This window comes from Lampetra planeri, chromosome 12, assembly GCF_965212315.1.
Source record: "Lampetra planeri chromosome 12, kcLamPlan1.2.h2, whole genome shotgun sequence".
Taxonomy (NCBI): domain Eukaryota; kingdom Metazoa; phylum Chordata; class Hyperoartia; order Petromyzontiformes; family Petromyzontidae; genus Lampetra; species Lampetra planeri.
Genome location: NC_136118.1, coordinates 5,363,993 through 5,508,171, shown reverse-complemented (window position 1 = coordinate 5,508,171; position 144,179 = coordinate 5,363,993). Strand labels below are relative to the sequence as shown.

Sequence of the window (144,179 nt, the reverse complement as noted above, 5' to 3'; positions counted from 1 at the left end):
ACTATTTAAAAGTTTACATGAACGAAAGTGCACAGATGTGATGATGCACATTTCAATAAAACGATGTTGTGTTGATGGTGACTCTGGGGTTTGCAGGCCACGTAGCTAAGCCGCCTTCCCATGATGCAGTTCGGTGGTCTCGAGCTCACTCACATTGATTTACATACGGTAGCTTATTCGTTTTTGACTGGGTGCATTTGTTAAACAACATTTGTGAATGGGGAAAAAGTATTCATATATCAATTCAAGCTATTAATTTGTCAACGTCAAAACACGTAAATGCACCATAGTGTAAAGTGTTATATACGACAGTGAAAACCTTGTTCTAATCTCTATCACATGGACATACTTTTTGCATGAATGCCATTTAGGTAACTTGTAAACATCCCCAGAAGATTTACAAAATAAATAACACGTTTGTAATGGTGATGTTCTGGTAAGTCTTTTAAATAACCCCGACAACGTGTATCCTACCTTCGTACCAGTGTAGGGGTGTTACGGAGGGGCTGTATACAATGGGATCAGATGGGAAAGAAACACAGTGGGCGTGGCTATGTCGGTGCACGGGCAGGTGCTCCCAGCGACGTCCGCATCGGGCAGCCTGGGGGGCTGACTCGGAGCTGGGATCCCCCGGGGCCCCACCCCTCAGCGGGGGGTTTGGTATAAAAGGTGATGAGCCGGATGGCTCGGGGAGATATGTTAAGCTAAACCAGTGAAGACCGAAGATCGTCCAGATAGAGCCCTGGACTCCCCTGGATCGCCGCCCTTATCAGGGCCGCACAGGACCGAGCCAGCGGCGTGGTCCCGAGAGCTGGTCTGGGACTCCGGGTACCGTAAGCCCGACTTACCAGTGTCGGGCCAGATAGCCTCCCCTAGCCCGTTAGTGGAGGACTAGGAGGTAGGTTAGGCATAGCTAGCAAGTGTATCCCCAGTTAGTCGGGTGAGGGGGCCGATACCCCCTCCAGTGTTGTATGTCCGTGATTGTGCCAACTGACGCGGAATAAATACATGTGCCTCCAACCCCAGCGTCCAAGAGTCCTCAACGATATTACATCTGGTGACAGAAGTGAACAACCACAAACATGGACACGCGCTGGACAGCTCGAGCCAGGGTACCGGAGGCTGAGGACACCGATGCAGTTGTGGAGCACGAGACGGCTGAAGAAGGCATCGAGCAGCCGGGGCCGGATGCATCCACACCGCAGCATTGGGATGGGGGGGATCCGTCGACAGATGGACTGAGGCAGGCTCACGCAAAACTGGCGGAGCTGCTGTACGCTGCTGCCGCCACGCTGGAACAGATCACATGGCTGGGGGCTGGTGGACGGCCACGGGCGACGACAGCCGACGACCAGTGCGCCTTCCCGCCATTTCGACGGAGCCCAACTTCGAATCTCCCACCATCGCCGCAGCAGCTGCTGAGGGCGTGGCCGGCCTGAGCCTCGCGTCCGACGTCGGACGTACAGTGGCTGCCGCGTCATCACCAGCGGACAGAGCGTCACCACTGGTGCGACCGGTGATGCCATCCGTCGTTCGCGCCAAAGCCGAGCAGAGTGACGGTGACAACGGAGAGCGACCTTCCACGGCGGCCGCTGCGTTGCACCAACGGCTACCTCCACTCAAGGAGTTTGTTGGCGAGGATGGCGACTGGGGCGGCTTCCAGCGGCGCTTCCTCGCGCACCAGGAAATGGCGCAGTGGACAGATGCCGAGGCTCTCTGCGCGTTGCCGGCGCTCCTCGACAGCGACGCCCTCGCCACTCTTACATCGGCATCGAAGGACAAACGCTCCATGCTGCAGATGGCACTGCAGCTGCTGGCTGCAGTCTACGGACCACCGTCGGACTGCAGGCAGCTCTTTTATGATCGCCAGCGAGGTGCAAAGGAGTCGCCCCTGGCGTATCATACGAGTTTCCTGGCACTAGCAAAGACGGCCTTCCCACGAATGGACAACGAAGGCGTGGACGCTATGGTAACCGAGAAGATCCTCCTGCTGGCGGACGACTTAGACCGTCGTCGTGGCACAGTACGATGCAGAAATGTGTTCCCTCCAGGCTGCACGACTCCTCCACGCCAACCTACTCTCGCAGCGACGGAAGGCCAGCAAGGCAGCGACCGGGCGTGCTGTGGCTGCAGCCACACTCCCGGCGGAGGAAATTTGCGCCGTCGATCGTCAACTGCAACAGAGAACGGGAGTATGGGCGGGCCGGGACGGGTCGAGCCGCCTCGACCATCCATCGTCGTCGCCAGCGCTCCCGCGCTGTTACAATTGCGGCATCCGGGGCCATGTCGCCTCGGGGTGCCGCTCTCCTCGGCAGCGCGGGACGACGCCTCGACAGGACGCCGGCCCTCCTCCCAAGCTCCATCAACATAACCCGGCGAGTCGCGGCACCCCTCATGTTTGGCCCACGCACACACCCGTCACACACTCGCACACCGCAGCGAACGGGGGGCCGACATTGCACACCGTCGCGCCAACACGCACCACTGTGGGGACTCATATTGAACCCAGCCAGTGGTCCGTGTTGGCCCATCGCGTTGTGGCCGCATCGTCGGGGTCGTCAGCCGTTGTGGGGCACATTGACGGGGTTGAGGTGCGCATCCTGGTCGATACGGGAGCATCGGCGACCATCATTTCAGAACTAATTTACAATATTCTTCTTGTCCAGAGCCGTCTTTTGCTGCCCGTTAACGTTCCATTCTATGCTGCTAACGGGGGCTCACTTGGCATCATTGGACAAATTCGAGCGCAAATTTGTATCGGTGATATCAAATTATCTGGCCCGATTTTTGTTTCCTCCTCGCTGGCGGTTCCGTGCCTGCTGGGGACGGACTTCCTGGGCAAAATGCCGATTCGTATTTTGATCGACCAGGGCTGCATTGAGCTCCCGTCGGGCCGACGCATGGCGTTTCTGCCGTCCCCCGCTGCGGGTCGGACGGCGTTCGCGACGGTACCGGCGTTCGTCGATAGAACGGTACGCGTACCGCCGGGGGCACAAATGTTGGTGCCTCTTAAACTTTGTCGGCCCTTCGCTAAAGGCATTGGGGACCAGGGGGTTCTGCTGGGGCCGTCTAGGGTCGGGGTTAGCGGACCTCATTTAATTCCGTCCCCAGACCATCGTTAAAGGGGATGGGGATCCTTTCATCGCGGTCCTCAATGTGGGGTCGCAGACGGTGGTGGTTCCACAGGGGACCGTGCTTGCTCACGCAACGCCGGTGCCCTGTGAGGAACCCGTCGCGAATCACGTAAGCACTGTCCCTCTGCCGCGACCACATTCGGACAGCGATGAAGGGTGGCTCGAGGCGCTTTGTGCGGGATCGACGGACCTGTCGGATTTAGAGCGTCAAAAGCTTAAAACACTGCTGCGTGAATTTTCCGACGTTTTCAGTCGGAACAAATTCGATTTGGGCTGTACTCATCTGCTGCGTCACCATATTGATACAGGTGACAGCGCGCCAATACGCCAGAATCCTTTTCGGTTAAGTCCCGCCGAAAAGGACCATGTCAAATCGGCCGTTGATGACATGTTAGCCGCCGACATCATTTCTCCCTCTACCAGCCCTTGGGGAGCGCCGATCGTCCTGGTTAAGAAACAGGACAGCTCGTTGCGTTTTTGCGTCGATTTTCGTCGCCTCAACAAAATTTCTGTTGCCGACGCATACCCGCTCCCACGGATGGACGAATCGCTTGACGCCTTGGCGGGAGCGCGATTCTTCTCCACATTGGATTTGCTTTCGGGATTCTGGCAGCTTCCTCTGGACGATGATTCAAAGCCTAAAACTGCATTCCGTACACCGCACAGCCTGTTCCAATTCAACCGGTTGCCGATGGGACTCCACTCAGCGCCGGCCACTTTCCAGCAATTGATGGAATTGGTTTTGGCTGGATTGCAATGGGACTCGTGCTTGATTTATTTGGATGACGTTATCGTCTTTGCAAAACATTTGACGAACATCTCCAGAGGTTGCGGGCGGTTTTCCTCAAAATGCAGGCTGCTAATTTGAAATTTAAACCCCAAAAATGTCATCTGTTACGCGAATCTGTGCGTTATTTGGGACATATTGTCGGACGCTCAGGTATTGCTACCGATCCCGCCAAAACGCAGTGCATCAGCTCCTGGCCGACTCCCACCTCTGTGGGAGAGGTCAGGAGTTTCGTTGGATTCGCGTCGTATTACCGACGGTTTGTCGCGGATTTTGCGACAATTGCGAAGCCCCTACACGCTTTGACGTCAAAGGGGGTCCGGTTTCATTGGGGACAGGAGGAGGAGGCTGCTTTTTGCTCCCTTCGGGACGCTCTGGTAAAAGCTCCTCCCTTGGTTTACCCCGATTTTTCTAAACCCTTTTTGCTCGACACTGATGCGAGCAACACGGGTATTGGGGGCGTGCTTTCCCAGGTGGTTGACGGCGTAGAACGGGTAGTCGCGTACGGTAGTCGGGTGTTGTCTCCAGCGGAGCAAAGATATTGTGTCACCCGTTGGGAACTGTTAGCAATTGTCAATTTCATCCAACAGTACCGCCCGTATCTGTACGGTCGGCGTTTCACCGTCCGTACATATCATGCGGCACTACAGTACGCCCTGCGAGTTCAACAACCATCGGGACAATTGTCTCGATGGTTGGAGATTCTCCAGGACTTTGATTTTGAAACTACGTACCGTAAGGGCGTTCGCCACACCAATGCGGACGCTCTGTCGCGCATGCCAACCACCTCCGAATGCGCATGCCTCCTGGGGTCGGGACGTTGCAGGCCTCCGGGTCAGATATCCGTTCCGGTCTTGGTGGCCGCCGACGACGCAGCGTCAATGACGAATTCAATCGCACAACAGGGAAAAGATTCCCTGTTGGGGTTGCCTGTCACTGAATGGGGACGCCTCCAGATGGAGGATACCTCCCTCCTCGCGTTGCGTCGTCGCGTCGGGGGTGCTGGGCGGGGGAGGGGTGATGCCGACTCATGAGAAATGGTCCAGGGTATGCTAATGCATTGGGACGGGAGATCCCATCGACACCGGCTGGTGGTCCCTTCTGGGTTGCGGGATAAGGTGGTGTGGGCCGCTCATGAGCGCCTCCTCCACCTGGGGACCCAAAAGACCCTCGCCTTGCTCCAGCTTGATTTTTTTTGGCCGGGCATGACAAGGGATGTCGCGGATCTGTTGGGGTCATGCCCTCGGTGTGCGCAACGGAAACCACCAGCACGGGAGTCTAACCCGCCTTTGCAATCTATCAAAGTCTCCAGAGTCAACGAGCTTGTCGCGCTGGATATTCTGGGCCCATTCCCCGCCACCCCCAGGGGCAATAGATATTTGTTGACCGGTGTGGAGTACTTTACGCGCTGGCCTATGGCCTGGCCCCTTGCCAACCAGTCGGCAGCAGCCATCGTGGAGGCCTTTGTCCAGGGATACGTCCTGGACAAAGGTGCTCCGGAGCGGCTGCTGACCGACCAGGGCAAAATGTTTTCCGGCAAACTACTCCAACAAGTCTGTGAGCTCCTGGGCACGAATAAAATTCGTACCTCCCCGTATCACCCGCAAACTGACGGGATGGTCGAGCGTCTGCATCGAACCATCACGTCGATGTTGTCACAGCAGGTTTCGGACTCACAGACCGATTGGGACCTGCAAATTCAAGGGGTCTTGGCAGCATATAGAATGGCCCCCCATGCGGCAACGGGATTTTCCCCCTTCTTCCTGATGTATGGCCGCGAACCTGACCCGCCTGTTCGGGCCCAGCTGCAGATCCCCGCGCCGACCATGTTAAATTTAATCTTGCTAAATTAACAGAGGCACGGGATGCTGCAATGCAAAATTCCGACCTCCGTCAGAAAGCTAATGAGAGACTCAGACTGGGTCGGGCGCACGTGCTGCAGTGGAAGCCGGGGGACAAGGCATGGCTGCACTGTCCACAGGTACCACTTGCAACCTCCTCTAAACTGGTGCGGCTGTGGCGGGGCCCTGTGGAGGTGGTTGAGGTTTTGCGGCCTCAGTGCATACGCATCAAATGGGGGAAGCGGCGGTGGTTTGTGCACCCGTCCAGATTAAAACCCTTCGTTGCGGTACGAATTCCCACTTCACACACGCGTGGCCAAACATGTGGGGGGTCGACCGACTCACAGGGTCCGTCTCCGCTGCTCTCACCTAATGTGTTGCCAGCTGTCCCGCCCCCAGATGCACCAGGAGTGACGGACTCACGCCCGACAACCCCTCCTGGGGATGCCGAGGGTCTCGCGGCATCAAAAAGACACTCACTCGGAGATGGACAGTTGCCACCCGACAGTCCGCCATCCGGGGTTGCGCCGTGTGACGGGCCCGCTGCAAGAACGCGCGCAAAAATGCGCAGACTTTTGTGAGGGCCGGAGAAATGTACATATGTTGTGTTCATTGTGTGCTGTGTGGGTGGTGTGGTTCCTGCACACTGGATTGTACATATGTTGTGTTCATTGTGTGTTGTGTGTGTGGTGTGTTCTCCTACACATTGGATATAGGGTGCTCTTACGGTATTCGTATTTATTCGGGGGGGGTGCGCCGGGTTAATTCTCTTCTTGCTGTTGCGGTTCTTGTTGGTGTTCTTGTTATTGTTATTGTTGAAAAAAATTGTGAGACACACGCGGGTTCAAGGGGTAAATACACTTTTATTGTTGTTTTTTTTGCAGCCGGGACGACTGCGAGCTGTACAGGGGGGGGTGATGTAGGGGTGTTACGGAGGGGCTGTATACAATGGGATCAGATGGGAAAGAAACACAGTGGGCGTGGCTATGTCGGTGCACGGGCAGGTGCTCCCAGCGACGTCCGCATCGGGCAGCCTGGGGGGCTGACTCGGAGCTGGGATCCCCCGGGGCCCCACCCCTCAGCGGGGGGTTTGGTATAAAAGGGGATGAGCCGGAGGGCTCGGGGAGATATGTTAAGCTAAACCAGTGAAGACCGAAAATCGTCCAGATAGAGCCCTGGACTCCCCTGGATCGCCGCCCTTATCAGGGCCGCACAGGACCGAGCCAGCGGCGTGGTCCCGAGAGCCAGAGCCGGTGCTCTTATCAGAGCTGGTCTGGGACTCCGGGTACCGTAAGCCCGACTTACCAGTGTCGGGCCAGATAGCCTCCCCTAGCCCGTTAGTGGAGGACTAGAAGGTAGGTTAGGCATAGCTAGCAAGTGTATCCCCAGCTAGCTGGGTGAGGGGGCCGATACCCCCTCCAGTGTTGTATGTCCGTGATTGTGCCAACTGACGCGGAATAAATACGTGTGCCTCCAACCCCGGCGTCCAAGAGTCCTCAACGATATTACACCAGCATGGCTATTCATCCAAATGATTAGCTGTGACAACACTGTGCAAACTGCATCAGCAAATTCATATTCTTAGGTTTTTTCGGTAAAGTCACGTAGGTAAAACATCAAAATAATAAAAAATAAAATAAAATAATATGATGTTTTACCTACGTGACTTTACCGAAAAAACCTAAGAATATGAATCCTTGCAGTCACGAAAGCTTCAAATCTAGAATGCATCAGCAAAGCCAGAATGCATGTTGCTCTGTGATGTCTTAGCTGGATAGACTGTTATGAAAATTATGTGACCTTTACAGGAGATGTCACTATGTATGTATGTTGGACTTCTATAAACCATGACGGTCAGAAGTTGAGACTAACAACGGGAGTAACATATTCTTTGGGTCTTTCAGTAAAGTCACGGAGATAGGTTCAAAGAAAATAACAAAAAATAACACAAAACTACGACGTTTCGATCGCGACACAAGTGTTCTCTTCCTGATGACCAACGCTTGTGTTGCGATCGAAACGTCGTGGTTTTTTGTAATTTTTTTATATTTTATTTGAACCTATCTACGTGACTTTACCAAAAGACCCAAAGAATATGAATTCCTGCAGTCACGAAAGCTTTAAGTCAAGATTTAACGGAGTAACAGTCAAATGAGGCAACATACCTGGCAGAATACGTGCATAGAAAGAAGATTGATGATGGTCAAAATTCATAATGGAGTGGCAGCCAAGGAATTGAATGCATTCAAGAGGACATCCACCATGGAGGTGGAGCGATGAAATCGGCTCGTGTACAGGTGCTGTATGGATTATGCCTTTACTCTGAGAGATGACGACGACTTGATGAGGCCTTAACACAGCAGTGGATGAATCATGGCTGATGATAATCGTAATGACAATGTAGGCAATTTACATTATGAATGTGATGATATTTTTTGTTTGTGCATGGCCTGTGCCTGGAATTATGGGTGTGGGTGCAGCACATGGAGATCTGCTGGCAACACTCAACAAAATGGAGACACCGCCAGGAGTCATTGATGGATTTGCTGAAGAGCAATATCTAAACTGCATGACAGCCAACTGGTCGAATAGGATTTCCAGTTATTTAGTGTGCAATAAAAGCACCTGTGCTGGTATTGTGACGATTCCCTCATCAGACATGATCTAGTCACTGCTGGATGAAGTCTTCCCTCAAATTGTCGCTATCCATTACAGCCCCGCGATTCAAAACTCCACTTAGCTCCTGCCAATGAGATGATTTCTTTACTCTACCTCTGTGGTGGACGTCTCCTCAGGTGCCTTTCCTCCTTGGCTACTATTCTTGTTTCTTTCGACCACTGACCGTCATCACTTCTGGCGATGTATGCTGCCCAAACCCGCATGCGTATCTTCCATCAATCTGATGCGTACAGCCTCTCCAACGTGTTCATTGATCTACGTCTTCGTCTGTTAGTGTCTTGGTATAACTCCAAGCATGCACCATTCAATGCTTCCTTGTGGGCTTTTCAGTTTTTGTTCCATTTTTTGGTCAAATGTCCATATATTTTATCCATATGTGATAGCTTTGTGATAATTTAGGCAGCATACCTAAAGTGTATTTGTAACCACCATAAAAGAAACGTGAAACAAAGCAGTGCGTGATTATATTCACGGCTTAATTTCAGATGATTCTGTGTCGGCGACCCGGGAAATGTATCCATGCACGGCACATCACATCGAGGATACCTCGAGCTATGGCTGCGGCTACTCCATTCTACCAGTATGATGTTCATCACTTTCACACACACAATAATAATAAAATATGAATGAATAACTTACAGCACTTTATTAATCCACTGCTGGATGAAAGCCTCCCATGCCATATTTGTCGTGATGGGGTTGTTTGACCATACTCTATTATGCTGATTGGTGAATGTTGGCAACTTGGGGCGCCCAGGGCTGATTCAGATATCACTTGCATTAAATATTTATTTTATAACACTTTTTATCTTGATCATCAGTTGGTATTGTGTTGTTTACGTCTTAGAAATATTTTTGTTATTGGAATTTGAGTATACTGGCTTTAAAAATATATATTTATCAATATACTGTGCCTATGTAACTATCGGTACCCGTCTTCAATTTAAAAGCCATTTTTCTTCAGCTGCCCAGTAAAGTGCTACAGAAACCTGATATATGACAGGCAGGCAGATGGTTTTCGTACCACTGGGATGTGGACAATAGAAGTCCCACCGCAAGACCTTAGGCCAAGACGCAGGGCATTGGCCCAACACAAGCCCGTTAATTCCCCAGACGCAGTGCCCCAATTTTCTCATTTATTAACCCCTTCCTTGGAGATGAATGGAGCAATCGACAGTTAAACGGCATTTGCCGCACCCGATTTTGCTCCCCAATCGGCTGCTGAACCCAGCATGGCAAATTGCGCCGTAAATTAATCGGAGTTTTATTGCTCCTGATTGATTTTTTTCCTTCCCGGCACCACGCTCATTATTTGGGTCTGTGGCCTGAGGGGGGGGGGGGGGACGGGTGTTAAGAGGGGTGTCAGGGTTTACGATGAGAGTTTTTTATGCTTCTCATCAGAGTCGGAGCCAAATATCAGAAGCCCACACACTCCACCTGTCTGGCTCATTTCTTTATTTTTTTTTGTTTATATTCTTGGCACGTCATTTTTTGATGCACCTGTCAATATATGTGCAAATAATTACGGAGTACAGTACTTCCATATGTAAGGGATATCGCATGTGTATGTTATCATATGTAACCGTTGTGGCATTTTTTTTACCGTTGTGTGAGGCCACACTTCTACAGATATAGTGTTCATCGTTGTGTTGTGCTTGTTGGAATTGTATGTGACAGATTTCACCGCCTGACAAAGTAAACGCTTAAGGATATAATTCATTCTGTGTACCTTCAGTCAAGGAAATTATGAAAAGTTCGCATTAAAATACATGTGGCACCTTTATTGATTGCCTATTTAAAAGTTTGCATTTGAACTCGCAGATTAAATGCACATTTGAAAAAAAGAATATTGTTGAAATCACACGAGAAGGAACGTGACGTAGGAGTCCTGCAAACACTGGCCTGTACCGTTGTAATGTCTCTGTAGAATATTGATATACACATTATCTAATATAGCAAGGGACTAGATCATGGCACTTTATCTCCAATGTGATTAATAGTGACAAATCATTTTACTGTGCCTTGGGGGCATGTTTTCAAACAAAGGCCAGTAATGCTTAGGCCCGGGCAGGCCTAAATCACTCGTGGGCCCATTTTGGGTCCTGCCAAACTATCCCCTGAAGTGGGCCACAAATTACCACGCTGTGATTGGACGGCCGGGAGAGTCAATAAGGGCAGGTTGGTGCTCCCCCTCCAGCCAGGACCCAAGGGCCTCCCTGCGTGTGGTCAAGAAGTGCGAGCGCCGCGCGCGCGCGCGCTCGCTCGCTCGCTCACCTACGCTGCCTGCGTATTGCCTTGAAGGGCTCAACGCGGGTTTCCTATGCCATTTCTATTTCAGTCTTAACAACGTTCTGAAGCGTGTCCCAAATAAGCAGTCTCTCGTGTTCAATACTTGAAAAATATATCTGTTGCCTCGACAGCTCTCGTTAAGAGCGTGACCCTTCCACTGCGGTAATTTGTTGTTTGTTATTGCGTTATGGAATTTCTCAATATTTTCAATGTTAATGTGCGTCTGAGGTCCAGCTCGCCATATAGCGCTGCAACGGTGTGTTGTTTCGCTTGAATTTCCATGTAACTTTTCAGTGCAATAACTTTTTTCATCCCCATGCCAATAGTGAAATACTGTATTTCATCCTAACAGCAACCATATTGTGTAAGTTGCATAAATTCTGAACTAAAAAGAGGTTTCCTGAAAGCACTGGTCAAATAATCAATAAGTGGATAAATCCGTCACCTTAAGTGTTACTCATTGATTTGTACATCGCCACTTTACTGCTTTGCATATAGCAGTGCATTCGAAATGTCTGTTTCAACTTTAACAAAATGTTCTTTACAGCATTATAGTATTTCCATAATAATTCAAAAACACTAATAATTTACATCCCTTTGTCAAGCTACTGCTAGATGAAGACCTTACCAAGTCGGGTCCGTCATGGAGATGATTTGACCATACTTCACCACACTCGTCAGTGTGGTTACGTGGAAGGGGGTGTTGGGGATCGGTGGATCCATATATTCCTATAATTCTTGAAAGATGAGTACGTTAATGTTTTTACCACGTTACGATTACACTGTAATGATTAATTCATTAGACGTAAATATAATTTGGATGCATATTCATCAGCTTAAGCACATCCCCATCGTCACGTAGGGTTCATGCAGCGCTAAATGACCTAATTGTTGTACGAGAGGTATTACAATTGTGATGATGATAATGATGGTGTTTTGGATTATAATTTACCCGGATCTTTTATGAATTTCCGGATATTAACCTATTCTGTGGGTGGGTTGACACCTGCTATTAATGACATTTAGTTCAATGGTAATAGTTTACAGATCATTGTCAAGCCACTGCTGCATGAAAGGCTTCTCGACACTGTGTTCACTAGAGGGATTATTCGATCATATTTCTTAGCACGCTGGTCAATGCGGGACAGTGAAGCGGGGTGTAGAACCGGTTCAGGTATCACTTTGCCACTGATGTTTGCCGTGGCTTCGAATCAATAAAAGGGCATGAAGATCATCCTCTGGTGCTCGATGCACTTGCACCACCACTCCCCTACCTGCCTAAAACTAATTGGATTCGTTTCTTGTTCTTATTTACCACTTTAAATAAATGCTTCTTCCCTTTATCATATGCACCTCTCATTATCTTGGGCGGTTTCTTTTTCCCCAAGTCTCCGTATGCGATTGAATTTAGTCAATTAACGTTCGCTCGATTCATATCCAACCCTCTACGTTACTAATAAATGCCTAAAGGGACAGCCACAGCCTCAACTTCTTTGAATTGGTCGTCGAGACAATAATACGGCCACACCTTCAAATAGTTTTTTAGTTAATCGTCTAGACAAGGCAAAGTGGTGGTCACATGACACACATGCAAGGCATGATGGGAGTCGTGCCTATCTGATGACTGTCGATAGCACACCATTGCATGTGGTTGTTTTTCTATGAGCCTCCACTTTGTAATGAATTAATTACTGCATTTGTTTGTATAGAATCCAATAAGAAATGACTGGCTCACCACAGATGTTTTCTCTTAGTATTGCTTCTTCATTGTAGGACTTAATAGAAAACATACTCCTTATCACCTTTGCCAACATTAATTTACCTTATTCACAGAATTAATAAGTTCCTTAAATGCTTCATCCATTATCCAATTATGTTCATCTTTTCCTTATCTACGGCATTGTATTCCGGTGTCCCATCTGAATGGTTATCGTGGAGCAGTGAATGAGTGTCGCTCCTGTTCAATTTGCTGTGGTCGCGTGTACGCACGTGCATGCACGTGCGTACATACGGGTATTTAATTTTCCCACCAACCATACAGCAATTGGATTTTAATAAAACGAGGGCTTGGCCCGAACATCGCTGGGTCAGGCACTACCAGACGCAAGATTGTACCATACCTGGTTGACTTCTGTCTTCCGCGAGCTTTGCCATTTGTCCTGCCGCATCCCTGCACGCGAATCATCCCTCCAGCACATCGACTGCCTTAAGTGACCGGCTGCCACACGTCACCAATCCGGACAATGATGTGCTTCCCTCAAACTTGTGAATATTCTCCGAGTGTTCCAGCTTTACTAAACGCATGCGAACATATACAAGCAATTGGGCCAGTGATCCCAAGCAATGGTACTTTTTGAAAACAAGTATTGAGACTCAGTGTGAGGCTTTCCTGGGTAAATAAACTGTTATTATTAGTCAGGAGCCTCGGGGGAGGGAAGAGAGCTTCCTCAGACTTATAATTTGGTTGTTTTGGGTGTCTTCAAACTGCTGTAGTATGCCACATAGGAACCGAATGGGGAAATAAACATGGTATGCTTTCTTGAATATAATGACTGGGCAGAGCTGTAGTTGTATTCCCACAGCATAACTGTGGGATGAACTTCAAAGACATCAAGTCAGACACCATGGGGCACCTGCATCAAACGAGCCTGAATTGGCGCACCGCCTGAAATTGGAGTGTCCTAATTTGTCTCCTGAGGTTTCATTGAAAAACTTGGCTTTCCAACAAGCAGAGGGTAATCGCCGTTATCAAGACAATGAAATATGCTTGATTATAACGATTCTTGCTAAAAAAAAAAATAGCATTATTTACAAAGCAGGAGTATAATGGGTGCATGATTTCATTCGCCTCCCATTGATCCAGGCTCGTAGCCACTCTGATACCACATGAACTCCAATTGACTTTTAGTCATGTGAAATGGCTCAACATTGAGTGAAGCCAGGGCAAAGGGAGAGGGAGAGAGGCTCGAGTAGAGGTCCTTTAATGAGCCAGGCTTTCCATTGCTTACACTTGTAACTCAGCTTCTTCAGGTTTAATATCACCGCGTAGGCTTTCGTGGTTCTACTGTTTAACACTGATGTGTTTTAGGGTTGTACCTTGTGTTGTTTGGCATGATAGCGGACGTTCAACAAGGAATTTTACTTGTAGTCGACCCCGAAAGCACATTGGGAAGAGCATTTAAATAATATTATAATTTGCCATGAACTTTCACCAGCCTAGTCCTATTATTTTCAAACCATATGATGTCACACCCTTGAAGAAATAGTATATTCTTTAGGGTAACGGCTCTTGAGTATTATATGAATGCTGCCAAACTGGTGAGAGTAATAAATACAAGCCGTGAGATATACAGTTAGAAATTAAGACGAGTAATGGCTACTTGAACATTAAGTTGATAAATTGTTATTGTATTTTTATTATTATTAGTCTGTTTGTAAATCTTATCGCCCCTGAATAAAAAAATTAGAATTTGCACCAACAGAGGGCAGTGCCACCCAAGGTATTCTTGGGTCATTTGATAAAAAAAAAACAATCCCAGTCCTTTAGAGCCTCGAAGTGATTCATCTCTACAAAAAAACACATTGTATTTGTTCCTCGTAACACATTTTTGATATCATAAACCTGTAAGTAGATAAAAAAAATCAAGCCTGTAAAATGAGGCTGCTACACCAACCAGAGTGTTTTACAGTTTTTAATAAATGTTAGAATCAGCATGTGTGTGTATATATGTCTAAAGCCCCATATGTTTAATAATTTAGGGATATGTATGCAAGCTTTTGAGATATACAGTTTATATATTTAAAAAATCATGTCCAGCCCTTCATCAATCCACTGCTGGATAAAGGCCTCTCAATTCCTGGCCGTTCATAGGGGTCGTTTTACCACACAGCCACCATGTTATTTGACCCATTGGATAGCGCAGCGCACTAACCACTGCGCCACCGTTCCACCCTTACCCACTTTATGAAACGGCGTTAAACTCGTGGAACTTAAATGCGCATTGGTACGCAGCAACAACCGACATGGCTAAGAACGCAAATATGCGCAGGCAATGCGTCCGACCATATGTGCTGCAGTACTTTCACACTTGATTGTGGAGGCGCTTAAGAGGCCCATGCTGAATGAGAAATGGTGCGTGTCCTTGTAAAGTCAATATATAACGAAAGAAGAAACACCCGTTTTGTGCAGCATCAGTGATTTTATGCACTAATAACATGTAGCTAAGTGTCATTGAAGGCTCCGTTGTTATTGCCGTGCATACATCTGGTGGCCCTGTCATTACGTTTGCTCCTGCCATTTCTGCAGCTTGAAAGTAATGTTAACCCATGATGACTATGTGCCATTAAATATGAATGTTGCCATTATTGCTTTATGTGACTATTACGTCGGTGCAGGGTTCAATCTTGCCCTGCCTTTATTGCCGAAACAACAGAAAGGGCACAATGTTTTGGGGTTCACGTGTCGTGATAACATTGCCCCTTCAGCCGGTCAATGTGAACACCAAGTTTTTTTCAATGACAAAAATTGAACAGTCAAACTGATTGACAGCTCACACCATGCTTCGACACCATATGGTGTGCCGTGTATTTTTCGTAACAGCTCGAGGAATAATATAACCGACGACGTTTTAACACATTCTAGGAACATAAAATAATTGGCGAAACTAATCTCACATGTCCTTGTCATAACGTGCAATTGATAGGTATTTTGCGGTGATAAAAAAAACTAAACTTAGACAGACAAAACCTCTTACTGATGTGTGTATTTCTTTAAAATGGCTGTTAGGTGTGCTGTCTAACATTCCTATAACAGAAAGGAAATGACCGTTGAATGTACAGGCTATGGAGAAAAACTGAAAAACGGCAATTAAGTGAAATTACCTCCGTTATTATTTTCTGTGAATTAATCACGTCGTGACTCTTGATTGGAAAATTGGTTTCCTTCCATCGACCACCTTTGCCCCTCTCTGCCTTGCCTTCCGAGAAGCAACTCATTTTTTCTGTGCGTCCTTATAGCCTGGAATGTTTATTGGTTATGCACATCTCATCAGGGGTTAAATTGAGGGGGGGGGGACCAAGGGGAACAGTGTTTCCATAGACGTCTTCCACAGACACTGCAGTGTTCCCTCACTCAGGTGGCGTTGGTACCTACTCGCAAGGCAAATGCACTCTAGCCTGGGTTGCCACCTTTGAGGTACAAATGAAGTGGGACATGTCATGGGAGGAAGAAGAAGAATATCTGACACGGCCGGAAGAGGAGAGATAACGACATGTAACTACGTTGTCTTCAGGGGTGTGTTATTATACAACTGACAAAAAAACGTTACTTTTGGGGCCCGTATTCTTAGTCACAACTCGGCTCAGGCTTGGCTTTGGTGCAAGTCGGCTATCCCGAAGACAAGCTCAACTTGAGCCAGCTCAGAGGATGGTCCCAGCCATCTTCAGGATTTCAATGAGCCGAGTAGGAGCCAAGCCATTGCTGAACTGCTAATTCCTGCATCTTTGAAAGCAACCGAGCGACTCAAGCCTGAGCTGAGCCGTGTTAGATGCCACACCAGAACTGAGCCACGACTAAAAATATGGCCATTGATGTCCCAGGAATACTTAAATATCTCCCAGGACAGGTACCTCAATAGGATGATCCTGGAAAAATCAGGACAGGTGGCAATCCCCCAAAGTGTAGCCCAATGAAGAAAGGCAGGAGTCACACAATCATTCTCACTTAGGGGGTCACGCATGCACACCTCTTCCAACAGATGTTCATACCTGCCCACACAGATCTTCCTTATAGCAGTTATAGACTGTTGGGGGCACGTGCTATTAGCAAGCAGCTAGTAAGGCCGAGACAACACACAAGGGAATGGTGTCGCTAGCACTACAGCTGGCCACCTTGGAATCCATAGGGCCGTTTATTCAATAGATCAGCTGCTCATTTAAGGCTGAGTCAACCTGGGGAATGTCCAGGACAGGACAATCTGTCAACACACACACATGGAGCACATATGCAAGCATGCATTTTCTCATTGAATGAAAAAAACACAGGTACGCACTGACGCACACACACACACACATATGGCTGGTCGTCCTCGGAATACATCCATCTGTGATAGAGCTTCCACGCTTTTATTTGAGACAATTTCATTTGGTCATCCATAATTTGTCCTTCCCCTGCATCGATGACCCTGTAATTGACTGTTCTACGTTTGCCCATTCTAAATGTGGCAATCTCTCATTTTAGGTGCATCAGAATTGAGTCATAATGTAAAGGGGTGGGCACAGGGATAACGTAGAGACCGTGGCATTCTAATTCCAAAAAACGCATGTGCTGTTGTATTTGCACAAGGTGACTTATCCTTTAGCGAGTTGGGAACTGGCCTTGTATACTTAGGCCAGGCAACGTGGTATTTTATGGAGCAAGAGAGGGAGGGGACGCTGCTCCCATACCATACGCATCGTGTTGTGGTCGTGCTGTATGCCGCTGCGAGGTGTATTTTGATTCACCGAATGTTCGTTCGGCATGATGTCCGTCATTTTGCTTCACGTGCTGGGAGCTGAGAGGCTCTCAGGATGTGCTGAACGACACGAGGAACAACCCAAAGACACATCGGAGAGCAAGGCATCACGTCATCCACGCTCACATGACCACCTCCCAAGATTATTTATTTATTTGCGTTAAAATTTTGACTTAAAGCTTTCGTGACTGCAGGAATTCATATTCTTGGTTCTTTCGGTAAAGTCACGTAAATAGAAAACTATTTATTTGCGTTTGCTAACCCAGGAGGCCTCGCCGAGTGCGAAGTTTTTGCAGTAGGGGGCGATGCTGTTGCCGTGTGTAATCCCAATTGAGTAATTTGCAAGTAATTTTTGAGCGTTGTTATGTTTTTGGCCATTATAATTTATTTTCTACGTTGTTTTTTGTTTGTTCTGGGATTGAACCGGACAACCCAGATGAAACCCATACAGAACAGTCGGAGAAGATACACACTCCATGTACGAACATACAAACTCCACGTTACCCGAGTCGGGAATCAAGAGCAGGCACTACCATCACCACTGTGCCACCCTGCTACCCTATACACCACTGTATGTATGAGTTTGATTCCGAGCATCAGGTAACGTAAGTAGCTAGTTATATCTGAATGAAACAACACCTGCCTTCCCAACCCACTCTTTCGCCAATCTGCAATGGCCAGCTTGGCGATGCGTGTTCATCAACTCCCTTGATCGATACGACGTGGGGAACCATTAATCCAGCAGTGGACTGAGAAAGGGCAGTACATTCTCAATTATTATTGGGCACGCTTGTGCATGCCCACGCGGATGGATGCACTGTGTTTAGATTACGTGGCTGCTATACATTTCCACAAGATAGGCCACTTTTTTCGATTTAAAACTTTCGTGACTGCAGCGATTCATCTTCTTGGTTCTTTCGGTAAAGTCACGTAAAAAGGAAATAATAAAATAATAAATATAAAACATAATAAATTAATTCTGTCGGAAAGACCTGTCGGAAAGACCTGTTCTTCACCTGAGGACGGCTGCTTGCGTTGTGGCCGAAACGTCGTGAGAATTATTTTATTATGTTTTATTATTATTATTTTATTATTTCCCTTCTACGTGACTTTACCGAAAGAACCAACAAGATGAGCCACTTTGTTGAGCGATCATTTGTGGCCAGGTCGCGTCTGAAAAAGAGCTGTATAGCTCAGTGGGTCTTACCTGGTCAAATAAAAAGTTAAGTTTAGTTTAAATACCCAACTTTATTTTGCCAGCACTGGCCCCTGAGGGAGTCGCAGCAATAAGGCAGCAATACATCAGATATCTGAAACAATCACAAGTAAATGATCAAACATACCAAACTGTTTCATTTAAAAAGTTGTGATGGAGACGAAATCAACTTAAATTGTGCACGCTATTACATTATAAGGTAAGCTTAGCAGGTTTGTGTTAGGGTCACTTAAGCGTGGTGACGAATACACGCTTGGCTGGACATTGTATATTTATATATTCAATATAAGTCATAGCCGACTAATGCATGTGTTGTTTTTGCAATTTAACCATAGCGTGCAACGGTTGAAACCAGCTCGAGATAGACATGCCATGGATTTTTGTGTAAATAATCATTACGCTTAAATTTTTTTTACATCTGTTCTACAGAACGCTATCGCATGCGTGCCCTTTCAATGGTGTTTTGCGGCACGAGGCCTCTTCCTGGACAAATCCATCAGGGTTTTAGACAACATTACCGCGTGCGTTGGGACCATGGCACGTGAGACCAGGCATATCGTCTGAGCGTTTAGAATGTTGTGAAATGAGCCCCATTAAGTTTCCGGTGGCACCATATTGTGGCACACGGTCGTTTAAAACTGAGTAAAGAGTTTGATTTGCTCAGCTGTCAGTGTGCGCTGTCACATCTGCCACGTGCACCTAATGAGTGCTTTATCAGATCATTTACCATTAACGGGAATGACAAACGTCACCGCCACAACTGCCTTCCGCACGCCCAAAGCAAACAGTGCTGCCAGTCGCCCGCTCCGTCATTCTGTAATACCTCTTTAATATTAATGAGCCGTGCCAGGTTTGTAGTAATAAACTTGTTACCACGGGCGACGTATTTTAAATTGAATTAACTGCCACGGCATGTCCACGGCTCATGCAAGAACAAGGTAAAGCATTTTTTTCAAGCGGTGGAAATTGTTTGATCCTATTTATTTACTTTACCAGTTGATAAGAATAATATACAATTCAACAGAGTAAATACAGAACGGCGGATATGCAACATATGTTATGCAGCGTCTGCTGCCCTGTACTCTTCCTGTTTTTTGCAGGGGAATGTAGTTTGGCAGCCCTCGTGTCATCTATTGCATTTTTCAGCCGCAGAATAAAAATATCCTCGTGTTGAATTCTGCTTGCAGGATGGAGGCACGTGCTGCTGCCAAGCTGAGTGACGGGATGCAAGTCGGGAATTCTTCCAAGCCTCTGCCACATTTCTTATTTATTTTTCGAGAGAGACTCTTTAAGGTTCTTTATCTCATGCACATCTGCTGACCACTGCTGTGTATTGTATAAACTCGTGCACAAATGAAAATTCCAAGGACACACACGATGTGATGATGCTTGTTTCGTTAATGGGACTTTATCAAGTGACGGAACACATTTGTTTAAAGAAATTGACATTTCCTATTGTTTCACTGTGACTTTGCTTCGTAACCTTGCACCCCTTTGAATCATTGTAAACATGTTTCACATGTGCGTTGCATCGTTCTCTCCATTCTATATTTTGAAAAAACAACAGAGCCGTACTTATAGCTTATTATAAAAAAAAAATTGTTTAAAAAATGTGATGCACATGTATTCCGACAATAAATAAAAAAAAACATGACGCTTTTAGATCGCTATTGCTTATATTTGAAATAAATCTATATTGTACAAATCAATTCAATCATCTTTAAATATAGCCCAGGTAATTACGAAAATTTGTGCTTGTGAAATCTAATATATGAAGATTGTTTTAAAAAGAAATAGTCATACGTTAAATTATGTTGTTTGTGGCTAGGACTAGTCCAAAATTGTCAGCATTATTTTTTACAAAAACTGAAAATAACACATATGCTGCAAATGGAAACGTTTTGGAAAAACTATTGCATGCTATGAATTTAGTAAAAAAAAAAATAGAACACATTTATATACTACCACCAAGTTTATTGTAAAAAAATGTATGAAAAGGTTCAAATTTGTATTTTCAAATGTAAATATACCATTGAAACAAAATATACAAATATGGATACCCCTATTCTCTTACCCTAACTCCTAGCCGTAACCTCTACTGGTGACTCTATTGTTCAATCCAACTTATACTAATAATAATTTGAATTTAAATGGCATCTAAATACCTCCGGTATCTCAAGAGGCTGTACAGGGCAAGCATACAAACGTAAACCGGGACATTCAGAAAAAATACGTAATAATAAAGAATAAAACTAAAATCTAAACACAAGCAGGATCTGGACAGATTGAGCAGTGGAGCGGCACACCATGTGCAAGTCGTCTCAACCACCGTAACCCCACACAGATGGTGGAATTGTACTGTGATGTGCAATGATTGAGGCAGCAAAATCTATAATTTATGTAATCACGGGAAGAATGGGAGGGGTGACGATTTGGATGGAAGGCCGAAGGGGTGGGGAAAAATAGGGAGAGCATTATTAGTCAACGCGAGAGAGACAAGGTCTAAAGTGTTGACTTAAAAAGGGACAGCGAACGAGCAGTGTGCGGAACTTTAAAAGGTTAAATAAGGTAAAAGCGCAGACCTGCAATTTCGTGCTTATGCCACTGCTGGGGCTCTGGAGCCCCTACTCTTCAATGCTGAGCAGACATTTCCGAAGAGTCATCTTCTTGGTTATTTCGGTAAAGTCACGTAGAAGGGAAATAATAAAATAATAAATGTAAAACATAATAAAATACAATTCTCACGACGTTTCGGCCACAACGCAAGCAGCCGTCCTCAGTGTCTGTCTTTCCGACAGACACTGTCTTTCCGACAGACCTGTTCTTCACCTGAGGACGGCTGCTTGCGTTGTGGCCGAAACGTCGTGAGAATTGTATTTTATTATGTTTAACATTTATTATTTTATTATTTCCCTTCTACGTGACTTTACCGAAAGAACCAAGAAGATGAATCCCTGCAGTCACGAAAGCTTTAAATCGAAATTTCCGAAGAGGTTTAGTACCCACACTTCACCTCATCTCATTGACTTACCGGTGGTGTACCCATTAACACTACGGTGGGGGGGGGGGGTAATTCCCAACAGCAGAGGCAGCAGAGTAGAAGGAGACATGTCCTACAGTTTTCAGGTTGATTTTGTATCTCACCAAAAGGCCAAGGCTGCAAATGTGATCCTAGTTACAACCTCTAACCCTGACTCGAGGCTAAACTGTACTTCCTAACCCAAACCCATAACCTCAACCAAAGTTGCTATTTCATAAAATCATAGCCCTAACACGCCAAACTGTAATCTGTAATACGTTGAAATTTTTATTTTGAGCCATTTTAATGATGCTAAATCTAACCAACATTACATAACTCATATTGGGATAAATTTTGAAAAAAATTATATTTATACCATAAAATAATTCATATTGACAAAAAACCATCTCTTTCGTGGCTCAAATGTAAAAATAATCTAGCCTCTATTGGCCAAAACCTGCAAGAAAAAAATCCTATTTCCATTAAAAACTTGGACAAAGAAATGCTAAAAGTAATTACGATTGATTATTTTTTTATTCGAGTATTTTATTTTTGAATAAGGGAAGAAAATGGAAAACTGGATGTTGTACATTTTTTATTTGGCCATAGATCCTCAGCATGTGCTTGGAGACACACGTGATTTTGGCATGTGTCACGGTGCCACCAATGTAATTTACAATGTGTTGCAACACCTTCCAACTATTAAGATGCTTTCCGCTGTGCGCAGGCAATAACAGAATCTCTTTACCACCTATGTAATTGAATATAACTGCATTAAAATACTGTAGGCTTGGACACTGCCAACACACCTTAAAATGTTAGCACATTTCTTTTTAGCTTTAATGAATCGTAACTCATATAATATTTAGCAATGCCCTACTGTAAACATTTTGTTGCAAACCTTGAAAATCAAATTATATGTTGGGGAGGGGAAATGTATTTAGGCAAAGGTAATTTATTTTAAAGTCGATACGGTGAATGATACATATTAATGGGCTTAAGGGGCCGCATAAAGCACATGTGTAGGTATTTCTTACGTGAAATTCATACTGGAATTTGGCGAGAGGACCTTTGAAAGTATATGGGCTGAGCAGTTACTGTAATGAGCCCCCTGGTCATGTAATACTGCTGTCACCAATCAGAAGTATTGGATTATTGAATTATTGAAGGCTTGCCGGAAAGAGGGGCATTAAGCCATATTGACAGGCCATGGCCATTAAGAATTGGGTTTTTAAATTGAAGTGCATTTATATACATTAAACATTAAACCACCACCTCAAAAAATTGACGGAACGCAACATTCAAATGCTGGGAGAACATCACAAGATGGAACAAGTTTTTGATCCAGGCATACTTTACTGTCGACGCATTATTGTTTTTTTCACAAAATATATTTTAAAGTGCTGAAATTAGCTTTTTTCCCTCATATTGATTATATCATTTTTTAAAGTGATGTTTTTGTGTGGTTTTCACAACGAAACATATTCCCCATAATATTTGCTAAAATATATTGTCAGCTTTCCCCTGGTCACGGCAGAATTATGTGGATCAATTGACATTATGTAAGTCCCATTACTCCCTGGGAGTATGTTATGTGATTTCCCAGAAGTTAACTTGCAGGGAAATTATTACATTTACACAATGTTTGAAAATTCGTATGTTATCGACAGTACCTTTTAACACGAAGGTGAATGTTTCGTCAGCCCTTAAACAAATACCTCAGTCTCCATTTCAGGCAAGTTAAACATTGTAGATCAATTTGTTCGCATTCAATAATTTCCTCAGGAGGTATTATGAGGATTAGTTAACTAAAAAAGTTGGTGTTAGCCGACTCTTAGATATGTTTTGTTATGTCAGGTACTGTTTAAAGTCACGTGAACAGGCATTCACAAATTGTCGGTTTACCACGAGCGTTATTAAAACGTATGGCTAATTACGAATTGTACCTCGTAAAATAACTGTGTCCAAACTGTCACAGCGTGCTATGCACTGCAGCGTTAATTGTGAGGTAAATTGCTGGCACTGGATAATAATAATATAACGCACACTGTTGTATTTCATGTGCATTAATGTAAGCGTGTGGTAATGAGAATTTACATAGGGACTCAATGAGGCAATTTGCAATATCTAGCTGTAGCCAGACCCTTGCCCTTTATTGCACCTTCTTTTTTCTCAGAGAGTGATTGCTTGATCACTTGACCTCAACTTCATTAAGAATTAAGGGGTTATGTGATGTAGGCTCATTACCTTCAGATGTGCGCCCATCGACACCGCATATATACAGGGCATTTCTTGAAAGAAGATTTACATTTAACGTTGTTTGGCATTTCAATGCTAACCCTCGTGAACCCAGTGTCCAGATTTCAAAATCAAGTGACCCAAACTATTGGGAGAGTCAGAATAGGCCCGATCAGGTGACCTACGCTCCATTAACAAGGATTACATGCCTAAATGCCAACATGCTGCTTGTGTTAGTTCTGAGTTATGCTTCACTCAAACCGCCAACAATACGCAGAGATTGATACCATATGGCTGGCTGGCAACAGATGAGGCTTGCTTTTTAGCGAGAATCAAACCAACTGTGAAAGCCTTGTCTATTTCGTGAGTGCTTTGTTCTGAAATGGGAACTTTGTATGAAAGTGTGCAGGACCAGTGGGTGCAGGATATGGGCAATGACATCTACAGCCTGGCAGCTGGTCCCTAGTACTGCCAAAAATGCCTGTAGCATGGGCTTTAAACTTTTGTGTGTGTGTGTGTGAATTGTTAGCGATTCTGTTCATGACTTACAGACCCATGAGGAGGATCTTTAGGAAGATGGTTTCTAAGCTAAAGGGGGGAGGTTATTTGAAAAAAGATTGCGGGACCAGTGCCGTGGCAAGGACAGGGTGGGTGGGTGGTGCGGCACCGCCCGTTTGTGTCGCCGCCGAATCGTTCGATACGAAGCAAGCAGTGGTGGTTGGTAGCGCCAATATTTGGGGAGGCTTCGCCAGAGCCACGGTAGCAGGAGGGGTGGAAGAGTGTGAGGATGGCACATTGCCCCGGGCGCCAACATTTCTAGCTTGAGCTCTGGGTGGGATATGGCTTGGTGTCAAGGCTTGTCGTGTCGTCAGGAAGTCAGCGAGTCCTTGTGGCCACGGCACGAGTCCAGGAGGTACAGGTGGCAGGCCGGAAGGAATGTCCAGGCGGAGTTCCAGGATCACTGGGCTGGAGTCCGAGACGCGGGGGCAGGAGTGCGGGTGGCCTGAGCTGGAATCTGGGAATCGTGGGTGGCAATCAATTCCAAAACAGACACTTGGAAGTGAAACATAAAACTTTTAACTTGATGTATATTTAAATAGAATTGTAAAATTAAATGGCGTTGAAAAGGTAAACAATGGTAGAGGGAGGTGTGGAGGGGGAGGGGGGATTTCAAGCGTTTTGTTAACAAAATAACAGTTCTGAAATCACGAGATTTTAAAATACCCACTTCCGGGTTTTGTTCCATATGGAATGCATTCTGAATTATTGAATTACACCAACATGGTAAATACACAGCAAGCATGAATAGTAAACACATTAAATACGTGGGTTTCCTCTTTAATGGCTCTATGCACATCCTATACCTGTATATACGTGTTAAAGTAAGCATGCACCCGTATGTAATGTGCTCACAATTACCGATTGATTTATTGGAAGCGGAGCTGCAAGGAACAGGGGTTTATTGAGTTAACGTATCATCTAGGCTGATCAATTATCATGCCTCGGGGTTGCTGAAATGTCCTCTTGTTCATGCTCGCTGTGCTGCACACCACAGAACACTGGTTCTCGGCTCCTGTTGACTTTCAGTTGCTTAGAACAGTTGCACAATCCAAGTATTGCTTATGGACTTTTCATACTGCACAACAGATTGTCACGTTAATGCCGCTGCAATCATCTCCCATGAAAGACCAGTTTTAAACTCGGTGTAAGCCGCAGAGGTTAGTAAGACCCAACGCTGACGATCGTCGCAATGCCCGGCCAGTTGTGAGTTTGAGCCCAGGGGGAATGGCTGCACCATGACGTGTACACGCAGAGACTCGCTGAGAGAGGGCAGCAGAGAGTGGCTGACACCATCATGAACAAAAAGACTCGAGAGAGGAGGAAAGAAGGCTGGAGACCTGTTCATGGTGTCAAAGCAGTCTGAGAACGAGTTGCCGCAGTGAACGTCAAAACTGCCGTACATGCCGTATACTCCAAAGAGTATTTAAGGGCATGCTTTGGACAGCAATGGATTGATCATGGCTGATGATGATGAATGTTTTGGGATGATATTTGTTACTCTGCTGGGTTTAAAAATGTAAAACAATATATAGTATATTTTATATTTGAGTTTAATAGTAATATTTGTTCATTACAGTGATGGAAAAGTATTTAAAGCGTTATATTATTTATTTCCATGTAAAAAAAACGTTCCCCACAATATACAAACATTAAAACGGGGACGTATGTGCATTTTACATGGGCGTGGAAACGGATGATGACTTGCCGCCCGCCGCAGCATGTGGTGAGCCAAGCCAGAGCGACGGAGAACATGGCATGATGCCATACATAAATATCTACTCCATCTGTACTGTCTGTGTCAAACTAAACACGACTTTCCATTTAAAACACCGTTCACGTTTCTCGTCCTGCAAGTTATCCTGCTTGGCACTGTCATGTCATTGAAATCGAGGGTGGTCGCACGAAAAATGCCCCTCATACTTTTCGCGCCTGTAGGCGAGGCTGGTGGCAAAATGTTTCAGTTTATCCCTCCTTCGGCTGCGGTTTTATACAGCGATCGGTTGTGCTGCATTTAGTGGCGTCGTGTAAAGATTTTGAACTAAAATTATTTATAATTACGAAGAAAAAGAAATTCCCGACGTAACATTTTGCCGTGTTTATTTTTACAGCAGCCCTAAAACACTGTACGTTTTAAAAATGTTTGAGTAATTACCGCTTGAAACAAGTGCAAGGGAATTAAAATTGCATTGAAATAAGACACAAATGTTCTACATGTATGCTTATTGGTCTTCATCAGCACCCATTAGTTATGATCAAAGCCATTCACCAGAAACTTCAAGAGACGTTTATTTTATTTCAGTATAATGTTCATTCAATCCCTGGGTTATTCTAATATCAATGACTGTTAACACCGCAAGCACCCATAAGTGTGCACTTAATGTCATTTCAGTCAAAAACTAGACGTATGAAAATATATCTAGGAAATGCAAACAAAAATACGCTATGGAGATTCAGTCCTGTTGTACGTGTAATATTGTGCTTCTACATTGAAAAAATTACCTATCAGAATAATTATGATCACAAAAAGCCGAAAATAACCCCCATAAACACGTCCAGTGTGTATAAACAGCACATTGTGTGATTCATACAGATATACACATAACCTCATTGGCGAAAGTAAGTTTATCGCGATAAGAAACACCACTGCAAATATGATACCCATTGATTGTGTGGGATTGCCAGCCAATGTGTGTGTGTGATATATTCAGTTGGATAATTTTGTGGTTGCACAGGGCTTATGCGAGGCATTGGGACCTTCTGGTACGTCTTGGCATGGAACTTGTGTCGACGTTGGGTTCAGTGAGTTCAGTGCTGTGCATGATGTTGGGTGCTGAGAGTTGGATACCGTTTGAGTAAATAATTTACATTTACATCTGGAAGGCTGAATCAGCCTCGGAAGTCTTTGATGAAATGCAATACAGGCTCACCACCAAATAAGTGGAACGACGTAACATTTATAAACGTGAAATACTCGTTCATGTTTAAGTGTATGCATGAGGATGTGCGATACGCAGAGGTTTTGCAACTAAATATTTTGTGCTTTGCCATATTGTAATTTCTCGTGTCATCATATTTTAGACAAACTGCCGTGGTATTACAGTTAGCAGAATGGACTTGCAATCCAGAGGTTACCGGTTCAATTCCTTGGCAATTGAAACAATGGGGCAAGTCTCTTAAACTCCCCCCACCCCACCTGTCCACCTCCTGTCAAGCCAGCAGCATCAATGGATAGACCACAGTTACACGATCAGCTGGTCGCACGTGGTGGGGGTAAAGTGTGGGTACTTCCGCCACTTCCAGGATGTTTGGTCAGCATAGAATAGTCGGCGAAATACTCTCTTGAGAGGCTCTCTAAAGGTCTTCCACCAGCAGTGGCACGAACAAGAAATTGTAGGGCTGCACCTTTACCCTGTGATTTTATTTGTTACTCTTGACTGGAGATGGTTGGGAGAGATTGAGAGCTCTTGCCACAACACCACTCTTAATAAGTTGAGCATCCTTCATTATTAAGCAACAGCGGGTAAATAGTAGCAGACAAATATTTAAATTGCACCTCAAATGGCATTAGATACATTAAAGTGGCTATCAACCCACATTTATATCTATTCGCGTGGGAATGTACATTATTAAAGGTATGTAAATTGTGCTCTTTGAGTAACCTGATGTGGGGTAATAATCAGGCAAAATAAAAATGGCGTCATAGTTTATAACTGGGATTTCCCACTTCATTGGCAACCAATAAATATTTATTTACGAGTTCTAAGCAAATGTTTTTTTATTAGAATTTCTTTAGAAACATTTGCAGTGCCTTGTCAATCCAATAGCAAGTCTTTCATGCGTCGATGTTAGACCATACTTCACTGCACTGGACAGTGTGGTTTATAAAGGGGGGTTCTCATATATTTCGCCGCATATTTTTGCCAAGGGAGGGAAACCAACTCAGGTAAATCGGTTCAGGGCACAGAATTTGTTCAGATAACACTCACGACTGATGTTGACTATGGCTAGGAATCAAACTCCTCTGGTCACTGGGTTTATAATGCAGTGTGCTCAGCACGTTGCCACTGCTATTCACCCTAATAATTCCTTAAAAATTGTATTATCCACAGTTACAATATCTCGCTGCTTGGACCGTGTTAAAAGGCTTTGCAGGGGTTTGATTTTGAGATTACAGTGGTGGAAAGCGCTTCCATCGTTTAAGTCATGGGGGAGAAAATCTACACTTTGTAAAGTCAGTCCTTCAAACTCACCAACGGCCCATCTCTGGAAAAGGTCACTGTTTCATCAATATCCAACTATCTTTCACAGATGTCAATATGTGGCAAAAAAAATCCATCAAAACCCACTTGGCCTCCACACGACCTTTAGGATTACCAACTTGTGTACATGCTGGGTTAGCTCCTCTGCAGTGAAACATGATCACGACATGATGAAGAACGTAATGGAGGCAGTGTTTCATGGAACATTACCGTTAATAGCGCTCCTCCGTCATAACGCCATGGTCCCTCATACAGCTTCATCAGAGAAGCAGGACTTGTTGCAAAGCATTTATTATTGCTCTCTACAGAGTACTATAGCCAGGCATCCTGCTCGAGGCTTTTATAGGAGCCCGACTGACACGACATGTAAAATGTAGCATTAGGATATTCTTTTGTATTGCTGTGCTCTTATAGATATTAGGGATGAAGCTTAACGTCTCCCTCAATGTTGCAGGTAACGTCATGTTATAGACATATATATATAAGCATTAATGCCTATAATCGCTCTAAATCATGTGGACATCACACAGCTCTTATTTTTACATTATTAATGAAAATGACGAAACAAAAAAACATCTGCCGCTACTTGCTAATTTACAGATGGGCTATCAAGCCCGACACTCAGCCCTCGGAAGACCTTGATAACCTCTCTGAATAATCATTAAAAAGCTAATCAAGCGGCACAATGGAGACGCTGGGAAAGCTATCGATGCTCACACACTGTCCCTATCCCTATCGAATCGGGGGCCATTGCAGGCTATTGACCCAGTGAGAAAATTGACTTTTTAAAATGAGGCCCCCACTTAGCCAGCCGACCCCGCTTTGGGATGCGATGTATGATCGCGCCATTGCACCGTCATCATTTCATTATCGTGCCCAGCTTGATGGAGTATGGATCGCCCCGAGTGATGTCGTAAAGATATAGGTCCTCAAATAAAAACAAAACCTGTGATTTGTTGCGCATCGATCGAGTTCATTGAGAACCAAGGGCTCGGGGATGGGAGATCTTTGATGTCTTTGATGCGATTGCTGCACTGATCTTAATCTAAGGACATTGGATTGAATCTGTGCCCAAAGTGACACCATCACGTCGTTTTCACAAAATAAATATATATTCACCACGCATTTTGTATATAGATATTTTTTTGTCTAAAGACTAAAAAGTGAATCCTACTTCCACAAAAGGGCTCAAACCATAGTAAGTGAACACAGGCAAAGGACTAATATATATTTTTTAATTCAACCATTTAATTGAACATTTCTAAAACACGTTTAAATCTGTTTCATTTTAAAGAGAAAGGTATGAAAGTAGTAGGTGCATCTCATCGGAATTACAGGCAGTTTTGTTTAATAAGCAGATATGTCTCATGAACAACGTCATCAACACAGGTGATGCCCGGCTTCAAACATTTGAAATGGCTATGACGGAAATGAAGCAAGTTTACCTGCAAAGTACCATAGCTTCAAACAGAAGAAAACACGCAAAAATAATACACTCGTACAAAACCAAACGAAAAAAAAATTAAAAGGCTTTTTTGGCAGATAACTTATACAAAAATATATAAAAAATAAACACTGGTTTGGTTAAGCAACAAATTGAAGCATTGAAAAAAGGGAAATAATATAATAATAATTAATCAAAAAAACATTTAAAGGTTTGCAGTGCTCACATTGTAGCACTTAATATAAAAAAACAAAGTTCCTGCATAAAGCCGTGCCATTTACAAGACACAAATAAACCAATGGCAAAAATAATTACAATATATATAAATGCATTTACAAGCAATTAAAAATGGTCCATGAAAGTTTTTCAACATTGAACACTTCATTTTTTTTCCTTTTAAAAGTGACTTACCAGTTATTATTTCTAAAAAAATCTGTGTCAAGACATCAACCTTTAATATAAATAGTGTTGGTGAAACCACAATAGAGTCTACACTAATCATGACTACGTATAAACACACTACGGAATGTTTTCCAAAGCTCTAAGGACAGCATACATGTGGGATTTTTTTTAAGCGATACGTCACAAAGTTACAGGTATCATATACTTACATAATACAGTACCAATTCTGTACAGCACTACAAACTTCTTATTCCATTCTTTGTTTTGTTTCACAGGAAGCTCTGTTTTATTCACTTTTTATTTCATTTTTTTTCATATGGAAGTTTTTTTGTAAACGAAACTTTATATATTGTGTCTTTTCACCAAAGTTAACTTACATCCCCCCCCTGCCCCCCCACCCCTCACCCAACAGCCCCTGTTCACAAACTAAAGATTTACACATTCGTGGTTCGTACACAACTCTGGCTGAAAAAGGTCAATCTCAACCCAAAAACACCGTGATAAACAATAATCTAAGAATTCACATTCAACTCTAGCTCCAAAGTACCACTTTTTTTTTGTTTTCGTACAAAGTCTTTTGTATATCGGTTTCCCAAAACAGATTTCATGTTCATTAGGCCACCGTTGAAGCAATCATCAGGTGAAGGGAACAGTCCTCAGCTCTGATGCTTTTTTGCCAGTAATGCCAAAATTGTAAAATTAGACTTTTAGCATTGGTTGTATTTTCAGTATTTTGTTTCCTTTCTTGCATTCAGCCTGAATTGAAGTGTGGTGACTTGACTCTAGTCCTTCGTGTAAGGCCAGCCATCTACAGTGTCATGGCTTGGCGCTGATTGGTCGATATTCAGATCACATGGGAGGGACCACCAGTCCAGACATGACTGTAAAAAATGTGAAAGAGATAAATCAGGCTTGTGTACAATATTTTAATAGAACTATAACATTTACGAGGGTACTTAATCAATTAAGATCTACTAAAACATTTGCGTAATATTTACACATTTAAATCACCACATTTCAATAACACAAAAATATACAGGTGACTCGTTTATATAGAATCACACCCAGAGAATCACACGGTTGCATTTTTTTTTACATGTAAATGACTGACTTTATGCAACTCTAGAATACATCGGGAAAACAGACGGCAAACTTCTGTTTGGGAAATTTCACATTTTTCTTTCCAAATGCAGAAAACACATCACATCCAAAATTTGACCGATAAAATCCTACCAATGTTTGAAAAGTGCACTTACAGAATAGAAATGTATCAAGGCAACAAAAAAAATATAAGATGCTTGTTTGCATACGGAATAAAAACTTATTGTTGCTACATATATTATAGATGAGTGTAGCGGGTTTCATTTCTGGGCCATCTTGACAGCAGTAGATGCACTTGTATTTTCGGCCTCCCAGGAGAGCAAGCACAGTTACTCCATTAGACAAAACACGACCGAGCCCGTTAGGTCTAGCGTCGACTGAGACAAAACATCGCCATCTGACAAGGCGAGATTGCCTAGCTTTTAACGAACAGGCACCTCTCAAATTCCTCCCAATAAGCCCTAATGGAAACGTATTAGGCCGACGTGCTTAAAACTGTTTCTTGTTCTGTTACTCATGGGAAAGCATCGCTAGCGCAAATGAAAAATGATGTATCCAACTCAGAGTAAAAATGTTTTAGCAAAAAAAAAAGAGTTTAACATTTAACAAGTAAAAAATTACCCCAACATATTTACAACTTTTCTACTCTGAAGCTGGTATTTTAAAAAGAGGCCGGATTCGTTTGCTAATGAATCTACACTTAACGAGTTGCGTCCAGGAGGACATCTAGAGTTTCAGACATTGCAATTTACACTTACGTGGTCCGCCGACAAAAAGAAATATACTTCACTTTAAATTATTTTCATTCACTTAATGAGTCATGTTCATGTATATAATTATTTTAAAATTCTACTAATGTGACGCTTGTTCCAAAACAAATTTTCAGAAATTTATTTCAGATTGATGAAATGAAAATAAATATATATAATTAACAAAAACAACAACATGTAAATGGTCACAACCTTCACATGTAAAATAATTCCCAACCAATCAGCATGATTGAAACGTTTGGCTACACGTCCATGCTGGTAATCCAACCACTATTTTTCTTTAAATATTTCGCGAAATATTGTACACATTTTACATCAAGTAAAGTTTTTTGAGCAGAAAAAAAATGGCAAGTGATCCTCTCGCAGTTAGGAAACGGAGACCGTATGGGCATCAGAAGGAACATAAAATGTCGTTATCTTGAAATTCATCATAATTATGATATATGCCAAAGAGTGCTCGATTTTGATGAAATGCAGTTGTGCAGAAGGGCGAGGAGAGACCCGTCCAGTGTGCACGGTACACAGTGCAGACGTGCGCTAAGTGTTCGGTAAGTTGCCTGCGCGTATTTTTTTTGTTTTTCCCCCGACAGCGAAATTCTCTCAAGTCTTTGGGTGGGTCACAATTTTTTCGCACGAGAATTTTTGCTTTTGTTACACTGCGGTTAGCCATGGAGACATTGTCAATTCGTCGAGTGGTTAAAGACAGCGGCAGAGCAGTTGTAATCGCTCTTCAGCTTGTTCTGATAGTACAGCACACCTTGCAGACCGTTGGCGTTGGCACTGGTGCAGGTCGGGGGAGGGGAGGTCTGCGGCCGGACCACTGGAGCGAATGCACTCTTCTGTTTCACTGTTTGTAAACACAAGGAAGCACAAGCGCAGGTGGTCAGTCAGCCCAGCTATGCTTTGCTTTTGACCCTGCAGCACTTACGGCAGCTGAGAACCGGAGTCTCGCTATCGGGGCTATTCGGCGCTTATTTGGTGCTGCTTCATGCAAAATCAAAGGCAAACTGGGGATAGGAAGAATTGTGATGTGTGCTTTATTTGGGCAATGGATATGAATGTTTTTTTGTTACTGGAGATCGTAACTGATAGTGCATGGGCAGTACAATGTCGCATATCCGACTCGCTGGGGACTGAGGTATTAAGGCGGACGTGTAAACGTATCGGATATGTGAACATCGATAGAAAATGACTGCTACACCAAGCACACGTTGTATTCTGGATAAAAATAGTGCAAACTGGTTTACACATTGAACAAATTATTTGGTGATGCTGCTGCGTTGGCAGCTGGGCACGAGCACAATTGAAGGAAAAAACTCAACACATTTGTCAATAACAACACTGTGTCCTTAAAAGAAAACTATATAATAGGTGACTTTTTGGGCAATTGACCTTCTTCAATGGCCCCAATGTGCTATGACCATTGCCCAAACCGTTGCCGAGTATATTTTTTTGTTTTCTTTCTTTTAAGGCAACAGTATTATTGACGAATGTTTCGACATGACACATGCTTCACCGCAAGAGCAAATATAAGCAAAATGAAGAATAAATTCCTCTGTAAAGGGTCATATTTATGTTCATCTACACAATATGGCAGTCATGGCAAGCACACATTCTGCACTGGGCATGGATGGTTAATTGGAAATGGCGGGTTTGTGATGGTCAGATATGCAATGTTGTGCTGTACTTTTAATTTCCAGGTGCATGCACGTTGTTTTAAAGAAATGTTAACTAAGATTAAGTATTGGAAGGGATATATATATATTCTCCTGCAATTCTAACGTGTGGATGGAGTGAATAACAATGACAGTGTAGCTGATTACATTTATAAATACAGCATTATATATTTTTCAGACACGAGACCCCTGCACGGATCACCAGGGATACCGGATTTAACTGTTATAAACTGCTCAGAGAGGAGATAATGTAGTGGTCATGCCATTAAACATGGTCAAGGCATCCAGCTTGAGTACAAGTTACGAAAAAGGATACTCCTGATCAGATGCTTGTACATAAACCGAGGCTTTCACCATTATTTAACAAGAACCAATTGGTGAGATGCAGAGTATTTAATTGGTTTTTGGATAATGTTTTAAAAAAATGTATTGCTACACTCATTTGTTACGTATTTAAATAATCTTCACAAATTTGGCTTGGCTCCAAAAGATCTATATCATATCACTGAGGCAAGTTACATTTAAAATCTCAATAATGTTATGACGTTCAAACTCGCATTCACAAATTCAATCAACCGTAATTGTTTCGAGGGATATTTCTATTTAGAAAATGAACACGCTCGAGGAATTATCATCTCGATAAAAAAAAAAACCTTGCCATCAGTTGTGGTCAAACCCTCTGCGCTGGTCAATGTTCCGGTTTATCTAGGAATCACTGCACGCAGCTACACTTTTGCCCATGTCATGCACGTGAGGTGCGAATAAAGCGGAAAACAGACCCGATGAAAAGAGGGGCGCAGGACACGTACTGCCGTAGGGAGAGCCGCCGGAGCTGGTCAGGTAGCCGGGCGAGGCCCCCATGCCCAGGCCTCCCATGCCCCCGCTCACCCCGTAGCCGTTCATGCTGCTGCTCACCGACGAGTAATGCGACTGCTGCGGGGTGCTGCTCGGCACGTAGCCGTGCGGCGAGACGCTGCTGCTGTTGCGCGTGTACCCTACACGGACACACAGATGGAGCGATGATTGTCACGTAATGTACCGTGCATTCATTGTTCTAAATCTCCCACTCGCCGTCCTGAAAATCTTACAGATTCGCCGCTGACTAACTCTCTCCCCCCTCTCATCTCACTCCACTCCCTTCAATGCACACTCTTGACTTCCCATCTCATTCTACTCCCCTCTGCGCACTCTCCTACCTCTTCGCCTCTGATCTCACTCTACTACTTTCCACATGCTCTTCTACCTCTCATCTCACTGTCCTCCCCTTCATACACTCTCCTCCAGTAACCATGGCCTTCCAATGAAGCCCCCAGTCAATCTTTGTCCTTCAAGACTGAGTTCTAAAAAAGCTCACAGCATGTGGAGTGAAACGTCAGCTGTCATGCTTTACAAAATGTGGCACAACACAAAAACACATCAGAGAGCTGTACAGCACAACCGATAAAACCAACGTCGTGAGTCACACGGAAGCCTAAACTGTGGTGATTCTGGCTGGAGGCGGACGGACAGTGGCTTACCCTGGTCAGCAGCCTGGGAGGCCTCGGACACGCTGATGGCGAGCTGCCCTCCAAAGGAGTTCATGCCCATCATGCCTGGGAGGCCGGGAGGAGAGTTGTTGATGGCCGGCAGCTGGTTGTGGTTGCGCGGAACACTGTACAGAGCCTCGGCGATATCGGCTGCTCGCTTCAGGATAATTTCCTGGGAAATGAAAAGGACAATCAAAGTCAAAGGAGGTAGCTGAGTTTGTGTGTAAAGATGTTCAATAATAATAATGTAATAAAACAAATATAAAGTTCAGATATGAATTATTAAACGTTGAATGGTGGCGCATATGGTAAGCGCATTAGGCTATGAACCGATAAACTCAGTTTGATTCCTGGCCACAGCGAGCATGAGTGGTGAATGATACGTGAACTGGTTCTGGCTGCATCCTACCCCTCACTTCAGCATCGCACACTGACCAGCGTGGTGAAGTATGATCAAACAACCGTAATGGCAGACCCAGCAAGGGCTCTGAATTACTTGTATATACATTACACTAATATCCCATGACTTAATGGACTCTACGAGTAAGTGCTCAACGAGGGATTATTACTGTCACTCTCACACAGGAAGGGTTAGTGTGACCAACAGAGGACCTGGTCAGCATGGCCTCCTCAATGCTGAGTGTAGTTATATAACTGAACAGTACACTAAATTACGGCTGAGTTGACCTAAGGGTAGTCCAGACCATATTCGGAAGCCAATTGATACTGCTATTGGCAAAATAACATCAAAATGTAGACTTGTTATCCTTGCACCATGCATATATAAACACAGACTTATTGATGCCTTTATTCTAATCACACATTTTACTACTTTTTATGAAACCACGTAATGTTTAAATGTGAAAGTTGATTAAAATTATATTTTTTGGAAATTGCTTGTGAACTCATGACAGCAATAAACAACGAAAATTGCAGTAATTTGTCAACTCAATTGCAAGCAGCAAATACATTCACTGTCCACATGTTTTGTATTCAAGTGAGCGCTGTGTTTGGCTTGGGGTGCCACTTTGCCACCCACACAGAAATAAGCGAACTGGTCCATTCATTCTCTTGCCGGTCAAGTGGTTCCCATTAGAGAAAACTGCCGTTGTGCACCTAAAGTTACCTAAATTGAATTCGGCTAGTGTTTTATCCCCCCCCCCCAAAAAGACATTTAATTGAACAGTGAGGTCAAAATACCTATCACTCTGCTGCTTTCCATCAAGTGTCTCACACTTAAATATTGGCTGGGTGTGTTCAGCGCTCGCAAATTATATGCACCTGCAAAAAAAACCTTCACCTCATCAAGGGGCTTACAAATGGCACTTTGTTTTCGAGAAGAACACTGAAATACATTTTATTCTGTGCTTCAGTGTTTTTACGTATATATAAACTCGTATATCAAAAGCTTTGGGGGGAAATAATTATCAGAATACTCTGCAGTTGCTTGCACTGAATGGATGTTTTGTAAGCACATCTTTATATAAGGAACACCAACACCCCCTTCACAATATTTTAAAATAAATAAATCTTAACATTTTATTAATAAACAAATTATAGCAATCCATCATTAATTCACAATGTACCCAAATGAAAATTTACATTAATAAAAACTTAGCTTAAAATTACTTTTCATGTATTTGCAATGAGCCGTTTCAAGTACTTTTTTTCCCAATGTCAACAAATTATATATGTTTAAACGAGCCCGCAGCATTCTACATATTCATCGTGGGAAAGCCGCAAACGTTGCACTCACAAATACGCATTTGGTGTGCAGGCAAGTGAACGAGCCATCTCTGTGCACACGTGTTATTGTTTACGTGAGTGAAAGCCACATGAGCCGTCGGTGGACACTGTTTGGGGTGGTCTGTGAAGAAACCGTGGAGAGAAAAAAATAGTTTTTTTTAACCCGGCCAGTTTAATGAGCTGTTCAAATGAATAAATTGCCCGACTGTTTGTGCCAATTAATTGAAAACATCAGTCAATTGATTAGTCACTAATATTTATATGCACTAAATGAGAGCTGCATCCATTGCATAGTAAGAATGGCCAGAGGCTGTAATATAAACTGCCTTATCAAAACACAGTTAAAATAGTATTAAAGTGTTGCTTTTTATATTATAAGCCAATTTTGCGATTAGAATTTAGGTAGGGAGGAGGAGACCGTTTCCCTTTTCTGCAACTCCTGACAACAGCAGAAGATTGGGGTACGACCCAGAAGACACATCACAGGTCTTTGTCCGATGTCCTTCAAACATTTCTGTTACCACAACATGTAGATTGCTCAACGGCTGTACAGCTGAGTGAGCAATTTATTTTAGTCTTATTTGCCAAGCAAGCCATTCCAGCTGGTAGAGGTTATATTAAGTAAAAAAAGGTCTGTATGATGTTTTTTCTTGTTTATACAATCATCATCTGTGGCCGATCATCGAGGTATACTGTAGAACATACATTTTAATCTCAGCTGGGTGTCTGGATTTAGACCTCGGACTTTAGTGATTCTAGCTCAATGCTCTTAAAACATCTTCACAAGCCAGAGAGCCCCCGACAGTATTTCTGTTTTTTTCAGTGATATTTTTAAACATCAAATGGATTTGTAAAAAATGTAAACACACTAATTAGCTTAATTCGTTTTACAAATAACTAAGTTCGTAAAGAATATCGATCTTGCATTATCACTACTCACACTCAATGGTATAAACAAAACAAGTATAACCTCTAAAGAGATATAACTCAGGTAGGATGCATTCATATTTGAAAAAGATGTAAAGTAAAAAAAAACTGTGCAAACCCACGAATGACTAAACTGTCCACGGAGTTATCGCCTCAAAAATCGTACCAAGGGGCAACTTTAGTTCAACATGCAGCTAGACTTGCAGGCAGTTATACGATTGCAATGTAAAATCCACTCAAATTTTCCATTCCAAACAGCACTTGTGCATTTAACGTATTCATTAGATATGATTTAAAATGATATTCTAGTAAATTACAGTATGTGCAAGCAATTGGCTGCATACAAATGCTGTACTATTAGGCAAGAGGCCCTTCACGAAGGCCATATCCAGATGTTTGTAGTCTGCCATCGATGCTTTAAAAAAAATGTATACTTTTGCAATTTATGTGTTTGGGCGTCGATAATTTGTAGTATAGTACGTCTTGCACTTGGAGTAAACGTAAAACGCTTCGTTGGTAGAACGCGCTTGAAAAAAAATGAATGCATCACAAAGCGCAACGATCAACGACACGAAGCCTAACAACGCTGAACTATTAACTTTTCTCTCTCAATACGCGGAGGATTAATTTGTCTCCAAAATAGAGCTTTATAAATTCGAAAGCATTTGTTTACCGCAACCTTTGCCTCACAAGAGGCGATGACATCAGCATTTGCCTCATTCTGCCAAAGTTTTTAAGCCGTTATTTGGATTAATTATCCCGAGGAGGTTATCAGCCCCCTACTAACTCTACGCTAATTTGGCACCCACGGATTGCCCATCTGCTCTGGGTTTTTCTTTTTTTCCTACCCCCCCCTTATTTTTTTTTACCGTGGCGGCCCCCATGAGCGAGAGCCCGGTACCCACAGACTTAATCCGGTAATTACTCCGTCAATTACCGGCACAACGCTGCGCGGCTCACTTTCCGGCTAATTACGCAACCAAATTGAGGCACCAGTACAGATTTTTACGTCAGCCACAATCGGCGTGTGACAAAGCAGGTTAAGAGGAGACAGACACGCGCGTCTGACACGCTTATGTATTTTTTCCCTTTTTCCCTTAACCTTGGCGAGTCTGTCTTAAGTGATTCATATCGTTCATAATGTGTGTGTGCAAATCGCTGCACTCATTTGACCAATGTAAAACAATTATGTCTGAAAAAAAAAAGCAATTGCCTTAAGGATTTCACACAATAACCAACGATCGTGTGCGATTTAATGGCAACGTATTTGTCTCGTTTTAGAATCGGAGTAGGTATTGTTAAGCTCAGGGTGAGTTATTAATCATCAAGTCATCGTATATGTGTAACATATACATATACACCACGTATATATACATACATACCTGTATATTCCCATGTTCATATTTGTGCTGGCATCTTTATATATATAAAATATATATATACTTTCAGCCCTTTTTAAATTCACTGCTGGATTAAGGCTTTAGGCCAGGATTTTCTTTTTACCGTACTTTACCACATCAGTCAGTGGGATTGGTGAACATGGGGCAACCAGGATCAGTTCAGATATCGGCCACCAATGTTATCGATGGCTGGAAATCAAACTCAAACTTGCAAGATTCATAGGTGCGCTAACTGCTGCACCACCACTCTATCCCATCTGCATGCATACGCAGCAATATAAACCTAAGCAATTGAATGCAGTACGTGAATTATTATTCCTCTTACTTAAAAAAAGTAATTCGCTGAATTAATGAACACAACATTTAGCAGGTGCATGATACGGTATATTAATACGTACCTATCAATACGTGCCGAGACAATAAGGTGCATGTTGTGTTTGGCTGAGAGAGTTTATACACAGACCAGAAGCACTCAGGGGTGTCATTGCCAGGCACAGCAGGAAAAAGGTGGTCTGGCTTTATTTTTAGTATTGTTATTTTTATCTTCTTCAGGTCCAAACAGCAGGACAAATTTGCTTTTAATCCCAAAAACTAACACGGAGCTCAGCATCGTAAAAGATGTTCATGATACGATGAACACGATTCCAGTTCACTAGCCTTGCATTAATACATCCAATTGGGCAATATTGTGCGAGGCTGTCATGTATTGTACGATACACAAAGTTGCTTTACGAAAACATATTTTGCAATATTATTAATAATAATAAAAACTCTGGCGAGCGAATAAAATGCAGTATGAGTGCATGCAATACAGTAAATATATTTTACATGATCATCATCCTTTATTGTCATAATCAGCCATGATCATTCCACTGTTGGATGAAGGCCTCCCAAAAATAGTTGATTTATTTTGCATACTAATAAAAACTCCCTCTACTAAGAGACTCTGTATAGTTGGCGCAGCAACTACAGTGCAATACTGCTGCTTCTGTAAGCCATTCCCCCTATTAAATAAATAAACAGTCCTGCCGATAATATCTGGCAATGCAAAGCAACATTCTTAGCAGGTCCAACTCTGCTAATGAAACCCAGGAGGTCAACACTAGTCAGGAATTTGCCTGCTTTAACAAATGGTGTTGTTAAACATTCATCTCGGAAGTCAGTAGGATGATGGGTAGATGACTTAAAGAATAAAAACAACGTTTTATATTTAGTGATTTATCTGTTAACCGCTGTTGCTTTGGGTCACTTCAGAAAAAACCACCGCTGCCAAACAACTAATAGCAATGCAATACCCTCACATTACAGTGGATATCATAATATGTAATACATCTCTCAAAACTGGATGAATTCATATAATATGTAATACCAAACATCTTAGGGGGGGGGGCGGGGAGAACAATTAATTTAAATTAATTCAAAGGCACTACTGTGGACGGATATTCCACGAAATAGCAAAACGCTTGTACAGTGTATCACCATCTCCAAACGTGCATGAACGACCCTTTCCTGTCGCAGTGTCAAATTTGAAGGCCCAACGTGCAGCATAATTGCCCAAAGAAACATTATACTAATTGGCAATTAGGACAACAATTTTTGTTGTTGATTCCCCTATCAAAACATTAACTGGCGGTCAGCTCAATGGGCAGCAGTGTCGTCCTCTGGCAGTCAAGCAGGTGGCCAGTGCTGTCTGTGGGGCAGCGCGTAACGTTGGCAGGGGCAGCAAAATCCAGTCGCAGGTGACTCTCGCGAGCCGAGCCCCTTTGTGCTGTACACATCTCTCGTCCCCGGTTGACCCCGTCAATTTCTCTACAAATGCTTAAAACAAGCCTTCATTAGGGAGGCTTATAGGCTGCAGTCACAGTTTACTGAAATACGTACACATAAATTCTGGTACAACAAGCTTTCATGAGATACATTAGAGTGAGAGAGAGAGAGCAGGAGTACGAACATTGTAATTTATTGGAGGGGGAAATCCTTTTGTATTTGAATTTCTGTTATCATCATGAATGTCTTCATCGTCATCTTCACCGTCATCATCGTTGTGCATTGTATTAATGAAACAAATCTGCAAGTCATGATTATTTATTTATAAACTACGTATTACCCTTCAAGAATGCTTGTCAGCAACAAACATCATTTTTTAAATGTGTGGTAAGTTCATTTCAAAACTCATTATGTGTGATATACAGGTCTTAATGATGTTTTAGCCAAACACAGGCCTGTATTTTAATGAGGTCATTAAAATTAATGATGTCATCAAGCTTTATCCAATAACATGACTACATTTAAATGACAGTAGGGTATCAGCAAAAATTTTTCCTTCTCAATTTGAAATGTTCTTCTACTATGGTAGCATAAAATATATATGCATAGCAACTAGCAAATGCACCTGTAATTTCATGGCATAATTTGAGAAAAATTCTGCCTCTGGCCAAATTCAGCTGGGCCTTGTGGCTCAGCTGGTAGCAAAAAAAAAGGCAGTGCCCTTTAAATGCTTCCAAGCGCAGCAACAAATTACTGACAGCAGCTATTTGCCAATTAGGCATATTGAGCATGGATGCACAGCGCTAGCCATAATCTTGCACTGAAAAAAAAAGCCAAAGCCCAAGCTTAACTTTTCCCCTGCTCCTAAAACCTGCCTGTTTAGGCCACCTGCACCAATCAGCGCGGCCGGGCGTTCCGAGCGCGGAAAGGCGTTTATCGACTTTCTGTCACGACGGCCCGCCCGTCAAAGCTCATGCATTATTGATGAGTGGCAAAAATCAATATTATGATAATATTATCAACTGCGACGGGCCGGGCCAGTGACTGGAAGGGTCCATCGCTCCGAGCTGCCATCAGTGGCCCGGCCTGTTGACAGAGCAGGCCACGGGATGGCTGGGGTAAGCCAGCATGCTGCGCTGGTCGTAACCCGTCACCCTTTCTGCTGCCGCCCCATTTTTCCGACGCGCTGACCCTGTTTGTGCTGCGTTGCCCTTTTCCTCATTGCCTGTCTCTGCCTTTCTTCAAACCCCCTACATCCCATAACCCATGCAAGCCATTCTCAAATGTAACAAATGCACCCTCATTTCCCCCCCCCCCTTTACCATTTATTAAATCAAAATCCACCTTCTCTATTGTGGGTGAATTTTTTTCTTTCTCTCCGCTTGTCCTATGGCCTTTTCAGTAGGTTTTTATGTTATGAATTGAGCCATAACCTAAAAGAGATGTATACTTTCACTGGTATGGAAGTGAGTCGTGGAAAATAAGATTATCATGATCTCATTTCTCTCCATGTGAGATGTACCAAAACAGAACTAACGACAGCAACAATCGAATACGGGATCCATTTTTTTGCGTGTTGATAAGATCCTGTTCGAACCGTATTTTAGTTAAGATGTTCATCCACAGCAGCAGAGGTTAAATTTGCAGGCCACTTTCACATGTCGCTCAACACATCTATGATGCAGAACTTCAACTTCAGCAATGGATGAAAACCACAACTTTACAGAATGCTATCTCTTGCCTGTCTCACTAAGCCTCACGAACAACCGCTGAATTTAACAAACACTTATAAACCGATGTGCACTGTACATTATTTACCAACATACATAGCTAACCAGCCACGATCTCCAACCCGCAATTGCAACACACGACCTAACTATTCATACAAATCAATCAATATCAAGCACAACTGAATAATTCATTTAAATCAATTAACTCGCTTATTAATGCACTTACTTTCTCAGCAAATAAAACCCTGCGCATTTTAAGCGAATAAGACGGAGAAAAGTAAATCATAAAAAAACACAAGAAATAATCTATCTTAGCCCTGCTTGCGGTACACATTATAAATAATAAAGAAGCACGCACAAGCATATCCTATCTACCTCACTGTTGCGCATAGCGTATGCAGCATTATCTGTCGTTATGGCCTCGTGGGCTGCATGCATAGAACCTCCAGCCCACGGATGTCCCGTGATCTCACACAATGGCACACAATGGTCCAAGCACACCTCTTCTTCCCCTCTCCCTCTAGATCTCTCGCGTCAGCCCGACCCCCCCTGCCCCCCCCCCTTTTGAATGTAGATATTACCTCTCAATGTAGGCTTGCCTAGGCATGCAAACACACTCCCCAAATAGGAAGGGAGTTCAGTGAATTAAGTGGGGAGTTGTGATCAGCCGGTCCTCGACAGCCGCTCTAACAATGACGGATTGCGGGGCTCCACCTAACAGTGATAAATCACTACGAGCCACATTTCCATGTTCCAAATACGTCGGGTACAACACCGCAGCCCTCGCGAATATCCCCAGCTGCATTACCGCCCACAATTGTGTTTCTATAAGCTCGCCCAATTCGCTTCCAAATATGCAGCTCAGATTGTAGTGGCTGCGAGGCTTGCCTTCATCTAGACATCTACGCGCCATGCACTGCATCTTAATATAGCGGGGGAAGACGGTGGGATAGTCCAAAGTTGCCAGGGCCGTGTAGTGTTCTGCAAATGCAACTTCATATAAATTATCTTCGTTTAACAGCTTTCGGGCTTTTATCGGTAACAAACGGGAGCCCCCTGCATGTCATTGTGATGCTATCAGGTGGTACAAAATCTTACGAATTAAATGTTATAAAATAGAAATGTTAGAACATTTTACGAAATGTAGCTTCATAGAAATACGTACAATGTAATGTTCGTGTAATCTCTGGTATTTCAAGCACTTCGACAAATATAAACCAGCCACAAATATAACCTCGGCCCCACTTGTATGACGCCGACATCGCTACAATATTAAGTGGCGGTCTAAATGTTGCACATTTCACGCAGTTTTTGAACGCAAAACAACCTAACTGTTCAGAATTCCTGTTTCCACGCACGCTTCTCACCGGATGCTTTAATTATCGTGAATGTTTATGATACGTCCCGGAGATCCCCTTTAAAACAAATAAAAGCCCCCAGGCAGCATCGATTTAAAAATCGATAAGGCGTCACGTGAACCTATCAATCTCCGGAGCACTAATGCAGCCAAACTGACACAAGGGCAAGGAGGCAGCGCACCTTACGACGTGCGAACGCGGCCCACGGAATCAAGTTTGATCCGTGGGCCGCGTTTGCTCCCGCCAGCCTGCCCTGGCGTGCCTCGTGCGTGCGCTCTGGCGCACAGGGGTCATTTGGCGTCTGTTGTCGCCGCTGTTATTTGCGTTTGCGTTCCGCTGCCGGCTCAATAGCCTCACGCCAGGGCCCCGAGCCATTTCAATAATCACAACACGTGCTTATCGATTCTCAGAAGATGCCGCACTGCCTTTGTAGTCCCAACCGTTTTGCGAGTCAGCATGAGGCAGATTAGCAAACTAATAATGAATGCGGTACGGTGCAGCTCTCTTCCATGGGACGGTAGAGTGAGCATTTACGTGCTTCCCCCGATGTGTGATGAGACGTTAACTTGTTAAAATGTAAATTAGGATATTACTATATATTTAGAAGCCACCACCGCCACTTGCTTTTATACTCTACACTGGTGCAAAGTACTGGACTTCATCTCCCATAATCTCAGTGATGCTGCGATGTATTGGCCAAGGCACATTATGCTGTAGCAGTCATTTCTCAAAGATGAAGATAGTTATCGCAGCGTGTTGCTTATATTCAAGTGTAAAAGCGCTTTGTAAAATATATGTCCAATGAAATAAAAAATCATCGATAACAACAATAAAATGTATAGTAATGTATGTGCAAAGTATGCATTTTGAAATTGAATCGATTAAACTTTCTTCCGAGCAGAGTTGTACAGAAAGTATTAAGCTATTCAGAGACCTCCAACATATCCTTACAATCTCAAAAGCCACCTCAAGTGCCTCTCTTGCGAAGCCGCCTTGAGATGCCAACATTATATACATAGGTATAGTCCATGAAATACTCTTTCACGCTGTGGAAGAAGGCAGAGAGCCGTCTGACCGTGTGGCGCATAGCATCACGCGTTTCCATATACGATGCGCTCAGATTAGTGTGAGATTCTTGGCTTTAAGCAGCGGCACTTTAACATGGCTGAGGATTATTAAATATTTAATGAAGGGAATAAATGTCAGGCAGGGGCGAGTCCTGTGGGGAGGGATCAAAGGGGAAATAGCGGAGATTCCTCTTGCTCCGTCCCCGGCTCTCCGCTTATCCCAGGCTTTTTGAGCGATATGGGATCTTTTGCTTCACTGCTTTCTTCCCCGTGTTCCGTGCCGGTTTCAACGAGACGTGCGCATTCAATGTGGAGAGATTAATTTAAATAAAAATGTTTTCTCCGGCATCTAATTATTACGAGAATCATGCTGGAACAAGACATCGGTGCATGTGTATTCAGCTGCACATTATAATTCACACACTTGTTTTTAAAACGTATGGAAAGAATAAAGGACCTCTGTTATATCATCTAACAATGAGGATTTTTCCCGCATAGTCTTACTTACCTATATTTGTCATAAACCTTGTGCTCGTTCAAGTAATTTGTATTATGCATTGCGGAAGTTGCCACTAAATTAATGCGAGTGCCTTATTATGCCTTGGAGTAAGTGAACATTACTCGGTAACACAGTGAAAGTCTTATTCAAAATTCTTGCGTATCTCTACTCACATCGGTCACATGGGTGGAGTGGTAGCGCAGCGGTTTTCACACTCCGCTACAAACCCAGTGACCTGAGTTTGTTTCCCGGCTGCGGCAAACATCAGTGGCAAGCGATATCTGAACAAATCGCTGGGTTCCCCCAGTACCCACCCCTCTCCACCCCTTCACCAACCCGCATTGACCAGCGTGGTGAAGTATGGTCACACAACCTCCATGACCAACCTGAGAGGTCGGGAGGTCTTCAGCCAACATTGGTTTGATGACCGCCTCTACATTATAACATTATTTATTTATCACACGCAAGTATGTAGAACTGCATGTGTGTGTGCTTGTGCGCATGTGGAATGTGTATACAAATACACAAATGGGCTAACCTTGGGAAGCCTCTCTGGGTCCCCCGGATGTCGTGGGATGAGCTTTTGAAGCCGCTGAAACCCATAGTCAATTGTTGGCTCATTCAGAGCTGAGGGGAAGACACAGAGTGGAAACAGGGGGAGGTTAGGATAACAAAGACACAATCAAAACCTTCAAGTTTACATATTTCGAAAAAATGCACGTAAATAAAAATGAGTATTTTAAAGCGTGATGTCCGTAAGCATATTCATCATTTAAATAAAGAGGGGGGGGGGATGCTTTGCCATCAGTGGCGAATTGTAGGTTATAAGGTTATACATTAAGATGGCAGTTTTATTACAGCTATAAAAACACTCATAAACATTGTGAACCAATTTATACATTAATATCATAATGGGTTTAGAAATGAATTAAAGAAGCGTATATTATTTCTGGAAATGTTTTTTTTTATGTACCCCGTCTGGCAATTGTATTAATGTGGCATTTTGTTGGGTGGGTTACAAATGTTGTGCACAAATTACTAATGCAGATGTCCTGAGATCTCCCAACTGACGTCCAATTGTCATTCAGAGCCAAGGTCATGTGACCAGAGATGTGACCAATGAGGTGGACTGCCCAGTTCCTCCTCTGTCTCGCTTGCTCCGTTAATATGATGTTTGGATCAATATCCTTTTCCTGGGCTAAACCAGAGCGGTTATAACACAGAGTGGAGCCTTAACGTCTTCAATTTATCACGAGCCCTGGGATGGATTTGTGTGGTTGTGGTGTCTGCCTTTTTGTGTCCATATCTGGCTGTGTTTGTGAGTGTTTTCTCTTTATCTGCATGCATCTTGGTTTTTATATACACACACACAATACAGGAGCACTCTCTGAATGTCCAACATGTGCATTGTGCAGGCAAATATACAATGCTTGAATTTGGTATGAATGTGGAAAAGCTATCCACTGCAGCACATCAATACAGATACTACTACCAGTGCGCAGTACAAGCAAAATGCATGCTAATGCGTGTAAGGATGTCATGATATTCCCAAGTCGCACCCCTTTAGCCCGTGCAAGTCTAATTACTTCAATAATGTCACACGTTCAAACAGCACTCCATAACACGGGGGGAGCGAGCTTAAAGGCGTAGAATGGGTGGAGGTCAGTGTGTTTGTTCAAAGTGTGACATTACATGTGTTCTGTAATAGCCCCTTACACTAATGGAAAGAAAACCCTCCACGAGTCACCAAAACTCATCATCATGGTTAAATTGAGTGGGGAAATTACTGGCGGAGCAGGACTAACCAGCCAATATAGGCTCTTTTATTCCCATATAAAATGCACACCCATTCCCCGCCTGGCCGCCTTAATGGAACGGCCGATCTTGTTACCACACGAAAACCGAGTTAATTGTGTAAAGAGCCATAAGGCTTTTTTCCCCATCTATTCCAAGATCCCATTCTGATATCCTTTTGCAGCTTTTTCTGTCTCTTCGGCTTCAACTATGAAGCCATGTTTTGTTTTATTTATTTATCTATTTCACTGTGACCATACCATTCTCTCATTTACTTTTTATCCCTTAAACCATATCCTGTTTCTCTCAATATCATTCTATCTCTTTGTCTCTCTCCCCCTCCACCTCTGAAGCCCCCCTCCCTCCCTGGACCCCCCCCCCCCCCCACTGGACCTCCCCCCCTGGACCTCCCCATCCTCCTCCCCTCCCCCGCCACACCTTACCATACTCTTCTCTTGCCTCTTGCACGGGCAGTAAGTAAAATCCGAGAAGAAATAACGGCTAATAGGCTGTCACCATCCCTCATCCCGGCCACGAATCCCGGGCTTTAAAAATTAAAATTTCACGAGCCAGGGATCGATCCACTCCGATCGATACTCATAGAAATTTCATGAAGCCCGTCCCGGGCTTGGCCGGAGGGGAGCATTTCGGCCCAACGATCGGCTGGGAAACTGACGAGGCTTGGCCTAGCCCCCATCGACCCTTCTCGCTCTTTCATCAAGCCAAAACATCCCAGCCGCCTTGCTTCCCCCTCCTCCCCCACTGCCAAATCCCCACCTCCCCCCCCTACCCCACGCATCCTCCCACCCTCCACCACCCCCCACCACACACCACCCAAAAAACCACCCCACCATCCAGACCCCCACCATCACCACCAGCAGCAGCAGCAGCCCTGACTGCAAACCCCATTGGCCTGCCCAAGTGCACTGGATGTCAATCCGTCCTCTTTTCTCAACGTGTCTCTTACAATCAAGGGGAATTAAGCGGCATGCGTACGGGCACCGCCACTACCACTGCCGCTGCTGCCGCTGCTCCCATGGTCGGCGTGATGCATTACGATGCGTGCAACGATTTATTTGCGATGCATTTATTTTTCATTTGCGGGACATGAGCGGCTGCAATGTGTCGAGTGTGCGTGGGTTTTATCAGCGCAGTCACTCCGAGCAAATGCAATTAGTTACAGCGAGCGAGTGAGATGAGCAGCAGCGACGGTAGCGGTGCGCGCGCGTGGGGTGGGGGGGTGGAGAAGAAAAAATCAACGCGCTTGAGTCAACTTCATAAAACTGTAAGCCCGTGATATCAAAGTAATATGTTTCATGGCCATAAAATATTGGTGGGGTCAATACATTTACTGGGGAAGGAGATTAGGAAATTTACTCGCCGAATTGAATCTATTGTGGCGCGATGTTATGGAGTGCCGATCGCAAGATAGGCATCAAACCAAATCGATCGGCGAAAGAAATGGCTGTAATGTGGCGCTGTCGCTTTTTCTATGCGGCACATTCTCTCCACCAATTGGGGTGAACATCACAAGTTTTACGTGTTCTTTTTTGTGGGTTTTTTTTCAACAGATTTTTTTTCCTTGATCAAAAAAAGTTCTCCATTTTCTAAAGATGGAAAGGTGCAGCCCTGCATTTTCTTTTCGATTTAAAGCTTTCGTGACTGCAGGGATGCATCTTCTTGGTTCTTTCGGTAAAGTCACGTAGAAGGAGAAAACGTGACTTTACCTGCATTTTCTTGTTTATGCCGCTGCTGGCGGAAGGGCCTCAACCTGAAATACCTTCAATGAGCCCCTCTAGAGGCCTACGCTTATTTTGGCCTACTCTTCCCTGCTGCCCAGACATCTTGGAAGTGGTGGGAGTATCCACATTTTTACCCACCAGATGATGAAACCTGCCAATTGACTCACTGTGTTTGGTGTAACCGTGTTTACTGCCAGGAGGACAGAAGTGGGGGTGGAATTAAGAAACTTGTGCCCATTGTTTCCATTTCCGTGCCGTGAGATTGAATCGAACTAAGTCCAGTGTACTCACTATTATACAATGGCAGCCTCCCCTACATTTTACATAAGTAAATACATCGACGAAACGGAAAGAAATGTTACATTTCATTGGAGAATGCGTCGTCGGTCATGATTGATTGTTCTCTTGCCGTAAAACGTAGCGGCCACCTCGGTCGACATTTAGTGCCCACCACGTGGCATTTTAGAGTTCATTTGTCCACCGGTGGGACGTCACCGTGCGAATTTGGCGCGCGGGGCCTGACGGACCGAGTGTCGCGATAATGGGAGTGCTGCCCAAGCGTTGGGTAATGCCATGCTGGCTCACGCTGCAGGATGCCAGCACCGGCACATCTGGTACTAATTGAATCAAACTTGTGCGGCTCAAATTATTACACTTTTGCCGCAGAGGGTCACCTACGCTGACCTCGGAATTTTAACAAAAAAAAAGACCGGCAAAGTATCCATCATCTGTCAAATAAATTTTAACGCTTGTAATTCATAACAAAAAGGACTTGTTGCTACGGAATGCGATTCGTTGGCAGTAGGTAAGTTATCAGCCAGGTTGAGCGCTGGCGGTATACGGTATTGAAACCAATTAATATATTCGTTTGTTCGTGTGTTTATCATGATTGTACGTCTGCAGACATAAAGGTTGTTGTCCCTTTGAATAATAAGTGGCAATAATAAAGGTGCCCTAACACGGGTTCAGCGCAAATTAATAAATAAATGTATAAATAGATGGCAATGAGCAAACAGAGTCCAGGGTAAGCAAATATTTAACAGTGGAGACAATTCGACATCCTAGGTTAAGTCCAATAAAATATGGGTTCAAAACTACAGGAAAACAAATATGATCCACCTTTCAAAGGTCATGTAAGATAATGCACAAAATGGGTTCCGGGGTGCAATAAACAAAGCAGAACGTATGAGATAGGTCATTCAGTGACTCGTATACATTTTCACTTTCAAATTTGCTTCATGCCTATTAATTTCAATAAAACGGTGCCATTTTTTACATCAGATTATACACGGGTAATGATTGTGAATTATATGTTAATTCAAGCAGCTATTAGCTGACATTTCTTTGTCTTTAAATCATTATTATATTAGGTATTTTTTCTTAACATTTCGTGCATTTACATGTGCAGAACATTTCGTTTCCTCACGATAAAGTGTAATTTCAAGGCCACTATACAAAGCACTTATATATTTTTATAGTGATGTTTTGAGTCTGGAAATTGTAATATAAATAATAATAAAAATGCACTAGTTCCTATGCCGTTTTAAAAAAAATAACTAAAACAAAAAAAATCTCTGTTCGAAATCGCTCAAGGCAGAAATTGGGTTTACCTCCACCCCCTCTCTCTTTGGGAGAGAGACACAGCCCAGAGGATTATGGGTAGACCACCGGGGCTTATTAACTCCTGCCAAGGGTGGCAGCTCATCACATGACCCCGCCTGCCTTCGTTTATCGCCATGACAATGAATCATCGTTTAATTCGCCTCAATCAGACAGTGAAGCCGATGGTAGGCGGCAATTTTTTAAAAGCAAGGTGGCGAGTGGGATTACAAATTGGATTACTGCCGAGGTCAGCTCACGACCACGCTTCTCCAAAGAGCCGTGAAAATTGCCACCGTGTTGAGATGCTTGTGGCAACATTTCAAGAGCATTCTTTGCATACACATATATATAACATACAAAAATATGTTGGCTATTATTTTTGCCACTTATTATCATGTCATACGGTTTATATGTGTAATTATTCAAAATATACATCACTAAATAAAAACCCCCCAACGATTTCGTTCGCAACATTCGTTGAAAGAAAGGGTGCATTGAGCGAGTATTATTAGTAAGAATTGTATTACAGGGACGTTTGTAACAGTCGCAATCTGGCCCTCCTTCAAAAATCCGAAGTTGTATTGGCAGTACACCCCAGATATTAAAATAAAAAAAATACTTGCCCTCGTATTAAACACATGCACTTTAAAACGTAACATTTTCAGGCTATTTATTTATTTGTGTACTCGTTTGTCATTATTTCATTATATATATTTTTGCCTGCTGCCCCCTTGACCATTAAGACGGCAGGGATTAGTTTGATCTCGGCAGGCATTGATTGCTGGCTGGGGTGGCGGTGCGAGTAGCTGTCAGGGATCTCTGATCAGAGCCGCCAGAAGCGTTTCATCTTGGGCGCAAGCGTTCCCGTGGATTGCGCATCTATCGATCTGCTTGTTACGCGCACGCTCATATACGAACGGGCGTGCAGGCCAGCGCCCCCGCGTGTGCGTGTGTGTGTGCTCGCTGCTGTGTGCAGGGGCTTGTGCATACCTGGCAGGAGTGGGTTTGTTGCTCGCTAGGATACGATGGATTCTGTGTACGGGGAATTCCCATACAATAAAATGCCACTTAAAAAAATGCAAGTCTTGACTTTAAAGGGGTTTGTTTATAAATCATTATGGTAAGCTGCATCACTGTCAATTACGTTAAAATGTACTCAGATAAAATACCATGTTAGCTCCTCTAACTTGTAGTCCAACTTGACAACAATTAACCATGTCTCACTGCTGACTGTAACTTCAGAAAACCTCCGATGTTTTAATATTCACACATGTCACGTTAACTAGGTCTCCCTTGCAAATGAATTCCATGTTTTTGTGTACAAGTAAAGAATGAATATGAATAAAGAACACATGTTTTGACTTAATAAAAACAATGAAACATATATTTTTTTACAATACAAATTGAATGATGAACATGGTATACCTGCCTGAAAATGTGTGAATCGTATGTGATATCAGTTTTGATCAATTGTATGAGAATATTACCGGGTTCAGCTTGTTGCAAATATCATGCATTAGCTTTTACACATACAAATGACTCTCCCACGTGGATATTTTACTCAACTATAGCCGAGATAACAGCACATCGATGAAGGTACTTTTCTCAATACTTAAAGGATTTAGCGATATTACTTCAACATGAAAAAATATTGTTGCTTTTACTACGTCCACGCTGACTTGAACTTTCGAAAACCTCCGTTTTTCAAAACACAAAAGGGCCCATTCATTCTAAAGAGGAGGGGGAGAGCAAAAAAACCCGCAAGTACAAATAATCTGCCCATGAAATCTGCGCACCAATCATGTACCTTCACCACAATTTAGTGTTTTGTACGTTGGCAAGCCAACATTTTTAACTGGCCATGGCCTTTGCAATGGCCTTTAAATAAATCCAACCATCAATACGTCTCTTGTGAAGACAAACAAAAAGCATGAGCGGCGACAGCCCCTACAAATGTTGATACGAGTAGATCCATATGCAACTGCGGGCCCCACTGCCTCATCCTCCCAGTGGATGCATGCAGATAAAGAGGGGATCCCAGTGAACAATATGCGGAAGTGGCCCTCTTAAATACCACAACACATTGTACAATTTCTATACAATTAGATATAACAAATAAAATACTCATTTGAGCTTTCGAATAACCGAAATATATAAATACACATGCACATAAAATCACGCGCATACAAGAACAAAAAGCTCAACACTTTCGCCACATTTGGAAATGAACACGTACGCGCGCACACACACACACACGTGTACACCTTCTGTGCCTGATGGTAATATATCGCGGGAGGCCTGCCAAGCTATTGCACTGTTTACCGCGTCGTGCCGTGGTGCCGCGGGGTCATATGTCATTCCCCGACGAACAAGGCGGTGTTTGTCCGCGTGCAGTTGCAGAGCGGAGGAAATTAACCCCTGTGGCGGGGCCCGCACGCCAGCCTTGCAGAACGGCGTAAGTGCTTAGTGAGCCCCAAGCGCGCTCCCCGCGACTTTCCTATGCAGCCGAGAATATTGCAAAGTCAAGGGCTTTGACTTTGAAAACAAATCGCCGCTTTAAGAAGGATGCGTAACTAACTACGCAGGCTAAGCAGGGGTTTTGATATGTATACTGTATGTATATAAATAAATAAATCTTTACCCCCACCCCCATTGCCTTTATTCATCTGTTTTCACCTAAATTATATAGGACAATATTCTTGTGACAAAACTCCACATAGCCGTAGTAGGGTTGCCGCCTGGTTTGTCCAGGGCCATCTTTTTGAAGGTAGCTGCTGTCACGGGAAACTTGAAGAGTCTATCTCGGGATTAAATAACAGTCCCCTTTTGTTGTCAGTTAAAAAATAACGCACCACTCAAGGCAATGCATTTACATGTAGCTCCAACCTCTTTTGGTTTCGTGAGATATTCTTCTTCTCATGATATTCCAGTTTGTTTGAGGCGTAAACCCTAAAACTATAGTCGTGAAGAAAAGCCCAAGTCTGTTTGTGTTTGATGACTCAATGCAGGGAGTATCAAATCAAGCTGAAAGAATGAAACATAAGGCTCCGAGAATGACTTGTCAAGCTCTTACCAGTGTACACGAATCGCCCTGGTGCTCCCTTGCAGAACTGCTTGGACTTGTAGGAGAGGGTGACCTCCACCACGCCAGGGATGTGTCGGGGTGGCGTCTGCACTCGAATGGCATGGGGCGTGATGAGCTGCCAAAAAGAAATGCACAGAGTTGGTTTCAAAACAGTGATGCCTCGGGGCTTGGTCTATGTCAGCATTATTCAATTGTTCTATTAGCGTCAGTCTATTTACACTATTGTCGCTCTGTTTTATTTTACCTTGTTAAGATATAAGATCGATGGATTTTGGCGACGTGAAACCATGCTTCTGCTGGTGCTGTGTCTATGACCAAATCACCTGGAAAATGCACCCAATCTTGGCAGATTTCAGAAGCTAAGAAAGTTTGAACCTGGCCGTGCTTGGTTGGCCACCCACCATCACAGATGTTATAGGCTGTGGGGCTACATCATGGAGAGTATAGAACAGTGCAGTAAAATCAATTGTTGCACTGTACTTCTATGCCTCCGCATATGTGCTCCTCACCTTCACATACCCGCACTGATCAGCGTGGTCAAGTGTTGTCAATAAACGCCCTACTGACCTGCAATGAATCGGGGATGGGGCAGGGAGAGGGTGGGGGGCTTCATCCAGCTATGGATTGAGAAAGGGGCTGTACATGCACGTGTACAAAATGATCTCACCTCGCTCCACACCAGCATGGTGCCAAAGACGACCTGCAGCCCATCAAAGAAGTTGTCTCCGATGATGATGACTGTCGCACCGCCGGTCGTCCAGCCCTCACTCGGGCTGATCGCTTTGATGCACGGTGTGGCTGCTTTTGGCGACAAAGTCAGTTGAAAGAGGAAGTTAGCGGGCCCCCTTGACCATACAAATGCATGGCCTGTGAGATCCGGATCTTTGCTCGGAGAACTGAGGTGTGTGTTGGAATTATAGTAATGTTATGCTTAAAAATAAATTTAGAGAGCTGCTTGGAATGTATTTTTCTGCATGAATAAATGTTTGGCTTGACTTGAAAATTTTCCAATTCCCATGAGTATTTTTGCAATGTGTTTATAATTGTGTCCAATTTTAAAGTCAGTCATTAAAGTTTTGCATGGATGTTGACCAATTGAAAATGGTTCTCTGCTCGTGAAATGTCTCTTTTTTTTCTGGGTTACCTCAATTTTTGGAATTTGACGAAACTGAGTGATGGTAAATGCACTGCACTTGATGATCAAGTTAACCTGCCGGCTTCAAGCTGCATTCACATTAATAAGATAATCTTACAAAGAATCGCTATTTCCTGCTCAATGCTAATATGATTCAATTTATCAATTTAATAATGCAATAACAATTCACCAGCCAATATACTTAATGCCCATCAAAAGCCACAAGCTCAGACTAATCAAAGGCTTTACTTGATTGTGAAAATAGAATTAACAGAAGTCATTACCGGGGTCACATATACCCTCAACGCCGGACACGGTTCAAAGAAAACCAAATAAATATAAAGACTTGATAGAGCCGTGCATTTCGAGTTGATAACTGTGTCCAGGGATTGCTACGGTGTAGAGATTGAAGATTAATGCCAGTTCTACAAACCTTTTATAAGCTGTAGGGGTTGGGTCACATGGGTACATGTTCTTCATTGGTCTGCAACCTGGTTTAACTATGACTACCAAAAACTTTTCCATGGACAACAAATGCATGTATCACATGTACATTTCTTGTCGAAGAAAAAAAAATTCAACATGACTTCAAAATGTAAATGAAAACCCATCATAGCAATGACCTTCATGTATGGATGTATGTTGAACTTCTTTTGCACCGTACGTAGCCAACCGTGCTAATTACCATAATACATCAAGCATTATCAAAATTTTACCAATAATCTCAACTGTTCACACGTACGGACAACGTGTATGTATGTACGTGCAGAGGCATACGCGGAAATGCACCATTCATGTGGGCGATATGGCCAGTGTAAGAATAACTGTTGATTTTAGAATGGACAATCACGTGCCCTCTTCAAACAGTGCGGGCCAGGCCGTTTTTGAGCTGCGTGCCAGCCACACACCATCCACTGTGGCGTCGCGCTCTAATCAACCCGACCTGCCACTGGGTGGTGGGGCTTTGATTGCACATCGCATCAAAGTGAACGAAGGGCACCTGCTGTGCAATCTATTGCCCGCTCCAATGAATATATATTTTGCCTAGTTTTCTTTTAGTACCATTTTCATAACAGGATCTGGAAATACGACCGATTTGTTATACGTATATGTATAAGACGGCCGGTTGTAATATGAGAAGGGATGTTCAGAGTGTGCACAAATCCACACCGATTGTTTTGTTTAATTTTGTCAATTGAATGAATGTCACCATATCATATTTACTCCTGCAAGAGTGAAAATAAGTCTATAAATAAGAATAGCATGATATCCGTTTGACAATTTTGCACAAATGACATTCTCAAACATTTAAACTCACCACTACATGACATATATATAAATCCACACATGCAGATATATACACATGAGCTCATACACACAGCAGAGGCAAGTCAGCCAGTGTGGTGCTAGAGATGGCTTTAATAATTTATACTTTACCTAACCCCCTTTAGTATCTGCTGCATTAACAGGTTTTAAGAAACATGACATTTAAAAGGCTACAATTCCACAATTTTCCTTCTTAGGACTGCCAAATGGAAGTAAAATGTTCAGTTTTGAATCTCAAAATAAATCATCCATAATGTTACGTCTCAAGGTGATGGTGGGTGGTTTTCACAATGGAAGTTGGTGCGAAATCATAAAATGAGACGTCATTTTTGTAACATCCATCCAATTTAATGCATGAGATCTTTTCAACTTCAATCATAATACTGGCCATATGAAGACATTAATAAGCCTTATCTCAAAAATTATGTGGCTGTTAAAAAAAATGTTGATGTGCTATGCAAAGGAACCTGAAATGAATTCTGCTGAAGTGCTTTTTGAATGCTTCACACTGTCCTTGCCCACTCAATGTCCATGAATTGTATCAGACTAAAGCAGTGTATGATGAGGCTCTCTCTCGGCGTGTGCAAATGTTACAGTTTGGAAGTGTCGTGGACAGTGATTTAGGCACAGCTTTTGCGGCCCAACCATACGCTTCTCCAAAACTGGCAGGAAAACAAAGCAAATTGGGGCTTAGCCCCCCGTATCACGATCCGCCAGAAGAGAGGATTTCATAAGAGCGTTTGTTCTCATGCAAAGCTACAGCAGATGTCCAGCCTACCCACAATGCACTGTTGCGGGAGAGGGTGAGCCACAAAAAAATTAGCATCAAAATGAGCCTCGGTACAGTTCAGTGTCTGTTGGATACATGCTGGGCGCAAACAATAAAAAAAAACACAAACCTATATCGTCATACTTTATAAACCACATATACACACACATACACACAGATGTGTCACTGGTTCAATTAAATATGTTGTTGGACGCGCCAGTTAGGCTTAACCCAGACTCTCCACAAACAGAAAAGCTGCAATAAAACTTGAAAAAGAAATGCAAAGCCATGTCAAAGCAACAAACCAAGTTGGCACTGAGAACCGTCATTTCATTGTCAGGGCACCATGATTAGACAGATGCATGACGTGTCAGCTCCTCAGAAGATGAAGTGCAAAACAGCAGTTGTGGTGATGATCAGAGGCCATGCTTTCTAGTTTTAGATGAGGTTTGGTAAAATTGCTTTGCGGACAATATGTAAAAGACTGACGTACATTATTTACGTTGTTCAATATAATCGCCATGAATGTGAATGTTATTGCACACGTACAGCCATTATGGATGAGGGCCTTCCCTTGACATGCGGGTCATCAGGGTTACTTGACCATACTTCACCACTGGTTGATAAAGAATGTATTTTTAGGTCGGTGGTATTTTTATTGAGCATGTTCTCAAAATCGTAACCACCCTTTTTACAAATAAATAAAGCACAAACCATTTTCCAATCTTGTATCAAAAATCAGTTTCTGAAATTTACAATTGCGTTAAACGCAACGTGTTATGGGATATAATTGCGTGAAATGTGAGTGTCAATTCTTAAAAACAAAGTTGTGAATGCCATTTCACTATTGATTTTCTGAGGAGCTGGCACACACATAACTCACTGCATTTTCAAAAAAGCCATTTCCTATTTCTGACATCAAATTGGATTTCTGATCCGTCTCTTTGTTAAAGTGCTGGTAATATCCACGTGTTCTTAATAAAACAATTAATTTTTATTTTATGTTGAAACAGTGAGTACGTTTCCAGTAATTAAATGGGCCTGAAATGATTCGAGTCAATTGGAAAATCCATTCAGCCTTCGTGAAAAATGGTAAAGTTTGAATGCCATTAAAGTTCTATGTAAAGTATTTTATTTCATTACCATGCTTGCACGTGCGTGTGAGTGGATGCGTGTGTGCGTCTTCTGTGTGTTTGTATGTATGCGTTTTTCAGACTGATGGATTTTCCATACATTTTGCGAAAATGTAATGCACAGTTTGATTTGGGAAAGATAAAAACTCATTGCATTGTTAGGCACAGGTAAGCACATTGCATCCAGCATTAACATATTACTGTATAAGCAAATTCCCATGTAAAATAAAATCCACTCAAGACATAAATTCAAACGTGAAAGTATGTTTTTGTTAAAGTCTTAAGGTGTTCTGTTGAACAAAATTTTGACATATTTTTAAACTGTTTCCTTTTTTGGATCAAATAACAACAGAGCTTCTTTTGTTTTATTTCTATCTCAATATAAGCAATTTGAACTTCATATCATCTTGATATGTTTATAACAACAACATGTGAACTTTATTAATTTCTGGATGTCTGAAGATAAGACGGCACATAACCACAATCGGGATAATGTTTCCGTATCAGGACAAGCTTTGGTTATACAGTAATATCATAACTGCGACTCCAGAAAGCTGCAAAGAAACGCGGTGCGTTACGGGGTAAAAAAGCAAAAATGCATTCACAAGCAAGCGCGGCGCGACAAACATGAAAATGAAAAAAATAATCATGGGAAAAAATGAAAAAGAAAGTTTGCGGTCCCTACCATTGTCCAGATAAGACGGTGGAGGCGTACCTTCGGAGGGGTCGATTCTGCGGGCTCGCCGCCCGTGCTTGGAGTTATTGTGCACAAACATGTTGTCTGACACAGCGAGGACATGGCCGTCCACGTGGACTGTCGTCGAGACAACCACCTGCCAGCGGCACACGGTCGCACACGCAAGCATGCAGACGCGTGCACGGACACACGCACGCGCGCGGACAAAAACCCACAGACACACGCATGCACGCACACACAAGAGCACAGAGGGTGAACATTATCGCACGCACTCGCAGGAGCAACGCTCTGGCTGAGGCGCTGAATGAGATAGTGGCACATATTTACCTCATCTAACGTATCCACTCCAGTAACTGCCTCTGACATATTTTGCTTGTTATGTCTGTGTTATGCATGACCCCTGCCGACATGTGTTTATTTAATCATGAATCCAGCTAACAGCATGCTTTGACTTTTTTTCTCACACATTTTGCATTTGCTGATATGCCTCTGTGAGCACCCGGTTCTGCTTTAAATTGGGTTTCAGGATGCAGTGGTCTTGAACCGTGTCCCAGGAAGCCTGTGCATTTTGATCTTCGATATCAAACGTGAGGTTTTTGGACTAAGGATCGCAGCTTCACAAATCCACTCAACAGCTTATAAAAAGGGAGCTGCGCCCAAAAAGTATTGAACGCTAAAAGGCGATGAAGTCATATTCAATGCTCCGTTATCTGATTTACGAGTGTTAGTGTTACTCTCAGCAACAGCGTGGCCCGAAATTCGCTCTTGCTCCGAGGCACTAAATCTCAGATGCCCATTAATCCACGCGTATGGAACCAGAAGTATCAGGCCCAGCTCCCCATTCGTCTTCCTAAAGCATAACACGGCAATATTTCTCCCACTTCTCGATATTGACTACTGCAAGAAGGGTTTAATATTGTTTCAGGGGTTCCTTTTTAAGAGGGTGCCTTTGATGCTTTTGATCTATGCTGAGGACTTTGATACAGTGTGTAAATTATTAAATGTTCTATTTTTCCTCGGTGAAGCCAGGGTGCATGTGTGGGGAAAATAATTGCAGGGACCGTCTTTCATATTCGGAAAGAAATTAAAACACTCTGCAAAGTGTTTTTGTATATTCCAGCTGCACTTGAGCATGAAAGTTGTAAATAGGTAATGTTTTTGTATATTTTACATGGGACCACAAAGCCTAGCTTGTAAGTTGATAATAAGGTTTCTTTTAAAACTTGAAGTCCTTTATTTGTGTTGGCATTGTACTTATCGCAAACAAAGGAATGGCCGAACATTAATCCACACCTGCAAGTCCGTGATAATAACACCCAAGTTTATTTTACGTTCACAGCCGTTCCTGATTAAGACTCGGCGTTTAAAATCGTGACCCGACTACCGCTGTCAATTCTCGACATTCTTCCAGAATCCTCGCCTTTGTTGCCTTATTGCCAAAGGGCAAGAAAACGCTGCGTACAAGCGAAACATACACAGAGCCACGTCGTGTGCGCCCGCGAGTTGCTCCCGTTTAATTGCATTGAAAATGCAGCCGCATTGCTTACCAACAAATAGCCGAGTGGGGGAGGAGGAAGCAGTATCGGTGCCTCTAGCCACTGCCTTTGTATTTATATGTTAACTCTTTGCTGCTATAAGCCTTTGACAGAGATGGATCCATTGTGCACAGCTCCCTTTACAAGCCATCTCTCCATGCGGCCACCGCCACACATAGGGCCGGGGATAAGTACATTAGCCCCGCGATACATTTCAATGCCAGCATTCTCACACTTTATAACAATTGGGTTAATAGGACATTAACGACCCGGGATTAAAGTGGCATTTTGTGTTTTAAAGAGAAAAGAGTGTGGGAGGAGGGGGGGGCTGGTGAAGAGAGAGAGAGAGAGAAATTGAAGGCAACTCTCTCTCAGCATGCCGGCGATGAGATAATGGATTGTGATTAGCACGTGAGTGAGCTGCCTCCTCTCCACCTTCCAAAAGCACGAAAGCGAGAGTGGTGGTTGGTGGGGTACTTGAATAAAGAGGCCCGCTTTCTCAAGGGCCTCTTTGATTAATTGGCTTTTGAGTGTGTGCTCAGGCTACGTCTATTATTGTGCAGGCTGTTTTGACACTGGTGTGGTGCTTGGCGGGCAGTGTCAAAATCCCCTGAAGAGCGCCGGCGCGCTTGGCCAGACGTCGTGCTCGCATCTCGCCGGCCATCCAGCCACTCGATCCAACGGAAGCAGATTTCGATGCGCTGCTCTGATAATTTGCCACAGATGCTTACTGCATTTGTGTTTTTTTTTTCTTCCCATGCTCCCTTAAAACATTACGCCGACATCAGCAATGTATGAAAACTTTACGTTTTCTTAATTAATCAAAAGGCAGCCAGGGGTTATGAATGCAGTCGTACCTGCATGATTGACTTTTTTGGCCGTTTGATTTTTTGTTGATCGTTCTGGCAGACTTTGAGGTGAACTCCCCGCCAAAGGCATCATGCCAGTGCTTTAAAAATTATGGCCGCTTGAAAAGAATTGTGTGCATTAGCAGCAATAACTGCAGAAATTACGTTATTATAATACATTATTTTTTAGCAATAATAACAGCAACAATATTTTTAAGGCTGTTTAGATTTTTTCAAGTATATGACCTACAGATGGAGGCCTTTTAACTGGTGTCAATACACCAGAGACGGAAAACATTCTTTATGCCGTGTATGTACTCATTATATTCCATGTACACATAACAATTCCCTAGGTGCCCTGTTAGACTCACCATGACAGAGAATTGTGTATGCTTGAGGGGATTCCAAACAACTTCTTCATAATGCTGATTATTGGCATCGCTCTTTTTGCTCTAGGATTGAAATGGCTAAGGAGGAAGCCACCTGTGAGTAGATAAAGTTGTGGGGCGGGCATGGTGCAGACGCACTCCTAACACGCGTACATGCGCATGCACTCACTGGTGCGTGCGTGTGTGCGCGTGTGCGTGTGTACGCGTGCTACAAATCCTTGGAAGCAAAGGGGTGGAGAGGGCGGGTGGGCGACCGGGCGGGTCATACGACAGTAGGTGGCTTAGGCCGCCTGCCATTGCCGGCACAGGGCCGCAGGGGAGGCATTGGTGCGCACGGCGCCACACAGGGAGCCTCGGGATGCAAATCCGCTAAGGAGATTATGTTACCCGGCGAATCCATCAAAGAAGGAGGGGGATTCGGGGAGGGGGGAGCCAGAGTGGGTACGGAAAAGGGGCCGCGTCGGTCCAGATAGTGGCACCGACAACAATGCGCCGGGGAGATTTGGAAACGGCCGAGCCGTTGTTATGCATGAGTGGAAAGTCATGCCTCTCGCACCGCTTTCACGGGGCTAAAGTGGTTCTCGCGAACGTCATTGTCCACGCCGATGACAATTTCAGAGACACCGCGCTCGGAGTGTGATGTGAAACCGACTTGGCCGGGCCAGAAGATGTCGGGGACATAGGGATGAAAATTGTGTCGGTATCATTGAAGCAAATTAGACGGAAGATAAAAAAAAGCAAGCGAGGGTCTTACACAAATTTTGTACCGGGTAGAATATGTAAAATGTCTAAAAAGAGAAAATATGAATTTAAGTTATTTTGTCGTTTAAAAAGTATGGCTCTAGTTGAGGGAGACACACGAGTGGAAATAAATTGTCATTAATTAAAAACACAGCTTCAATTTTTTAAAGCTGCTGATATTTTAATGAGCCTGTTATTCTACGTATAAGCCCACTGAAGCATACAACTTGAACATTCATTTAAATTAATGTATACCATACGTAAAAAATATATTACGCAACAAATACTTTAGAGCATATGTTACCGGACGTGTTTGTATTTTTTTTAACCACAGGGAGGCCGGGAATGGGACGGGTGAGATGGAGGCTTCTGCTTTTGGCCCAAGTTACATGCACTCTTTCTAAACGATGCGGGGGTTTGGCCATGCGCGTGTAAATGCTGGGAATTGCACTGAGTGGGGTTGAGCACTGGTACCAAACAGGGTCAGGCATTGGAGCTCAGGAAGCCATTGCTCATCATCAGCAGGACAAATAGCCGCTTACCCTCATTACAGGCCTGACCCCACCCTCGGTTCCACTCTACCCTTAAGAGACACGGCGCCTCCACTCTCCTCTGCTGCCTCCAGTGCCATAGTTTTATGACCCTATATTGTGCTGAAGACACACTTTCAATCCCTGATGGGCAGTTCATGTGTGACAGCAATGTAAATACAAATTGAGTCAAATCATGCCATTTTCTATGGCCAGCTGAAATTTGTTCGTGTAGGTCAACCGGATCAATTGCCATCATTTGTGAGTCCCGAACAGCTATGTGAGTTTCAGCAAATCATTGCTAATTGTAATTTGAATCAATGTTCATGTCAGCAGCTGCCAACAATGTATATTACTGCTTCAAATTGACAAAATACACAGCAATTATTACCTACGCAAACAGTTGTGGGTTCATGAGCGTCGTTTGGCCTGTTGAAAGCCGTTAAACGATTCAAAACATTCCTTTCTGGGAATTCAACCTTTAAATTGAATGGCATATAATGCATTTTTTTAAAAAATATACAGAAAATTATTTTGAGCTATTTTCATTTTTTTGACCACTTTGCCACGCTAACCGTACACATTCTCGAGTCACCGAACAGATTTTTTTTTATTTCTGCCACTTTTTTTCTCTCTGGCTGTATCGCAACTTCCTGACGGCGCACATTAAACCAATTACGGATGTCACCGATAATCTGGCTCTGCGGTGAGAGCGTATGTTAGCGTTTAGTCTGGGGTTAGTCTGTGCGACCCCACACAAATAACTTTCAATTGCGCCAGTCATGAAAATAATGCGCCCGAGCTAAGCCCACTTGATTTAAACCACATGCGTTCACACGAACATTAGGGCTAATTGCCGTAATCGCAGAAACTCGGCGACCTAGTAGCCACTTCTGTATTTTTCTGGCACATTTAGCACTGTAATAGCTGGCGTTCAATCAGTTTTGTTTTAAATCAAAACAACGCTTTTGTTTTCGCTCCTCTATCATTAGTGTAAACCCAAACAGACTTCAAACAATTAAACATTTAATAGCAAAATTGCGGACTTTACAAATTATTCCTAGCCTTTAAGTTTGGTGCTGTTTACTCTACTAATAGTAAATAATTAGGGAAATGTTGTGCTTTTTCAGCCTATAGCTTAAACACAATTAAACTTCTAAGACGTAATCACACACAAGGGCTTTGTTCCGGCTCTATCCTATTTGCGTAGCACCAGGACATTCATCACTGATACAGTCATTTGGCTTCATTTCTGCATGAAAAAAAAGAAATTTGTACTTGCTTTGATTTTATTACCGGTGTTTAACTAAAGATGTACAATCCCTGCATTGGACGCAACGTGATTAATGTGGAGCCCGTCCCCAGGAGCTAACGGCTAATGTGTGATGCGTTTCCTGTAAAGACAGAATGGGAATTTGCTCACTGTCAGCGGAGTGTGTACATAGAGAAGCTGTCATGCGATACGCTTCCAAGTCTCTGCGTTCATTTTTTATATTCACACTCAAAGCACCGCCATCAACATATCAGTCAAGGAATTGATGTCACACCTGAAATCGGCGCATGTCCCGCGGGTTTCCGGCATTTTTCAGACAGTTCTGATTGCACTTCAGAAAGAACTTCAGAAAGAATCTGCAAGTACACACAAAGGAGAGTGCAAAACATAAACGTCATTGCGATATCACCAAAAGCTATTACACAAACGTTTGCATATTTCACTTTAATGCAAGTGATTATAAAACGCAGCATTCATAATGGAATAAAAAATAAATACAATTTTACAAAGCGATGATGATTATTATAATTATTATTGTCAATGAAAACACGCGCAAAAATAAACGAATATACATGTGGTTGCAGCCTTTTCAAGAGGTAACATTGTAAATTTTCACAATTTTTTTTGGCAGAGACGGCTACTTAGCAATGTCCCTTCCCACCACCCCACCGCCCCACCCCTACCCCCAGGCAGCCACGCGTTATAACGAAACGGAGCTCCACGCAACGACGGCGAGGCCTCCGCACGCGAGAGACATGCACTTCTATTGCAGTTCAAAAAGAAGGAAAGGCCACGCCACCATTAGCCCGCGCTCAGCATCGCTAATACTGCGAGCACACCCCCGTCACTTCAGCCTGCCCCACGCCACCTGATACAACCCCCGCCGCCTCCACGGCTGCCCCAACTCTCTCTCTCTCGCTACCTTGCCGCTTCTCACCCACCACTCGTGGCCTGCCCCTCCGTCCAACACCCCCCACCACCCCCCTTCGTCTGCATGCCTAATTTTTCTACGGTGGTGACACAACCGCCGAGCCTCACCCGCCCACCCACAATGGCAGGGAGAGTAAAGAACAGAGACGGTGGGGGGGTGGGGGGGGTTGGGATGGAGAAGAGTCAAGGGAGGTGGAGGGAAGGAGGCGAAAGCTGGGCGAGCGACCAGCTGGTGTCACGCAATTACAGCGGTTGTCCGGGCAACGGCCTGGCTTGGTGTCGCCAATTACGCGCGCCGTGGCCATTAGCCCATCCAAGGGAGCAGATGGGAGCCCTGGGCTGGTTAGCCGGGGGGGGTGGGTGGGGGTGGCCGGGGTGGGAGGGCAACCGAGAGGCGCTGCAAAATGTTTGGGGTAAAATTAATCCTTTAAAATTAAGTAACGAGTGGGCGTGTTAACCCTCCGAGTGCGTGGCCCGTGGCGCGCCATCCTTGAAGTCGCTGTGCCTTCTGCAAATTGTTGGTCGAGAGGGCAACATCATATTCCAGGGGAGGCTTGCGATGACCTCGTTCTTTTTTTTTTGCCGAAAGTTGTTTGGAGGGGTTTTCGTGTTTTGTGTGGAGCTATATTCAGCAGCCGTGAACGATACTCAGATTAGATAAATGCATACCAGCTGTGCTAAAATTGTGCTTTTAACTACACATCACAGGGATTTTTTTTTTGTTTCCTGGTCATCGTCCTGTGATTTGAGGTGTTTGCTTAATAGTTGGGCAAAAGGCAGTGAGTGCATGGGTGTAAAGCGGCAAAATTCAACCGCATTACGTGTTCCTTTCACGCACCGGTTGACCGACACATCACTTATCAAGAAAACCCGCGCGGTTCACGGGCCAGTTAGTTGCGTTGCTAAGATAAGCCGAGCAAAATTAACAGCACATGAAGCTGAAAATAAGACGATTGTCCTGACTCACAAGAACAACAATAATTCATGTTACATGGCACGGACACACACACTCGTGTGCGCACAAGCGTAGCACCAGGACATTCAGCCTTTACATTAAAAGAAACATTTCAATGATCTATTAAATATTCATTAAAGCTATTTAACAGGGTGGCCATAATTGTACCATCATTAATGGCAATTGACGTTGTTTTCTGGCAATGGATTCATTCTTTGGCCTCATTTGTACTGGGACACACACAACCACACAGAACATGGGGGCCTTTGAAGCTGTATGGCTTCTTCTCATTGTCTGGATTTAAAAATGAGGAAAAGGAGTGTTCTAGTAAATGTGTCTTTTCGTGGGTTTCGAGTGAGTAATTATCCCTGCGAGAGCGCTCAGCAGTCTTCTAATCCGGGAGGGCAAGATGATAAATTTGGGTTGTTTCGCCTGTGTAGCTCTCCAGCCAATTAAATCGCTGTTTATTGAAACGTTAGCGTTAATAATGTCAGTGCTGGAGTCTCTGGAAAAAGGGTGGGGACCAGGCTGATTAAAACGATCCTTCTTTGTAATGAGCGCTTGCAAAAGGAAGCAGCGTTTGTACGCAGCCCGATGACAAAACGTGATAAATAACGTTACGAGGAACAACACGCATTAGTGCAGTTAATTACGACGGCAATAAACCCTCTCGCTGTCTAATAGATTGCCGCGCTTCCATTACGCTAAAACATTTCACCGGAGCTTCTAAGGAAATGTATTAAAAAGCTACTGTTTATACGTCCCTAATTAAAGAGTTTACTATGCAAAAAATAAGTCAAAGGTCAGTTTTTTTTTCATGTTTTTTTGTTTTAGGTTGTCAACACCAAATAATTAACCGGCAAAAAAAAAATTCAAAGCACTTTATTATTTTGACATTTCATTGTTGCTTATGTGGAAATATGTTATGTTTGTATTTTGTTTTACTTTGTTAAATCCATAATTACAAAACCAAAGCCTGCACACATACTTGGCAAACTTAACAAACCGTTAAATTGGGGTCTTATTAACATTTCTTTATATAGATGAAAAGATGCATTGCACACCCTCCATGATGTTAATGATAGGGTTCGGAGTCTCTTATTTAAGTTAGACTGAAGGTTGTGCGGTTTTTTTATACTCAATTTGAAAATCAGACTTTTAACAACAAAAAAAATAAAAGTCTAACACTGCCATGTTTGTGACATTGTCAACACTGGCAGATAATGCTGTTTTACTGTAACAAGTTCCATCCGAGCTGATTTTTGCAATAGATTTGACAGTTCCACACAAATTCATGACGACAAACGTATTTACTGGCCGAGGCGCTTTGAAGGTCAACATCATTTGTTGCCTATTGATAAAAGAAATATCCCTTTTAAAAATGTTAATCGGGATAAAGATGAAAATGGATCACATTGACTTAAAAAAGGCATATTTTTTTTCTGATAGGTGCTCGTGTGATTAGTCCATAACAGTGATGGCCTTTTGTGCTTCTGCTGATTCAGACAAATTGCATAAACCTGCCCACCTTCCGACCCATGCCGCTTATCGACCCCCCCACCCCACTCCTAGGCTAAGCCCACCCCTCCTCTCTTTCTTTCTCTCGGGTTTTTTTTCTCTCTCTCTCTCAAACCAGTGTACGCTTTTCGCTGACATCATCGGCTGCACCGAAATAGTACACAAGTCAATAAGCGCTACATTTTTAACGAGGCCCGCGTGGCGGGGTTGTGGATGTGGACGGGCCGGCCTCGAGCCATCGCGGAAGAAAAAAACGGGGACATTCAGCGGCCGCAGCGACTCATTTCTCGCCGTAAATCACGCCATTAGGCCTGACCCAGCGCACCGCTAATGCGCTGGAAATGTGCATCTGGCGTGACACCAAATTCATATCGCCTTCATTATATCTCCGGTTAGCGGGGTAATTGAATATTTTTCGACAGTACTGTACTGAAAAAAAAAGTTACGTCGGATTACGCCAACCGTGTCCTTCTCGATAAATATGGGGTACTTCAAGATGAATACTTAAATTGCTGATATCAACGATCTGGGATGGCAAAACTCCCCTGCACTTGTGGAGCGAGTTAAATTATGATCGCTATTCTTAATAAGGCACTGTATACAACTCTGGGTGGAGTGGTTACGCAGCATTTGGCACACAACTGCACTGTGATTCTAGCGATCTGAGTTTGATTCATGGCCATGCCAAACACCGGTGGAAAGTGACATCTGCGTCGGTTTAAGGCTCACCCTTTACGAATCCGCACTGACCAGCTCGTTGAAGTATAATTTTAAAAATATAAGTAATACAATTTCAGGAGACCATCCAACGGTGGATTGATGAAGGGCAATAAACTCTTACTCTATTACACTACCCATCCAACAATTATATGCAATTGATATATTTGAGTCTTTAGATTGAGTGAAATTTCTCCATGAAGCACATAAAATTAGCAAGGATTCAGAGCACATTTTTTTATTGCTGTGAAAAGGATATCAATTAGCTCTGCATTAATGCAAGCCCAGGGTGCATGTGGTATATGGAGGAGGCTTTTATGCAGGGCACTCTGAGATATACAGTTAGCCCCATAAAACCCTTGCACATTTGCTGAGAAGCATTTTAATTAAGTAGATTACTAGGCCTCTGAAGGTCTAGTATTAATGTCATCAGAGGTGCAATTGACATACTAATTAGGCACAATCCATGTCACTTCTAATCAGTAACTGATACATGTGCAGGAACAAGGTTAGCCTCCTGCCGCCCCTTTCGTCAATATCACTGTATGTTACCTTATTTCATAAATGCTATTGTTCTGATGAAACCACAATGTCACCATTCGGGCTGAGGCATGTGGTGGGCTCAGAACTGATTTTTGAAAGTACCAAATGATCAAAAACTGGGTTCCACAAAACAAAATGTAACTGATATAAACAAAACACGTTTTGCTTACTAATTAAAAATGATGGGCACATGAAACTAACGTATTTGCAAGTAAATAGGCTTCATAAAAAAACTGGAGCAACACAAAGGCACCAACACACACACACACGCGTGCGCATGCACGCACTTAACAATGATGCAAATGCAAAAAAACCAGCACAGATGTAAAAACCGGAAACACGCACACACCCACACATACATGCACGCACGCACACACACCATAAACTGGCAAGCAGAGCATGTTATATTTTTGTTGCACGCTCGCCAAAACAACCAATAGGCAGGCAGTCTTTGCGATTGAGATCCCAGCAGATTGACACGTGTACGGATGCGGTACGGTGATTGCATCCCGTGCGCTCATCGATCGTTGACGCAGCGATCGCCGCTGTTTGTCAATAACACGGTGGAGCGGCTCAGGGGTCACTGGGCGGGCCACATTGTCAAGCGCACAATCCTACAGAGGTCCAGGCCCCCCGCGTCTGCGCTGCTAGCGCGCACGTTACTCGCTTCTGCCACTCCAGTGCTGTATTTGTTTTATGTACGTAACTACACCTGTGCAAAGTGGGGTTGCGGTGGCGGCGGGGGGGGGGGGAGAGGGTAAGTTGCTGAAATTATTAGTTTGGAAAATTCCACTTTGGTTTCGCGTTACTCTCGCGAGAGCGCTGACCTCAAACGCCACGCGCTTTTTGGTATTGGATGTCCATCCAACTTGATGCTGAACAAGTATAACCCGTAAAAACAAAGTTTTTCACTATAAATCCTTTATATGCGTGGCGGCTAGAGTCCTCTCGTCCTCTGGCTTGAGATGGCTGCCACCTATGGGTCAGATGATTGCATGGCACCATTAAGCAATTGGTAATTAAATATAATATTTTTGTCCTAAAAAGTGTAAAATTTTGGAAAAAATGTTCACGAACATTAATTGTCACGCACAACGAGTCTGTGTGGAAAATGTCAGCTCGATTGGATCACGGGAAGTGGGTTAAAAAACGACCGAAAGATTTGCACGGTCCTAAGCAAGCAAGTGAACTTCATATAAAGGATTTAAAAATAATTCGGTGTGCCAGAGAGCCCCACGGTTAAAGTGGCATTCTCCAGCCCATAACCCCTCCACCTCCGATTAGCACAGTTTGCTACTTACTGTGCGAAAGAAGTTAAACATACATACAATAGTCCATTATCATTACATGCACAACAGATGTGTGGTATTTAAAGGGTTTTACTAATATAAATTATGACTTAATATTTGTTTTATTTTAGGACATCACGACAGAGAACTCGTTTTCATTGCTGTTAGATTCATACTCTTTTAGAATTTCCACCAACCTTAATGCTAATGTCAAACCATGCAAATTTGTTCTAATGATACAACAACAAAAAATCTCAAGCGCACTTTAGGACAGGAACCACAATATCCCCCCGCCCCCCCCCCCCCCCTTTAAATTTCCAGCTACCAAGCTCTGCTACCATCGTGCTCCTATTTAAAATGCTAATTCAGTAACGTATTACCAGGCACCTTCTGTTCCTTGCGCACGCACCGGAACCGTAATTAGTGCGATTTTGTATAATTAATGAAAGTGACAACCTGTCGTTGAAAATCCGGTTTGGTCAAAAGTGTGAGCAAAACAAGGCGCCTTAATGTGACGGGCATTTTAGTCTGATGGGATTTTTTTTTTTTGGGGGGGGGGTAAAATTCTCCACGTGCACGAGGCCCAGGGGTCATTTGTTTTATTATTTTGTATCATTCAAACGATAGCTGTTTGTTAAAGCATAAGATTGCATGTGATGTGAATGCGAAAATACAACTACAGTATGAACTGTAATGCTATATTATTAATTATAAAGTAAACAAAATCTGTGTTATGATTGAAAATATAAAAAAATAATCATTTTGGCACAATGTTAATCCACTGCTGGATGAAGAGCTCTCTATGCCCTGTCGGTAACGAGAGGGTGATGACCATACTTCACTACCCCAGATCAGTGTGGATTGTAAAAGGGAGGGACTCAATGACCATTTGAGACATCACTCACCACTGATGTTGGCCGTGGCTGAGAATCGAACTCAGGTCGCCAAGTTCATAGCGCAATGCCCTAGCCAATGTGCCACCGCTCAACCCAATGTCATAAGTATTTATTAAAATTTACCAGAAAAGTTAGACTTCAAACTATGGTTTGTTTGGCACTATAGCATATGTTACAAAGAGGATGTTAGAAGGCATCCATGCACACATTTTGGCACATTAATGCAATGTTCCAAACTGAAACTGCATAGTTGTTTTACCGTGGTGTCTTTGTCTGTTCGTGTGTTGGGAGTCGTGGTACAGGGGTCAGTGCATTGTGCTATGAACCCTCTGACCCCAGTTGAATTCTCTGCTGCATCTAGCACTAGGGGAGAGTGAAATCTGATCCGGTCCTGGGCCTCCCCTAGGGCGAATCAGTCTTAAATAACTACCTGATGCGGTGGGGTAAACCTCCATCGTGGGGATCCATAGGAGACGGCATGGTGCTGGCCATACCCTGTCCTCGTCCACTGTCAGCCTTATTAGGTGATGGCTAAAATGCACAGTCCCAAAAGTCCATGGAGGTAATGCACTGAGCAGAGATGATCTCCCGAGAACATTTATGATATATGAAGGCAATGATGTTCAGGCTGCCTTACAACTTCCACCGCTGGTCAGGTTCTTGAGGATTGGAAGGATGCCCTGGTGCCCCCCCTCCCCCCTTTATAAAAGGAGCAATGCACCGATTGCAACAACTGTGAGTAATGGAGTGGTTGCAGAGAGTGTACAGGAGTTCATGTAGCTGGGCAGTGTGCGTATGACCTATTCTGATTTGACAGCAGAGGTTCCACGCCAAATCAGTCGAACAGTATTCACTTTTCATCAGCTGCATAATGCTGCGAAGAAGCTGCCTGGTCTGTCGTGCCACACGGAGGCTCCAGTTCTTCTCGGCAACAATTATTTCCTCACTGTACACTTATGAAACCTGGAACCCTTAACAGGAACTTTTTGCTGGCTTTAAACATTCAGGATAGTCTGCCTATGATCCATCCTGGGTTTATGCTTATTGGTGAGCTCCTCTGGCAGTGGAGAATATATTTGGCTGGGTGATGTAGTGTGCATGCCCAGCCACCACATGCCTTAGCAGCTTCTGTTTGGCTGGATAAAGGGAGCTAAATGAGCATGGCACAGCTTAGAGAAGAGATGAGTTGACGTGGTACAGGATCTGGAATTGAGTAAACTTTTAGATGATTGGTACCAGTGGTGTCAAGATTTGCCTTTGCGGAGGAGGTACATGAAAGCCTTTATTGGGCAGTAGGAGGCAGCCGCTCTCTAATAACAACGGAGAGTGGGAGAGCGACGCTCACAACAATGGGCAGAGCCCCAGGCGGCTAAACACAGATAGATAGCAAGGCCGGAAAAATGTTGTTCTGCCTTCGACACTTCACATGGCTTAAAAGTGAACCTAGCCTGGCACAAGTGCAGTGGTGACATCACCGCTACTCACTGGCAAATGCAAGTTGTTGCGTATGTATGTTTCTGGTGTGCGTGTGCACGTGTGTACGTGTGCATGTGTATGTATGTATATGTGTGTCAATTTGTTTCTATGTTCATGTGTGTGTGTGGAGCGGTATTTTCGTGGTGAGCGCTGTAATATTGACCGACTACGGCTCTCATCAGTGGTGAGTGATATCAGCATTGGTCCTGGACCTCGTCTAGGTTGACCCAGCCTTTAAATGAGTCCCCAGTGTGGTGTATAAATATCACCACTGGGTAGACAAAAGCAGCTGAGCGTGGTGCTGGACATATCACCTTCTCTTGAACCATGCCAGTCTTTAGAGGTGATTGCTAATAGTACTTGCCCCATGTATGTATGTGCATATATGTGTGGGATTCTATGTGTCTTTGTATGTAATGGCTAGCGGCCTGCGCTACAAACCCGGCAACTCGAGTTTGCTTCCTGCTCACGGCCAACACCAGTGACGATTATTTGAACCGGTTCTGAGCCTCCCCTAGGTCGACTCAACCTTAAATGAGTACCTGGTGTGGTGTGTAATCACCAGAAGCTGCTGGTCACCCACCCGCTCGTGTGCAATGCTGGCCTTCGTAGGTGCTCGCTAACGGAACCTGCCACGACAGGCTGTTAAGGCTATACCGGGGGATCTTTGTATGTATGTGCGTATGTATGGGCGTGCATGTGTGCGTGTGTGCACGTATGTGTATGCGTGTGTGTATGTGTTGATGTTTGGAATTGCAAGTGTACATTAGGCACAGGCCTGAACCTGAGTTTCTTGCTTGAGGGTCATGTGACAGCCCGTCCAGCTGTCAGGTCAGTGACTTATCGACCCTCAGAAGGCTTTCCCATCTGTCTGTCTGTCTGTCCCGTGGCCCCATCTCCCTCCCTCTCCCTCCTCATCTCTCTCGCTTTCACTAGGCCAGCTGGGGAACCACCCACCACCCACAGCACACAAAACCACTGCTTTCTTATTATGATAATCTGTTAATCTGCTCTCATTAGAATAAGCTCTTTTTTTCTGTCTTCTTCTGTCTCTTTTTCTATTTCTATGTCTTTTTTTCTTCCCCTGTATGGTCTCTTTAACTCTGTTACTCTTTTCTTCTTAACCCCAATGCTTTTGCTCTTTCTCGCTATGTAAGCCTTGATATGTGGCCCTCTCTCGATACCTCTATATTAAAAACACCGCTTTTGCTCTATGTGTACGTGTGCGCGCATGTTTGAACACACACACACACAGGCGCACGCATACATACATAAGTAAATGTCTATTTACATGTATTTACAGACATGTTGCGTATACGTTGTTTATTTGAACGTCCAACATTTTTGTATGCCTGTTGAAAGCAATTCTGCCCATTGATGTTATATGTTTATTCCGCTAATTTTAATTGCGAGCCTCTGCCCTGAGCGCGCACTCTGCCTCCTGACACCACTAATGTGCGGGAGGGCCACGCAGATTACACGGTTTTTTTTGGAAATGCAATAACCGCAGAGACAAACGCACACAATCGGCAGGCGAAAACAATGGTGGGTGAGAAAGGAGGAAAGGGAGTGGGCTAGATTAGGATGATTATATCGTGGCAAAATCACAGCAAACGGACAGATGGCCACACCCGCCACTCCCCATATGTCATGGGCACAGCCATCTCTTTCCACTACCTTCCTGCTTATTTACTCCTGGCGGGGGGGGGGTCTCGTTTCACACGTAACACGCCACGTGTCCATCAACTGTGATCAACACAAAGGCACGGTTTTTTTGTGTGTGCCGAAACTCGCAATGACAGCGCCGTTTGTTTGTGCAGCGCCAACCAAGTTGCTGTTATTTCTTCCACCAAATTTAAGTCGCCCGCCCGCATGTCTGAGAATCGGAAACCTTGTCCGCTTGTTCCCCATTCGATCGGGAAACCGCTCCGAAATCCAACGTCCGTCTGCCATGAAGAAACGGCTATGAAATATAACCCACGAGAGAGTATATAAGTACTTATTTCATTTACCAACGTGTAAAGCACTACGCACGCATGCTGGAGTGAAAATATGCCTGCCATTTTCCACTCCATAAAATCCATGCTGAGCAGGGCAGTGGTCAGGCTGAACAGTAGAACCCTAACCTCCAAGTCACAACATCATCGTTTTAACCCCGCACGTGCCCCCTGAGAGATTCTGGTAGAGGGGGCATGATGAAGGGTGCCGTCTATCCGAGGGGATGTTAAGCGAGGCTCATGCCCCATCTGCTTGTTGACTCATCCAGAGAGCAGACTGTGCGTGCGTGTACTGGTGGCATAGCTGCATTATAATTCAAAATAATTGCCTGACAAACAAACGCGAACTGTAAAATGTTACCTGCAGAGTAATTTCCAAAAACAATTACTGCAATTGTTAATAAATAATGGGGGAGCAGTGTAATCTGTACGATGGACTAGACAACCTCAGTAAGATTCCCAGGCACAGCTAACATCAGTGGTACGTGGTATCTGAACCTGTCATGCTCCCACCTCACCCCTCCTTCACTTCACCAATCCACACTCACCAGCATGGTGAAGTATAGTCAAACAACCCCCACAACCGACACAACTCGGGGGGGGGGGATGGAGCCTCCATCATGGCAGTGCACTGAATAAATCACAATATGCGACAATTTCCACCACAAAAATGGACAATGCATGAAATGTGTCCCATCACATCGTGAGCAACGAATGGAGGAGATTCGTGGAAGTGCTGCGTTCATGTTGACCGGTTCTGAAGTAAACCGTTTAAATATCGGAGGAGTTGGGACGATGCTCCTCGCAGCTGACAGTGGCGCGTGCAGGGTGCACCTCCCCCTCCGCCCCCCTGCCCACGAGTTCACATCGCTCCCACGTAGCCCAGGCTTCTCAGCCACAACCGGAGCCCACGCTTCATTTGGCCCCAACTTTGGGGATCTGCGCAAATACCGGCTAATTAGCCTGATGCAATTTTCGTCATAATTTACTAATTAGCAGCGAAACCTGTGCAGGGTTTCTCGTCCTAATTACAGTGAAGGCATCTGTGCCAGTGCATGGAATTACACCATTAGAATGATCCGCTCTTAGGCAGGTTTGATGAGATGTCCTGCTGGTCTGTTGTACCGCCTTCAAATTACAGATGAGCATTGGGGAAAAATAAAAAAAACCCACACCGTGTTGTTTAATATATATTTAAGCCTAGGTGTCAATGAAACGAGAGTAATTTATTCAACCTCTAAATAGAGGCTCCATCATAATCCAAGTGTGCACATTGTGTTATTGGTTTTAAAAGCATACGTGAAGCACTGAAGGTTATACTGTTGAGACAGTAAACAAAAGGTGGTGTAACATTTAACCAACTTTTGTACATACATTGATATGATTTTCATCTATATCTAAATAACCTATGACCACATCAATCGTAACGTGCCCAATCTTGGTAGATCTCAAAGCTAAGCAGGAATTTTGGGGTCCGGATAGCACTAGGATGGGCGACTGCCATGCGCAAAAGACGGGTGCAATGGGAATTTCGGGAAGCAGAGGGCATTGCAGAAAATCCATGGGGAGGACCTCATCTATGTGTGTTGAACTTCGATCGCACCTTATGCAGCGAACCATGCTAATCGGAGGTGCGGAGAATCTCGCAGTGGATTGACAAAAACGTGACACACACGTACGATTGTACACGCACATTTATGTACGTAATTCACGGAAGTAAAGTCCCACACTTTAACATTACCCAGGTTCTTCGGCTCTTTTGATTACTTTGCAAAAGACACCGGAGCCGGCCAGAACACAGCCAGCGATATCATGTCAACGTCTGTATGCTGCGCTTAATAATGCAAAGGAACAGCCAAAATTGGACGACTGAAAGCATTAAGAGGCACAAAAATAAAATAAAGTGACATTAACAGTTGGCGAGTGAGCGCTTCCCCTGTCGTGTTGCTGCGACGTTGATGTCTAAGCAAGAGAGACGGTAGTGATGAGGGGGGGATGGGGGGGGGGTGGAGACAGGGAGGGGGATGAGTGAGGGGGGACCCCAGGCCGTTGGGAAGCCCAGCTGGTGAGATGGCATGCACTTATTCCGCTCGAGCGAGTGCTTAAACACCTCCCCTATCGCTCCTCCCTCTCTCTCTCTCTCCCTCTCTCTGGCTGTCTGTCGCGCGAAGCCATGCAAGCAAAAAAAAACGCACGCCACGCGACCGATGTAAATTTATCCACGGCATGGCGCACGGCGAGTATAGGGGGAGGGGATGGAGGATGAGACGTGGGGTGGGGGGTGGGGGAGGCATAGGGGTGGCTGGGGGGAGTGCGGGAGGGACATATGGTAAGGGTGGCCTAGGAAAGACAATTGGGCACACAAGTGCACGCTCTGAAATAAAGGGACAGAAAGAAAATGACATTTCATATATAGAAGTGATATGTCACATACAGATGCTCACTCCGCGTGAGGGGGCAGTGTAACATACACATTAAAACGGTAAAACACTGCGAGCAGAGGACTCAAAAGAATTGCTGTTGCAAACCAAATAATAGGTTTGTAAGAGAAAATAAAAAAAATAAAAAGACGACGTGACGGCTTATGCGTGAGCGCAAAACGAGGCGAGCAGTCGGGCTGCTCTTGAAACCCGTCAATAATAACTACAAAACATAACAAAAAGAAATGTATGCCCACGAAATTTTTTTTTTTTTAAATCCTTGAAAATAAATCTAAAGCTAAAATACAAAGGCAGGGCGGGGGGGGGGTGTACACAAAGCACAATGCATTGTCAAAATAATTCGCACGGTGCTAAATTTTGGGCGGATTTGAATCTAAAAATGAAAGTCACCTGCGTCTTCGGCCAACCTTGAGTCATATATTTGCAACCACAGCAGGAAGACGCAGCTTCGAAACAATGCAGCCGCCTTTTATCTCTGGCCCCAAGTGCAGCTATTGTCTTTCAATTCAGTTGGCGAACCTCGTGTTTATTCTAAAGCGCCTCCCCCCCCCCTGCGCTCCCTGTTCTTCCTGACCTCAAGGCCAGAGAAGGAACCAAGTGGCGCGTAACCTCACCACCTTCCCTCCTCCGCACATTTACACGCGCACGCACACACGTGCACACAAAGACAAAGATCCCCCGTATAGCCTGAACATATTGTTGGATCTTCTTGGTTCTTTCGGTAAAGTCACGTAAAATTGAAATAATAAAATAATAAAAATAATACATAATAAAATAATTCTCACGACGTTTCGGCCACAACGCAAGTGAAATAATAAAATAATAAAAATGAAACATAATAAAATTATTCTCACGACGTTTCGTCCACACCGCAAGTAATTCTCACGACGTTGTGGCCGAAACGTCGTGATAATTATTTTATTATGTTTTATTATTTTATTATTTCAATTCTACGTGACTTTACCGAAAGAACCAAGAATATGAATCCCTGCAGTCACGAAAGCTTTAAATCGAAATCATATTGTTGGAGCAAGTGCTGTTAGCGAGCACATAAGGAGGTTGGGGTGGCCAGCACCACGCCCAATCGCCTTTGTCTCCCTAGTGCTGATGTTTACACACCACACGGGTACTCATGTAAAGCTGAGTTCGAGCTAGCAGAGACCCAGGACGAGTTCAAATGTTTGCAACTGTGATTGGTCGTGAGCGAGAATCGAAGTCGAGTCGCCAGCTTTGTAGCGCAGTTCGCTAACCAGTGCGCCACAAAGACAAAGATCCCCCGTATAGCCTTAACAGACTGTAGGGGCAAGTGCTGTTAGCGAGCAGCACCTATGAAGGCCGAAACGGTACACGAGGGGGTGGGTGGCCAGCACCACGCCCGACCGCCTTTGTCTCTCCAGTGGCAATGTGTACACACCGCACCGGGTACTGATTTGAGGCTGAGTCGACCTAGGGGAGGCCCAGGACCGGTTCAGATAATCGTCGCTGGGTGTTGGCCGTGAGCGGAAATCGAACCCGGGTCGCCGGGTTCATAGCGCAGCGCGCTAACCTCTACACTACCGCTCCCCACAGTGTGCCAGACACACACACATATACACACATACACATACGCACACACAAAGCAACTGTCAAGGTGAACACCTACAGTATTACGAAACAAGCAAAGGCACACACATAAATGCGTGCACACATATGACAATGTGTTCAAGTAAAAAACACATACGTCCATGCACGTGCAAGTCTGCTTTACACTCAGACGCTTTTGAGGAATAGAGGCCTTCTTTTTGTGAACGCACATCTGTTAGAATCCACGGGCATTGACACGTGCCAAGATAAATGAGCATTAAAATCATAATCCTGTCTTCTAATTCTAACGTTTAAAAGTACTCTTTCAAGATGCAACCGCGCACTCAGAGTGAAGTGAGCGCAATGTTCGTGTAATGACGCTATTTACAAGTTGCTTTACTACAAGGGGATACCTCCCGACGGGGAGAGCGGGACTAACGCAGCACGTTCCAAGATGCGTGATGACGCGTCCCTCGCGAAGCTGCTGGGAATGCCCGGATTGGGAACGTCACCGCGGCACTCGGTGTGATGAGGTCGTGACCTAAGCATTGTCACATTGGCTTGGTGCTCTGCCCACCTTACATTATTAATGAGTTCATTAGTGGCACTTGCGAAAGAAACGAAATGTGACGAGCGGATACAAAATGCAGACGACGTGTTTGGTGACGTCGAGTTTCAAATGTGAATGGCTGCAACGAGAATACTTTTGAAATGCCTACACTTTAACCACGGCGGAGCGGTGTGGCACAGCGTTATTAGCACGCTGCACTATGAACCCTGGCGACCGAAGATTGATTCGCAGCCACAGCTACCATCGGTGGTGAGTAATAACTGAACCGGTCCTGGGCTTCCCTGCCTTCACGAACCGGCACGGACCAGTGTGGTGAAGTATGGTCTAACAACATGGTGTGGGGAAGCCTTCACCCGGCAGTAGATTGACTCTATTTGTATACAGCACCGGTGTCAATCTACTATTGGATGAAGGCCTTCTCGTCGCATGTCAGTCACGTTGGATGATTTCACCCTGATTTATCATGCTGGTCACTGCAGGTTGGTGAAGGAGTATCCAGGACTGGCTCAGACGTCACTCGCCACTGATTTTTGCCATGGTTGGGAGTCGAACTCGCTCACAGTGGCACTGCACCACCGCTCCATCCATTCAGGACGACACAATAATGCTGCATGCACTAGAAACACTGCTTGGTGAGTGGTTAACCGGCTAGCTTAATTCAGGGTTTGCACTTCAACTTGAGAGTAGTTTTGATTTACACATGTTTTAGCCAAATGAGCTCACACACCCATACGCCTGCATAGATTGAATATGCATCTAAGGGTGCAGGAATATGAATGCGTTTGAAACAAAACGTACATTCATGGGGTTTTTTTTCATTTCCTTTAACGGCGAACAAATATTGAACGCTTGTTTTGTTGCTGGCGAGTCAATTCAGCAGCAACGTTTGGATGCTGTCATCATGCATCCGGTGCTCTTTTGGTTAATCAAGTGCCATGGACTTCTGTAAGCGCCACGGTTTTCTGCAAAACAATAAATGGCACGACAATAGCGACACATTCATAACAAAAATTCAATCTCTTACCTGCAGCCATTAGGGTCCTTAAAAAGGGGTTTGTGTTTGATTTTGGATCTAACTTTTCCTTTTCAACGCAATCGTGCGCTCCAGTAAAAAAAGTGAATGCAGCTGGCATGAATTTAATGAGTTCAATTAGAAAGGACAGATTGCAAGGCTGCGCAGGGGCAGAGGTGAGTGAGGGGTAGAGTGAAAGATGAGAAACTTGGGAGGTTTGAATACAGCACCGATAGGGGATAGGAGCATCGACACCAAAAAAAATATAAAAAATGGTCCCCATTAAGCTACATCGGAGTAAGGTAGAGTGATATTTTCTCCACAGTGCCAAAAGTAATGTCTTGATTATGGATAAAAATTGTACATGTAGATACATCAACTTCTAAAGAAAAACAGGGCAAGAGTAAGCAGGCGTATGATTTTAAGAGCCAGGAATGGCAAGGAGGGTATTTGCCATTAAAAAAAAGGAGGAATCCCCCATTTCATTACTGGACTCGTGCTGTCTTGTAGCATTTCATTATCCTGCTCATTTATCACTGGCGTCAGTGCAGTGGAAACTGACAGTCAAATGTCGAATAGGTGAACTGTTTCTTTCTGACATTTGTACAGAGCTACAAGTTACTTCCAAAAAAAAGTTTATAGCACCTATTAATGTAAAAATGACCGTTCTGTGGGCTATTATATATTAATCGTAAAAAGTGCCCATTGTTACCCTCATAGGCAGAGTGGCTGCTGCGTCAGACACTCACGAAAGTATGCCGATATCACAACCTTCATGCGCCTACGCTAAATCTGGATACAAACCCTGTTTTCATCTTGGGGCCGCTTCTAATAATGTTCTCAAATCAAAGTGGTGCACGCCCCAGGCTCAGGCTACCAAATCTCAACTCGTCAAGTAAGGCCTTTGTGAAACAATAGATCCCATGATCCCTGACCAAGGGATATTTAGGTTCACGTACATGGCCATAACCACGTGGTTGGGACCAGATTTTTAAGGTGTATAGGTAACAGCAGGGAATGACACAAACACTGCTGCTGATGATGATGATGACGGTGTTAACGGTGATGTTGAGACATGATATCAACATATAAGCATGAGTATTTGCATGCAGCAGTGTGAACGCATTTGAACATGTCCAGGTAAAGTCCTTATGTGTCCCCCCCCCAATTAGGCAAGGCTCAAAGCATTGCCCTAATGAGCAGATAAATCTGGCCAATCGGCAATAACGATCGCTCGCGTCGCTCCCAAAAACACAATATTTTATGACTGCTTGGCCACGCTGTGTTTCTCTACGTTCACAAACAGGCAATCACCCGTGGCCTTCTAATAAGCACTCGGGGTTTCATAAAATGCATCAAATGTGCAGCTGCCTCACTCACGATGCAAGTGCCAAGTGCATTACTGCACGAGCAAAACCCATTCCAATAAATGTCCAGCGTCACATGGATCCTGGCTATGAACAATCATGACACGGAACACATGCAGACTTCGACACTGTTCAGAGTTTTCCAAGCATAGCAAGAGCACGCTTCTTTGTTGTGGTTGTTTTTTTTGGCATGTTAATTTTCTTCCCCAAAAGGAGATTTAAATTGGATGATGGTGAGTGACGTGCCAGCACCACCACTGTGACATCACCACTGACCACTTCCGCATGTACAAAGTCAGCGGTGTCAGGCGATGAACAAAACAAAAGCCACTTTCTAACCATTTAGTTATTTCGTTTGCAACCATGTGCCTTTAAAATGCACATTCAAATCGCCACATTCTAACGAGTGCACTGTGTACAATATTCTCCTTTGCCATTGATGAATCAAAGCACAACAAACAAACAAAAACCGCCATAGCCGAGCTACTGTGTCCACTGTCTTTTCCAGTAATAGTTATTATGCTAAATTTGCAAGCAAAGTGCTGGGCACATGATGGCACCCTATTAACGCAGCCCTCAATCTGATAAACTAATAAGCCGCCTCGACGGTAATTGCTATGAGAAAAAAGTTTCTAATCACGACTGACACAAAACATTTGTCTTCCTGCGTGAAAATTGAATCAAACCGATTTAATGTTATTTAAATAATGAGCCTGCGGGCTTAATGGACGTGATTGCCTGGGCAGCTCGCACATACTAATGCGTCAAAATCACCGTGAGGTCCCCTCCACTCTCCGCATCGCCTCTTTCTCTCTCTCTCCCCTTACCGGACGGAGTGCGTTTGAGACGGCGCGCGCGAAGTTCGTCAAATAGGTTTAGTCAGCGATACCGAAGCCGTTTTCGCTCGGCTTTCGTACACTTAGCTGTTAACTTCATACGCTTTAAGATTCAATTAACGGTTAGCAGCTCAGGACTAAACATTTACGAGCCGGGCGAGCTTAACTTTCGCACGGCGCCGCGGCAGTAATAATTATTATCGAGCGCATTGGTAACTTCAGCAGAAAGATCTTCTCTGGGTGTCATTCCCGGGGTCGTGACGCTGATGAAGCCCCCCCCCTCCACCCCACACACCTGCCGAATAACTTTGCATTATTTGAACTAATGAGTTTTCGTTGTAAAACTCGGTGCGCGGTGCACGACGGTGAGTAGGACCCCAAACGCGTAATGGATTTCACGGCACCGTGGCAGCGCACGTCCAGATTCTGCCTGCACAGTGACCTGCAAAAAGCGTGGCATTCGCACCGAGAGCCAGGGTTGTGTCAACTGTGGGCAATTACGCGACGGGTTCTGCCTTTGAGTAAATATTTAAGAGACGTTCGCTCTGTGGCACATGCTGACAATGCAGCCCGGATCGCAACGAGCAGCGTTTTGCTGAGAGTTTGAAGTGTCAGTCAATGCCACCAGCGCTGGCAGCCAGAATAACACTCTCATATACATTGCACACACACACACGTGTATATGTGTGTCTGTGTGTGTGAACAGTGGTTCGTACATTGCACTATGAACCTGGGAACCTGAGTCTGATTCCCCAAACCATGACCAACATCAGTGGTGACTATCTGAACCAGTCCCACGGACTTTCTTTAGTGAACTCAGGATTAAAAATGAGTACCTGGTGCCCTGTGTAAAGATCAGCATTGGGGAGGCAAATGTGATCAGGCATGGTGCTGTGGCCACACCACGCGTGTGCGTGTGTGCATGTGTAACTGCACGCATGTGTAATTGCACGCATGTGTAACTGCATGCATATCAGTAGTGCAGTTGTGTGTGTGTTTCAGGTAGCTGAATTGACACCCTACAGTGTCAGATGCAAGATGAAGCAATTGAAAAAGTCGACAATCAAATGAAGGGGAAAAGACGATCTCAATAGTTCCAGTGGGAAAGGAAGAACACATTGAAAAGAGACCAAAAGTGATTTACTTGTGCACAGCTTAGTCCGGGACGATGAAAGCGCAACAACACTGATAACAACCTTCACAATTACTGCGGCAGAAAGTTTTACATTTCTATCCACCTTAAACATTTTGTGCCTTTTTAAAACGGAAGTGATGGGATATTAACCACCGTTTGTAGAAAGAAAGTGAAAGAAGGTTCATAACACATGAAGACTACGACGAAGAGTAACGCTGCTAATGAAATTATAGTTTGGTTCCTTGCAGCAGATTGCTGCTGATTAATTTCCCGTGCGGGAGTCTTTCATGAGGAGCAGTGGGAGACTGCGTGTTGGACTTGACATCGGTGTGTTCTACCATCCTCCCACTGTTGACCTCTGACCCCAGCAGCCATTACTCTTGCTGCCCCTAGCCCACCTTCAGCAATCTCAGCCCTCCTTTTTTTCCACTTTCATCACGTTCCCTCATTACGATGATGCTTAGGGCTGTGCAAATAATGTACAGTAGCGCAGACGCTCGCTACCTGTGCGTGCGTACGAGTGCTTAGGAAATCAACCCTTCCGTCTATTGATTAGACCTCAAAAAAAGGAACAATCAATTTGAATAATTGCCTCCGTGCCCGCTTCCGATCCTTTTACATTTACTGGATTTAATTTTAAGAATTGCAAGCGTATATGAAGTACGTATCCCAGTATTAACGCCTCTCATTTTTCACAGCCATGTGTACACTCGCTGCGTGAAAGCTGGCTGATTGGATACACTAGCCAATTACATGGTCTCAATAATAAAGCTTAGCTGGACTATTATTAATATTGTTACAATGGAATATTGTGATCTATCCAAATTAACAAATCATTAATATAACTACAAGTGCGTTGAGAATAGGTTTTCCCTTTTTTTCTGGCAACAAAACAGGTGTTAAGATGTTAAAACACCAAACTGAAACCTTGTACAAGGAATCATGTCTGCATTAACCACAATACTTGTGGTCAGAATGCAAACAACATACTCTGATAATATATGCATTGTCTTTGAAACTGTTCGGTCCACACCAGAGACAGATTTCTTTGGAGCCTCGTCTCAAATGGTGTTAGATCAGAGGACGCCAAAAGGCGATTAAATAATTTGTTGCCAGAAAAAAGGGGAAAACCTATTCTCATATTTTGGTACTGGCAAAGGAGGTCCCATAATCCAAGTGTGTTATTATTTAAGATAACTGAGGCATATATGCTCCAATAACAATTGATGAATGTGGAAACAAAGCAAATGTATGAAGGAGGCACAAATGTGCTTAGGCAAAGGGAAAATTTGTAAGTTTGACATCGGAGTGAGAAATGAGAAGATACTTTATTCGAGTTCGCAGCCAGCGGGGACATCATATATTTTAAAACTATATAAGAATCTAGGATTTGGAACATGAAAGAGTCAAATTGGAGAAATTAGAAATCACATTGACTTGATTCTCATGGACGAAACCTAGATGTTTCTTTTATAGATGTCTCTGTCCTCAACAACTTAATTACGGGAAGTGATAAAAGGCTGGGGAATGCAGGCTACACTTCAACAGAGGTAACCACAGGCACGATCAGGAGGGGTTTCTATATAAAAAAAACTAACCCAGATAAAAGTGGTAGCAAATTTCAAGCTGCAGGGATTCATATTCTTGGTTCTTTCGGTAAAGTCACGTAGAAGAGAAATACAAATAATAAATAAATAAACGTTATATATTTTTTATTGTTTCATTTTTATTATTTCGTTATTTTCCTTCTACGCGACTTTACCGAAATAACCAAGAATAAGTATACTAACCATTTCAGATTTTCTGATAGCAGTCATGACAACGACCAGTGGGCATAGACTACAGGAAACTACTGAAGAACATTACACATATGGCTACAAATCTGGGCCAATGAGTGAATCAAACGATGTACACACCAATTCACTCAACAAAAATAAATATTCCTTGGATGGACAAGACTGGACAAATAGGACAAAGTACACATGCAGAGGACAATTGTTGAAGGCAGATCAGGATGAAAAGGATGAAATAATGAGGGGGGAGAGTGAATGCAGGTTGGGGTGCTTTTTATAAAACTGAACTGGATAATCAAAAGCCAAGTAGATATGGGCCTCAATTGGTGCATATTACCTGCAAAGAGATACGGACTGGAAACATGGACACTGACAGCACGTATGAAAAAAAGCATGTCGAGGTACATGCTTGGAATTACACTAAGAGGCGGAGGAGAAAGCTGTCTCTGGTGTGGACCAATCAGTTTCAAAGACAATGCATATACTATCAGAGTATGGTTTTTTTTGCATTCTGACCACAAGTATATGTGGTTAATGCAGACATGATTCCTTGTAAAAGGTTTCAGTTTGGTGTTTTAACATCTTAACACCGGTTTTGGTGCCAGAAAAAAGGGGAAAACCTATTCTCATTCAATGAACACAAGTTAGGGACATTGTGATTGCTGTTGGGAAAAGTACAGCGAGTGGACCTGGGCAGGACTCATCACTGTGATGACCGATGGTCACGGCGAGTAATGGCATAGGCAGCCGAAGCAGTGGCTGCAATGTGAATGGATGAGATCGGCACGTGTGCAGGAGCAAGATGGATCATGGGAGGACTTCATCCAACAGTGAATAAATCATGGCCGATGATGATGATGATAGTCAGACATTCATCACGTTTTAACCTGAGGGTGAAGTCTCAAGCTCACCAAAGTGCGACCAAGATAAGGCGCTGCAAACAATGTTCAGCTATGGAAAACTTTTTTTATGCGAAATCTAAATACGATGATGCATTGAGTCATTTTCACTCGAAACCCTTCAAATTGTCCAAAAATAGTTGTCAGCTGCATACAAAAACTAGCCCCAAACTACTAGTATCCCAGTAGTAAATTTTCACGAACAAAATATAAACTAAATAATGTCTTAGAAGATACAGAAAGTAGTTTGATTGTAAGATTTCATACTGCAAACAAAATAATAGCATGGTAACTTTAGATTCCCACGCATTCATTTATTTTCTTTTCAGCATGAGAAAGCGGCTTAGATTTGTTTTTATCTGACACGTTATACATAGAATGCTTTGAAAGGCACATGTCCAACACTCGATGGGTATGCTGTGATCAATAATCTGCTGTTTAATGTTGGTGAGCTAAAATTTCTGTAATACTGTGCACAAATAGTGAATATATTAGAGGTATAACAATGCATAGAATAATTCGTAATTTATATTCTTAAGCACACGACACATGCATCGAATAGTGTTTGTAAGAATCAATGTTTTTTCCGATTTGAATATTTTGTATGCATTGTGTTCCTCATGACCCCTACACCCACAAGTGGCCACTATATTGTATGTATGTTAAACTTCTTTCACACTGTACGTAGCCAAACGTGCTGAATTAAGGTGTGGGGGAAGGACAATACACTAAGCACAGAAAGCAGTTCTAAATACATGATTAACCACGGCATAACTACAATTAATCGCAACTTAAACAGAATCGTGATCCTGAATCGTGGCAATTATTCGAACAGTCGGGGAGGGAGGGGGTGAATCATTAGGCCTCTCGCTCGTGGCCAGATCGTGTTGTTAAGAATGTGCAGTACATATCCTCTGGTGGGGTCTGCCAGGAATTGAGGATGTTTGCCACGATGTTGTGCAACCTAAATGTCTTTCAGCACAGCGTGCAACATGCGATATAATCTACAATCCTTAGAAGTCATAGCAGAATGGTCAACAACTTTGATGCTAGAAAGAAGTCAAATATTTCCAGTTATATATTTTCTTTAAAAACATGTGAAGCAACAACATTGATAGTTTTAGTTTTATGTTCCAAAACAATTACAGATGCGAATAACAAAATATCTGATGATCATAAAAATAGTTTCCTACATGGCTGAGATGTTTCAATTTGTTTGGAAAAATCAGTACATGAACAGATTTATATAAACTCACGTCTTTGCATTATGTTGAACACCATTTTTTCGTGTTTAGGTTTACTCACACAAAGCTGATCTTATGTCGTCGCATGTGCCACGTAAAAAAAGGCATCCTCTAAACATCTCCTTTACTCACTGTCTGCGGTTTTACAGCACCACATGTGTGGAGGTGACAGATTTAACAAATGGCCCTTGACACAGTATCCACCTCAAAAAATTTGCCAGGTCACAGGGTCAGAGTAACAAATCACTGCCTGACCTGGAGAGACATTCAAATGCGGGGACAAAACTGGCACGCCGGGGCCAAATTTAGCCCCCTTTTTAGCGATAATTGATGTTACTTTTGAAATCTTTGGAGGCACGCGACAACAAAACCAAGTGTACCAGGCGTCGACGGAGGCACTGAACACTCCCCCCCACTCACCCACCCGGCTGTCCGCACGTCACACTCGGCTCCAGATGGCAGGGGCTGTCCTTGTGTTCCCACTCGGCAGCATTGAAAGTCCACGCATTCACGAACGTTCTGAATGAGCCGCGCGCATCTGACCAGCTGCATGCTGTTCCTTCGATGTGTCACGACTCTACGTCTGCACCAGTTAGGCTGGCCATAGCATGCGACCATCCTTAGCTCGGGAGTAAATAATGCATGAGAAATTGGATGAAGTACATTTTACACGATATGTAAAATTTCACGTTAAATCCCATTATGATAGTACGGTATGGGGGGGGTGGGGAGGGATACACGAAGCAGCTGATTATTTTAAAGGCACACACCATGGCAAATGCCATTTCATTACATTACCATAACCGCTCGTGAGCCACCACCACGATCATAATAATAATACACACGCCTGCACATCTCGCCACAGTGGCTACATCCACTTACAAGAGTACATGGAGAGATGCAGGGGGTTAGCGAGCCGTGGCCACAGATAACGGCCGCTGTTAGGCCAACCATCCTACAGGTCTCCGGCCGTAAGTGGAACCACATGAGCTAATAAGCTGGCTGCTGGCCTAGGTAAACAACGCATTAGCAACAGGCTGTGAGTTCCAGCCCTTCGCAATTACCCACACCCCAGGGGTTGATGGTGGGAGGGAATGAAAGGAGAGGAGGGGGAGTCTGCGTCGCGTTGTAAGCAACGGACTATGAGGACCAACAATAAAAAACAATATATAGGGGGCCGCCTATCCACCCGACAGGAATGTCGCAGTTGTAAAATGGACACCCATCCAGAAGGGAAGGAGCTTTATTTAACTCAGTGATGAGACCAAGTGGGTCATTTGATGGACCCTGGCTCGGCAGGAGGCCACAGACGACGCCGCGTCATCTTTTGCTCAGGTTTTCCGCTGATATCCCTGCTATTTTCTGCAGTTTCAGCACCGTCGTGTACCAGGGGTGTTTGCATTCTCACCGTTGGATGCGTTGCATACGCTTTGCAATATTACTGATAACTGGCAATAACCGACTATATATGTATATCTTACCCGAACGTGTTTTTTTATCATTAACGTGATTTAATTACTCAAAAAACAGCGCGATTTCATTTAAAAAAAAAAGCCAACCTCGTTTTATCTTTGTGTTCTCTTTTTTTGGAGCCGGGATTTTGTGCTTCAATTATATATATATAAGCTTTATTATCCAATGTACTTGAATGGAGAAGTATTTTTTCTGGTATCAAAGCCATAATTGCCTTTAAGGGTTGCTTTGAACTATTTAATTTAGATTTCCCAGAACCCCCTTATTCATCAGGTGACACATAACATGCTTTGCAAACAGAGGCCACTTCAGCTCGAGTGTAGCTACACAAACACAGCGGCGAGCCGCGTGCGCCAGTCGAGGGCGTTTTAGGCACTTCAAACGGGTGAAAGTGAAGCATGGATGTGTAAACAACCGCCCGCTTCACACAAAGCCTTCTTGGATTTTCTCCGCAGGTATGACCTGCGTGCCAATCAATTTGAAGGTGTTGCTTTCTCATGTACTTTTACGCGCCGTGTCACACGAGCGCACAAGTATGCATTTGTACGCAACAAATACGCGTGGGCCCGCACGTATTGTACAAATGATTTGGTGATGCTGCTGCGTTGGCAGTATGTTCTGTGAAGAAGGGCCATTGCCCGAAACGGTGCTTATTATATGTTTTTACGTTTAACGTGTTATTGACGAACGTGTTGATTTTTTGTTATTTAATGCTGTTAACCGTTAGATGAAGTGATGGCATAGTGGTTAGCGAACTGCGCTATGAATCCCACCGAACCGAGTTCGATTCCCCCGGCCACGGTTAACATCAGTGGCAAGTGATGTTCAAACCGGTCCTGGGGTCGTCTTGAGCAACCCAAACTGATAAGCGTGATGAACTATGGTCAAACAAACCCCATGACCAACACGACATTGGGAGGCTTGACTCGACAGTAAATTAACAAAGAGGTTATCATTATGCAATAATTACTATTATTATTCGATACATTGTGAACATTTAGGTGACAAGTAAACATAAAGAATAAAATACACCTATTGAGAGTGTTCTGTATTTTTAGGGTTAGCTAAGCTCAATGGACTGACCCTTTATATTTGAATCATTTTAATGCTCTACTTGATGGAAGGACAGTGGTGAACCATGTACTTTTCTTCTGAGGGTATCCCCTTCCCAATGACATTCTCTGGGTGTTTTCAAATGTGGACTTAGAACTCATTTTGTTTAAATTAGCTGTTTTATATACATTTTTTTTTATAATGCTGGTCTTTTATTTTGTACCGCTTACTTTTATGTGTTTTTATGTACAGCGCTTTGAGCTGACATATCAAGAATGGAGCTTCATAAAATCTAGATTATTAATGCTAATTAGTAAGCTAACCGTACAAACTACACAAGATAAACCTCTGCACAGGTTTAAACTTTTGTTGTGGTAATAACGAGGCTACGGAACGATTAGGCTGGACTTGGAGTGACAGAGAGAATATTTGAATAAAAACAGCATACAACATACATAAATAAATTATTATTTAATAATCGCCGCAAGTGATTGCCCGTGTGTGTAAGCACAGCCGTCAACTTAATTTGACTCACTACAGTAATTACTTTACAACCAAAAATAAGTGACTGTACGTATTGATCACTACATAATTTTAAACCATTCATTTTCAAAGAGGCGATTGTTTGTTTTGAACATTCCACATTTGAATATAATTTTCGAATATCATGCGAATGCGTGAAATTGTGCGACAATAGATGCTGCTTACTTGCCGTTCTAACCAGGCATGTCTTTTATTTATTTTTCAGCCGAACATCTGTTTCTGCTGCCCATACAGCGTTCAGGGCAAACCCCACCTCACCACTCCCACCCACCCCTTTGCCCGGCACGGTCCCAGACTCTCTGACTCCAGCCTTTAACAACCGTGCAAAACAAACAGGGCCAAAAAAATAACAAGCTGCAGTGTGGGGGTGTCAGGATTTACGCAGCCAATGCGGTGTGACGTCTCAAACCAAACCAGCCTTCTGGCAGGTCCTCTCCGAGCTCGAGGACAATGCAGAGTGATCTCCTCTGCCCCAATTGCAGGCGCGTGCTATACAACACAAAAGTCACAGATCGCACCATAGCCCTTACAGACTGTTGGGGCAAGCGATGTTGGCGAGCAGTAAAAGGCGTGGAGGTGTGGCCAGCACCACTCCGGACCGCCTTTGTCTCCCCAGTGCTGACGTTTACATACCGCACCGACGGTAGTAAGCTAAGGATGAGTCAACCCTCGGCGAGGCTCAGAACAAGTTCTGATACCACTTGCCTCTGATGTTAGCCGTGGCCGTGAATGAAACTCGAGTGGTGGGGTTTGCAGTGCAGTGCCCTAACCGACGTGCTACTGCTTCCCACAGCACGTGCACAAACACGGAGAGAGAGACACAAATACCAGCTCTCATGTACGCTGTTTCCTGCTCGCTTTGAAAAGTAACAAACACGTCAAGTTTGAGTTGGAGGAGTTATTTTTTACGAGTTACTGCGCCAGTGTTCGTAATATGTCAGAGTTGGGGCATGGAATTGCCATTAAAGGCTAACATGTTATACTTTTGACAAACCTCCTCTGCCCGGTCACGTCCCTTTTTGTCCACCCCTTATCTAACATCCAAGCGTCCCCATTCTGAGTCGCGTCTGCAGAGCATGTCACCGAAAGAGTTCAATACGTGCAATCCAAACAGGAAGAGCCAGCAAAGCACCGAAACAAAAAATATTATTAGACTTTAGGTTTCGGAGAGACAAAAACATACAAAGATGAAACATGCAATGGAAATGTTTGATGACAACAAACACCAGAACTCAAATATACATAAAGAGCAATAACAAATAGTAAAGGATGAGGGTGGGAAGGGGGGGGGAAGCTGCCTGCTCATCGCTTATGATGGCCAGAGCCAAACGTATCCTCTAAAACAACTGGGAGGCCTCAGTGTGACTCCAGTGACACTGACATGCATATTTCCTGTACTTCACCCTTATCGGGGCAAATGTCCTGCGCCTGCACAACGCAGGGATATGATACGAAACGCCACGGCCAAGCTAACACACGGCGGTTCGATGCCAGGAAGTTTTTTTTCCGACCAAAAGTGCCGTGTCCTTCTTTTGGTTTGAAAGGGGCTCTAACTTAGACGAAAGAAAGAGGCCCTGAAGGCGGTTGTGTGCGTCTAAAGCAGGGGATGGCTTTTGATGACAGCTCAAATCATTGCAGAAAGTTTATTGTGTGTGTTTAGACCGAGGAAAATAAACGGTCATTCAATACATGTAAAAAAAAAACCTGCCTTCTTAAACTATAAACACGAGCTCAAGTGGGCAAAATGTATTGGTTCCCAGGCAGTCCCTGTGTGATTTAACCCTTCACGAGACAGGCTGATGATAACACTACACTGCCACCATTTTTTCAGGATATGCTATTTTAATTAGCTATTTAAATAATTGTAGGCGGCATTAAAACGCACACGTAACTTTTAGCACGTGAACATAATGCCACTTGTATTTGAGCATTTTCGTCTATAAATACGGACGTATTGGTTACCGCGTTTACGACAACAAATAGTTCTGCCTGAAATCATCGTCCCACCGACGACTGTTTACCTGCCTATAATATAGCACGCCAGATATTCCTAAAAGACAACAATAGTAACAGATTAAATTAGCACGAAAATCATCTATCCACCACTACCAACAGAAGAAGAAGAAAAAAACCCACCACGCCGAATGTTTATGTGGCCAGGAAAAGTGATTGTTCGTGCTCAAAAATAAAATAAAGTATAAGGGAAAGGAAAGATTACTTTGTGCCAAGTTTTGTCTCCCACACCCCCGCATGCTTCGCCATGCGCCCTCCTCCTCAGCAGCAGCAGCTCACGGCCCACAGCCTGCCATCCACTTCATCCTCAGCCTCGACTGCAAAGTAAATTACTCGGCACTGGAAACTCATTCATAACTCGTGCGGCAGCAGACCATCTGGGATCCATTGGCCGCTTGATGGGCCCCAAAAAAGTCGCACCCTCCCACCCCTCCACCCCTTCTCCTCTTCCTCCTCCTCTCTCCTCGCTTCTCCCCCCCCTCCCCACCACAAGCCTGCCCCACAATCCACCCTCGAGCCCAAAAACTTCTGCCGCACATTACGTGCCCAGAAACCTGATCGCCTTCTGCCATCATTGCTCAAGGCCCTGCTGGAAAGAGGGCTTGTAACGGACAATTCTTCAACCTGCTATCCTTCCCACGTGAAAACAAATAAATATATAACGCCATGCGTTCGGTTGTGCAGCTTTCAACACGGAATTTTTGGTTCTTTTTTTTTATATATTAATATGGAAAATATTAACATCCACTATGTGAAAGGAATGCTGTTGGAAAAAAAACAATTTCAGTTACTAAACTGTGTTCTGTTTTGAATTGTTTTTATTGCCCTGTTATATGTAACACAGGGAGAGAGAAAATTACATATGTTATGGTATGGAAAACTATATTTTTGAGAATGTATAGCATCAGCAGGTTTTTTAAATATCATAATAGGTTGGATACAATGTTAATATGATAGATCATTACAGTGATTACCCCACTCAAACTCTATTGCATATGTTCCCTGTAATAAACCTAGTCAGTCACAAAGTAGCAGTCTCGCAGTTTAAAACATGAAAGATGTCACTTTCATTAAGAACAATACTTCAATTAATAGAGCGTGATATTCTCTGCGTAATAAATATAGCTGTATAGTGCAATAAATGTAAAATATTTTCTCGTAAACTTTTTTATTCTGTTTGCCGATTTCCGGCTGTGGATTGCGTTACGGTTAAACAGTCATGGTGGTTCTCACAGTTAGCCTCTCGTTCATTTCACATGATGTCATTCAAATCGTTTGCGTTTATTTTCGGGTCTCTTTTTTGGCGTCAGCGAAAAAACTACCGCCACCACGACTAATCACTTCCAGCTGGGGGGACGCGCAACGCGGGCCAAACTTGTGTTCCTCTCCCCGCCCTGCGCCAGCGTTCCATCGGCGTTCCATCTCCACGGTCAGACCACCCGCCCCTCCCCTGCGACCGTCCAGCTATCACCCAGAGAAAACATCACCAACAGATTTTCCTCCAGATAGACACTGGAAGTGATCCGATTGTAAGCAGATGCTGGCCCACAGCGGAACCACACACTCGAGTTTTAAAGCACGTTCTAGTCAAGGATAATAACAACTTCATCCATCGACATGAACACCATCACGTCCTTTAAAAATTAAATTCCTGGAAATACGGGCCTCAAAAAACACTGCCAGGAAATTAGGTTGGCATTAAATAACTCGTTTTGTGTAAATGTAACCGGGTTTAATAACTCGATCATAATTTCCAAATTACTTCCAATATAATTTTTTTTACGACAGTCCGTGTGTTTTTCACTTAAGATTCGTCATTTTGATGACACTGCAATTTATCGTCGATCACATAAACACGTGGTATTCTGCACCGAATTTAAGTTAACATTGTCAAAGAACATGAAATGTAAGTGGTAAATGTATGACTCGGATATTTTATGTGGATTATGCCTTCATTACTCATTCCATACTTTCTCATGAGTAATTGTGAGTCATGGAGTTGAATCCTTGCTGCATCTTTCCCCGAAATCACTGACTCAGTTTTACTCCGAACACTTTCAACATGAGAAGTACAGTAGTTGTGGTGCCAAAAATGAAAAGGGAGACTAAGCCACAACTATCATTTGCAAGGCAACTTCGTCCTGACTCAAATAATGTTTAAATAACTGTCTGACGCACACACGATCAAAACATTCAACCAAGCACCACGTATATACACTGTACTGTACATTAACAATCTCGAAGTTACAGCGACGAGAAATTTCATGCAAAGAGAACTCTTACAAAGCGCACTCAACTCCATTATTTCCAGCAAGAATTTCGAAGAATTGGTCGTAAAAAAATATGAAAACAGGAAATGGAGATGTGCAGATTGTGTTCATGCAGCTGTTGGACATATTTTCGAACGGAAAGGCTTCAAAAACGTATCTATTTCTGCTGATTTTATTTTAAATCGAGTGTAATGAAGAATGTTCATGGTGGATTGGCATTGATATCTTAGACGCACAAAGCAATGTTGTATTTATGCAAATATGGCAAAATAAACACATCCTTTAGACAGCGTGTGCTGTATACAAAATATAGAACAGATTTCCTTCTATTTTTTTTACTTTTGGCTGAAATGTTTAAATGTTGACATTAAACGTGACCGCAATGTAATAAATATTTGTTTCACATGAGAGCACTGGATAAGGTATGTGAAATTGTCTAAATAAACAACGTAAGCTAATACGGGGTGTGGTCTTCTTTAGCTTTTTGCTGTAAAATCCAAACTGTGAATCCCTCCGCGTAGATAATTATGTTTACTGCATGCTGCAATCACTCAATCAATCCAATTACCGCTGCTGTTATCTGCAGCCGAGGCAGGAAGAAGCAGGGTGAAGGGGGTTAGTGGTGGTGGCGGTGGAGTGGGAAGAGGTGGGGGAGGTGGTGCAGGATGGGTAGACAGAAAATTATAGGCCACGAAAAGCAGCTGTGACCAAGGAAACCTTGATGACGGCGGATGGACAGACAGGGCAGCCCAACTGTGGCCTGCTCTGTCTCATGGAGAGAGAGAGAGAAAGCAACAACAACAACAACAACAACAAAAATCCATCGAGTTAACGCTAGTGAGACGCGTTGCCGTAGGTTGATCGAGACCCGCAAAAAAAAACTTCTGTCAACAAATGCTTGGTGCTGGAATCAACTGTGGCGAGCCACCACCCCCGTGTTTATGAAACCATCGTGGCCAAAGGCGGTCGGGCGTGTCCAGACGCACACTACCCACAAGGCCATTTCAAACCCTGCGATTGCTTTTGCACAAAACATCCCTTTGGATTCTACAGCAAAAATAAACGCGTGTCTGTTCAACTTCTCCTCTGCAGTACCGCTAACAATTACTACATTTCACTGCGGCTGCTGTTGAATAAACACATGCTTGACAGTAACCACCATACAGTTAATGTCAACGTGTACACCATCAACTCATTTAGGAATGTACTATCCATCCGATACTGTCAAGATCTAGGAAGCTAAGCAGTGCTTAATACTGGATTGTGCTTGGATGGGCAATCACCAACGTCGTCAGCAGGTGGTAGATGCTGTGATGGGCCTAAGTGATGAGCAGCAAATGAGAATGCAGCAAAATACATTATTCCACAGTACTGCTATGCTCACCCACTTCTATGCTCCCCATTTTCACCAACTGAACAGATTGCTGAAGTATGGTCAAAAAGTTGCCATGACCCCAACACAGCGTGGTGATGCCATCATCCAGCAGTGGATTGGCAAATGGACTGTACGTGTGCCTGTACTATTATATGCAATAGAGAAATGTACTGGGTGTACTGAAATCATTAAAAAAAACACATGTTATCCAAAATGTGAATGTGCACAAGGAACTCAATTGGCTTCATGTTGAGGCATGAGAGAAGCATATCAAATTAAATCTAGCCACAGCCATTGACATTTTTTTTATTTGTATCTTGTCTTTACATATCTCCGTAAGCCAGTTTCATCATTAAATTGCCAACCATTTCCCCGTATGAAAGAAAAGTATGCATCTCTTCCAAACTTCACTCAGTCCAAATGCATTGAAAACACTGGACCGAATGCCTGTGTGTTTAGACTGTTTCAACATTTTTTTTCCTGAGGTGGGGTAGCCCAATTTCCATTTCCGCTGCAAATTAAAAGAAATCTGAGCAACCACGGGGCTTGGGAAATTCGAGCAACCTACTGTACACGTAGCAATGCGGAAACTATCGCCGGGTAGACCAAATACACGCACCCACAACATCGGATAGCGCCAGGCTTGGCAGTACGTAGACATAAAACCTGCCCGCTGCTCTGGCGTGGGAAGCACCACCCCTCGCACGATCCGGTTCTCTTAAGGTCACGATCTATTCTCAGCATCAACGTAAAATCGAAAATATTACACGAACTAAAAAGGGGTCGAACAAAGGATGAATCGTCAGGAAACCGAAAAGTGAAAGAAAAAAAATGACGCACAATTACTTTGGTATTTAAAGAAACAATAGGCAGCTTCCGTTGCTCGTAAACACAAAGCGCAACACCCTCAGAAGCCACCATGTGCTTCTGGTCAGGAAATCAAGCATCAGATAAGGCCGAATTGTCAGGGGACTGATAATAGAGAAGTGTGGGGGGGGGAGGTGGGCGTGAACGTTTGGAATATCTCTGTCGGGAAGGCCGCAACCTAAACCCAAGCCCTCCTGGCAGAGTGGAATAGAGGACCTTGAGCTCATATCTCATTTCAATTCGTTTTCAGCTTCGGGGCAGATGCCTCGACTTGGCAGACAATGGCAAAGCCCACACGGAACCTTCTGAAGCTACTTAATTTCGCACATTAGTGACGATCCCCGTGCAATATTTCGCGTGCAAATTAGAACTGTTATTCCGTTTGAAATTAGCCTCGTAATGACGGGTTCAAATTAACGTTTCGCGTCTCTCCACGTAGATTTGAGCGATGAATATAAAATGTCATCTTTAGCGGCTTCGTTCAATATTAGTTGGCAAAAGAGAAACGTGTAAATTATGCGAAGATGAGATCAAATGGATGCACTCAATATGAATTGGTTTTCTTTTTATATTCCGGCCCATCTGTGCGCTTTCTGAGCACGTCCAGATTGCACATCTGCACACCCCTGTCCAGTCACTGCATTTTCTGTCTTTCCGCTCCCCTTTGTTTATCTGTCCCTGCGTCCATTTACGAGGAGTAGGAGAGACGAGTGATTGATGACCAAATTTCATTTAGTGGCCAGTGCCCACATCTGCTGTCTTAATTATCGGTAGCCCATCCCAATCACTACTTCCTGGCTTAAAGGTATGCACTGTTTTAGATATACATCTAGAAAAATCCTCTCAATATATTTTATTTGAAAACATTAGATGCTGTCTATTAGAGCTGGAAGATTCTCACCATTTGAAATCTGGCAATGTGAAGACATTCTTGAAATCTAATACAATTCCTAACATAATCATCAAATCATCAGGGGGGGTAGAATATCCAAGGGGTAGCTATGTGCATATGTGATCTTGGCTATAGCCTAGCTGTACACGGGCCAGCTATTATATATACATAGCCTTGCCTATGGCCTAGCATATACAAGGAGCAGTAAAGTGTGTATGTAGCATTGGCTATAGCCTAGCATGTACACAGGGCAGCTATTTGTATATGCTGCGTAGCTGTAGCTAACACACGTAGATGATTCACGCATCCCAGCAGCGCATAGGTGTTGGGAAGGACCGTGCTCAGGTTGTCCTCCACGAGGCCATCGAGGCACCATGGGCCTTCCCTTTTTGTCTGAACACCGTTTTGGCATCACGATGGTATTGGGCCAAGTCCACACACTCGGCACCAGCAATGCCTGGTATACAGGAGGTTGTGGCTTCCATCCCGACCCTGACGCCTGTGCATTTGGAGTTTGCATGTTTTCCCCGTGGTCACATGGATTTTTTTCCGGGTCCTCCGGTTTTTTCCTCCACATTTAGAAACATGCGTTTATAATATTTGGCTGCTATACATTTCCACACGATAAGCCGCTTCGTTGAGCTATCAATTGTAGCCAGGTCGCTTCTGAAAAGAGCGCATTACCTGGTAAAATAAAAATGGTTTAGTTTACTTTATTTCAATGGTGATACTGACTGTCTGCAATTGTCCAGATCTGACATTTTGGCTGACTGGAATGAACAATGCTTCACTAAGCTCTGCAATAGCCAAAGCTTAGCTGAGCACTTTGAGATGCTGTTTCAGTAGCCAAGCGCTCAATAAATGCGAATAATTATCAATAAATGCAAATGTTCAGTTAGATTCGCTAAATAATTGCAATTACATTTCATTCTGCTGCACAAATTTTCTATGGCAGACCCCCTGTTCCAATCAGAGATGTTTTACCATGATTGTTGGCCCACAAAAGAATCATGAATTCTGCCATGGATTTTCCACAGTGGAATTGTATACGTCCACTATTATTCTTGCAGGAATCAATCTCCTTGCCCTGTTGTATACTACACACACACGCAGGTGTGCAGTGTGCTGTTTATGCGTGTTTCAAAAATCTCAGACATGTACATGATTGATTCTCTCATTCAAACTTTATGAGACTATGAAAAAAAAATAGAACATGCGCTACTGTGTTTGCAAAGATATTGGAAGTCCAAATACAAAAAAAATATTGCCACTGAATAAAAGCTGTCACACAAATGTAATGTATTCAGATGCAATTGTATATGGCTCTCGTGCGATTAGCACCAATTCATAGGTAGGCATTATTCGCCACACTTGAAGGTCAATAGACATCTGTCAGTCACTCAATCGCATGCGCGTATGAATGCCCAGATAAGCTCGTGTGCCGCTACCGTTTGGACAATCTCCAGTCCACCGCTTGAGCAGAAAAGAGCAACAACGCCTGATCAAAGTGTCGGAAATGCTCCTTAGCCGACTCCCTTATCACGTCTTGCTCAAAAGCACCACCTCCCCCCACCGTTACCACCACCCTCAGTCGCCCAACCACCCTGCCCCCCTTCCTCTCCTCCGTTCTTCCACAACCCCCCATCTGCTGCCATAAACCCCACCTTCTCATCCAACCCAAAACATCCCAGGAAAACTGTGCTCAGGGGAAACGCAGATTGCCAAGGTGGGAGGATCAGTGTGCTGTAAATAAATAGCCGGCCAACGGGACAGGGCGCTCGCTTGTGATTTTGGATCCTCGGGCGGCTGTGACCATTTGTGCTGTCAATCAATCTCCGTGTATGAACGTGGCATGAAGGTGTGTGTGTGTGGAAAGTCCACCCGTGCCAGCAGGGCCTCAAATTATTAATGGCTCCATGCCCATTTCAGTGAATTTCCTCCCCAAAAAAACATTTCAAACAGCCTACTACTTTTGTAAGTACATGTCAACTGTCCCATATTGTTCCATGACGGTGACATGAAATATGATGACCGATGGAAAGAAATGTATAATAGAGTTTAGCAGCTATTGTATTGGCTCGTTGATGTAATTAAAGTTATTACGCATTATATCAGCTCAAACAGAGAAAAAATACTGAATCTAATTCCAATTTGGTAGCATTTTGGAGGTCCTTAGTGTGTGGATTACAGTACATTAAATATTTGAAGCGAGAGCCAATCCACAGCATTTTCCCATAGCACTGAGGTAAGTGGGGTCAGACCCCTTCAGTCCCAACAACAGCCTGGAGGCTACCAGCCCCAGAAGTAACCTCACCACCAACAAGCCTCTAGTGTCTGCTGCTCATTAGATCAGAATGGCCTCCGCTAACTCAGATCTGTGGGTCGCAGAGATAAATAAACAGGCATGGCTGGAGTGAGTGGCTTGGGAATTCTCTCATGAGGGATTAAGTAATGCCAGGACTCAACGAAGACACACGCGGAGCTAGACCACAACTTCTGTCTCTAGCCACCGTTATTTCTGCACAGCACACCTTTGCACTCGCTCTACGATCGCACACAAACACTGCCGTCAAGTTAACCAAACTGCAATAATAAAGTGGCTCGGTCAGTGTTTCACGCACCGTGAAGACGACAGCTAAATTGGAAATGGTTTGTGCTTGTATTTTATTGTACTGCATTTTGCATCCTCTTCTTTTTTCAAATTAAAACGGACGGAGAGTTTATTTCTGATCGAGCCTAGTTGAGGACTAAGAGTCTCATTGTCCATGGAGATCTGGGTCACAAAAAACACGCAAATATACAATGCGGTGGAAGAAAAAATAGGTGGAAATGTTCAAAAGGAAATTCCAAAACAATCAAAATTAAACATAGTAACGACACAATAAACCTTTAAATCCATACGCCAATTAAAAACAATTAATCATCAGCAACAGCCATGATCGATCTACTGCTGGATGAAGGCCTCCCCAAACCGTTGCCATCTCGCACGATCCTGCAATAGGTGAAAAGTAGGACGATGCCAATAGTATCTACTGACGAGGTGAGGGTAGACACACCTGCATGTTTCCAAAAGCTCTATCACGCCACCCGTCAAAGTGACCGCGGGCACTGCTATCCACGTTCCGGAGCTCATTGCGCCTGATGGGCACGCACGCACGCGCACACGCACACACGCCGACCTCCACGTGCGCGCGTGAACGCGCGTGCTGTGTGCGTGTGGCACTGTCCAGAAGGCACCCTCGGCCTGCCACTAAATGCTAGGTGTTAACTTTTGACCCGAGACCCGCGGGAGAGCGTAATGGGGTCGAGCGCTCGCCTACAAGCGACAATAAAAGCATTTCCACGGTCGCGGCGCACCTACCGGGGACCCTGCCACCTCGCGGCTGTGTGATTGATGGAGGTGGAGGCTCAGCCTAATGAGTTTACAAAACAACTGGGATTCACACTAATCAAGTCAGCGGCATGCAAGAGAGCGCGAGCGTGGTGAGAGAGGGAGAGAGCGAGAGAGAGACACACACACAGTGAGCACGGGCGAACGGGCGAGCGAGCAAGATACAGAGTAGGGAAACGAGTGTTCGAGCAAGGCAAATGTGCAAGCGCTGTTGCATGTATTTGGATGCACACCTACAATAGAGGGCTGGCCTGATAAAGCGTGGAGCACAATGGGGAAAAGTGATGTAAGGGCATTGTGACCACGGTTTAAGCAAATGAGTTCTCTAATCAAAGCCGGAGAGAAATAGAGGAGAAAGAATTGAAGGTGAGGGAATTGTATGGATGGTAATTTGGTTTTCAGCTTAATAAGTTGGCAATCAACTGGGACTCACACCACTATAACATCTCGTTGGTGTGTGTTTGTACGAGCAAGCCTCTGCATGTTTGTGGGAGGGATAAATATAGACATGTAATGAGACCTGGGATTGAGATTTGAAAACAAAGGTTTGATCGGCTGGACGGAATGTTTACTAAACAACTGGCATTTGTGCATATATCAGGTCACCTTAATGTGTACAAAAGCAGTGTGCTATATGCAATGGTAAAAGCAGAGATCAAAAGCACAGGGGAATGGAAATACATCTTAGATGTTATTATTACATTGATCAAACTACAAATGAATGACAATACAAATCAAAGAAAATATAGTTAGAAGCATGTGGTGTTTTTCATTTTCGGCTTTTTAATAAATCTGTAACTGACCCTGTTTAAACAAAAAAAGATAACACGAAAAAGCAACAAAAATAAACACACACGAATTTTAATGGAGTGCCCAATTATATGCGCCGACTTTGGCGGAGTGGCATCATTACGGCAGGGGAGGCCACCGCCGGCGCCGACAGGTGAAATACACACCCCGGGACTCGCTCGTAATTTTACGTGACCGCCCGCCGCTGCCCCGGGACCCTGCCACCGACGCGACAAAGCTGTCGCATGAGCAAGCATATCGCCACCACCACCACCACCAGCCACCACGTGGTGTGTGCTCACTCGCGCCCTCCTCGCTCTCGCTCTCTCTCGCTCGCTCGCTCTCACGCGCACACACGCTCGTGAACTGCACCGATTATTTATGAGGGTAATTCCCGTCTAAACAAGCACTTACCGCGCGACGGATCGTGGGTCCGCACGCTCACTCACCGCGCCTCTCGCTACAGCTTACTCTGAGGCACAAGCAGGCCCGTGACAAAGTTATTAGGTCGCTTTGCCGGCCGCTCCCGTGTTGATAAAATATCTTTCACGTCACCTGCAGAGAGTGTCTACATCAATAGACCAGAGGCTCTTCTTGTACGTGTGGCAATCTCGATTAGAAATTAATTTTAAAAGATTAATGTTTTTAAAAAAGAAATAAAAAGTGGAAAATGCTACGTATTGTTGAATTTCATTTGGAAATTCATCTTTATTATCGTATTTGTTTAGTAAATGACTTTAAAATGTTTTATTAATTCCACAGCTTAAAAATAACATGTACATATTGAGACCCTCTTAAGCATGGTCCATTGCTACGTATTTGGCAAAGCACCGTTAAATGGCACTGGATTCCGTTCACATATGGCCCGCACACATAATTGTAAACATGCTCATACCAATACAAAACACACACAAGATATCCGGCAAGAGGAACAGCAGTGCCTGGGCCACTCTGGGGGGGGGGGGGGCAGAGGATCTGAACTGAGACATATTGATCCCATTTAGAGGCGGGGGTGCATAATTCTCTAATATGAAACAAGTGTAGCTACAACGATAAATCTCAGTCGCACAGAAAATGGGTGGAGGAAAGAACGAAGCGCACAGATTTTTTTTTGGCCAAGCCGAAACGGCGAAATCCCACCGCATGTGTTTTTTATATTTTATTGCTGGATCTGGCTCCCAGAGAGGAGAAGAAGAAAAAAACCCAACAAAAAAAATCTCAAATTAAAACTGCATGTAGTGGTTGGAAAAAGGCGGTAAAACATTATGAGGAAAGAGTGCGGGAGGGGGGGGGTAGTGGTGGGGGGGCACGGAGGAAACAGAGAGGTGGGGGGGGGTGAGTTGGGGCTGTTGGGGGGGGGGATCAGGGAAGGATCTTGAGAACAACTGTTTCGGTGACACTCCAATCATTTATCTTAATAATAACAAAGTACCCTTGTCAGGGTTCTGCACGTTTGCGCTAAAATTATTGCACACTGTAATGAAGTAAATTTATAATGGGCAATCCGAGCCAAAAAGACAAAGCCATTGTAATAATACCAGAATTCACAGCGAAAGCTTACAATTTCTACAGCGCCAAGTGCTGAGAGATGCAAACGTGCCAAAATAACAAATTGTTACGTGTCCTTTGAAAAATAACGCTTTTTGTGTTGTGTGCCAGTGCACAGGCGCTATGGAAACAGGCATGCAGTGGACCTTGAATTTGGCGAGAGGGCTTCGGCAAAAGCAGATTAAATAAATAAATAAGCGACACACCACCAATAATAAAATAACGCGGGTTAATTTGGGCATTCGGGTAAATGGCAGGCGGAGCTGAGTCCACGGATTTTGTTGGGGGGGGGGGGTGGGGCAGGAGTGCTGGAGGAGGAGGGGGGGGGTAATTATGTGAGGGGAGCAGGTGGCGTCGAGCCCGGAGAAGTGGCCAATCTAACGAGCGACCGCCGAGCCCAACTGTGGCCCTCATGAGCGCGGGGTGGTGCATTGTAAACCAACCCTACGTGACAGCACTCACACGCACACCACGGCTCCACCAAACGCACCGCACTGCCAACGCCTAGGCCAACGCGTGCGGCGCCACGATCGCGCACACACACACACACGCGCGCGCGCGCACATCACGGCTCCACTAAAGGCACCGCACCACCAACAAATGTGGCACCATGCTTCCACGCACACCCTTATGGCTTCACCAAACCCACGGCACTCCCAATGCGTAGCCAAGAGACGTGGCACGACTCCTCCCGTACCAAGACGCCTCCGAATATACCCCAGCTAGTGATGCAGCTATTGAGTGTGCAGGCCACGCAGCTGCATTGGGACTCTCAGGCTAGAAGGGCCCGGCGCCAGGCAACAGAGGTGGAAATACGGACAGGGGGTCCCATTTCATTCCTTGCACGAGGGCACATTCCAACCACGCTACGGCACTAAACCCAACCAGCACAGAGACATCTCCAAATACACAAAACCACCACCACCTCTCTACATACGCCACAGCAGCACCAAAACATCTCCAAATACACAAAACCACCACCAAAACATCAAATACACACCACCACCACAACCGAAAACATCTCTACAGGCACTACACGACCACCAAAACATCTCAAAATACACACCACCACCATCAAAAACATATCGGCAGGCACCACACGGTCACCAAAACATCTCCAAAGACACACCACCACCACCGAAAACATCTCTACAGGCACTACACGACCACCAAAACATCTCCAAATACACACCACCACCACCAAAAACATCTCTACAGGCACCACACGATCACCAAAACATCTCCAAATACACCACCAAAACATCTCCAAATACACAAAACCACCACCAAAACATCTCCAAATACACACCACCACCACCGAAAACATCTCTACAGGCACCACACGATCACCAAAACATCTCCAAATACACCACCAAAACATCTCCAAATACACAAAACCACCACCAAAACATCTCCAAATACACACCACCACCACCGAAAACATCTCTACAGGCACCACAGCGGCACCCACACATTTCCAGATGCACCGCCAGGACGGGCTACAAGAGGCGATCCTTGCCGCATGAGCGACACTCATCAAGGAATTGGCTGCACGTCCCAAAGCAGGGGCCTCATATGAAGCCCATTACAATTTATTTCTTACACTTTTATTAATAGGAAGGGAAAAAAGGTGATCTCTAATGCATATTTATGCAACACCCACGTAACGTTACACATATATTGCATGTGAATGTCGTCAAAATTGTTCGATATTTTTTTCCCCCTGGATGTTTTACACCAAGTGTGCATACAATGCTTAATTTGGTACAGAATCTTGCAGGTATGAGTTTGATTGAAAAAATAACTAAATAACACAATTCCACTACAACATATTTTTAGATAATATTGTTTTCATATGTACAGTATATTTACATTACGAAAGACAACTATTGCTAAGTGTTTTGTATGCTTGCATTAGCCTGATGCATTGCCTATCGAGATGCGTGTAATTTCACACTGGATTTCAAAAGAACCATTAAACAGGGCAATTCTTTATTTCTTTTTAAATAACTACATTCGGCAAAGGAGAGATCCCTTAATAATTGATACTGTGTATGTAAATTAAATAATACATGGCACCGTTGTTTTGCCCTAAATGTTTAAAACATAGTTTTATGTGATTTAATTTAATTGATTTTAAATAAATGAAATCTCCTTTCGGAGGGAAACGGTTTCATTTAATTTTATTCCTTTGCGATCATCGCATTCCCCGCATAAAAATGCTGTCCGCTTGAAGCCTATATTACGCATATTTAATGCACAATGTGCTTCTGCAGCAGAAATGCATTGCCTTTTCCATTTTTCTTATCATTCTATGTTAAAATGAAAAAACAGATGCCCCCCCGCCCCCCGCACAAAAGCAACGGAAGTTCTGCAAGAATTTTCCATGACTTTTTTCCCCCCGCTTCTTCCATGTGCTGCTAAAAAGGAAGCCCTCCTTGTCTGCCGAACGTCTGATGCTCTCTGTAAATCACCAAATGAATCAATAGCCTCTGCCTGCAGTCAAGAAAAAAAACATCCGTTTAAGGGCCCTCACGCCACAGGAGGCAACGGCGATGTCAAATGAAGGCAGAAATGCTTGTTCAGGCAGACCACAACTTAAAAAAAATGGAGACAGAGGGATGACGTGATGAAAAAGAAGGTCACGCAGGCAAAATGCGAAGATCAAAACAAATAAAGTAACGAATCGAGAAATGCTAAATATCAGAGTTAGCGATGGGGGGGGGGGGGGTCCACGTCGCGTGTGTCAATGCCCCCTCCACTGAGTTTACATGAAAATTACCGTTCCTCTAAATTGGACAGGGGAGGAATATTTGACAATTTTTAAATTGGCATCCACACTGTATACAGCAAAGAGGCATTCATGATGTCCCACTGTCCCTCACCCGTGTTGCCGTAGCCACACGCGGCGTAGCCACACGCGGCTTGCGGAGGTGCCAAGTGCACGCGTCGGCGCAGCCGTGCACGTCGAGGCGCGTGGCAGTCGTGCCAAACGCGGATTTCACAGATGTACAGTGAAGCGCATGTGCCCGTACTGTACACGTGCAATGTGTCGCGGGTCTTACCACGCTATCATGTGCCGCTGAAACCCAATCCCTTACTATCGGCGCTGGACAGAACAAATCAGCTCCGCTCGCCCAGCACGCGTACGTGCCAGATCACGTCATCCACCGTGGCGTAACCCTGCCTGCTGGCCACCTTCCTTCTAGGCCAAACTACAATCCACCTATTCAACACGGGCCCCACACACCCCACCACTGCACCCAAGAGACATGGAAGAAAAAAGAAAGTTGGTTAGTGGGGGGTAAAAACTAAAGATTAATTTCCAAGGCTCGGTGAAAAATCGCTTCCTAGCAGACGCCTTTGGTCACGCTCCAATTGCGAGCCTTAAGGAGATACTTTATATAGTGGGCATGCGGAATTTTTTTCTGGGGAGCACCAGACATTGTGGCCCACCAACCCCCCTGACAGTGATGTCACCAGGGACCAATCACGGCGCTTGTTGTTTTTCCGTTTACCTTTTTATTTATGGCAACCTCTCTCTTGACCCCCCCCCTCCCCTCCTCGCAGACTATTTTCTCAACTTGAGAAAAAAATATATAACGTGACAATCATATTTCGTGTCTCTCTTTCTCAAAGCTGAGATAATATTGCAATTACGAGAAGACGATTTTCACGAAGTTAAATGTATCATGAAAAAAGATATACATTTAAAATGGAGGATTGAAAGTTCGCTGTTTTCGGTTAAGACATTCACTCCTTTCTATCTCTCCTTACGGATAAGAATACCATCCATTCCTCGTGCACGCGAGTGCATTTAAGCCAAGAGCGAAACAATGCATTCAAACAAAAAATAGTAAAGTGCTAAGCAATGCAGCTATGGCCTGCACTGGTCAGCTCTGCTAAGCGTCCAGTCAATTTCAACTGACACACCGAGGCAGGCAGCGCTGGCTGGAGTGCATGCAGTATCCCTTTAGCCCGGAAATGAGTTTAGCATGTGGTGAGGTGCGGTGTAGGTGGCACCGCTTGACATGGACATCAATCAACACTGGTGCGTGCATGTGTGAGTGTGTGCGTGCGCGTGTCAGCAGTTGGGGATGGTGGAGGGCAGGGCGCGGCAGGGGTTGACCGTTTAACCATCCCCTGCCGAGACTCCCGTCACAAGGAATCTTTTGTTACTCTTTGGAAGTCCTGATTTTCCCAATTAGGAGTTGTTCATTCTTAATTAGGCGATTTCAGATACCGCTGACCAATCCGACGATGGCCAACCGCGGTTCCCCAAGTGTCCTCAAGAGTCTGAGTTTTACTGCGATGATGATCATGTAGAATGCGTTTGTTTCATGCGAACTCTGGCATTGGGAGTAAAGAACACACTTGGCAAAAAAAGGCAAAAGGGCCTTGCACGGAACAGTCACAGACTCACAGAGATTTGATTTTAAAGCTCTCGTGTTCGCCCCGTCTCAAAAAACTGCAGAAGCTTTTACGTGAAAATATTTGCCGTGGACTAAGCAAATCCTGCTGAGAGCATGCCGGCCAATGTTTTGCCAAATCGTTGATGCATCCTTACCCTAGCCTTTTGCTATTTTATAACGTGGAGAAGGATTTGTTTAGCTTTTGTCAAATTTGTTCACCTGTGTCTCTATCGATTAGTAGAAATTGGTTCATTTAAACCTGGAAAAGTAAGCTGTTCCTGCCATCAAGAGTAACTTGTGCAAATAGTTTAGAATAAACGGTGTATTACCTTACATACAATTGAAAACGCACACATCCACAGCGTTGTTTCGTGTATTCTCTGCAAAGTTTGGTTAAAGCCAACAACAACCGCGTACACACGCACAAAGCCTCCCCTTCATAGTGTAAGCATACTGTTTAGGACAAGTGCTGTTAGCGAGCACCGATGAAGTCTCTGCGCGCACACGAGAAGGTGGGTGACCAACACCACGCCCGGCCACCCTTGCCTCCCGAGTGGCGATGTTTACACATCGCAGTAGGTGCTCACTTAAGGTTGAGTCGACCTAGGGGAGGCCCATGACCGATTCAGTTAAATCGTCACTCTGTGTTGGCCGTGAGCGTGAATCGAACTCGGGTGGCCGTAGCGCAGCGCGCCAACCGCTGCGGCCGCCGCAACGAGTACAGAGAACGCCGCTCGCGAAGCGCGGCACAGACACGCGGCAGCTGGAAGCGACGACCCCCCACCCCACCGTCCCCCAAGCAAGTGCCGGGGCTCTTCCGATCGACCACACCCACCACCGAATTCAACTCCGCCCGACTCCAGGAGCCGCTATTGTCTAAAGGGTGTTGTCGCTAACGCCAGGCGTATCCCTCCCCTCCAGGCATGGCACGGGCAAGGGAGAGAGGGGTGGGTGGGTGGGTTGGGGGTTGAGATTCGGCTGCATCGTTGGACCCTTGGAATTGATACTGAGCTGTACTCACACCCTAACACGCCCCCCCCACCACGGCCCCTGGCTACAAAATCCAGGCTTATTGTATGACCATCACCATCTGTGAATTCTGACATCACTGCGTGCTCCCAGCTGGACTGCAGCAGAGAGCATTTTTAAAGGAGCAACATCTGCTATTAGGACTGGCCGTCTTCACAATGATGAAAACGCAGGAGGCATTCTTGATCTTACGCGAATAGCGTGTTTGAAAATAATTGCCCCTAACCTTCATCTTTTTGCGTTTTGTAATCGTATGGCGTAATTATAACATGGGGGGGGGGGGGTCCGCTCAGTGATTCGATACAGCAACAAAGATCATTTTTAAAGCAAGGTGAAGGTAACTGCTTTGTGGTGGATAGCAGCATGTCCAGTCATCTCTCTTTCCGCCTTGGTTATGTGTCCAGCGATCACTGTGGGGGGGGGGGGTGCTGCAGTGGTGCGTGTGGATTTCTCCATGCGCACGCATAGAGAGGACCTGGAGTGTCCATTCGAATCGCAAGGGTGCCGAGTGTCCGTTCTGTACAGTGCACGGAATTTAACGCCCATCCTTTGCTCATATGTGGAACTTTTTTGCTCTTCGTACTCGCTGTACAAATAGTTCACGACAACCACAACAACAAGCATAATAAACACAACACGAATAGTAGTGGAAAAAGAGTCCTACCATCAACGACCTCACAATCAAACGCCGTGCGATAGATAACACGCGACACAGTTGGGTGACCGGCATAATCGTGCGTGAACATCGCTTAATATTGACAAAACGAGTGCGTAAAAAGCACGCGCGCGCAAAAAGGGGTTGAATGCGCGCGCGTGCACGCGCCCCCGCCTCAACCCCGTGATTCCTAAATGACATCCCTCACTCACCCTCTCGACGACGACAAGTGGCGAGACGGCTGCCTCCGAGATAAACCAGCAATTATCCCATCCCTAATTACGGGCGACCTCGCTCTGCGCATAGGGGCCCGCATGCGACCAGGAGCCCAGGGGGGTTGGGGGTGTGGTGGTGATGGGGCAGGGAGGGTCGGGACTAGGGGACTGGATGAGAGGTTCACGGGGGCCAGGGACGCCCCCCTCCCCCCACCACTACCCCTAAACCCCCGACACAACGCGACTCCCTTGGGGGGGGTGGGGGAGGTTGGGGGAGAGGCGGGCAAAGGCAGCGATTTGTGGGTAGTGGTGACGGAGCAGGTGGCGGCGACCCGCTTACCTGTCTATTATCACCGGATCTGACGGCGTCTCGTTTCGGTTTCCGCAGCTCTTCTTGTCGCAGCAGCGGCTGGTGGTAGTGGTGCAAGAGAAAGGGGACACCGCGTGAGACATCGAATCGAAGCGAGGACGACGACGACGTGCAGCGTGTAGGTTATTTTTTTCGTTTTTTCTCACTCGGCGCTCGACAATAAAGAAACCGAGACGTCCGAGTTAAATGACCACGAGCGCACAGATACACACCCGGGCACGCGTACCGTCAGAGCGTTGTACGCGAGTCGGCATTGCCCCCCCCCCCCACCACCGGCGTAACGCACTTATTCACGTTTTCCTCCCAAAACTCTACCCTGTAACTCACCTTCCCGGCCCACGCACTTTGTATTAATTATTTTGTATTTCTTGTGTTGTTGCTGTTGTTTATTTTCTTTACCGTTCGCGCTTAAACAAAACAAAAAAAAGAGAGCAATGTTTCTTTTTTTTTGTTCCTTGCCCCGGTAGTCTGCCACGCCACTGCCGATTGATATCGTGAAACGCGCCCCGCGGGTGCATGGCCAGTGACTGGGGCATTCCGGTGTGCCCCAGTGCACCTCTACGAGACAGAGAATAACGCGTGGCTTTAAGCGCCCCATAAACCCGCGTGCAGTCGCCGAAGAAGAGCGGGAGAGAGAGGGAGAGAGAAAAAAAAGAGGCAATAGCTGAGAACAGGATTTTGACCGTGTCCGCCGTGGCTGCCCTGTGTGAGCCGGACGGCGCTGTGTTCGCGTGTTCATGCGTTCTGCTTCATGAGGCAGAGCGCGGACGCCGGCTGGGTCGATTTTCCTCGGCCGCGCGGCTGAACTCTGGTGCGCGCAATTTTACAAAAAGGCACAGAGGCCCCCCCGTTCGGAGCTTTGAGCTGCTCGCTCCTGCCGCCCCTGCGCCGACAGCTCCATCCGCACGCGTTGCCCTTCGGTGCGTGCGCTACCATTCGTCACACCGAGAGCCCCCTTTCTTTCCACGCGCCTCTAAACTATGGAATTCACTGGAAGTAGCAAATGTGTATAAGCGATTAAAATAAAATGTATTATTATATAAAGTAATAAAGTAGCAACGAAGAAGCGGTGGATGTCTTTTTTTTTGTCCTCTGTTGCCGTGATAACAATTGTTGCAGGGTCCTTTTGCTGAGTCAGACCTGCTGTATGTACTCAGCAATGTTATCCCTGATAGAAATGTTTTTTGTTGTTGCTGCTTAACCTTCCGGATGATGCGGAAATTATTCAGAGTAATGTACTACTGTACCTTGCCAGAGACCAATGATTATGCAAACTAGCGAAAGATTTTTTAAAAATAAATATAATTGAATACCGTATCACCAATAGATTGTTTTAATCTTTTTTTTCACTTCTGTATTACGATACAATGACAAAGATCCTCGCTATAGAATTAACAGACTCTTGCGGCAAGAGTCCTCACTATAGCCTCAACAGAATGTGGGCAGCATCGCACCACGGGAGACAACGCAAAGTCAAAACCGCACTAGGTTCTAGATTTGAAGCTTTCGTGACTGCAAGGATTCATACTCTTAGGTTTTTTTTCGGTAAAGTCACGTAGGTAATTGTATTTTTAAAAATTAATAAAAGTAAACTAAAAATTCACGACGTTTCGGAGGCAACACAAGCTTCCGTCTTCAGGTGGAACCGTCATAGCACGATTGCTGTATCAAGTAATTTAAATTTCATTTTAATTGTATTTTTTACCTATGTGACTTTACCGCACTAGGTTATTCATTTCAGACGGAGTCGACTCAGGGAAGGCACAGAACCGGTCCAGATAATCGTTCACCGCTGTTGGCCGTGAGCGAGAATCGAACTCGTCTCGCCGGGTTCTTAGCACAGCGCGCTAACCACTGCGCCACCGCTCCCCAACCCCAAATTTAAGGGGCGCATACACACGCGCGCACACACGTGTATACACATGACGTTGCCAGCGTACATCGGTGCGGCCCTGCGCACGTCCACAGATGCCTCGTGGTTTAACTCCACGCGATGGTAAATATCGAGCGTCATTTTAAGGTTTAGAAATTCCCCACAGCGAAATGCGCCGTCTAAATATTTGATGAGTCTCCACTCGAATTAGGCGAAATGGACGCGCGTGCACAAACGAAGGGCGCGTTTGGTAGATGCCGCGACTGGATCGGCATGCCCGCCGTCGCCAATTGCTCCATCACCACGGGGCCTTCGACGCAAACGTGCGTGGTATTTGACTAGAGAGGGGGGAGGGTGTTGCTTTTTCTGTGTTTGTTGCGACGATTATTTGACACGCTTCCGCACGGTCGAGGCGTCGAGCAGCAATTAAGCAATTGAGGAGCAAACCCTTCATTGCCGCCTAAGACGTGTAACGAGTCGCACGTGTGATGCGAAACCCTGCAGCCCACGGCATGTGCACGGCCACGTTGCCCGGGGTGCCCCTGATGGATCTATGTGGCGTGTGAATCTTTATTTTGGAACAAACTGTTCTTAACGGTGTGTGCACGTTGCGTAAATAATAAGCACATGTTACATTCTGGCTGCGTCTACGTGTGCTTCCATGCAAATGGCTTTTGTTTAAATGTTTGTTTGTTTTAAAATCGGGGTTGCTCTTCCTGCCTCCACCGCCCCCACACGTAAAAGGAAGCGAGTTGCGCTCAAGTGGCCTATGTATTTATTGCAGTCGCCGCAGATATCTCCTGCAAGCCTATATACCCGTCGGCGTGGGCCCGTTATGCAATAAAAGGAAAAAGTTTGGCGGCAATTAAGATAACCGCTTTATGCCCGTTTTTACGACTCCGGGTTTACAGGCGCCGTCGCGAAAAACCCCGGGACCCTGGCCACAGCGGCTCGCACTGCATTAGCGCTCCTATCTGATAAGATAAATTACAACTCGCGTTACCGGTGCTACATCATCCAATTTCACGCCTATCACCCTCATTATCATTCAATTCAGCCCATTATACCAGCGCTGAACTGGAGAGGCGGGCGCATTAGTACTATCCAACTCATTTCTTTCAACACTCCGTTTATGCGGCGACGCGCAATTGCTGCGCGAATTGCTTTTACATAATCTCCGCGCCACGGCTGTTATTGCGCGCGTTGTCTTCGACGCGAATTAAGTTTTAACCAGGCCCGTGCCCAACGACTCGTATTGTACGAAGGACGCATCATGCGCGTGCGTGTATTTACATGCGATCGAGAGAGAGGTGTGAGCAGTGTACTCTGTTTTGTTTTATATCCCCAACCCCCTACAAAAATATTTATTTTTTGGAATATCATTTGGAGCAGATTGCACGTGAATGTCGTAACTAAAATGAAAACCCCCGTCCCTTTGTTGTGCGCTTAGTGGTTAACATATCTACGGACGCGAGCAGGAGTGTCTAATTTTACCGATATTAAAGAGATGTCCCAAATAGAACCTATAACCGCGTGCCCCCATGACAGCAAATCTTAAGGAGAACGCGCTTCTTGCTTGTTGCGGAGGGGGGGTGCTGACACGATCGTCAACCTAATGAGTTGTGAGATTGTAATTCGTAATGTGCGCGTCTACTTTGTCTTTTGATCATCACGACACGTTCCCTCGACGTCCCTGAAAGCTCGCATTTAAAAATCAACAAAGCTTACACAAACGCGCGATAAGACTGCCACGTTGCGCCAGCATCAACAACTATCAAACGGAATATGTTGGTTTGTTAATGCGCATTTCGGCGCGTCAACGGATCGCGGAATATAATCGCTAATGCTATCTCACTTTTTAAGAAATATCTTTTTTTTAATGACTAATGACCAGCTCAAATAGAAAATGAAGCGCTGAAACGAAACGCTAGGTGCGTAATGAGCACGAGGTTCAATCAGCAAGAGACCGAGTTAATCAGAAGATACGAGGTGCATACCTTTTGCACGAGCCTCTACGTCTTTCACGGTCTAAGATGAAATATTTGCTCCCCCTCTCCCCCTTCCTTTTCTCCGGTCGTGTTAAATTAATCAACGCTCGCAGATGGACACCACGCACGCCCGGCCGCATTCATCTCCCCCAGTTGCGATGTTTACTGCACACCGCACCAGGTTTACATTTTGAGGCTCATTCGACCTAGTGGATGCCCTATCACTCACACTAGCTTTGTATGTTTAGTTCGTTGTCCTTCCCCTCGCACCTCCGATTAGGATGGTTGGCTCAGTAGGGTGCGAAAGAAGTTCAACACACATACAAACATACACACTCCGACGGGGGTGACTTGCCCTGCAGCTCTGAAGCTGGCGCTCATGGGCACCTTCCGTGCGTGTGTGCGAGTGGCTGGGATGACGGTGCCGCTTCTTGAAGTTCACCGGCTCGTGATTGTGTCTCAGGAGAAGAGCTGTGGTCATTTTAGCGTGCACCTTGTTTGTTCGCAACCACGCTGGGGATCGGGGCACTCACTGGCGGAGATCGAAACGGAAATGCCACAATTTCTGTTGCAATTGGTGACGCATTTTCGCTGAGTCTTACGGAGCAGCAATATACTTCTATAAATATACTTCGGCCATGCTCAAAATCTGATTATAGCACATTTGTATTCCACCCACCCACGTGTCTAAACAGTCCTTCGCCCAAAGCGCCACTTGGAAAAGTCAACGTACACAATTTGTTGCAATTGGCCGCGTTTCCAAATGAACTTAAATGTTTTTTTTTTAACATCGCCTCCTGAAATAACCACGTGAGCGAAAATTCACCTGGCACGAGATCTGGAAACATTTGCCACAATTAAAGCGCATCGAGTTGATTATTTCTTATTTTTTTACTTACAAGTTTCGCTTGAAACTTTTTAAAGTCTTGCGCGCAGGCCCAATCTTATAACGCGTGACGACAACAGCGAGGTGTGAGCGCTCACGCCGTGACGTGTGCATTGACTGATCCACGTGCAAACACGGTGGATGTAGCAGGGTCATTGTGCTCTCTGTGTGTGCGTATGTGAAGAAGCGTCGCGTGTATGCGTGGCAGTGTGCCGTGTGCCCGCGTGCATCGTGTAAGTAATTTTGGCGAAAGAATGCACCCGATGGATCGATTACATTCCATCATTGCGCTCACGACGCATGCACGCATCGATTGATGCGAGTTGAAATCTATTGTATCCAAATTCGGATAGGCTGTGTGCAAGGGGTAATGACCCATGATGTCACTTGTGACCACAAAATATATATTTTAAAAATGCATCGATTACCGAATCGATTTGCGCACCCCAAATCGTGATAAGACATAATACGAAGCGAGGCGAGAATCAAATCACAGCCGAATTACACATTGTAGTGCTCAGCTAAGCTCACATCGACTCGCTCCTATTTGGGACATTCTCCAAACACACCCGCGCGTGCCACTTGTGGTTTGAAATTGTGTCGTCGGCATTACGCTTGGTGAAACGCCTTTGAAGTGTCCGAATGTGCGTCGTGAGTCGGGTAAGACACGACTGAAACGGACGTGCGCTGCGCAAGCCGTGCGTGGACCAGTGAGAAAACGCCAAAGTCAGGGACTTAGAGAGTCATAGAGAGAGAGGGGGGGGGGGAAGTTGGGCCGCATGGGCAGCAAGGAGGGAGCTGCGATGTGGGGCTGTCTCTCGCGGCGAGGCGGCTCCAAGCGGCCGCTCTGGTATTTCCGGAGCCAACAAACGGGCGTTTTAGGCAGCCACGCATCACGCGTCGAAGGCCTCCTCAGACGCCACTTCCAAACCCCGGTGTCAAAAGGCCTCCTGACCCGCCCCAACTTCACCCCCTGCCCCTACCCCCACCACGACCACCCCTCCCCCTTCTCGTAACTCTCTGCTGTATTTATTTATACAAAGACGAGGTCTCCGAGAAACCTCATTCCCGGGTAATGTGTAAAAAAGGGGCCGCTCTTAAGCAGCCATCGTGGGCAGGAGTCACACGTGCTCACAACTTTGCGTTGAGGCTCGCAGTTATCAGCAAATCATCGCGTGGGTGGTGGAATAATGATGATGATAAAACTGTAATTGTGCTCGTGATTTGTAACCAATTGTTCAACCATAACGGGGCTTTTTCATTGCTTTAACAAAAATAATCCAGCCTCCACTCAAATGTGGGCACGTGTTGCAAATCTTACTTCTGATTATCCGCTATAGAAGCTACCGTGTTACATCACATCACATTTTTTTCTTAAATACATAACAATATAACAGTTTACGTGCCCGTATGAAATGGCACGTGTGCAAAGGTGCAATGAGGAAAATCAAAGCACGTGTGCGTGCTATCTGCAGCAGCGAAGAATATACGAGCGCATCGTCGCAATAGGCGGAGAATGTGGTAGTGGACGTGAGTTAATGGAGCCTCGCTGCTGCTGCTGCTGCAGTATTGTTATTGTATTCTCATGTAACTAAATACTCCGAGGGATTTGCCCCGCGCCAATCGAAGCGCTCGCTTTGAAGTGGCTGGCAATGCCCCCGGCTGCCCGGAGCCCTGGGTGTTGTCATCGCGGCGCGAGTGAGAGAGTGAGCGAGTGATCATCACCACCACCACGTACCTGCACATGATCTCGTGCGTGAGCAGTACCCTGCACATTTCGGGGTTCTTGTCTTGCCCTTCATAGATAATGGCCTGGACAGACAAGAGGAACACCGCCACCATGACACACGTGAACACTTTCATGTACTTCGTTTACAATCGGCTACCATTGGCGGCCAATTGAAGCCAAAAGCACGCAATGACATGGCCGCGTGTGTTTGCTTTGGAGAGCGCGGTGGTAAATTAAAATCGGCAAAACCGCTAGGCCCGGCGAGCATGGTTTTTGGGTGGGGGGCAGGACAGAAGTATGCAGACTGACGCTTGTGGTTTGTTAAAGCGCAACAGCGGTGCAGAAGCACGACATATCTGGCAGTTAAACGCCTTAAATGAATGCCTAAATATTGCAATATGTCGTGGCCGCGGGAAAAGCGCATACGCACACCGTGCGTATTAACTGCCTCTTTAAATATTCTTTGGGTCTTTCGGTAAAGTCACGTAGATGGTTCAAGAGGACTCTCTCCTCCTGATGACGATCGCTTGTGCTGTGATCGAAACGTCCTCCTGATGACGATCGCTTGTGTTGTGATCGAAACGTCGTAGTTTTTTTGTTATTTTCTTTGAACCATCCACGTGACTTTACCGAAAGACCCAAAGAATATGAATTCCTGCAGTCACGAAAGCTTTAAGTCAAGATTTGCCTCTTTAAAATTACGCCTGCAGAAATACCAAACGTGCCCCCTTTTTTGTAGCCCCCTCCCTCCCATCCCCCGCTCAATACCCTCCCTCCCACCCCCCCAATGCACCCCCCCCTGATCTCTCCCCTCCACTCCTTTACCCAAACCTCCTCCCTCCAACTACGACCGACCACCCCATATCGGTGAATGTGAATAAGGGTGTTCTGCATCACGACCTCACATGGTAATTCCACTTATTAAAATATTTCTGCGTTAATTAATGGTGTTCCACACTGGTGCACCACGCACTCCTGCACCACGAGCGCGCGCGCGAGAGAGAGAGAGAGGAGGAGGGAAACGCATTGTAAATGCAAATGCAATCCATCCCTCGCCCGTTCAAACGCCCTCGCCGCTCCCTACCTCTAAACAACTGTTTTTGAAGAACGGAAAGATGAATTCATTGTCGTGCCCATATCGCGTTTCTGTTGACGCCTTCCGAATATGCGCATCTTTTTATTTTTTAAGCGATACTTATTTTTTATTGTTGTTGGTGGTTTGTTGTTGGTGTTGTTGTTTTAACAGCGGCGCGTTTCGTTAATCGCTGGACTAATGGTAGACATCTCAAATAGATGCAACACAGGCTTGGCTCGCTTGAACGGAACGCGTAACCTCATCCTGCAGAAGAGATCTTAGCACAAGCTGCGAGCCAGTGTGCTTCGCTGTATCTCTCTGACTCTGAGCGAGCACGCTCCGCTTCGTGCGCGTGTCCGTGTCCGACAGTTGTGTTCGATAATGAGTGCGCGTCAGGCTCTATCCGCGGCACGAGGAGTGGAGGAGGATTGGGGGGGGGGGGTGTCCAGTCACCGTACATGAAACACCGCCGCTATCACCGTCACCATACCCGTACCCCAACCACCATCGTTTACCACGACCACCATCATCTCAACAATCACCGTTGAGTAGCACGACCACAACCACCGCCACACCCGCAAACACCATTGTCACCACCATCACCACAACCACTGACCAGAACAAGCGCCACATTAACTATCGCAAACACCATCAGCACCACAATCACCACCATAACAGCCACCGCCACCATCACTGCCGCGAAAACCACGACCGCCAGCACCAACCCCAGCAGCAGCAGCACCACCACTAAGCACTACAACCATCACAACCAGCACTATCATTAACGCAGCCACCACCACCACCACCACTAACTACCAAGACGCAGACGGGCCACTCAAGCGAGAGGCGATATTTCTCTGTTCTGCGTAGTTTGTCGAGCGATTTCGCCACGAAAACGGAAGCAATGGGTGCCTCGCCCGGAGATCGTGCGACCGCCCGTGTCGACAGAGCCAACTCGACGCGAGCTGGGAGCATGGAAGCCCAGCGGACCGCGCTCGCGGGTCAATGTTTTCACATTGATTTCACATCCTTGTTGATTGTTTACACACACACACACACGCGCATCGCTCGGATATTTGTATCGGACGTGCAAGGCCCAGACGACAAGTTGAACGTTGATTCCATGACCGGCGACGCCGAGGTGGTTCAGTGTGCTTCCTTTTGACTACGAGTGGGACGAACGCATTTTTATCCTTTCAACCGTGAACACTATGTACGTAATGATCATCATCATCATTATTGGCAGCAACAGCAGCATCCATAGTTGCAACTCCAATTATCACGGTTGGCTATGTATGGTGCGAAAGAAGTGCAACATACATCGTAGTTAATCCACTGCTGGATGAAGGACTGCCCCAAGCCGCCGCCATCAATTACGATTTAGCGATGTCAGAATAATTTTAATGGAGTGGGTAGCCAAGGAACGGAATTAGTCCGGGAGGAAGATGCCCACTGCAGGAGATGGAGCAATGAAATCAGCTCACATCCACGTGCTAGATATGCGTATTAATGTTATATGGAATGATATGAAATATAAAGACAAAGAACCCCCGTATAGTCTTAAACAGACTGTTGGGGCAAGTGCTGTTAGTGAGCACCGATGAAAGCCCGCAGGGCACACGAGGGGGTGGGGTCGGTGGCCACCACCACGCGCATTCGCTTTTGTCTCCCCAGTGCTGAAGTTGTCCACACCGCAACGGGTACTCATTTAAAGCAGAGTCGACCTAGGTGAACAAATTGTGATACCAACTTAACATTCAAGATGCTAGCCGTGGCTGGGTATTAAACTCGGGTAGCCGAGTTCATACATGCACATGAACAAACGTGTATACCTATGCACAATAAAAAAAAATAACCCCGTATAGCCTCAACAAACTTTTGTGGCAAGTGCTGTTAGCGAGCACCTATTAAGGCCGGCACGGAACACGAGGAGGTGGGTGGCTAGAAACCACGCCCGGCCGTGTTCGTCTCCCCAGTGGCGGTGTTTACACACCATACCAGATACAGTACTAATTTAAGGCTGAGTAGACCTAGGAAAGGCCCATAATGGGTTCAGATAATTGTCACTGGCGTTGGCTGTGAGCGGGAATCGATCTCGGGTAGCCGGGTCCATAGCGATATACCCCGTACAGGTAAATAGACTGTTGGGGCAAGTGCCTATAAAGACCGGAACGACACCCGAGTGGGTTGATGTGGAATACACTATGCCCAGCCGCCTTTGTATCGCCAGTGTTAATGCTCACACACAGCACCAAGTACTCATTTAAGGCTGAATCGACCTAGGAAAGGCGCAGGACAGGTTTAAATAGTCGCCACCGTTATTGCAAATCGTAAGTGGGAATCGAACTCAGGTTGCCGTGTTAATCACGCAGTTGCGCTAACCACTGCGCCACCGCTCCCATTATAACACAACATATAAAACAAATACGTACACGCTAAAGCGTCCACCAAAAGACGACAAAACAAAGATAAAGATATCCCTATAGCTTTAGCAAACTCTTGGGGCAAGTTCTGTTTGCGAGCACCTATGAATGACGGCACGGAACACGAGGCGGCGGTGTGGCCGGAACCGCGCCCGACCGCCTTTGTCTCCCCAGTGGCGATGTTTACGCATCACATCAGGTACTCATTTAATGCTGAATCAACCTAGGGCAGGCACAGGACAGTTCCATATAATTGTCACTTGGTGTTGGTGGCCGTGAGCGGGAATCGAACTCGGGGCGCCAGGTTCATAGCGCATCGCGCGACCGCTCCGCACCGCTCACGACTACAGCCCCCCCACCTCCCCAACCGCACTCGTTGAAATCGAACAAAAGGTTTAATCACACGCCGCCTTGTGATTGAATAATCGACGGCAACACAAGTCGTGGCTGGACCCCGCCGTGAACACGTTGCGACGACAGCGCCCCGGAGCAAAAGCCACCGTGAAATAGCGTGTCACGCTTTTGCGCAGTTTACAAAGAGGATTTATCTGCATAGAAAGAGCCGAGCGACGCGAGCGAGGGGAGTAGGGCCGCCGAAGTGCGCGCTGCTCGCCACGCTCACCTGTTTGTTCATGGAGTCGATGAGTCGGACGTACAGATCTTGCTCCGTCCGCACACCTGTACAAAGCAAGTAACAAAAGTCGCTTTTTTTTAGTCTTGAGAATGTCCCGTTTCATTCTCGCATAGGGTTGGTTTTCTCCGGGTGCTCCGGTATCCACCCACATGTAAACACTCATTAAAAGGCCGATAACGCCTTAATGTATAGAGGACCGCAGATCTTGGACAATTGTTGGCGCCAGCTCATTGCGTGGCTGCCCCCCCCCCCCCACCTTGTCTGTGGTTCCTCATCGCGCCTCTGAGTCGATCTCTCACTTTGACAGCGAACCAATGCTGTGTGGCGACGGCGCGTTATAAGTTGAAATTATTATCATCATCATTATTATTATTCCAGTTGAATGGACCCGCATTTCGGAATGACACCGACAGGGCCATATTTAGGATATTATAAACAAATGTAATATGATACAAATGGAATGTGTGAGCTCGTGTCAATCATAATATTGCATGCTTTAAGAAGATCCGTGCAATCCTTACCATTACTGTACAACAGCTGTAGCCGGTAATGAATTCCATTGTTTGTCTTTTCATTGTTGGGTTCCTTTGGCAGTAAATAGAAGATAAGAAAGTGAAAATAACATTCGTAAACAAAAGTGTACACGACTTAAAAAAACTCGATGTTCTAAAACAGCGCGGATAATTAATGTATTTGTGACGGTTGTTTAAAGTTGCGTACAAATGCTTCTTATAACGAAAGTAGAAACGACATAGCAGCGTGTATCCTGATTAAATATTTACACAAGTTAATCAAATGAATTTGTTACTAAACATTAGACAATTACCATTACTGTTTTTAGCAAATCTAAGAACACGTACGCATGTTCTTAGTTATAACCATACACGTATTACAATTAATTCACGTGTCGAATATCACTGTAGCCTGAAGCCTTGTGAATTAATCCGTTCAAACGTTACGCGTAGGTGTATACAAATGTACTTTGTGAGTTCCAAATACTGGCTCTACGGAATTATATATATATACAGTATATACATATAGCGTGCACGTATATGTGTGGTCTTATCCGAGGGGATATTATTTTCTAAGTCAGTGTACCTACTACACAGTTTATAGATTAAGTGCAGGCAATAAAACATCATGTATAATAAACCTTTAATATCCGATTCATAAGCAAAAAAAACTGTCAATAAATTCGAATTTGTGTTGTTTTTACTCATCTTGAGCGTTGCGATTTTCACGAAACCCCACTGCATTCACCGCGGGCGACACGGTGACATGATTTGGGAAGACTATATTTAATGGGCGAGCTTAGTTTCAGCCGCAATCTGTCCGCTTTCGGCGATCCGGAGAATTTTATCCGCACTCCCGGCACACCACATCGAGTATAGGCCACCGCTCTTGATACTGTTCACGTGCTTAATGCAGTCTATCGGCGACCCGGATTATATGCGGTGTGAAATGCATCAAACCCTGAGTATATCTCTCAATATACCGTATAGACGCGCGTGCAGTTGCGTCAAATATTTCCGTGACACCGCACGCCACATTCATAATAGGGCTGTATGCTACTTGTCACGTGCATACTCCAGACTACCAGATACCCACACAAATACTCTTTGAGAAATTAACCCTCCGTAAATATCTATGTATACATATACAAGTCAACGAATTCAAAAGCACGGTTAGTGATTAGCGGGGCCCATATTTCAAGCGATTTAACTCGGGCGCAACAGGAAATGCGAGTGCAACAGCAGCATCAGAATAAAGAGTGTTGCTGCACTACTGTGGACTCCCACGTGAGAGGGACTGAACCGGGGGAGGGGGAGGGATTGGGGAAGAGGGGGGGGGGCTGTAATATCACGACGACCTCACCCGATCCTTCTCCACGAAGTCCACGAAAGCCGTCCGCTCTATCTCCACGGGCTGGCCCTGGCGGTCGTAGAGCGCCAAGACGAAGTGGAAGAAGTTGGACTTGCGCAGATTGGAGGGCGGCTGCTTCTCGAAGTGCGCCCGCGCTAGCGCAATGCCACTGCGCGAAGAAACACCAGGCCACGAGGTACCCACCACGGCGGGGTGGTGATGGTGGTGGTGGTGATCGTTATAGGAGAGAGGGGAGAATGTGGAGGAGGGAAGAGCAGTGTGTGAGCTTGATAGATGCACTTCTCGCGAGGCGCCACCGACTTATCAAACTTAATTAGAAGCCTCGGGGTAAATGCATCACCAGCAGCAGCAGCAGCAGCGGCAGCCCGCAAAAAAAAATACTTTTTCCACCCGCGTTCTCCTCTTGGCTCAGTGGCACCACCAGAACATCGCCCCCTTTCTCCTTTCCCAGCGGCACATCAAACGCACGTGAACGCTCGAACTAAAAAGTCGAGCTACTCATTTATTTAGCTCGGTTTTGTGCGGGATTTTTTTTTGTATCGGTATTTTGGTAATGTCAGCAGAGTATTTAATAAAGGATGGCTTCGTGCTGAGGCTGAATGCAACGAGGTGAGCGTCAAATCGCACGCGCCCTGCTGCACGTGACCTCGCAGCATCTGTTGAGAGTATAAGTTCAAGTCGGAACGAGCATAAATTACCCATCAGGGTTATGTTCGTGCAGTGGTGTTTATGACTCTTTAATTGTGCATGGAAGGTCGTAATACGAGATTCGCTGAGCGTTGTTTTAAAACGTTACTTTAATTATAATTGTCCTGGTGCAATACTATTCGTGACTATTTTACTTGCGCGGCGTGTATTCATAACTTGCACGTATAGGTATGAACACACACGCGCTGGTCTTCATCATGCGTAACTACACGTCGTTTGTGTACGTATATCATTCACCAACCCGCGCTGACCAGCGTGGTGAAGTATGGTCAAACAAATCCTCCGTAATTGACACGGTGTGGGAGGGAGGTTTGACAAATGGCTGTCAAATTTGTATATACTTACGTACGTGTATCCTACATGCAATGCGTACGTGCGCATTCAGATAAATCAGCAATTATTTATTCAAATATACCCGCGCGATAAACGAGGCGGCGGGATTGTTTTTGTCCTTCTTGAAAATATTTACGTCCGCTGTTAATCTTTCCTATTTTTGTTCCACTGCAACAACAACAACAAAGCGCGGTGTTGACAACGCGACTGATGCCGCGTGCCTTTCCAATTTCTACGGCCCTGAGGCTGCAAGCAGAAGGACGTGGGGACGCGGCGGGCTATGCGTGGGCCAACACTTGCCGCGGGGAGACAGGGAGACACGCTGGGACGGACGGACGAAATCCGCTCGGTGGGACTGAGACAACACGAGAAGACGCAGGGGCACGCGGTGGCGTTCCGTCGCCGGAAGGTGGTGGGGGGAGGACATGCGGCTACACGGGGAGATATCCAGCAAAAGGAGGGGTGGCCGCACGACGGCTTCAATGGACACGATGGAGACACGAAGATTGTGGATGGGACGAAGCTTGGGACACGGGGTGACACGCGTCTGGACGAAGGCAACAACAGGCATCAGAAGCCACGCGCAGTCAGCGCGGCCGCTGTGTTAATTCCGAATGCAGCGACCGCAATGACAGCGACTGAAACGTTATTATGTAAACAAATGACTCATTATTAACATTGGCATCATCATGCACCCTTAAATCATGTCGCGCGCGGACAGGCAAAGCGCGTGCCACAGCCGCAGCAACGAGAGACACCATCAATAAATCCCCACGTTGTTTCAACAGGAGATTTTAAACTCTGCGTAGAAAATAAATGTATTGACATTGTTACGCACATTTACATCGTACGCTTCTCTGCACCGTTCATAATTGTTTTCGCTTCGCTACAATTACAGCTACAAGACGAGAGCGATGCGATCGTATTACGGTGAGCACGTGCTTGCAGGTAGCGATTCGCAATATGAAAAAGCCATGAGAGTGTCGTGTTTTTTTTACAAACAAGAGCTGAAATGCACACCTATTATTCGTTACGCGTTGATCAAAATACCGCACGCAACGAATACAGAAATACGGTACTATTCTTCAAAACTGAATTGACGATAGACAACAACACAAGATCGAGCTCGATGCGACGCGTCAACAGCGTGACGTGTGCCTACGGTTGTGCAATTATCCAGAGTGCTTAAACCTCGAAAGTTTGTGAAATTTCGCTCAATATTTAAAATACGGAAATGAATGCTGCGACTAAGGAGGGAGGCGGTGAGCACTTTTGAGAAGCAACAGTCGAGTTTGAACACAGGTCGTGGCAGTTGTAGCGATGTTGTGGAGTGCGCGGTCCCACTTTGAGTCGCAGTGTAAACGCTCACTATTATATTGCACGATTACATGGTACGAGTGAGTGACTGCTAATGTTTAATCTCCCTTTAGCCGAAAAAAAATCGCACCATGATTTAGGGAGGGGGGGGGTATGCCAAATTAGTAAAGGTGGAAACTTTAAATGTGCCGATGGCGCAATGATATTTGTTTGCTAATATTTGCCTCGTTGAGCGGCTCGGAAAACATTGCGTTGCAATTGACACAACAAACCATCTTATTTAAAAAAAAACCGATGTCACCTAAATATACGAAGTTGTAAGACATTAAAAGCCTCGCAGTCAGTTTATTTTTAAACATTCATTACAATTTGCTTTTTCTTTGCTTTAACGCATACATTATTAATACACAAACAACCCTGCATTATGCCGATACAAGGACGGCGGCGGAGTACACGCGTTTTATTTTTTTATGAAGTATTTGTTTGTGTCGACGTTTGCATTTATTTTTTTGTTCGCCTTTGAGGTTAACATGAAGGCACAGCTTGCCTTATCTGCGGGCAGTGTCTACGTTGTTTCCTCGAAAATATATGACTTCAAATAGGAATTTGTAGAAATTAATCTGCGTGATGAAACTGTTTTGTTGATTTAACGCTGTGAGCGATACGCTTTTATTTGTTCGTGAAATTTAAACCAAAACAGTACCAAATGTAGAAGAGAGAAAACATTTTTGACATTGACTGCAGCAGCGATAAAGGAAATGTGTGCTGCGTTCAAATAATAATTTTCAAACTAACATATCCCTTGCGACGGCCGTGGCGTGTGCCCTGGTTTGAGAAGACACAGTCATTCATTTAAATGTAGGTGCCACGCGGGGTTCACGATACCTGCACGTACGCGTAATACCTCTCGCATGCATCGCTAAATTATTAACAGTGGACATTTAGCGAGTCTCATATATTGGCAGTCCTACGAGAGATGGAGAGAGAAATCACGCAGGAATAGCGGAAGAAATTTAATAAAAGTACGAGCGTGGGATCTTAAAATGACCCGCAGTTGAAGGAGCTGTTCGAACGCAGAAGGTGCACTTACTCGAAAAAAGGGACAGACGTAAAAAAAATCCTCCAAAACCCTTTCAAGCGTTAATGGGGATGAGTGGGCTACTGTTGGGTTCGACATCACTCACACGTAGCGGCGTAAGACAACTCAAGCGCGTGCTGATGTCTATTTAAAAAAAACGTTAAGATGATGAAAAATAAAATAAAAACCCTGCTTGTGGGAGATGCCGAGTGCCGTGCGTCGGTGGGCGGATTGGAGAAACGTCTCACCTCTGTGCCGCGGTGCTGGCATCGACCACGCCGGAATGCATCCAGGAGCGCACGGCGGGCATGCCGCCTCCCAGTGGCTCCTCTTTGAGCCCCGAGCCGCCCCTCGGTAGACTCTCTTGGATGCCGAACATGGAGTAGCTGAGCTGGCTGGGCTGTTCTTGCTGGCTCGCTCCCGCTAGCTGGCTGCGCTTTGGGCAACAGAAAGCTGTGGGATCTGGCTGGCTGCTTTGGAGACAGAGAGAGGCAAGTGGTATGGCAAAGGACGGCGGGAGCGGTGGAAGGGGGACCCGGAGAGACGCGCGATGCTGGAGGAAAAAGCTTCAGCTGGGGCAATGCTCCCTTCTTACAAACACCCCGGACGCACGCTGGCTGGCAGGGCAGGCGGGCGGGCGGGCGGACGGACGGGCTGGCTGGATGTCTCGCCGGCTGGAACACCGCGCAAGGAGGGGACTCCCGTTGACTTGCGCCAGTAAGCGTTTCCCTTCCCCTCGAGACGGGTCACCTTGTTTCTCTCGCTGTAAATTATTATTATTAAAAATTATTAATACCACGTCTCCGAAGCGTCGCAGGCACCGGCGGCTATATAATATTATAATCAGGAATGTTGTGATCCAATTCCGCGCCGCCTGCTTCAGTCACTCGGAATAATATAGTAATCCAGCGGGCGAGCGGTCGGGGAATTGGAGTTCTTCTTAAGGGCTGCTTTGGCTTCGCTCTGCCGGCTGCAGCGTCATTGGTCCCCGCTGAGCGATTCTGTGCGGGCGTGCAGTTCCTTCCGCGGGGTTCGAGCCGCGGGAAAGGGGAGGAGGAGGAGGAAAAGGGGAGGGGAAAAGGGGGGGTACTATAAAATTGCAGTTGGGGGGGGGGGTTTAATAATAATAAAAAAAAGAAATAGGGGGAGAAAAAAAGAAGACTCGTTCTCTTTGCTTGACGCCGAGTTAGAGCGGGAGCACGTTCCAGCCGGAGCTGCTCCCGGGCGCTAAAACTCAGGACTGAGTGAGGCCCCGGGGCCGCGGCTGCCTTAAGGAAAAGGGACGCGGGCCCGGAGCGCCTTGCCCCGATAGCCCCTCCCCCCCTTCTCCCCCCCCCCCATCCGCTCCTCTCCCAGGCTCCAGCTTCTCTCCCTGCAGGAGCGGCGAATCCCCGCGCTGGGCGGGAGGGGCCTGGCGGCTGATGGACACGAAGACCCCCGCACGCGGGGGGTGCTACAGAAGGGGAGGTGGGCGGGCGGGAAAAGGAGGGGGGGGTGCGGTGATGCGGGGGTGGGGGGGGGTGATGTTGGGGGGGGTGGGGGGGGTGATGTTGGGGGGTGGTGTGATGGGGGGGGGGTTCAGTTAGAGGCAGAAGGGGAGAAAATAAAAAAAGAATGGAGGGTGTAAAAGGTGCCTTAGCCTCGAGCTGTATGCTTCACCCCTCTCTATAGAACGCGGCTCTACCGAGAGGCGCCCTGTTAAGAGTTGGTCGTCGTCGTCCCCCCCTTCTCTTTTGTTTAAAGGAACGGAGCCCCGTTTTGTCGGCTCCGAAAGTGAAACGCGCGCGGCGTCGCGTGCCGCCCATTCAAAGCGCCTTGTGCTCCAACACGCGTCTTTCGCCTCTTCATGCACATCGTGAATTACGACAACAGCCGAGATAAAGCGCTTTGTGTTCATTAGCCCGGCGCCTTCTCGTTATCAACAGGGACCGCTGCTCGCCGCGCGAACGCTCATGTCAAACGAAAGTAACGATTTGTAAGTGCTAATGTCCGATAGCTCATCGTGTGGAACGACAACCGATGCGAACCACCACCAACAACAACAACAAAAAACACCCCCACCAACAACTTCGAGTGCGTCGCGTCGCGCGCGCTCGATCACCGTCGCGTTCTCTTTAACACGGGAGTCTGTTCGTTGTTGTAATTGTTCGCAGTCGTAGTTAGTCGTAGACGCTACCGGATTGCCAGCAGACGAACTGCAAACTCGCGCAACTCTCACATCTTCTCTGCCCGTTACGTGACCACGTGTCCGCGGCGCGTGTCGTTTCATGCAATTTCGTACAAAGTGAGTCGATGGACGTTGCTTGGGATGGCAAGTGAGCCGTCACGCGCGACATTCGAGCCCCGTGCCCAGCTGCCGCTGTCGCCGCTGTAGCGAACGTCGCGCTGTTTAGTTTCTCTCTCTTTTATTCATTTGTAAGAAAGAAACGCACGCGATGATGCCGGTCGATGTGAAGAAGTATCCGCAGCAGCAGCAGCAGCATCAAAGCCGATTCTGATGTGCGCCGTGTGATGATGCCAGTCGTACAACTCGGGGCTAAATAAAGTTGTACACGTCCCCACTGGTTATTCATGTAAGAAACACAGCAACATTTTTAAATACTATAAAAAATACTATTAAAATACTATAAAAAATACTATAAAAATACTATTAAAAATACTATAAAAATAGGCAAGTGCGTCGGAAGAAAGATTCTGCGAAAAAACCTACTGATCAGTATGTATTATTTTTTCCATTGATTCATATTAAAACATTGCTCCATATTCACCGTATTATTATATCTATTTAATGCGTTATCATATACTGCGAACGCTTAATAACACATCCTTACAATAATCATACTTAATTACAGCTATATGATGTGATATAATAGTTAATAACTGTATCTCCGTCTTCACTGTGAGACATGTTCAAATTGCCTTTTTCTATTATCATCCTACAGGCTGCTTAGATCACAAAAGTGAAATCGACAGGAGCCGATCGCCTGAACTCACTGCAGGCCCAATCAATGTAAGACCGAAATGTGTTACAAAAACTTATTTCACGCTGTCTTAAAGCCCGACAACACAGGCGCGCAAAAGAATCAACTTAAATCACGACTTTGTCGCCGCTTTTATTTCACGTAGCATTCCATAATGTCGGAGATAACTTCACATGCGTTGCGTTATTGCGGCGGCTTTGCGGTTACGCGTATATGTGTGTGCGCATGTGTGTGTCCAAGTGTGCACGCGAACGAGTTCCTGTGCATTTGCAATAGTGAGTTTTCCGGACACAACGACAATAATAATAATAACAAGATTGGTAACAATACGAAATAAGTGCATCCTTTGGTCGTTCCGCGTATCGGTTGCTTGACCATACTTTACCACTCCGGTTAATGCGGGTTAGTGGTGGTGGGAGGTCGGAATGGGGGGGGGGGTGCGTGAGCGGTTCAGATATTAGTCGCCCTGATGTTTGTTCGTCGCTATCGGGAATCGAACTCAAGCCCCCGGGTATATAGGGCCCTGTGCTCGCGGCTGAGCTATCACTCCACCCCTGGACATTGTACATCGGGCTACAAGCGATTGTTTGATTTGGTTCAATAAAAATAAAAAAATAAACAATTGATTTTAAAAGCGGTTATCGACAGATCGGGGATAAAAAAAAACGATCACTTAACTTTAATGTCCTTATTTAGCCTGGTTACATCACTTTCACGTTGCTTATTATTATTTTCTTTTGCAAATTAACGATTGCATGAGGCCGGAGCAAAGTTCATGATTGCGAATCGTTCTCAAACTTGGTATCAGGGCTCGCGGCAATGGCACTTAGAAGTGACACTGCTCATGCCGTCTTTAACGTCTATGTACGTTGGAGCGGACCCGCCGCTTTGTTTACGATGAACGCGGCCTTGGTATGGAAGCGAGAACTCGGGTTAACGCTCGCTCGCTCAAGTCGCGAACGGCCCAGAAGTTGTTTTTGTTGAATATGACAGAGGTTCGGCAAACTGCGGTCATCGCTACCGAATTTTACACTGCGGACGGCAGAGCAGGGAGACGTTATACAACGGCGAACTAATCAGACTTTCAGCCACCCAGTTCGATTTGCGTGTGTTTGTGCCTCTGTTAGACGAAAATACAGAGCTTACGTGCACCGAACTTTTCACGTAACACTTGCACTGCTCTTGGCCGACGTGTGTTTCGTTTGCGACCGTCAATTAACCTCGCTTTGTTCGTTGTACAATATTCCTTACGGAACCGGGTACTCGTTATCTGCAATGTTGATGACGTTTTTGTTTTGGTGTTGCTGTGCTCACGCACCACGGATCATCCTTGTAAAATAGCCGGGCAACTGGCTAAACGTGATCATCCGTGTAACAAATCGAAACAAACTTAGACTTATCAAGCACGCGCGTGTGTATGTGTACGTATGTGTATACCACTGCGGGGAGCCGTGGTTTGGCGGTTAGCGTGCTGCGCTACGAACCCAGCGACCGAGTCCTCGTCTCTCTCACGGCCAACACCGGTGACGATTATCTGAACCGGTCTTGTGCCTCTCCTAGGTCAACTCGGCCTAAACGTGAGTACCTGGTGCAGTGTGTAAACGTCGCCACTCGGGAGACAAAGGCGGCCGGGCGTGGTGTTGGCCACTCACCCCCTCTGCATAGGTGCTCGCTATCAGCACTTGCCCCCAGACTCTGTTCAGACTATACGGGGTTGCTTTGTCTGAACTGTAAAGCGTAAAGTAACTTTCACTGAAGCATATTTTTTCTGTATTATTTCGGAAAATCCGACCGCGTGAAATGCCACTATGATTAATGATAACAAACACATACATTCGGCAGAACGTGCGCACAGGGTGCATAGTTTTCGCGTGCACATGTTATTTGAGTTCACAGGATTCGCGCCCGAACAGTTATATATCCGAGCCATACAACTCACGACGGGCGAGTTCAGGCTCCCGTGTATCGCTCTTTCTCGGTGAGACACAACGAGTGTGCCAGCCTTGCGGGCGCTTTCCAACTAACAACGAACATCTTTAACGAAATCGATGGGTTGGCGCGCGCGTTTATGCGAACACAGAATCGAGTATTCATTTGTAATCCTCGTCTCTGTTCACCACACATCGCTCCGTTTTGGCACCGTTACGGCACTCGGCACCACCGAGGAAGAGGACGCGCAAGGGGTGCCTGGGTGCCGCATGAATCAACCACGGCGCGGGGCTCGGGGCAGTACAAATACCGGCCGCGTCGAATTAATCTCTCAGGAAATGAATAATGAAACGCGCTGGCGAGCAGACTTCAGCCGCATCGCGAATGTTATCATCCCGAAAATCATCGACTCGCGCGATGATAAGTGACGGGCACGTGTTGATAAGCGACGAGTTGCGTTCGCGCGTTTGGTGCGCTTTGTGCGTGCGGGGGCATCGCTGCTGGGTCGTGGTCATCCAATCGTGGTGTGCGCAAAACTGTTCTTGAAGGTGTGCGGCGGTGAACTTGGGTCTCCGGCGGAGCGCTCACGTGCGCGGTCATTAACTGGGGCGTCCCGTTAGTCGCTCCTTTGTGCGTGTGCGGTAACGCGCTGAGGGGTGTGCGGTGACACTGGAGTGTGCAGCCGTGCGTTGGGTGTGCGGCGAGGCGACTTTTGGTGATGCGCTGGCTTCGTGCGGGCGTGGAGTATGCGCTGGTGGCGTGCGGTGATGCGCTGGTGGTGTGTGGTGCTGAGCTCTGTATGTGTGTACGTTGGTGCGCAGAGATGGGCGGTAATGTTTTGGGAGTGTGCGGTGGTGTGATGCGGCGGGGTTTGGCGATTTACTGGATTGCGTGGTGATGTTCTGGGGATTGTATACGGTGATGAAATGCGGTTGTGTGGTGAATCGCTGGAGGTGAACGATAGTTGCTATGTGTGCGTGTGTGCGCCCGCGCCGATAGGAACAGTTGGATGTGCGCATCCGTTGCGTGTAGCGATGCGCTTTGGTGTGCGGTGATGTGTTGGCCCTTTGGGGTGCCGCGCGTTACGCTGCGTGTGGGTTATGGAGATTTTCTGGGGTGTGCCTGGGTCGCAAATACATTGCAAAGTGCTAGGAAGAGGAGGGTGAGGAGGAGGAGGTGGCGTTACGCCGGCACTGCCATCAAGGTTAACACAGAGAAGATACATTTGAGTGGAGGCGGTGTGCACATCACACACAGTAAACGTATTTACTTTTCGGAGCCGTCGCCGCAATATGCTAAACACATATTCCAGATCGTCGTCCCATTTCAACTAATTGTTCAAATTCCCATAATGTAATATCGCACGCATGGTTTGCGCTGTTATTTCAGTGATATAGCCTCCGGTTGTGTGCCTCTGAGTGTGACTCCCTCTCCCGCCCCTCATCCCCCCTCCCCCACCACCTCCCACCCTCCTCCACATCCTCTCCCTCCCCTCCCACCCAACTCGAGAAGCGACCGCACTCGCAACACAAAACGTGGATGTCAGCGCTTATGTTCGCCGTTGGCCGTGGTGGTGGTGGCGACGCTCGCTCGTTCTCCGGCGCTCTCGGCCGTTCGCGACGAGGTTTGCGGCACGCGAGGACGCGCCGCGTGCCCTCGACGCGTCCCGGTAATGCGCCCGGACCGGGGAAACCGAGTCGAAGGCGAAATTAATGCAAATCTTTTTTTCGCTCCGTGGAGCCATCTGCGCGGCGAACAGGGCGCCACATGTTACCCTCTTCTCTCTCTCTCCCCACGCCCTCCACCACCAACCCCCTACCGCCCACGCCCCCACCTCGACCCCCACTCACCACCACCATCGCCCACCCCCCACCAAGTCCTCCACACAAACCCCCCCCCCCCGCAACCTTTTTTTACCCAAGCCCACAGCCTCGACCCCGCGACCTAGCGCGCTCCAAGTTGCGGCAACTCGCGGAGATTCACAGCACGAGGCGCGTTTATCGTGCGGTCGTGTTAAGGGAGGAGTGCGGGGTGGGGGGGGGGTTCATAAATGAGTTGTCAGATTCAGGTCTTGACAAAACGTCCGAAGAGCATCGTCCAGGCGATTTGCCCCATGATTGGTGATGATGACATCGGCGCGGAGTTCGCCAAAAAAAATCGGCCGAAAAGAGACGCCGGCCAACAAGACTGGAAGCGGACGCTCGATGACCCGCAGAACAGAGTCGAGTGCTGAACACGATAGCCGAATGCTTGGTTTCACACCAGACAGAGTACGTTGGTAATTTGACTCTTTTTTTTCGTGGAACAACACATGCGGATATTGCGATAGTTATAATTGTTAATTTTGGCCGTATCCGCCGGTTGGAATGTTATTTTGTTCACGTGGTCGGCAGAGTATCCTGTTTGTGTATTTCGCTGGACCGTGAGGTGTGGCGTCATCGTAGGAAGAACTCCATCCAGCAGTGGATAGCCGATGGATAGTGATGACGACGAGGACAACAAATCGTTCATTTACTTTTCATAGTTAACATTTAACACAATAATCAATTATATAGAAATGCATCCAAGCTGCTTTACGGTTTCATTTCTATACAAACCTTGACTCGTGACGGTTTATATTTACACTTGTCCATAATCTCGCACCAAATATTACAACTATAAGAGCAGTATCTCCGGATTTCGCGTAAAAAATAAATTTGACCCGGCTCAAACTGCTGTATAAGTATTATTCAATCGGAATTTAAATAACCCAATTGCCACGCAAATGTAGTAATCATTTCCCAAAAAGTGTATGTTGTTACATCTTAAATTTCATGCCAACGTCTCCGTAATCCTCAATATATCTGTCGCGTGTGCGATGGTGAAAACGCAACTGTGGCCCTATTTAGGACACGATCGAGATTGTCTGTAACAAGCTATCAAACAATTTACGGATTTCACTCGCGACATCACACACTGATGAAGACAAAACGATCCCCCGTGTAGCCGTTTTTTTATGGCAGACTGTTGGGGCAAGGGCTATTGGCGAGCATGCCCCAGCTGCAGAGGTTCATGGTTGGAATCCAGGGGCTGCCCTGGTTAATACTGCGGGTGTAATTACCACGATATTATCATATTAGCACGATATTACTACGAGTTTACCACATTATCAACCGCTTGCTTCACGCTGGACGTCAAAAACATTCCCTGACATTGTTAGCAAAAGTAGGCAATTGTGTGCCGGAATCGTGGTCCAAACTTGGAAAATATAAAAAAAAGTTCGCTTAATTGGCATTATACATACCAAACCTAGCACACCCCCGACTGAGAAAACTTGATAGGCCCATCCGCAAAACGAGTCACGAGACTCATAGCGCCTGTAATTAGCACGGTTGGCTACGTACGGTGCGAAAAAAGTTCAACTTAGTTGCACACATAGCGAGGCTTTCCTGGGTAAACAAGCGCGATAATGATAATCATCTAATGAAGGCCGGAGGTGGTGGCGTGACCACGACCAACGCGCGGCGGCCTTCGTTTCCCCGCGTGCTGATGTTCACACATCGCAGCGGCTAACTCGTTTTAAACACTTGAGTCGACCGAGGCGAGGCCCAGAGACCGTTCTGAGATTACCCGGCACTGACGTTAGTAGCCGTGACTGGAAATCAAACTCGGCTCTTCCGTTTCTGTAAGCTCAGTGCACTGTCAACGACTCTACCCCCAGGCGCTGACACGCACGCGCACGCGTATTGCAGGATCGCACCACCGAATGAATGAATGAATCATTGCACCCGCCCCGCTGTGCGGATGGCCACGATGGGCATTGAGCAGCAAGTCCAGTGCTAGCTGCATTGTGGACACTTACATTCGACGACGTTGGGAACCCAGTGACGATGCTGTTTGTGCTCTTCGACCAGCCGGGAAACAAGAACTCGACTGACAGACGGCGTGTCGCGTTATGAGCTTTCATTGTTCCAGTGGATTCGTCGGTAGAATCACGCGTAGTACGTTATACTTGATGTGGAGCCGTGGCGCAGCGGTTAACACACTGGGCTATGATCCCGCCCACCTGAGTTAGAATCCCGACCACGGCTAACATCGAGGGCGAGTTATACCTGGACCGGTTCTGGCTCCTCCCTTCGCCGACCCGCGATGCCCATCGTGGTGAAGTATGATCGACCGACCTCGATGTCACCAGCGGTTGTATTGCGTTTGTGTGGAAGCAGTAATTAGCACGTTGCGCCATAAACCTCCCGAGTTCGAATACGGGCCACGGCTAATATCAGTGGCGTGTGATATCTGAAGAGTCTCCCCCCCACCCCCACCAACCAAACTACCTCTTCGCCACCCTGCAGTGGCCAGCGTGGTGAAGTATGGTCACACAAACCTCCACGACCGACACAGCGTGAATTAGCCCTCCATCATCCACCAGTGGATTCACAAACGGCGATAAACTTTGCAGTATCATTATTTCTATCAGCACCAGCCATAATCAATCATATTCTGGATGAAGGTCTCTCTGCAACGTCGACTTCTTTTATTCTGCTTCGACGGAGAGGCACGCATCCATCGAGACCTGGAGCATGCGTGCGACTGTGCAGTTACTATGCAGGTGATGATCAAGCATCAATTATCACGAGAGCGTCTCTTTCACGCCAACGCGAACCGAGTCGTGTGTAACTACATCTGGTGCGAAGAGTTGCCAGTTATTATGTTTTTTTCTTAAAGTACAAAGTCGCACTCCGCTGTGTGTCACCGGTAAACTCTTCTCGATTCCAGATCAATTCAGATCCGCGCGTTAAAGTCACACACGGCGCACGCATGGAGTTAGTTGCTCCCGTGTCACGATATTACGTAGCCCATATATCAGCAAAGGCAAGCGGTGTCACTACTTAAAGTACAACTATACAACCGCATATCAAAACGCCGTTACAGAAACAGTAGAGATTTTTTTTACGAGAAAGAAAGGCAGTCCTAGGCAGCGGTAAAACAAATGACGTGGTTTGAGACCTAGATTTTAACAGGGGCAGGGAGTCAAAAACACGCACAGCAGAAGGCAGCGGGGAGTTTCAGAGAAGAGAATCAGCGACCTCCCAATGATCGCTCTACAGAAAGCATTGGTTGCTAGCGGGGAGAGTTTGTGCAAAGTATATAAGTAATTTAAGAAATGCTAAATCAGCTAAGAGCAAATCTAATGCGTGGTGCCTTGTCGTGGCTCTGTGGACATTAAATGCGCTTTCAGGTCTCGCTTGAAGAGGTTGAACTCGAGGTCTTACACGGAGTCGACTGCGATCAGAGGGGATAAGTGGGAGAGCGCGTGGAGGGGAGTTGAGCGAGACGGGAGGGGAGAGGTAGGAGAGTGCGCGGAGGGGAGTAGAGTGAGATGAGATGAGAGAGGTAGGAGAGTGAGTGGAGGGGAGGAGAGTGAGATGAGAGGGGAGAGGTAGGGGAGTGCGTGGAGGGGAGGAGAGTGAGACGGGAGGGGAGAGGTAGGAGAGTGAGTAGAGGGGAGTAGAGTGAGATGAGAGGGGAGAGGTAGGAGAGCGCGTGGAGGAGAGTTGAGTGAGATGGGAGAGGTAGGGGAGTGCGTGGAGGGGAGTAGAGTGAGATGAGAGGGGAGAGGCAGGAGAGTGCGTGGAGGGGAGTAGAGTGAGATGAGAGGGGAGAGGTAGGAGAGTGCGTGGAGGGGAGTTGAGCGAGATGGGAGGGGAGAGGTAGGAGAGTGCGTGGAGGGGAGTAGAGTGAGATGAGATGGGAGAGGTAGGAGAGTGCGTGGAGGGGAGTTGAGCGAGACGGGAGGGGAGAGGTAGGAGAGTGCGTGGAGGGGAGTAGAGTGAGATGAGAGGGGAGAGGTAGGAGAGTGCGTGGAGGGGAGTTGAGCGAGACGGGAGGGGAGAGGTAGGAGAGTGCGTGGAGGGGAGTAGAGTGAGATGAGATGGGAGAAGTAGGAGAGTGCGTGGAGGGGAGTCGAGTGAGATGAGTGGGGAGAGGTAGGAGAGTGCGTGGAGGGGAGGAGAGTGAGATGAGAGGGGAGAGGTAGGAGAGTGCGTGGAGGGGAGGGGAGTGAGATGAAGGGGAGAGGTAGAAGAGTGCGTGGAGTGGAGTAGAGTGAGATGAGAGGGGAGAGGTAGGAGAGTGCGTGGAGGGGAGTAGAGTGATATGAGCGGGGAGAAGTAGGAGAGTGCATGGAGGGGAGTAGAGTGACATGAAAGGGGAGAGGTAGGAGAGTGCGTGGAGGGGAGGAGAGTGAGTTGAGAGGGGAGAGGTAGGAGAGTGCGTGGAGGGGAGTAGAGTGAGATGAGAGGGGAGAGGTAGGAGAGTGCGTGGAGTGGAGTAGAGTGAGATGAGAGGGGAGAGGTAGGAGAGTGCGTGGAGGGGAGTAGAGTGAGTTGAGAGGGGAGAGGTAGGAGAGCGCGTGGAGGGGAGGAGAGTGAGTTGAGAGGGGAGAGGTAGGAGAGTGCGTGGAGGGGAGTAGAGTGAGCTGAGAGAGGAGAGGTAGGAGAGTGCGTGGAGGGGAGTAGAGTGAGATGAGCGGGGAGAGGTTGGAGAGTGTGTGGAGTGGAGTAGAGTGAGATGAGCGGGGAGAGGTAGGAGAGTGTGTGGAGGGGAGTAGAGTGAGATGAGAAGGGAGAGGTAGGAGAGTGCGTGGAGGAGAGTAGAGTGAGATGAGAGGGGAGAGGGAGGAGAGTGCGTGGAGGGGAGTAGAGTGAGATGAGTGTGTGATGTGGAGTGAGATGAGAGGGGAGAGGTAGGAGAGTGCGTGGAGGGGAGTAGAGTGAGATGAGAGGGGAGAGGTAGGAGAGTGCGTGGAGGGGAGTGGAGTGAGATGAGAGGGGAGAGGCAGGAGAGCGCGTGGAGGGGAGGAGAGTGAGATGAGAGGGGAGAGGTAGGAAAGTGTGTGGAGGGGAGTGGAGTGAGATGAAAGGGGAGAGGTAGGAGAGTGCGTGGAGGGGAGTGGAGTGAGATGAGAGGGGAGAGGCAGGAGAGCGCGTGGAGGGGAGGAGAGTGAGATGAGAGGGGAGAGGTAGGAGAGTGTGTGGAGGGGAATAGAGTGAGATGAGCGGGGAGAGGTAGGAGAGTGCGTGGAGGGGAGTAGAGTGAGATGAGCGGGGAGAGGTAGGAGAGTGCGTGGAGGGGAGTAGAGTGAGTTGAGAGGGGAGAGGTAAGAGGTCGCGTGGAGGGGAGTGGGGCGAGAGGGAAGAGGTAGGCAGGGGCTTGTAAAGGGCACGTGCTTTAAATAACCTTATTTAAATCCATTAAAACTGGCACAGTTTGGAGCGCGTACTAATTGTATGTCATACTGTTTGCATGTCATGCTACGAGTGTCCAGGCGGCACACAGGGATCTAAAGCCCTGTACGTGTGTGCATGGTGTGGGGGGGGTGGCTCGTGCCGCTAGCCCCGTCTCAGCTGTGCCTTCCCTGGCCGCGAACGCAAACGTTTACTGTTTAGACTCCAGATCGGGTCTCACATCGACGGCTGCCGCGGCCACAGAGAGCGGAGTGTTGGGAGTAACTCAATCTGCTGCACCTCAAGCTATAAGGTGGTGCCCCCATTATTGTGCCCACCCCCCACTCTCCTCCATCTCCTCCCCCCTCCACCACAATCTTGCGTTGCGCTATACCCCCCACACGCTGCCGAACACCCATCGCACTCGCAATCCCAGTGGGAAAGGAGCCGGGTCCGCTTCTTATCAGGGCACTGAGCTAGAACCTCTGAGATGCTCGCAGTGAACTCGGAGAAGGAGCGAATGAAACAAAACAAAAAGTGAAACTTATCCCTGCAACATTCAAGACGAGGGTCACGCATGCCTTCGTAAAGTTTAGCTTTTAACGCGTTGCCAATAATGTTGAAAGCGTTAATGTATTGACTCTGCCCGTCTGTCCGTCTTCTATCTGTATTGTCTGTCCCTGATAGGGGGTCACGATAACGCTCGAGAAAACGATTCAATCGGAAGGAAATGTTCGTATGAAGCTGTGTTGCTATAAGGCACTTACCGTAAGAGAACACCAGACAAAATTGATCGAATGATCGGCCAAAAAATACTGTACAACTTGAAACGTAACGTGATTATTTCTAATTAAACAGTTACGTGGATACAAACGCATGTTGAAAATCTGCTATGAGAATCCACGCGTGAGCACGATTTTTCTTCCTCGATTCGTTATTCATCACAAAATGGTTCTGTCAAATGTTGTGTAAACTGTCTCAAAAGTCGCTGACTTGCTGTACGTGTGAGAACGCGCGTCAACTCGAGAGAGGGAGGGAGGGAGAGAACCGGGAAGTTTGGGAAGGAAAGGTAACAGAATCAGAACACGTGTGTGTTTACACTGGAGGAATCCGATGAGATATGAAGCTCTTTCTCACGGATATCCACGAGACGATTTTTTGACAGCGCGGAATAATTTATTTGCTGGGTCCGGAGAGAACACGCTTTTTTTATCTCGACGCAGCATTTTCGTGATTTAACGAGGAGGCTCGGTTTATTTAGATTGCTCCTAGTTGTACAAGTCACAGAGTAAAGAAATGCATTAGCGACTACATCGGAGACGAACCGTTTTACTGATGTACATATCTACACGTGTTATTAATCGCTGGCAGAGAAGGGGGGTGGCGTGGACTTGAGGGGGGGGGGAGATTCTTTAGTGCTGAAAAAAATTGTCGCGTGAGATATGTGTGAACGTATTTAAAACGTGCTCTTATTGTTTGCAGTTTATATGGAGTGCTATTGCAAATAACATCTGATAACCCTTAATTTTGGAGCTTTCGTGACTGCAGGAATTATTCTTTGGTTCTTTCGGTTAAGTCACGTCTAAAGATAAAATAATAAATTAAATAATAGCATATGACGTTTCGATTGCAACACAAGCAATCATCATCAGGCATGTCTGTCTATAGTTTTCTAGTTAGATTTTTGTTGCTATTTTTTTTATGCCTGATGATGATTGCTTGTGTTGCAATCGAAACGTCATATGCTATTATTTAATTTATTATTTTATCTTTAGACGTGACTTAACCGAAAGAACCAAAGAATAATCTGATAACCCTGCAACAGCATTTGTTTAACAAGCCCGACTCTGCTAATGCGACTCGGGAGGTTGAAATCGGTCGAGAGTTGTCTTCTCACCGCCAGGTAGTTGTGGCTAAGCACGTGGTCTATAACCCAGCACCGGGGAGGCTGCGAGGGTTGATGGATCGCGCAAATGTTGGGAAACTCCAGTCCCGTGGGCGTCGAAAAGGTGTCCTACCCTAGTTGGCCAGGAGAAGGCGGTACAGCAAAAATGCGGACTCCACCTGTTCCATCTGTAAGGGGATAGAGTGTTCCCCCCTCGCATGCGTGAATTTTCTGAGTGCTCCGGTCATTAATTGACCGATGACGGAATAATATATAGAGAGGACTGCAGAGCTCTGGCAATTGCTGTCGCCGGCTCACCACGTGGCTGCTGCCTTCCCGCTCGTCTGTGGTTTCTCCTCGTGCCTCTGAGTCGTTCTCTCTCTCTGGTTTGACAGTGAGTGAATCCAGTGCAGTGCGTTACAAGTTGAAATTCTTATTGTTATAAATTCCGTTGGATAATGATAGTCTCGATAGTCAAACATGCCGATGGACTATCACACATTTTATTTATGGGTGGAGACACCATGCAGTTCTGACAATACACGGATATGCTCTCATGATGGGTGACGTTTAACTCAGAGAGCATGGTGACATTACGGCAATCAGAGCCTCACTTATTTGCAATGTTTCCCATCGCATACAACATCCGCTTATGCGCTATGAAGAAGAGCCATTGCCCGAAACGTCGCCTAATACAGATATTAATTTTAAGGTCACAGTGTTGTTGACAAATGTGTTGAGTATCTTGTTCTATGCAGTTCACTGCTTAACAGCACTGACTTGGCAGCTGTGCACACTCGTGCGAGTCCAACGCGTGAGCATTTGAGTCACATTTTTCAAAAGCGAGCGGGTAGAGAGATAACCTGACACACGGGAGAGATGTGTAACACGTACATTGGGTGCCTCTGTGTTGATTGAGTGTTTCTGATAAAGAATATACATCAACACCCATGATGTATGTGTATATACGTTTACACTTTGCATATGATGTACTTGTTCTAATCCAAATCTCCCTGGAAACACATTGTAATTCCCAGAGAGGTTTCTCCTGGTTATAAATAAAGATCATCCACCTATCAAAGGATTCAGTGGAACACTATACGATCTTCTTGTTGGCCCCACTTAGAAACGCATCAATCGCAGGCCTGACAATCCTCCCACCCGTGTGTAGTTCCATTCTTCATAGGTGTTCGCGAACATCACTTGCCCTAACAGTCTGTTAAAATTTTGACTTGAAACTTTCGTCTGTTAAAATGCTATATGGGGGAACTTTGTCTTTGTCAAAGGATATATATAGGTGGGAGAGTATTTATAGTGCTTGGATGCCCGTAACAAACCCGTCCACCTGAGTTCGATTCGGGCCACAGTTAACATCAGTTGGCGAGAGATATCTGAACCGTTGCTGGACCTCCCCAAGGTCGACTTAGCCTGAAACGAGTACCTGATGCGGTATGTACACATCGGTACTTAGCAGACAATGATCGACCGGGTGTGCTGCTGGCTATTCTTCCTTCGCGTTGTGCTGTGTGAGCCTTATGTAATAGGTGCTCGCTAACATAACTTTCTTTCCAACGTGGAATCTTTGTTCTGCTTTGAATAATAGAAAAGTGAAACACGGAGATAAAACATCGGATGAAGCAGATCGCGTCTGCACGAGACGTGCTAAATTTCAAAATATATGTACGTGTTTCACGTGGGACAAAGGGATTGCGGTTTTTTTAACAGCTCTGAAAGTTGCGAATATACCGCTTTGCGTATGATACAACAACTGGCGATCTCTGGCAGCGCTTTTTATCGTCTTTAGCGTCACACTGCACGGGAGACGACTTGGTTCTCTGACGAGGGCCACGTTTCGCCGCAGCACGAGACGACGCGTACGCGGCGTGGAACTTTCGACTGAGCCCCGCCCTGCGAGTAAACCAACCGTCAACCTGCCGCGGCTGTCATCCCTTGACAGCCCAAAATTAGAAATTCGTGGTTTTTGGGATGTTTCCACTTAACAGCGTAAGACTCGACTCCGTTTAAATTGGCAGCCTTCTAACCTTTGCTGAACGTCATCGTCATTTATACATTCATCGCTAAGTCGGTCCTAATCGTCCGTACGTATTCGATAAGCTATAGCTACCAAAAATAAACGACATCACTTGATATGCATACGCACATACGATGCAAGGGGCTTGCTATTATCCGTAAGCATTGCATTGTTAATTCAATGCGTATGTCGAATTAAATAATGTAAGGATAACCCTCAATATACATTATACATGGGATACAAAGCACCTTTAGTGTGGGGCGCTACGGTCAATTAACCCTCACGATCCGCACGGCGCAGGGAGGCCCTCATCCGGCAGTGGGCTGACAAAAATTGTCCATGACACGTCACTGCGATGCGTGTAACATAGACAAAACACCTGGCAGTCTGGACAAAGGTAAAATATCCTGCGTCTCATTTGCAGGCTGAACGCTGGTGTACAGGGAAAGACGGACGGGGGGAAATGTTGACCCATGCGGGATAGTTGCCGAGCGTACAAAAGTCGGGTCCATGCCTGAGCGATCAGTTTGCTCATTTGGGTTGCGTGCAACTTATTTCCGTGGATGTGGACGTCGCTGCATGCGAGCGGCTGCGCAACCAGTTACTTGCCGGAGAGACAGACTCAACTTTCAAGCATTTGCATTGACGCATTTCATCACGTTGGCTTGTTACGACCCTGAATTATATTCCTGTTCCATTTCCTTGCTGTTGCGCAACTACCCGCTCAGTTTGCAGACAAATCAGTTGGGCGATTTCTTAAAGCGATCTGGTCGCGTAGCCCGCCTCTCAGGTCTGCAGGGGGCTGTGAACTCCAGCGCTTGAATCAATAACAAATGCCACGCGTTCCCGTTGATTTTTTTTTTACACGAAACAGACTCAACCATGAGACCGGTCGTGCCTTTATCGAACGCTTAACAAATCCGTTGCTTAAAATACACGTGTAATGTGTAATGCTGTTTTCAAAGCGTCTGTATAACTACCGTAGGCGTGTACGGATCGTTTAATGATTACACGAAACGTATTTACGTTTGTCACTCCGCTGCTGGATGAAGGCACCCTTCTCCCCGTACGCTGGCTCGTGCGGGTTTAGTGAATTGGAGCCGCTGATGTCAGCCCGCATAGCTGTAAGTCGAACTCATGTCTCCCGCACATGAATAGTACACGAAACACGTGTCCGAAGTGTTGATGAAAACTTCAGTGAAGCTTAGCACATCGGGAGCAGGGTGGGGGAGGGTAAGCGAAGTCTTCTCTGCAGATCGTGATGTCTGGAATGACGGTTTTGTTTTGTTGTTGTTGTACGAAATAAATAAGCGGACAATAAATCTCCTTCACAACATATATTCGTATCTCCACGTAAAATAAAATAAAAGTATATTTTACACAATCCATCAGCCGTCCACGGCCTTCTGCGAGTGCATTATTTCAGCAGCAATTAATTCAATACAAGCAAACCTCTGGGCCGGTTTCGACGTACGGTCTCTCATCAGCAGAGTAAGGCTTCGCTTGAATGATTATTGCACTGTCAGTTACGACAGCGCACAAGTGGATCTCACACGCGTCCCTTCACTTGCCCTTCGACTAACCGCGTTAAACCT

At 45.5% G+C, this 144,179-nt stretch overlaps 1 protein-coding gene across 4 annotated transcripts; it reads right to left on the bottom strand.

The window, feature by feature from the left end:
* Positions 1 to 31,088: 31,088 nt before the first annotated feature.
* On the bottom strand, positions 31,089 to 127,032 carry LOC144721563 (transcription factor COE3-like). 4 transcript variants are annotated; one of them, XM_078599279.1, is made up of 15 exons: positions 126,801 to 127,032; positions 123,108 to 123,264; positions 121,754 to 121,817; positions 121,221 to 121,276; positions 117,110 to 117,183; positions 110,595 to 110,663; positions 64,822 to 64,903; positions 59,250 to 59,367; positions 54,839 to 54,972; positions 54,160 to 54,286; positions 46,487 to 46,575; positions 35,446 to 35,626; positions 34,708 to 34,923; positions 33,010 to 33,099; positions 31,089 to 31,262 (listed from the first exon to the last, which is right to left on the bottom strand). In XM_078599279.1, the coding sequence occupies exons 1-15, from the start codon at positions 126,929 to 126,931 to the stop codon at positions 31,231 to 31,233; spliced, it is 1,620 nt and encodes a 539-aa protein (XP_078455405.1). In that variant the 5' UTR covers positions 126,932 to 127,032; the 3' UTR covers positions 31,089 to 31,230. The 4 variants fall into 4 exon arrangements, with proteins under 4 accessions (XP_078455405.1, XP_078455404.1, XP_078455403.1 ...); XM_078599278.1 differs by having other exon boundaries at positions 59,220 to 59,367; positions 126,801 to 127,015; XM_078599277.1 differs by lacking the exon at positions 31,089 to 31,262 and having other exon boundaries at positions 32,802 to 33,099.
* Positions 127,033 to 144,179: the final 17,147 nt, after the last annotated feature.

Excerpts from the sequence above, each read along its gene's own strand:
- LOC144721563 (XM_078599276.1), bottom strand. The coding sequence starts at position 126,931 with ATGTTCGGCATCCAAGAGAGTCTACCGAGGGGCGGCTCGGGGCTCAAA. Across the intron at positions 121,818-123,107 it reads ACTTCGTGGAGAAGGATCGG|GAACCCAACAATGAAAAGAC; the intron begins GTGAGGTCGTCG and ends TTACTGCCAAAG. Across the intron at positions 121,277-121,753 it reads ACAGCTGTTGTACAGTAATG|GTGTGCGGACGGAGCAAGAT; the intron begins GTAAGGATTGCA and ends TGCTTTGTACAG.